The sequence below is a fragment of the Muntiacus reevesi genome, chromosome 6 (genome assembly GCF_963930625.1).
Source record: "Muntiacus reevesi chromosome 6, mMunRee1.1, whole genome shotgun sequence".
In the NCBI taxonomy this organism is placed as follows: Eukaryota; Metazoa; Chordata; class Mammalia; order Artiodactyla; family Cervidae; genus Muntiacus; species Muntiacus reevesi.
In genome coordinates this window covers 31,321,352-31,465,530 of record NC_089254.1, presented here as the reverse complement: position 1 = coordinate 31,465,530, position 144,179 = coordinate 31,321,352, and the positions used below count along the sequence as shown (strand labels likewise).

The following is a 144,179-nucleotide window of genomic DNA, read 5'->3' as shown; positions in this document are numbered from 1 at the left end:
AGTGTCATTCACTTTGGCCTGGCATTGTGCTAGAAAGATGCAAAGTGTGCCCAATAAAACGATATGTATCGTACATTCAATTTTTATTGGAGAAGCAAACATCACTGCAAGGGATAGTATTAAGTTCTACAGGTTTGCATAAGTTAGGAAAAGACATAAAGTACAGCACTTGTATTGATACAAGCAGAATGCCAAACGTACTTTTTGTAGAAGCTACACAGTTGGCAGCCTACTATTATACCTTACAATATATGTGTTTCACCATCACATACAACGAAGAATGCTTCATGACTCCCACCTTCTATGAGCTGCCATACACAGGAGACAGAAAACTGGAAAACAGAACCAACGTGTTGGTTTGTACCTGGATTTAATATAACGCTGGGCAAGGACTAGTGCTTAACAAACATGTATTTGTATAGCCTTTCACCTCTTTAGCTAATCACATTATCAGCTTCTGTGGAATAAACAAAGTGAACCTTGCACACACCAAAGCAGAGTCCAAGGTATTTAGAAGGCTAAAAGGAACGGTACCGAAAGGGGCTACCAGTCGGAACAACTGCATCAAGCTGCCCAGGCACAGTAACTGTCCCAGTTAGCCAACTTCGGTAGCGCAGGGGTGAAACTATACGTGAGGATGGTTCACAAGGATTACAGAAAGGATGGGCATGAAGAATCTGTGTGAGAAAACAGGTTGTGCAGTCAGCCCGGGTTGTTGGTAAAAAGGTGAGAAGAGAACAGGAAAGGGAGCACCAAGAAAGGGTTCCTACAGGAGTTTGCGTGTAAGAAGGAGCAGAGGGCAGACCCGTGAGATGGGGGCATCATCTTATTTCCTAAGGAACTCTCCAAGTTTGCTGTGGCAGACTGAAAATCTCTCTCTCTCGTCTCTCTCTCTCTTTCACACACACACACTTACACATACACACACACGTGTGTGTGCCATGACCGCTTCACTTTCCCATAGGATTTCCACCCATCAAGAGACATGGTCACAATGAGCCCTGCTTTGGGACAACTTGGAGGCTCATTGGGAATTTCTCAGAACTAAAACATAGGCAGGGATGAAGGAGCTCTGAGAGTAGCCATTTTATTTCCCAGGGAATGCCACGATCTACCTGGGGTTTCAATGATTAGCTCCAGACATATCTGTTAGCAGCACAAGTAGGTTTCTAGACCTTCCCAGAAGTGCCCTGACTATACCACCCTGCCTCCTATCGCATTCTTGGAATTACATGGCCCTGCAATAGAATCCTGAGGCTCTCCAAGGCTATTCTGAACTCTCTTTACAAAGGTTCATTGTTTATTCAAGAATATTATATTCTCATTTGCAAAATTCTATTTGGGAAAATGACAGCCTTAAAATCTACATGGTTTTGTGTCCCAGATAAGTTCCAGGACCCAGAAGAGACATAGGAAACATCTTATACACAATATGTTATCTCAATGAAGCAAGAATTCAATGTTGAATAAAAGCTGATACACTACTGTGTAAACATCAATATGACAGAGTATCTTTAAGCTTTTAAAAAGATATGAAAGTATCTTTAATCTTAGTGTTTCAAAATCAATTTATTTCTATTGAGCTAAGGTAGGTCTTTTGAAGCTTTGTCATAAAAACAACAAGTTGTCAAGTTTCTATTTTTTTTTTTAGGAGAGAAGCTATCATTAATTAAGTGGAAGTCGCTCAGTCATGTCCAACTCTTTGTGACCCCATGGACTCTCCATGGAATTCTCCAGGCCAGAATACTGGAGTGGGTAGCCTTTCCCTTCTCCAAGGGATCTTCCCAACCCAGGTCTCCTGCATTGCAGGCGGATTCTTTACCAACAGAGCTGAAGGGCCTTAACTTTCTTTTCTTGGTACCCAATTCAATATTTCCTTGGAAATATTTTGTATTGAGTAATATGCATAGATCTGGGTATGTCTAGCCCAAATTCAGACTTAACTGAAGAAAGTACAGAAAACTACTAGACCATTCAGATATGACCTAAATCAAATCTCTTACAATTATATAATGGAAGTCACAAATAGATTCAAGGGATTAGATCTGATAGAGTGCCTGAAGAACTGCAGATGGAGGTTCATAACATTGTACAGGAGACAGTGATCAAGACCATCCCCAAGAAAAAGAAATACAGAAAGGTAAAATGGTTGTCTGAGGAGGCCTTACAAATAGCTGAGAAAAGAAGAAAAGTGGAAGGCAAAGGTGAAAAGGAAAGATATATCCATCTGAATGCAGAGTTCCAAAGAATAGCAATGAGAGGTAAGAAAGCCTTCCTTAGTGATGAATGCAAAGAAATAGAGGAAAACAATAGAATGGAAAAGACTAGAGATCTCTTCAAGAAAATTAGAGATACCAAGGGAACATTTCATTCAAAGATGGGCACAAGAAAGGACAGAAACAGTATGGACATAACAAAAGCAGAAGATATTAAGAAGAGGTGGCAAGAATACACAGAAGAACTATGCAAAATAGATCTTCATGACCCAGATAACCATGATGGTGTGATCACTCACCTAGAGCCAGACTTCCTGGAGTGCAAAGTCAAGTGGGCCTTAGGAAGCATCACTACGAACAAAGCTAGTGGAGGTGACAAAATTTCAGCTGAGCTATTTCAAATCCTAAAAGATGATTCTGTGAAAGTGCTGCACTCAATATGTCAGCAAATTTGGAAAACTCAGCAGTGGCCACAGGACTGGAAAAAGTCAGTTTTCATTCTAATCCCAAAGAAGGGCAATGTCAAAGAATGTTCAAACAACCATACAGTTGAACTCATCTCACACACTAGTAAAGTAATGCTCAAAATTCTCCAAGCTAGGCTTCAACAGTACATGAGCCGTGAACTTCCAGATGTTCAAGCTGGATTTAGAAAAGGCAGAGGAACCAGAGATCAAGTTGCCAACATCCGTTGGATCACTGAAAAACCAAGAGAATTCCAGAAAATGTTAATGTTAGCTTTATTGACTACGCTAAAGCCTTTGACTGTGTGGATCACAACAAACTGGAAAATTCTTCAAGAGATGGGAATACCAGACCACGTTACCTGCCTCTTGAGAAATCGGTATGCAGGTCAAGAAGCAACAGTTAGAACCAGACATGGAACAACAGACTGGTTCCAAAGGGAAAGGAGTATGTCAAGGCTGTCTATTGTCACCTTGCTTTTTAACTTCTATGCAGAGTACATCATGAGAAACGCTGGGCTGGATGAAGCACAAGCAGGAATCAAGATTGCTGGGAGAAATATCAATATCCTCAGATGTACAGATGATACTACCTTTATGGCAGAAATTGAAAAGGAACTAAACAGCCTCTTGATGAAAGTGAAAGAAGAGAGTGGAAAAGCTGGCTTAAAACTCAACATTCAGAAAACTAAGATCATGGCATCTGGTCCCATCACTTCATGGCAAATAGATGGGGAAACAATGGAAATAGTGACAGACCTTACTTTCTTGGGCTCCAAAATCACTGCAGATGGTGACTACAGCCATGAAATTAAGACACTTGCTCTTTGGAAGAAAAGTTATGACAAACCTAGACAGCATATTAAAAAAAAAAGAAAAGCAGAGACATTACTTTGCCAACAAAGTCCATCTAGTCAAAGCTATGGTTTTTCCAGTGGTCATGTATGGTTGTGAGAGTTGGACTAAGAAGGCTGAGCACTGAAGAATTGATGCTTTTGAACTGTGGCGTTGGAGAAGACTCTTGAGAGTCCCTTGGACTGCAAGGAGATTAAACCAGTCCATCCTAAAGGAGATCAGGCCTGGGTGTTCATTGGAAGGACTGAAGTTGAAGCTGAAACTCCAATACTTTGGCCACCTGATGCAAACAGCTGACTCATTGGAAAAGACCCCAATGCTGGGAAAGATTGAGGGCAGGAGGAGAAGGGGATGACAGAGGATGAGATGGTTGGATGGAATCACCAGCTCGATGGACATGGGTTTGGGTGGACTCCAGGAGTTGGTGATGGACAGGGAGGCCTAGTGTGCTGTGGTTCATGGGGTCGCAAAGAGTTGGACATGACTGAGCGACTGAACTGAACTGAACTGAAACCCATATCATTAATATCTAATATTCCTGACTTCTGAATATGAAGTAATACATGAAACCAGCTGTCCTCTGAGTCAGGTGAGACAGTTCAAAGCACACAGGTATAACTTAAGTGGAATGTTCATAACTTCCTAGAAAGCTATTAATCCTGCTAAATAGGGACTCTGTATATTAATCTCACCTTTTCAATGCAAGAACTATAACTATACTGCAGCCACAGGAGTGCTTCCTAAACAGCAAGTTCTTTTTCCCCTTGGTCATGAATTCCATTCTTTCTTTACCATTAAAGACCCTTTGGTTCTATCTCTTCACAGCTTATCCCCACTGTGCAACATTTTCTTTTTTTGAAAGTCATAGACAATTTATCTTTCTTTAATTAGATTAGGAGAAAAGAAAGTGAAGAATGCATTGTGGGCGAAAGTGCATGCTAAGTTACTTTAGTTACTTTGTGACCCCATGCACCATAGCCTGCCAGGCTTCTCTGTCCATGGGATTCTCCAGGCAAGAATACTGGAGTTGTCATGCCTTTTTCCATGGCAAGAAGTAGTAAGAGTCTTTTAGGGTCTGGCACTGATTCTCATAGCAGAACATACAGCAGAGACGTAGGAACACACAGGTTACTCTTATGTTCCCTATGTTGCTTAAAGGGATGCTGTTGCCGTGGTAGTTGGCTATGCCCCACAAGTGGGGTGCTGGTCTTTCCCCAGAAATCTTTATCCTAGTCTTCATCACAAGGCGGGCACTTCCACGGGCTCTCGGCTAGAGTCTCTTGTCCAAGGTCCCTGATTTGGCTGACCACATCCTGCTCAATATGCCTTTTTGTCATCACAGCTTGATAAATGGTGACTGATTTCAGCCTGAGGAAGCTGATGGAGAACACTGAAGGGACAAGCAGCCCGTGTGTTTGTGACGTCAGGATGATTCTTTCTCCACTTGATAAGATGATAAGGAAGCCTGCAGGCCCTAATCTGGTGGTTTTTATCATAGGGGCATTATAATAGCTTTTCAGGGTCCAGGGAATCATGTAAATTTCTTCCATGTTGGAAGTGAAGAAGCCAAGACAAAGAGCTCAGCCAAGACACGCTCTCCCTACAGTTGCCTTCAACGCACACCCACCTTACTCTGCTACACTTTCTTTTTTTTCCCCAGGGTGAAATAAATTTTATTTATTTATTTTTAATTTTATTTTTTTATTAGTTGGAGGCTAATTACTTCACAACATTTCAGTGGGTTTTGTCATACATTGATAGGAATCAGCCATCTGCTACACTTTCTAAAGTACTTTCTAACTCATAAACCTACAACAGCTTTCTACTGTCAAAAGAAATCTTGAGAGACAGTGTGGGATAGCAGAAAGAGCCCGAAGGAAGGCCAGCTTTAAAAGTGTGGGGGTGTGTCTCCCCAGCTTTCAGCACAAAAAGTGAAAAGTATAGTCTTCACTCAGTCATGTCCGACTCTTTGTGACCCCATGGGTTGCAGCCTGCCAGGCTCCTCTGTCCATGGTATTTCCCAGGCAAGAGTACTGTAGTGGGTTACCACTCCCTGCTCTAGGGGATCTTCCTGACCCAGGAGTCAAATCCAGGTCTGGCTTTTCATCAATTATTACTATCTCTCCACCTCTCCGTATACAGCCCCAGTATGAATCTCTCATCTCACCCAGCCTCCTCACTGTCCTTTACACACCTGTCAACTTGACTGTCACTTTCAGAAGGAAAGTCCATCTTCCTCCCTCCTTACCAATAAACACGTTTCCTCTGTGGCCCTTTAATTCCAAATTTTCTCTGAGTTAGAGCTCATAATAAGCCCTCTCATGTTTTAAAATACTATGGCACTGGTATTTATGAACTATTAATATATGACACCTCCTGACACTCAATTTTCAAAAGGCACAACCTCTTCTCCAGTTATTTTTGCATGTACATTTATTCCTGTACCTTTAAGTGCATAAATATTTTTTCTAACTCTTGATTCCTCCTTCTTCCCATGCTTCCCTCTTTTTACACATAACTTGGAATCAATTTCAATAACAAAAAAGGGAACTATAAATAGATGTAAGACAAAGGACACTGTTCATATGATTTAAATTTTGCTGAGTTTCCTGGCAGCTATAGCTTAAAGAAAAAGTTTAAATCTCATTAGCAGAAAAGAGGAATCATACCAAAAAGTTTCTGTGAATTTAATCCTAAAAGAAAGGTTTTTAATGTGAGACATCATAGGAGATATTGTAACTGATGTAATGAACAACATCCTTAACATTTTCACAACATTTTTCAATTTCATGTAGTTGCTTCTTGAGAGGGCCTCCAATATGGGTTGAAGACAAAACACTAATATAAATCTAGTGAAGATGATACTTTAAAAAATCTTCTATAGTTTCTTGCAGAATATTAGGCATTGAATAGGTACCTAATAAATACTTGTTAGTGACCTCTTTAAGGGAACTTTTACATTATTTTCACTTAAAAACTAGTGATGGAAATCTGCAATGTTTTTCTCTTACAGGCATCTAAGTAATCAAAGAGAACACAGGAGGTAAAGAAAGCCAGCTCCCTAAGTTAGTAAAGTTTTAATCAATGGTTTATTTTCTCTGCACAGAAAGTTATGAGTTGCACTTTCCACCCAAAGGAAGTAAGAATTTGGTTGTCAGGCTGAAAAGATATGGTTACATTGAATTAGAACAGATTTTAATATTGATTCTGACCTTTGTCAGAGTTCCCAGTGAGGTAAGAGATAGAGAGGCCTCTGGGCTAGACAGCTGGTGTTTGTCAGGTGGAGTAAAATTCAAGCTTTGTTCTCACCCAGATACTCCAAGGGCAAAGCCAGCGGCAGAAGCTGAGCTCTGCTGAAAGAAAGAGATAAGGTGCCCACTCCTGAAGTCAAAGAAAACTTTCTTGTTGGGACAGGCACAGGAAGGCCGCCTGAGGGTCAAAAAGGGAGGGGGTACCACTCTACGATAAATGTGGGCCTACCCTCACAGGCCTCTGTGGTGGGTCCATCTTAGCAAAAAGCTGTGTCCACATGTTGGGGAGGGTCCTAGAATTAAGACCTCTCTTCAGGCCCACTCACTGCTGCTGCTCCGGGATCAGCAGTATGGCAGAGTACCAACCCAAGTCACTCTGGGCTGGAAGGCCAAACGGCATGCTTGAATATCACTCTTCTCACTCATCTACCTGGACCAGGATTGCCCAACCTAAGCCCTGTTGACATTTGGGGATGGATAATTCCTTCTTATAGGGGGCTGTCCAGTATAGGGTATTTAGCATCTCTAGTCTCTACGCACTATATGCCAATAAAATTCCCACCTGTAGTCGTGCTAATCAAAAATGTTTTCAGACATTGCCGAATGTCCCATGATGGGCAAACAACTTCCTTTGTTGAGTTACTGCTTAGAATGTGTTGGGACAGGTACTCAATAGTCTCAGTGAAGCTCATTTATGGCTAGATTCTAGTTGTCAGAGGATACATTTGTAGTCTGTATTTCATTTCTATGCACTTTGTCTTAAAATTACTGTAAATATTCCTTTTGAAAATTTAGGTTTGTACCAGCTGGGCTAAAAGAAAATGGAATTTTCCTTACCTTAGTTTAGGAAGGTAACTCAGAGCCCTGGAGGACAGTAATGAGTTATCCCAGGGAAGCACCCGACACACAGAATAGAGAGGTGTAGGGGGACCTGTGGGTGCTGGAGTTTTCCCTTTAAAAAACTCACTACTTTTCCCCCCTGGAATTTCATAGGATATCTGTATTTTCTTTGCAGCCTCACACAAATGTTTTCATGAGCTCCCAATTTGTACACCCAAATTGTACAAGAAGACATGTACACTGACCATGTCTTCTGACTGTTTCAAGACCCCTCAGCATCAACACAGGGCCTTGGAGCCACCTTAGGAGAGCCTGGTTACACCTCATGTGTATTCTCTGAGCTTTGGGATCACATGAATTCATGTGCTCAGACATAAACAAGACAAAGAAATAAAAACCAAAACATTCAGATGGCTTTGGGGGCCCTATGAACTCAGAGAAAGAGAAAACTGAAAGGAAACCACAAATATACCCGATGAAATGAGACTTTTGACAGATACTCAATGTGCAGAGCTAAAAGAAAGTTCAGCAGAGAATGCCAGAATAAGGGAGACCAGGGGCTGTTAGAAGTTTCAACAAGAAACAGATGGTTCCATCTGGCTCTAATAAAAGATGAAACTACTTCTTCAAAGCAGCCTAGTTACCTTATGAGTGTGTGTCAGGAAAGAAACCAACGACTGGAAAAAGGATAAGGAAAGGGATTTGTGTTGTGAAAATAAAGAGGGAAACGTCATTAAAATGGGGTCAGGAGGCCAGCAGGGGTTGGAGGGAGCTTTCATGCAATACCACTCATTGTCCATGACAGGAAGAATTGTCAAGATCAGCAGAAGGAAAGAATCATTGGTTACAGGCCCCCAACAGGAAAATATGGACATTGCATCTCCTACAGTTCTGCCAAGAGAATGCACTGGTCATAGCAAACACCCTCTTCCAACAACACAAGAGAAGACTCTACACATGGACATCATGAGATGGTCAATACGGAAATCAGACTGATTACATTCTTTGCAGCCAAAGATGGAGAAGCTCTATACAGTCAGCAAAAACAAGACCAGGAGCTGACTGTGGCTCAGATCATGAACTCCTTACTGCCAAATTCAGACTTAAATTGAAGAAAGTAGGGAAAACCACTAGACCACTCAGGTATGACCTAAATTAAGTCCCTAATGATTATACAGTGGAAGTGAGAAATAGATTTAAGGGAGTAGATCTGATAGACAGGGTGCCTGATGAACTATGGATGGAGGTTTGCGACATTGTAGAGGAGACGGATCAAAACCATCCCCAAGAAAAAGAAATGCAAAAAAGCAAAATGGCCATCTGAGGAGGCCTTACAAATAGTTGAGAAAAGAAGAGAAGCCAAAAGCAAAGGAGAAAAGGAAAGATATACCCATTTGAATGCAGAGTTCCAAAGAATAGCAAGGAGAGGTAAGAAAGCCTTCCTTAGTGATGAATGCAAAGAAATAGAGGAAAACAACAGAATGGGAAAGACTAGAGATCTCTTCAAGAAAATTAGAGATACCATGGGAACATTTCATGCAAAGATGGGCCAATAAAGGACAGAAATGGTATGGACCTAACAGAAGCAGAAGATATTAAGAAGAGGTGGCAAGAATATACAGAAGAACTGTACAAAAAAGATCTTCACAACCCAGATAATCATGATGGTGTGATCACTCACCTAGAGCCAGACATCCTGGAATGTGAAGTCAAGTGGGCCTTAGGAAGCATCACTATGAACAAAGCTAGTGGAGGTGATGGAATTTCAGTTGAGCTATTTCAAATCCTGAAAGATGATGCTATGAAAGTGCTGCACTCAATATGCCAGCAAATTTGGAAAACTCAGCAGGTGGCCACAGGACTGGAAAAGGTCAGTTTTCATTCCAATCCTTAAGAAAGGCAATGCCAAAGAATGCTCAAACTACCACACAATTGCATTCATCTCACTCACTAGTAAAGTAATGCTCAAAATTCTCCAAGCCAGGCTTCAACAATACGTGAGCCATGAACTTCCAGATATTACAGCTGGTTTTAGAAAAGGCAGAGCAACCAGAGATCAAATTGCCAACATCCACCAGATCATCGAAAAAGCAAGAGAGTTCCAGGAAAACATCTATTTCTGCTTTTTTGACTATGCCAAAGCCTTTGACTGTGTGGATCACAAAAAGCTGTGGAAAATTCTGAAAGAGAAGGGAATACCAGACCACCTGACCTGCCTTTTGAGAAACCTGTATGCAGATGAGGAGGCAACAGTTAGAACTGGACATGGAACAACAGACTGGTCCCAAATAGAAAAAGGAGTACGTCAAGGCTGTATATTGTCACCCTGCTTATTTGACTTAAACGCAGAGTACATCATGAGAAACACTGGGCTGGATGAAGCACAAGCTGGAATCAAGATTGCCGGGGGAAATATCAATAACCTCAGATAGGCAGATTATACCACCCTTATGGCAGAAAGTGAAGAACAAAAGAGCCTCTTGATGAAAGTGAAAAAGGAGAGTAGAAAAGTTGGCTTAAAGCTAAACATTCAGAAAACTAAGATCATGGCATCTGGTCCCATCACTTCATGGCAAATAGATGGGGAACAGTGGAAACAGTGGCTGACTTTATTTTTCTGGGCTCCAAAATCACTGCAGATGGTGACTACAGGCATGAAATAAAAAGACGCTCACTCCTTGGAAGAAAAGTTATGACCAACCTAGACAGCATATGTAAAAGCAGAGACATTACTTTGCCAACAAAGGTCCCTCTAGTCAAGGCTATGGTTTTTCCAGTAGTCATGTATGGATGTGAGAGTTGGACTATAAAGAAAGCTGAGTGCCAAAGAATCGATGCTTTTGAACTGTGGTGTTGGAGAAGACTCTTGAGAGTCCCTTGGACTGCAAGGAGATCAAAACAGTCCATCCTAAAGGAAATCAGTCCTGAATGTTCATTGGAAGGACTGATGTTGAAGCTGAAACTCCAATACTTTGGCCACCTGATGTGAAGAGCTGACTCATCTGAAAAGACCCTGATGCTGGGAAACATTGAAAGCAGGAGGAGAAGGGGACAACAGAGGATGAGATGGTTGGATGACATCACCGACTCAATGGACATGATTTTGAGGAAACTCCAGGAGTTGGTAATGGACATGGAGGCCTGGTGTGCTGCAGTCCCTGGGGTCACAGAGAGTCGGACACGACTGAGCGACTGAACTGAACTGTTGAACAGGAAACTAGCTACTCCAGCAACTCAGTCAATGAGAAACAGTCATCACCCTAGACTCTCACTTTTCTCTGACAGACTAATTCAAAATAATACTTCCTAACTTCCTCTTTCTTTCTCTTATAACATTCTTTTCTTTTGTTGAACTTGCCTATGGCTTTTGCTGTAGCTTGCTTGTCCTGAATTGCAGCTCCTCTGGTATTTCTGAATAAACTCATTGTGGTGAAATAACTTGACTGATTTATTTTTAAGGTCAACATCACTTGATGATAAAAAATGGGATCCCAAGAAGACCTCCAACAACTCCCAAGGTGTGTGAGCAACCCACAGAACCCAGAGCTCATTGCTTTCTCACTGACCATGAATTTGAGGAAAAGAGTCTCCTGGATTTCAAGCCCACACTCTTTGCATTTTGAGTTCAGGCTTTATTTGGGATCTGTTTGACCGCTTTGTTCTTTCTAAGAGTGTTCATATGGCCTTTGGCCCAATTCCCTTGGAACTGGGCTGTTCCCACTGCAACTCTGACTATTGGAACTCTGTTTATTGGAACCGTGTTAACCTTTAGCCTCATTCCTTTTGGAACTAAACTGTTCCCACTGGAAGTCTGCCATATCAGAACTCTACCAGAACTGTGCTGATCTTTAGCCTAGTTTCTTTTGGCACTGGGCTGATCCTATTGGAACTGTACGTTTGGGAATTTTTCTTGTTGCTTTAGAGGAAAAAATCACTCACAGATTTAGAGAACAATCTTACGGTTGCTATGGGAAGGACAGGGGAAGGGATAGTTAGGTAGCTTGGGATGGACGTGTACACACTGCTATAATTAAAATAGATAATCAATAAGGATCTACTGTACAGCACAAGGAACTCTGCTCAATGTTATCTGGCAGCCTGGATGGGAGGAGGATTCTGGGGAGAATGGGTACATGTACATGTATGACTGAATCTCTTCACTGTTTACTTGAAACTATCATAACATCATTAATCGGCTATAACCCAATACAAAATAAAAAGTACAAAAAAAAAAAAAAAAACCCTTTCCTCATGTGTATTTCTAACTCAATAAACTGACTTAACCAAAAGTAACTTAGAACACTAATGGCCATTATGGGGAACTTCCAAACTCCTCACACTTTTCTTCAAACTGAATTGGACAGCTGTGGGCTCTAAAGCTGTCAAAACCTAATGGGACACATATTTTCAATGATATTTTGAGGCTTCCAAGTATTATCACGAGTCTAAAATTGCTTCTCTGCAAATACAATTTCTAAATTAACTGAGGCAACAAACGACTAAATAAAGACAAAACGTCTTCTCCTCTCCTTCCCTCATTTTTGAAGGCAGCCCCCTTGTGCCAGCCCCCACCTCTGGTGCCATCCTCCTACCCTGCTGCACCCTCAGTTTCCCCAGTCTCATTCTTTCACCAAACTTCCCCTTTTCCCCGAGCCTCTCCTCACTTTCCCCTTCTCTGAGGCTATCAGAACCTTTCCCTTTAAAGGTTTCTCTTCTGAGGATCCAAATAAACCCCAAATGTCTTCTGGTCCCTGGACTATAAGGTCAAATTGAGAGCCCTTAAGTAACTGAGGACCCCCATAGGTTTGCTGAAGTATTTAACATTGTTGTTCAAACTAACCAACCTGCTGTCTCAGATTTGGCTCAGTTAGTTCACTAGCTTGTTGCTGATAGTCAAGCCAAACAGTGAACCAGTTTTGCTGGATGGGAACATCCTGAACAGATGTAGAAAAACAAACTCTTAACTTTTAGCAAAAGGCTAGAACACTGGCTGAAAACTTTCACTGGGCAATTACAGTAGCTCTACCTAAGCCTGATAGAAATAAAACGAAGGCTTGCCTACAGAAATCTGAGGAACCCCTTCATGACAATTATAATAGACTTCAGATCATTTTCAAATGAAATTCGGGTCTTCCTTCAGATGCTGAATCCACTCAGGTAGGCTTTAACTCTATGTTTATTAATGGGCTGAACTAGGGTCTTTTTCTGTTGGTTAAAACACCCAGGGTTTGAGTGGGAAGCCATGTCTACTTCAGAACTTAGTTAATTTAGCAAATCAGTTCATTTGAACTCTAGCTGACTCACCTAAATGAGAGACCACTAGAATTCTTAATTTTCAACTCCAGCAAATGAAGGCCCTGAAACAAAACTGAAAACCTCCTAGTGGGACTTTCCTGGTAGTCCAGTGGTTAGGACTCCTTGTTTGCCCTGCAAGGGGCGTGGGTTCGATCCCTGGTCAGAGAACTGACAGCCCATATGTTGTGTGGCCAGAAAAAAAAAAAAAAAAAAGGCTATCAAAAACCTCCTCTTACTGCTGTTTCTATAAGAACCAAAATGTTGAACAAAAGGTTGTTACAAATTCAAGTGCTCCAGGAGTTTTCAGCCCTCTAGCCAGTTTAATTCCCAAGACCTCCTGATCACAATGATGGGGTCTCCGAGGAGCTATAGGAGCTCTTCCCAATCCTCCCTCTTAATCAGCTTAGAGACACCACTCTCCAGACTGGGGATGTATCTCTCTGTCCTTACTGACCCAGAGCTACCCTTTCAGTGCTCAACCAACTGCTATAAAGCAGGCCCTGCTCAGAGCATTAAGACAGTTCAAAGAGTGAGGATCCTTAGTAAACCTCCCCAGGCTTCCAACCTCTAAACCTGGTCCCTTTTATTGAGGCCTTCTGAGAATACACACCTTTTTTCTCCTTAGTTCCTCTGCTCCTATTCATTTACTAGGCTGAGGCTTCTTAGAAAAGTATCATGCTGGAATTTCCGTCTCCTAAAAGGCAAAAACAATGCTAGAATTTGACAGTAGCAATAGCCAGCCAAGTGAACTGAATGACATTTCACCATCTTTTATTTGCTTTTATTTTTGTTGGCGCTATAGCTGCATATGGGGAAACGCTGGTCACTTATCCCTACTGGATCAGCTACCATTCTCTTTATGGGAAAAATCTTCAAGGGACATTTGTAGAATCCACAGTGCACCTCCTGTCAAGATTTGAATAGATCCCTCAAAGCCTCTCTCCAGAATTAACACCCTATAAATAAAGAAGTCCTTCAAGGCATCAAGCCATAATAGAGGATTACAAGGCTCAGAGCCTCATTATCCTCTACTCGAGTCCCCGTGCATGTGTGCGTCTGCGTCTGCGTGTATGCGCGTGCGTGGGTGCGTGTGCGTGTATGTGTGTGTGCGCGCATGCGTGCTCAGTCGCTTCAACTGTGCCCAACTCTTTGCTGCCTATGGACCGTGGCCTGTCAGACTCCCCTGTCCATGGTATTCTCTAGGCAAGAATACTGAAATGGGTTGTCATGCCTTCCTCCAGGGGATCTTCCCGATCCAGGGATCGAACCTATGTCTCCTGCACGACAGGCGGCTTCTTTACCGCTGAGCCAAGGGGCAAGCCCTCTAGTCCCGGTAATACCCATTTTACCTGTAGGAAAACTCAATGGCCCCAATGAACATACAACCAGAACTTACAAGCAATAAGCAACTCTTTCATCTTGACAGCCTGTTGTTCCCAGCCTCCACACATTACTGACATCCAGTCCCACTGAAAGTACATTTTCACAGTAATTAATTTATGGAGTACACTCTTTAGTATTCCAGTTGATAAGTTTATACAACACCCTTTTGCACTCACTTGGAAAGAAAGGTAATAAATTTGGACAGTAATGCCCATGCATTTCATGGGAACTTTGCCTTACTCTTCACAAATCATGAAGGTTGATTTGGATGATGTAAAGTTTTGCAGGCTCTACTTTGTTATAATACATGGGTAGTTTGCTTCTCTGTTCCCTTTCTCAAGCTTTTTCCCAGGAAGACAACATTCATGTGTTAAAACTGTTGGCCTCGAAGGGACATAAAGTCTCCAATTAAAAACTGCAATTTGCTCAAACTCAGGCTTGATATTCAGGCACTTCTCAGTCTTTTGAGCTAGTCACAGCACATCCAATGCACCTGGCCCCTGCCTCTTTTGATCAACAGCTGACAAAAAGGAGATACATTTCATTATCATAAAGGCCTAATTGCTTGTGTTAAAAATAAGCATGCTTTGGTAGAGCAATCCTTTCACAGCATGCTCCCAGGAGGCAAAGACCCTAAGCATCACACTTTGCAGCCTGCCTGTTGGAAAAGACACCTCAAGAAAGGTTCCCTTCAGCCTTGCTGGAAAGCCTCTATTGGGTACTGCTAACCATTCCTTGTGCTATCAAACTCTACAAAACAGACTCTTGGATTCAAAAAGCAATTCTACTGCTATTCCAAAATAACCCCATTTTTTGCTGCTGAAATATTACTGCTTTACTTTTAAGGTTAACAGTGTTTAACTAACTTGACTACAATTGAGATCTTATTTGTATACTGTGTGTGTCGATAGTCCCTTACATGTTAATATTTTTAGATAAACTTCACATAATAGAAAGGGATTCTATTATAGGGGAAAACTTTGTGAATAACTTTTTTTCCTTATAATAACTGCACAAATGAAGATGTAGCTGATCTACATGAATTAGGTGTTGGGCTTCCCAGGTGGCTCAGTGGTAAAGAATCTGCCCACCAATGTGAGAGATACAGGAGACACAGGTTTGATACCTGGGTCAGGAAGATCCCCTGGAGGAGGAAATGGCAACTGACTCCACTATTCTTGCCTGGAAAATCCCATGGACAGAGGAGCCTGGTGGGCTACAGTCCATGGGGCCACAGAGAGTCAGACACGACTGAGCACACATGCACATGATATGGGGAAGAACCAAGAACTTTGACAGTTCAGTTTACTAACTAGATTAGGTTGCTTTCTTAGAAGCCTGTGATATTAAAAAAGTCAATATTTATGTACCAAATGAAACACTACTTGACATCTGTAACTATATCACAAAGTGTTACAACATTGGAAAGACAAGAGATCCAGAACAGCCAAAATGACCTTGAAAAAGAAAAAAGAAGCTGGAGGACTCAGATATCAATTTCAAAACTAAAGAACTGCGGTACTCAAGACAGTGTGGTACCAGCATAGGACAGACCTGCAGGTGAATCAAAGAGGATTGAGAGTGAGAAGTAAAGGGTATCATATATAGTGCACTGACTTTTGACAGAGGGGCCAAACCAGTCTAGTGGGTAAAGTCTTTTCAACAAATAGTGGTAATAGGACAAGTGGATTTTACATGCAAAAGAATGAATTTGGACCCCTATTCCCCACCACACAGAAAAAGTAATTTAAAGTGAATCACAGGCATAAGTCTAAGAGCAAAAGCTACATAACTCCTAGAAGAAACATAGGAGTAAGTCTTTATGATCTCAGATTAGGCAATGATTTCTTAGCTACAACAGCAAAATCACAAGATTGATTGCCAGAACATCATTAAAATTAAAACTGTTTGTGCTTTAAAGAACACAGTCAAGAAAATGAAGACCATCCACAGATAGGAAAATATTTGCAAATCATGTATCTGCTAAGGGATTTGTATCTGGAATATATAAAGAACTCTTACAACTCAACAACACAAAGGCATTTATCCAAGGAAGAGACACAAATGACCAATAAGCACAGGAAAAGATGCTCAACACTTAGTCTTCACAGAAATGCAAATTAAGACCACAGTGAGCTAATATATCACATCTATTTGGATGCTATAGTCAAAGAGATGGACAATAACAAGTGTCATATTGTTATTGTTATTACGGCAGAGAGAGATTGGAACCCCTATACTTTGCTGGTGGGAATATAAAATCATGCACCCACTTTGGGAAGCAGTTTGGTAGTTTTATCAAACCAGTCAAACCTAAAGGAAATCAATCCTGAATATGTATTGGAAGGACTGATGCTGGAGCTGAAGCTTCAATACTTTGGCCACCTGATGTGAAGAGCCAACTCAATGGAAAAGACCTTGATGCTGGCAAAGATTGAAGGCAAAAGGAGAAGGGGACGGCAGAGAATGAGATGGTTAGATAGCATCACTGACTAAATAGACATGAATTTGAGCAAACTCCAGGAGATGTGGACAGAGGAGCCTGGTGTGCTACAGTCCATGGGGTCACAAAGAGTATACAACTTAGTAACTGAACAAGAACACACGTTAAACACAGAGTTACCATATATAACACAACAATTCTATTCCTAGGTATTTACTGACGATAACTAAAAACATAGGTTCACACAAAGACTTGTACATAAATATTTATAGCAATATTATTTAAAATAATCAAAAGATGGAAACAATCTAAATGTTCATCAACTGATGAATGGATAGACAAAATGTAATATACCCATACAATGTGATATCATTAAGCCACAATAGGGAATGAAGTATTGATATATGCTACAACATGGATATATCTCAAAAACATGCTAAGTGAAAGAAGCTAGTCATAGAAGACCACATATTGTGTGATCCTATTCATGTAAAAGTGTCCTGAATAGGCAAAACTATATAAATAGAAAGTAGATTATGATTGCAGAGACCTGGGGAGGTGGTGGCGGTCTTTTTGGGGTGCTAAAAATGTTCTAACATTAGATTATGGCTATTGGATAAACCTGTAAATATAGTAAAAGCCACTGATTTATACACTTTAAATGAAATCTTAGGGAACTGCCTGGCAGTCCAGTGGTTAGGACTCTTTCACTGCATGGGACACAGGTTCAATCCCCGGTCAAGGAAATAAGATCACATAAGTGGCATGGCAAAAGTAAATAGATAAATGGGAGTACTTTATGGTATGTAAATTATATCCTGACAAAGCTATTAACTTATGTTCTGCTTAGTAATACAGACTTTTTCTGAGATTTAAAGACATCATGGTTATCTTAAATCTTCCTTAGGATTTTGGTGGTAAATTTTTATATACAGTAAATATCACTAAAGACAACTCTAAACCAAAGAATAGTGCTAAGAAAATGCCCTTTGTATGTTTATCTGCTGTTGGTAGAGGAGTTAATTTTTAATCTCAGGTTGATTACTTGGTATCCGGAATGCTTTAATTTGTTGTGAGTTGCTTCCTCAAGTGATCACCTGTCTACTGCCCCCACTCCCTCATTAAAAATAAGAAAAGATCACATAATTATTTCTTTAATATGTTCATTTTATACATTGGAATGAAAGTAGATGAAAGATCTATTCCATAGGTTACAGCTGTTTATACTACAACTCATTACTTATCAGAGTCACAAGTCTTAACAGTTAGCTAGCTGTGCATATCTAAAGTATAAATTCCTGGTGTTTTTCTACTTTTTACAGTGAAACTTATCCAGATTTGTCTACAGGAGCTATTTCTGTTTGTGGTACACTGAGAAAGAACTATACAGCATGAAAAATGAAAGGTCTCATGGGACTAAATATGAAATACCTTTATGGCAACTTAAAAACCTTACTCACTACTTGGGCTTTCCTGGTGGCTCAGTAGTAGAGCAGCCATCTGCCCATAAACGCAGATTTGATCCCTGATCTCAGGAGATCTCACATGCTTGCAGCAACTAAGCCTTGGGCACCACAACTATTGAACTTGTGCTCCAGAGCCTGGGAACAACAGTTACTGAAGCCTGTGTGCCCTAGAGCCTGTGTTCTGCAATAAGAGAAGCCACAGCAATGAGAAGCCTTTTTGTCGCAACCAGAGAGTAGCTGCTGCTCTCTGCAACTAGAGAAAAACCCACGCAGCAACGAAGACCCAGCACAGCCAAAAACAAATAAAGTTAAATAAAAAATGTTACTATCACTACTTGTTGTAATTACAAGTTTTTCTTCAGAAAAATATTTTGACTCACAATCAATTTTTAACCTTGGGACAACTTCTTGTTAACAATATATGTCATGTCCCTGAACATATGGCTCAAGAGCCATTATCAGCCACCCCACTACAAGAGATGTAAACGAATTCAAATTTAACCTGAACAGAATTCAGAATCTGCCATTAAAATACATATTGTGTATTTTGAAGAAAAACAAGTCACTTTTAACTATATGCTTTGGGGAATTATTGGCAGACTTGGTTATTCATATATTTTTAAAGATTACCTTTTCTCCCCTGCATACCCAAGTCTCCGTTTCCCTCCTTTGCATTCAGTCCCACGGGTTTTTTTTTCTAAGAATCCAGCAATGTTTACAGAAATATTGTGTTTCCCTTTAAATTAACAAGATTAGGAGACATTGATGCTAAGTGACCCTAAATTCTATGCCACCCTGAGGTATTATACATGCAAAAATAGTAAGAGGTACCAAAATTCACTAGGGAAGAGAGAAGAATACTTTGAAGCTTTTTTGACTATTGTTAAAATTATGTTTAAGAATAATATCTTGCAAGCTAATTTTAACATCCAGAACATAGCATCTAGATACTGAGAGAAGTCCCCCCCCTCCCCCCTGCATCTTCAGAAATCACAACTTTATAATCCCTATCTAAAGCCTTATTTGGCCTGATATGTTTCAGAAATCAAAACATTTATCAGAAAAGATTGTCTGCCACTATTATGTAACATCACTAGTGCAGAAGATGCACTGCAACCAAACTCATTCATATTTTCGCAGAGAACTTAACAAATACTCATTTGTATCCTGTTTCCTTCTGGTCAGTTTTTACAGGGTTAGGAAAAGATTGGGGCCTGGAACGGACATGTTAATTTGAAATCCGGTTATTTATATTTGATATCCAGTTCACAGTCACTGTAAACTATTGGTCTTTTCTTTCACAAAAATGAAAGTGTATTTAAAATGAAAACTGAAACAGTGTATTTCCAGGAGTAAATGTAAAATAGATTTGCTTGTGAAGCTATGTTCATTGTATTGTGATCGTTCTCCTCACTTGCCTGGTTCCCTCTGGTTAAAAACTCCATTTCTTGGTGCGACAGTAGAAGGCATCAGGTCAGCCTGAAGCCTGCAGTGTGAGTCCCTGCCCGCTTCAAGGACCTCGGGCAGCGGGAAGAACTGCGGGAGGGTGGGGAAGCTCCCACAGCCCAGTGCTGCGGGTGTCTACGCTGGGCAAACTTCAGCCTCGGAGGATGAAGCAAAAGAGAGACCACGTGGGGATTTATGTGGTTACTGTTCTCTTGGTAGGACATGGAGGGAACGACAGTATTCCTCCTTAAGGCACTGGTATAAATTCTTACTTGGGAGTTACAAAAGTGACAAGGAGTTCTTCACTTTGGGAAGAGCGGCTGCTAAGTAGGAGCTGGAGCTAGAAGAGGACAGCGCAGCGAGTCTTGCACAGCTTGCGTGAAAATGGGCCATTTGTTCTTATACCGGTTCCAGAGAGTCAGGCACCTGAGCGGAGCGCGGCCGGCCCTCAGCTCCAGCCACGTCCCGAGTGAGGCGCTGTGGTCCACCAGCTGCAGGCTGTAAACTACTGCCAGGCTGGGTTCGGACTGTGGCCCTTAGCGCCCGCCCGCCAGGCCTGTCGGTCGCCGGCAGCCTGAAAGGCTGCCCGGGACCAGGAAAGCCCGAGACAGGCGGGGCCAGGTCACGAGACGGCGCAGGCCCGGCCCGCCCTCCGCGCCTGTAAGGAGGGGGCGGGACCCTCACGGCATCCCAACCAATCCCCGTTCCCCGGTGACCGCGGGGCGGGACCCTCGCGGCTTTCCGTCCAATTCTCGCTCCGCTGGGCGTGAGGGGAGTAGGCCGGTGCAGCTGGGGGCTGCGGCGGAGTTGGTGGAGTTGCGCTCCTTCCCTCTCTCCCCCAACATTTTGGGGGTGGGGAGAAGTTAAGGACAGAGTTAAATGGTGTAGAGCCGTCGAGGTGACAGGACTCGGCGGAGGTGACTTCGGGCATCTCGCAGGCCGGGGTCTGAGAGGTACTCCTGAAGTTGGGCCGCTGGGCTGGTCCGTGGTGGTGCTTCGTTAGATTGCTGTCCCCTGGTGGCTTTTAGGGTGTGCGGAGCTGCCTTTGCTTTGGTGGGGGGCGTCTCCGAGCTCTCGTCGCCCCTCCTCCTGTCTCTAGAGCCAGGCTTTGAACTTGCAGCCCTGCGATAAATTGCCAGCACCAGGTCCCTGGGCACCGGGAGGTACATTGTTATGGGGGCTTATCTAACGGAAGGGAGTGCGGTTGTCCTAGTAGTTAACCTAGTTAATCCGTGTGGTAATTTTTATCTAACTTTCTGGCAGATGGACTTTTTGCGTGTGTTTGCTGTGAGTTCCGAAAGGATGAGACTTGGCGCCTCCCAACCCTTCAGTTGTGTATCTTCCACCCTTTTTCACTCGTTGTTGTTAATGTTTCACCCCTGCAATTGTTAAGCTTGTTTTCGTCCGCCCACAGTTCACCAGCTCACTTCACACCCCTGTGGGTCCTGAGCAGAATTGTTGCAACAAGCACTGGGCAGTCCTAAACAACTCATCTTGGTTTTACCGGTATGTGGTAATCTATGCCTTTTATTTCTGTTCCCTGATTCTGTTTTGTACTCAGAGTTTCCATCTTCCGGCTCCCAGGTGGCCCACTGTAATTAAGTCCGGCCTCATCACTTTCCTAAAGCATTTATTTATAGGTTCTTTTGGAATTGTTTTATTCAGGAGTTGTGATTGAGAGTTCAAAGCAATCCTCCATGAAAGAACTGATAATTCGTATTTTTACTGTGTACCTCTTGCTGAATTAAGACTGTAGTGAGTATGGAGTTGATAGTCGTGGTCTCAGATGCCTAGAGTCTTAAGTGGCATGGATGTATACAGAGGATAGCTTGTTTTTCTGCATAGGTGTATTAGTTTCTTATTGCTACATAACAATTTATCACAAACCTAACAGTTAAAAAACAAATTTATTAACTGGCATCTCTATAGATGCAAAGTTTGGGTAGGTTTAGCTGGGTTCACTGCTTACTGTCTCACAAAGCTGAAATGAATTTGTTGGTCCAGGCTTTCTGAGGGAGAACCCGTCTTCAGATTCATTGAGGTTGTTGGTAGAATTAATTTCCATGCAGAATTAATTTCCATTAGGACTGAGGTTCTTATTTCCTCACTGGCTGTCACCTGGGGCCTCTCTCAGTTCCACAGGAGCATGTGCATTTTCAAAGCCAGACAACACCTTCAACCCTTTTCATGCTTTTAATCTCCCTGACTCATCTTCTGCCACCTCTTGGAGAAAACTTTCTGCTCCTTAGAGCCCAAGTGATTAGATTAGGCCCACCTGGCTAATCCCTCTCCTTTGATGTCAATTTTGCAATAACACCAACACAGTCCAAGAAGTGATAATCTCATATTCACAGGTTCTGGGTATTAGAGGGTGCAGAATCAAGAGGGTCACTTACAGAAATCCTGCTTAACTTGATGTGGTTGTCTCAAAACTAGATTATTTTTATAATTCAGTTTTGAAGGTATTAAGGAAAAAACCCTAACAACGACTCTCATTATTTGAGTATCCTCTCTACAGACAAAGAAATTCAGATAAAGTTATTTGTCCCAGGGCATGTGAGTAGAAAATGATGAGTTGGCATTTGGACCCAGATCTGCATTTCCTTTAGTCCTAAAGCCATGTTTATGGATGGTCACAGTGAAGTGCAGTCAGCCATTTAGATAGGAAAAATCTGAGGAATTGGGATATTTGTTGTATCTCAGTTTTGGATTATCTCTTTATATTAGTGGTGTAGGCTAAGCTCTTCTTCCTTAACAAAGAAAGCCAAACTACAGTGGCGTAAGTAAAATGGTTTTTTGGTGGTGGTGGTGGTTTTTGTGTGTTTTTCTCATACATCTAGAGGAAGGAGTCCAGGGCTAGTAGGAAGATGCTAACAGCCTCAATACCTGTCTCCTATAAATGGGTCCAAAGTGCTAGTCCAGTTGGCGCTTTCCTGCTTGCTAGTGAGGAGGAGAGAAAGCAGAGGAGAACACCTGTAGTTCCTTACAGGGGCATGGTCTGGAGGCAGCATACACATCCAAACGCCATACCGAGCTCCAAGGGAGAGTAGGAGAGATACAGCTGTGTGGCCTGCTACCCAACTGAGACGGGATTCTGTTAAGAAAGGGCGAGAATTATATTGGCTTAAAGCAGTCTCTGCTACACCATTGTTTTTTTTTTATATATAATGTTTTATTCTGTAACTTTCTGTGAGTGGAGTATACTTTTTGACTTTGCTATTAGTTTTAACAAGTAGTATTTGAAAGGACAGGAAGTTTTTTTTTTTTTTTAAGGACAGGAAATTCTTAATCAATATTACTGTTCCTTGATTTCTCAGCTGCTATTTTAATATATAATTTTAAAGACTTCTTTGAGGAATTTCTTTTTCTATTCACATTTTGTGTTACTTTGATTTCTCTAAAAGTTAATACATCTGGAAAATGTTCAAGATTGCTTTATGATACTTGATCATTTTGTGTAGGCCTCACACCACTGCACAATTAGGTTACAGCAGTTTATGACTTATGCATTATGTTGATTGATGCATTCCATAATATTTTGTAAGTTTATGATTTAATGACTCTTCCATGCCTTTTCATATTTTCCTCTTGAAATTTTTCTCTCAGTTCATTATCCTTTTCTACACATTTGCATTCTGCCTACCCATTTTGACTTACTGTAAGTCCCCTCTCCCACTATCAGGTATGGGAGGAAGATTATGGTCAAACAGATCCGTATTTGAGTTGTTGGTTTGATCTTAGGCAATTTACTAAATCTCTGAGATTTGACTTCTTATGTAAAATGGCAGTGAATGCCATTTTCATAGAATGAAGATGAAGGAGATGACATGTTTCTATCATACTTACTGCAATACTTGGCCAGTATTCAGTGCTCAAAAAAATATAGTAATCTTGAGGATCACTCCTTGACCTCTAGCAATTTGAGTCTCTGTTTTTGTTTTTTTTTATTGATTTTCTCTCTGTGATGAATCTGTGAATTCCTAAGGACTAGAACCAAGTCCTAGATATACTGTGATCCCTAAATACTGATGTAGTGGATTGAAACGAGTACCTAAAAGAATATTTACAAGATTTAATTATGAGAGCTTTTTTTCTACAGTGTTTCTATTGTGACTGCATCATGGAAAATCAACTGGCTAAATCCACTGAAGAAAGGACATTTCAGTACCAAGATTCCCTTCCATCACTGCCTGTTCCTTCACTTGAAGAATCATTAAAAAAATACCTTGAATCAGGTATGTTTGTGATCTTTTAATGTATGTTAATACTGCTAGCAGCTTAACTGTGAAATTGTCAGAAGTTGATGAGGGTCTAATTGTTTTGTCCTCTAGGCTCATGATAATTAAAAGTATCCTTAAAATGTCCAAAACATTTCTGTCTTTCTCTCATGTTAATTTTTCTATAGTTTAAAAAGCCAAGTAGTACTATTAGGTTTTTATGCTACTCATGCTTGATTGTTTGGCTGAGTATAGAATTCTGGGTTGAAAATGACTTTTCTTAAGTTTTGAGGGGACTCTTTCTCTTGAGAAACCTGATGCTGTTCTGGTGTTTGACCTTTTACATGTGACCTGTTGTTTTTCACTCCCTAGATGTGTTTGGAAACACATTTCTTTGTCTCTGTTATTCTGAATATCCCAGTGATGTATCATGATGTATAGGTATTTTCATTATTTCTCTGAACATTCAGTGGGTCCTTTCTGTTTAAAAATTACGTTCTTCAAAAAAAAAAAAGTTCTTCAGTTCTAGGAAATTATTTTTTTTTGATTAGAGGAAAATTGCTAGCAATCCCACTCCTGAGCATACACACTGAGGAAACCAGATCTGAAAGAGACACATGTACCCCAATGTTCATCGCAGTACTGTTTATAATAGCCAGGACATGGAAGCAACCTAGATGCCCATCAGCAGACGAATGGATAAGGAAACTGTGGTACATATACAGCATGGAATATTACTCAGCCATTAAAAACAATTCATTTGAATCAGTTCTAATGAGATGGATGAAACTGGAGCCCATTATGCAGAGTGAAGTAAGCCAGAAAGATAAACACCAATACAGTATACTAACACATATATATGGAATTTAGAAAGATGATAACAATAACCCTATATGCAAGACAGAAAAAGAGACACAGATGTATAGAACAGACTTTTGGACTCTATGGGAGAAGGCGAGGGTGGGATGATCTGAGAGAACAGCATCAAAACATGTATATTATCAAGTGTGAAACAAATCGCCAGTCCAGGTTGGATGCATGAGACAAGTGCTCGGGGCTGGTGCACTGGGATAACCCAGAGGGATGGGATGGGGAGGGAAGTGGGAGGTGGTTTCAGGATGGGGAACACATGTAAATCCATGGCTGATTCATGTCAGTGTATGGCAAAAACCACTACAATAGTATAAAGTAATTAGCCTCCAACTAATAAAAATAATTGGGGGAAAAAACAAATAAATTCTAGAAAAAAAAAAAGAAAATTGCTTTATAATGTTGTATTGGTTTCTGCCATACAACAAAACAAATCAGTCATAATTATATGTATATCCCATCCTTGAGCATCCCTCCGCTGCACCATTCCACGCCAGAAATTTTTAAAGTATCACTTGTAGTTTTCTCCTCTCTTTTTTTCACTCTCTTTCTGAGAGAAGCTCCTATTACTTGGATCTGGTTCTTCTGGGCAAAGTTTTTAATTGAAAAGTTGTTTTCTTTTCATTTTATTAGTGAAAGTGAGCATGTTAGTCACTCAGTCATGTCCAACTCTTTGCAACTCCATTGCCTGCAGCCCACCAGGCTTCTCTGTCCATGGAGTTCTCCAGGCAAGAATACTGGAGTGGGTTGCCATTCCCTTCTCCAGCAGATCTATCTGACCCAGGGATTAAACCCAGTTCTCCTGCATATTGCAGGCCGATTCTTTACCTTCTGAGCCACTTGTCCCTTTTTGGTCCATTTAATATTTGGCATTATCAGTCCTTTTTTGGTCTGACTCCTACATGAAAGGCTTTCCTCTAATATGTGGCAATCCTTTGTCTTTCACATTTGAGTCAGATTCTGAGAAGCTTATGGGGAGCTCTGAGTGTGTGGGTAGACCTTGGTGACCTGTGGGCCTTATAATGAACCATAAAGGGTAATAGGGCAGAGATCTAGAAGTTCTATTGGGACATATCCAAACGCCCAAACTCCTTTTTCTTAGACTGATATTTTCCCCAAAGAAGAATTCTCTCATCTTTTGTTAAGAAGGCAGAAGCCTGATGGCTAGTGTTTGGAGAGCTGAGTGGAGGAAGAGGCAGGAGGGATCATTGTTCTAGTGTGCACTTTCATTGTTAACCCTCTTTTTAAAATGTGAGCTGGAATTCATGTATTCTGCTAGTTTGGTACAACTTCTCCTAAGGGTAAACTTTCATATTTCTAACGCTATTGGGAGGGAGGACGTTGTCTGACTTTCTGGAGTGTAGGAGATTCACAAGGACGAGTGTGGATGGGGTGGTTGTCAGCTGCTTTTACAGGCATTGAAGCAGTCGTACTGTTTTCAGCCTCATATTGTCCCTTATCTTTAGAAGTCTGTGTGTCTTGAATTTTTGAACCTTCCTAGAGTTCCACTGCAGGACTTGGCTTGCTTGGGTTTGCACCAAACCCTCCTTACCCTCCCACTTCCTTCTACTTGCTAGGCTATGGATACTTCGTTCATTCTGTGGTCAGTCACCATTTCCCCACCTGTTTTCTAATTTGTAAAATGTTAACCTCTCTGCTGTCCTCTCTTCTTTCATGTTCTTTGTCCTTATACTTTTTTAGTAATTCTCATTTTAGTGAGTTACTAGAAGTGAAGATACATTTATCAACTTAGTTCCCTTTGTTTAACTGGAAGACCTCTGATTTTCTTTATTTTTTTTCTCACCGACTTTCATCTGGGAATTCTAGTTTCTTTTTTAAAAAAACTTTCTGATTGTTCACTTGTGCTGTCTGAATGCAGCTATTTAAATTAACGTTAAGATTTTGAGGAGGCAAAAATAAATTAAAAGGAAGATATTAATGCCCCTTGATTTCTAATTAAGGGATTTCTACTTTCATCTATAGCTTAATTTTCAGAACACTTGGTTTTCATGGACTAGGCACCCTGTATTCTGTGTATGTGTTCTTGAAGAAAATCGTTATTGGCTACAAGTGATCTTAAACTGCTCTGGGAAGGCTTTACACTTAAATCTACATATATGCTGCATTTACATTCATAATGTGTAAGGCTCTGCTTGAACGTTAATGGAAAGAAGCTTTTAATTTCTCACAGTAATGGCTAAACAGGATTTACTTTCCTATTGGACTAATAACTAGGTGATAGTCCTGTGTGTCATTTTAACTATCATTGTCTGGAATGATTTTAAAATAATTTTGGGAGAAACAGTTATCAGACTGCATAGTATCCACTGTTTTATTTTTTGAAGTATTTTGCATTATTGCTTTTCAGCCATTTTCATGTTATAAAGTCTAGTTTAGTGGACTGCTCTAATATATATATAAGTATTTTATATAACTAAGTCAAGATTTATATAAGTAATAATAGAGGTGAGTTTGTGGTACTTGACGTCTAAATACTTTAATGCGTATTTCTTCCTTTTACAGTAAAGCCATTTGCAAATGAGGAAGAATATAAGAATACTGAAGCAATTGTCCGGAAATTTCAAAATGGTATTGGAGAAAAATTGCAGCAGAAATTACTTCAAAGAGCAAAAGGAAAAAGAAACTGGGTATTTATGTTATTGTATTTATTAGAATATTGATACTTAATGAAAAGTAAACATGTATCTAGCTTTCATTTTTAAATTATTACTGTAGAATATACTGTAGAATACTATTACTTAGAATTATACTGTAGAATCCTTACAGCTACTGTTGTCTTTATCATCCAAAAGAATGAATGAATTGTTTAACTCTGGGGAGTTTCAAGTATTGTGTGTGGGTTCCTCTTATTATGTGGGGGAACTTGGTAAAATGCAGAATTCCTGGGACCAGTGATTCTGATTCAGTATCTCTGGAAAGGGGGCCCAGATATCCTTATTTAACTACCCTATGCAGGTCATCTTTAGACCATGTTTGAGAAAAACGTTTTGTCCAGATAATCATAGCCTAAAAAAAAGCCCAAAATACTAAAATAGATATCACATTGATGGTGTGCAAATATTCATACAGTGCATAGGAGAAAAGGGCCATTAGAAAACTGGAGTGAAGAATGGTTATGAGTATTCTGTGTTTCAGTTGGATAGATTGAGGAAACATTGGTATAAAGATCTCAGTAATTTTTCACAAGGAATCTTCTTTGATTTTTCATCTTTAACAACTGTACTTCTATAGGATGAGTTTTCATCATTTTAAGATACAGCCTTAGTCTAGAAATAATGTTTGTAACTATCATTTAGTTTTAGAAGTAAAAGGCAAACTGATCTTTTTATTGTTCGTTAGATACCTATGATGTAGTAATACAAGTTTATATGTCTAGATTCCTTTTTTTCTCAGTTTTGAGCCTTCAGTGACTTTAAATTAGGGTAAAGGTTAAAGAAGTCATTGTTCTGCCTGTATCCTCTTCACTTATATTTTTCCAAACGACTGACTATAGCTTGTAACATCAAATTCTTCAAAAAGAGCTCCAGGTAATTTGATGAGATCCACTTACTTACACATGAAATTCAATTGCAATTGTGAACAGGTACTCTGGGAAAACACACCTAGGGTGCTTTGTTGGATATTGATGATTTTAATATGCTCTGTCTGAAGGTGTTTCTTTCAATGCTTTCCTGTTTCATGTTTTTGATAATGTAGTTATACTTGAACAGTACTTAATTCAGATCCCATAATTCCAAAAGAAAGAAATGATCACAATAGCATTTTTACTATTTGTAATGATTTAAAATGAAATGTTTTTAAGTGTTGAAGAGTAATTAAAGAAAAAAGAACAAATAGAGCTTTTTTTTTTCCTTCTCAGCAGTTACACCTTCAGGTATTGATACTATCAATAGTATTAGGCTGATGTTCTTAATTTCTTTTAGCTGGAAGAGTGGTGGCTGAATGTTGCCTACCTGGATGTTCGTATACCATCACAACTGAATGTCAACTTTGGGGGTCCTACAAGCCAGATTGAACACTACTGGCCTCCAAAGGAAGGCACACAATTGGAAAGAGGAAGTATAAGTCTTTGGCATAACTTGAACTACTGGCAGCTATTAAGAAAGTAAGGATAGTTATGTCAATTCAGTTACATATTTACCCAAAGTCTCTGGTGGCGAAATGTTGAGAAGCTTAATTTACTCATTTGGGGATGAATACTATAGGTGTGACTATTCGGTTTAAAAGTTCTATAATGATTTCTTGGTCAATATTCTTTTGTTTGTTTGTTTGTTTTTAATAGAGAAAAGTTAGCTGTTGAAAAAATTGGAAATGTTCCTCTAGATATGAATCAATTCCGAATGCTGTTTTCCACCTGCAAGATTCCAGGAATTACTAGAGATTCAATTATTAATTATTTTAGGACTGGTAAGTAGAAAACGTTTGTACTTTTTCTGGTAAAAGCATTGGGATTTGGATAGTTGTTTTTTTTTTTTTTTTTTTAAGATTGATTTATTTAATTTATGGCTGTCTGGGTCTCTGTTGCTGCACTCGGCTTTCTCTGGTTGTGGTGAGTGGGGGCTTCAGTAGTTGCAGCACCCGGGCATAGTTGTTCCTCAGCATGTGGGATCTTCCCGGACCAGGGATTGAACCCTTGTCCCCTACTTTGGCAGATGGATTCTTTACTACTAAGTCACCAGAGCAGCCCCAGGATTTGGGTGGTTTTGCTGCAGTTTTTCTGTGACGCTGTGGAATGTACTCTTTTTTTTTTGACTGTGCTGTGTGCCTTATAGGATCAGTTCCCTGACGAGGGACAGAACCCAGGCCCAGAGCAGTGAAAGTGTCAGGTTCTGACCACTGAGCTGCCAGGGAGTTCCCGTGATGTTATGGAACATACTATTTTGAAGAATATTTCTTACTGGATTTTAACTAGTTTTATTGGATTTTGATTTGGACTATTCATAGAAAGACTAGGCTTTCTATGAACTTTATCGTTCAGCCATAGTGATTTAACTGGAAGTAATTTATAGAAATGGATTTTTTTTGAAACTGTGTCTTAACATAGTTCAATACAAATCCTAGTGCTTACATTGCATCATTTGATAGTTTGAAATGGTCGTTTTGGAAAATGGGAAAAGCACACATTCTGTACAAACGTAGGGTACCTAAACAGTGTTGAAATGTGTGTTTATGAGTTTAAAGTTAGAATATATGGTATATTGTATTTTTTCTTAAGCAGCTGCAGTGGAAGAGGGAGTGAAGGATTTTTGCAAGGGAGAAATTATAATCCTGGGTATGGAATCTACTCTGGTTAAGGAGAAAATCGAAGAAATTATGTGTTGATGGGGATAACAGCGTGCTAGCCACTGCAGCTACGATGCTCGTCTCAGTAAGGAAGTAATACTTAGGCCTGGTTTGAAGTTTCTGCTGTTTTTTGTTTTTTGTGTGCATGCTAAGTTGCTTCAGTCATGTCTGACTCTCTGTGATCCCATGGACTGTAGCCTGCCAAGCTCCTCTGTCCATGGGATTCTCCAGGCAAGAACACTGGAGTGGGTTGCCATTTCCTTCAGCGCATGAAAGTGAAAAGTGAAAGTGAAGTCGCTCAGTCATGTCTGACTCTTAGCGACCTTATGGACTGCAGCCTACCAGGCTCCTCTCCTACAGCCTCCAGAAGGAACCCAGACTCGGGGACAACCCTCATTTTAGCCCAGAGAGACACTTTTCAAACTTGTAGTCCCCAGAGCTGTAAGACAATAAAATTTTCTTGTTAGTGGTGATTTACCACTAAGTTAGTGGTAATATTGAATGTATTATTACATTTATATTAATAATTTATTACAGCAGTTGTAGAGACATATTCATTCAAATGTTAGCCCATTTTGCAGCACCCTTGCAGTGCTCTATTACATGTTTATATACTTTGTCTTCTCTCTGTAAAGATGGATGAAGTGTTCTGATTCCTAAGGATAGCCCCTCTGCATGATGTCCTGGGCTCCACCACCTCTTGTTTAATCATGGGCCTTGCTTTTGCATTATCCTTCCCTCTGTGCTGCGTTAACAGTTTTCCCTCTTTACTGGGTTGGACAGGTTTGTAATATGTCCCATCTTAAATGGAAAAAATTGACCTCTTGCTTTCTTTCAGTGTCACACCCTAGTCAAAGCCACCATCACCTCTCTGGTTGTTCTCACCTGGACCACTTCAGTTACCTCCTAACTGATCCTGTTATGTATTCTCTTCACGCTTATAATCCCTTCTTCATATGGCAGCTGGAATGCCCTTTGTAAAGTATTAATTAGATGACATTATTACTGTCCTGCTTAAAACCTTCCATTGGCTTCTTTTCCATCATTTTTTAAATTGCAAGCCCTTTCTAAGGCCTGTAGGATGTGGCCCCAGTTTTTTCTGCCATTTTACTCATTTCTCTCTGCTGCAGCTGCACTGACCTTTTTCTCCCTTTAAGCAGACCAGCTCATTTTGCATTAATCCTTTGCACTTCCTGATTCCTTTGCCTGAAGCTCTCTTCCTGCACATATTTCTGTGTTAGCTCTTTTACTTTACTTTGGTCTCATCAAATATCACTCTGATGCTCATCCTTAGGTAACACCCTCTGTCCTTCTCTCCCCAGATGTTAACTTGGCCTCAGGTTTATTTCCTTTTTACAGCCCCAAATTTTAAGTAGTAGAGGACAATAAAAGGTAGTGACGGTAAATGTAAAAGGATATGGAGGTTTGTGAAGGGGAAGAAATGATTTGGAAATAGCCATGAGGGACACAGAGAACACATAAGGAAAGAGGATGTAAGAGGAAAAATAATAGTGCTTTCAGGAAATAGTTCTTCCTCATAGCTGATGAGCAGATATCATGAGAAAACATGTGTAAAGCATTTAGCACATTTCCTTGTACATATCAACCAATCAGTTTGCTTCCAATGGCATTATATGTCTCTCCTAACTTCCTTACTTTTTCGGAGGGAAGAGGCAGAGATCGTATAGGTAGAGCCTTGTCAGAGCCTAGTACTCAAAAAATGGGACTAAGTCAGAATAGTCTGTTATTTACAAATCTCAAAAACAAATAATTCCTTAGTAATTAAGGTGTGCCAAATGAGTCAAACAATTGTCAGTGGCTTACCAGCTGTTATCAGAGCCTTCGGTAACACTACAAATTGGGCAAAATTCTTTCTCCTTGCCACTCAAGCGAAAAGTACCCTTATTGTACTGAAAAATACTTTGCTTAGAAATCCTAGCTAGATATTATTGCAGTTTAATAATCTGATGATCAGTCAACAGTAAAGTAATCCCCCAAAGAAACTTAACTCAAATAACTCTCCTCCTGTACTTCTCTGCAACCCTTTCCCCCTCCCAGCCTACCCATAAATAAAACTAGAAAGCCCTGTAGTAGTATGGAATTTATATGATTCTTAAAGTATACAGAATTTGAAACATGAAAATCTAGATGTTTGACATAGAGAGGTTTCAAGAACATGTATTTATGACATAACTGAAATTTTATCATCTTATTGTTTTTATTCACTTGACATATTAGATGAATATATGATAAATAAAATATTGGAGGAATGATTTTTTACTCTTGCTTTCAGAGATTTGAGTCTTGTGTTTTCTTTTTTTATTTTCCAGAGAGTGAAGGACATTCCCCAAGTCACGTTGCAGTGTTATGCCGAGGCCGAGTTTTTGTCTTTGATGTAATGCATGAAGGATACGTGATGACTGCACCAGAGATTCAGAGGTTTTCAAACTACTTTCTTAAGTCTCATTAGGTCTTAAACTTTTACTTGAGTTTAAAAAAAAATGTTCAACATTACCTTTTAAACAGAGATAGTAAGCTGAGAAATAAGAATTTTATATATGCTAATTTTTAAAAGCCTATTTTTATTTTATTTTTAATTTAAATTATCTTTTCATTTTACTCATTGTATATGAATAAACTCTCCTTGGAGAAAAGATAAACATTACAAACATTACTCATCCCTTTTGCTGCCCCAAAATTAATCACTGTTGCTAGTGTGGTGTGTCCTTCCAGACTTAATGCAGTGAATTTACATGCACATACAGATTTTTTTTTACAAAGAACATATATATATATATTTTACATATGCTGCTGCTGCTAAGTCACGTCAGTCGTGTCCAACTCTGTGCGACCCCATAGACGGCAGCCCAACAGGCTCCGCCGTCCCTGGGATTCTCCAGGCAAGAACACTGGAGTGGGTTGCCATTTCCTTCTCCAATGCGTGAAAGTGAAGTCGCTAAGTTGTGTCCGACTCTTAGTGACCCATGGACTGTAGCTTACCAGGCTCCTCCGTCTATGGGATTCTCCAGGCAAGAGTACTGGAATGGGTTGCCATTGCCTTCTCTGATATTTTACATATAGTATGCGGTAAAAGTGAAAATTACTCAGTCATGTCTGACTCTTTGTGACCCCATGGACTGTAGCCTGCCAGGCTCCTCTGTTCAAGGAAGTTTCCAGGCAAGAATACTGAGTTGGTAGCCATACCCTTCTCCAGGTGATCTTCCCAACCCAGGGACTGAAACCAGGTCTCCCACATTGCAGGCGGATTCTTTACCATCTGGGCCGCCAGGGAAGCACATAGTATGTATTTTATATATACATATACATATATATATATATATATATAGTATGTACATGTAATAGCGTATAAGGAAATGGCACCCCACTCCAGCATTCTTGCCTGGGAAATCCCATAGACAGAGGAACCTGGTGGGCTACAGTCCACGGGGTCACAGAGGGGTGGACACGACTGAGCGACTAAACAGCAAGCAGACTGTTATTTTGGATGTTTATATTTTTAAAGTTAGCATTATGGAAAATTTCCAAAGGTAGAGGGAATTCTATAACGAAGCACCCCCATGTAGTCACTCCTAGATTCAACAGCTATTATATTAACTCCTAGCTTCAACAATTATAAATTCATTGTCTTATTCAACTATACCTCCGTGTGCCCCTCCTGTCACTCCACCACAGATTAAAGAAAATCTCAGACATAATATCCTTTCACCCTTTCACTATAAATAGTAAGCTTCTCTTAGATATAAAGACTCTTAAACATAAAAAAAAAAACCATTATCACACCTAATGACTTTCTTCTCCTAAAATATTAACAAGAATTCTTTAATATATTAATATACAATCAGTTGTTCAAGTTTTCTGGTTTGTCTTCGAAAATTGTATGTATGTGTATATATTTTAAATTATTTTTATTGAGCATTACAAACCTGTACACAAGCACACACAGAAGTCCACAACTAAATACTCATGCATCTACCACCCAGGTCAAGATACAGAACATTTCCATTATACCCCTTGTACCAGAAATCCCCCTTCTCAAGTGTAATCACTTAGCTTGCTTGCAAATTTTATTAATACAAAAAGTGCTGCTGTGAACATTCTTGTACGAGTCTTTGATGTATACATGCGTGCATTTCTGTTCTTTACACTCAGGAGAGGACTTGGGGAATCATAGTTTATGTGTATGTTCAGCTTCAGTGGTCATGCCAGTTTTCCAAAGTATTTGTGCTGATAAACACTTCCCACTCATATAGGAGTGTTGTAGGAGTTCGTTTTACATTCTCAACATGAGGCTTTCGTGGATTTCAAAGTGTCTCTTTGATCATCAGAAATTCTTCATTTGAATGTAGTCCAATCTATCAGTATTTTACCGTATGGATTATACATTTTGTGTACTGTTGAAATTTTTTTCTAATTTTTTAAAATTGGAGTATAATTGCTTTATAATGTTGTGTTCGTTCCTGCCATACAGTTGCACGAATCTACTCTATTTGTACAAATATCCCGCTCCCTCTTGGACCTCCCTCCCTTACTCCCACACTTCTAGATCATCATCACTAAGCTGAGCTCTCGGGGGCATGCCGCAGCTCCCCACTAGCTGTTTTACACATGGAGTGAATCTGTGTCACTGTTACTCTCTCAATTCGTCCTGCCTTCTCCTTACCCTCTCTATGTGAGTAAGACTGTTCTCTGTGTCTTTGTCCCTGTTCTTGCCCTGAAGATAAGTTGAACAATACCATTTCTCTAGATTCCATATATATACGTTAATAAACAGTGTTGGTTTTTCTCTTACTTCACTCTGTATGACAGATCCTAGGTGCATCCACATGACTACAAAGGACCCAATTTCATTCCATTTTATAACTGAGTAATATTCTACTGTGTATGTGTGTGTGTGTATATATTCATATATATATACATATCACATCCTCCTAGTCCATTCATCTGTTGATGGAAGTTTAAATTCCTTCCATGTTCTAGCTGTTATAAATAGTGCTGCAGTGAACACTGGGTACATGTGTCTTTTTAAATTATGGTTTTCTCAGGGTATATGCCCAGTAGTGGGATTGCTAGGTCATATGGTAGCTTTATTCTTAGTTTCTTAAGGAACCTCCATACTGTTTCCCTTAATGGTTATATCAGTTTGCATTCTTACCAACAGTGCAAGAGGATTCCCCTTTCTCCACACCCTTTTCAGCATTTACTGTTTGTAGATTTTTTTTGATGGTGGCCATTCTGATCAGTGAGGTGATACCTCATTGTAGTAGTTTTAATATGCATTTCTCTAATAATTAGGGATGTTGAGCATGTTTTCATGTATTTGTTGGCCATCTGTATGTCTTCTTTGGAGAAATGTCTGTTCAGGTCTTCTGCCCATTTTTTGATTGGGTTTTGTTTTGGAATATTGAGCTGCATGAACTGATTATTTTTAGGGGTTAATCCCTTGTCAGTTGCTTTATTTGCAAATATTTTCTCTCATTCTGAGGGTTATCTTTTCATCTTGTTTATGATTTCCTTTGCTGTGCAAAATCTTTTAAGTTTAATTAGGTTCCGTTTGCTTATTTTTGTTTTTATTTTCATTACTCTAGGATGTGGGTCATAAAGGATCTTGATGCAATTTATGTCATCTAGTGTTCTGCCTAGATTTTCCTCTGAGTTGTGTCGTGTCTGGACTTCCATAAAAAATTTTTTTCCTAACGCATTGTTAGATATTTTCTTACATTGTGCCCTAAACTTTCATTCTTTTATCTTTCACATTTACATTAAAAGTCTGCCTAGAATTGATTTTTGTATGTGACATGAGGAAAGGGGTAGTTTTATGTATTTAAAAATAGTCTTTTAAAAATGATTAATTAGTCAATTTATGTTTGGCTATGCTGGGTCTTTGTTGCTGTGCTTGGGCTTTCTCTAGTTGCCACGAGTGGAGGCTCCTCTTAACTGCGGTGTGTGGGCTTCTCATTGTGGTGACTTCTCCTACTGCAGAACACAAGCTCGAGGGTGCACAGGCTTCAGTAGTTGTGATGCATGGGCTTAGTTGCTCCGCAGCATGTGGAATCTTCCCAAAGGAGGGATCGAACCTGTATTCCTTTCATTGGGAGGCAGATTGTTAACCACTGGACCACCAGGGAAGTCCAGAAAATAGTTTTATTTTAGGTATTTTTCTACAGTTCAGTTCTTTTAGTGAATAATAAGACAATAATATATTCATACTGGAGTAGACATATCTACCTTACTCTTTTTAACTGTCACATAGAATTCCACCAGATGGTCATACTATATAGTTTGACATTTCTCCATATATTCATACTGGAGTAGACATATCTACCTTACTCTTTTTAACTGTCACATAGAATTCCACCAGATGGCCATACTATATAGTTTGGCATTTCTCCTTTTAGTACCCATTGAGGTAGTTTGCATTTGTTACAATAAAAAACAACCAACATTTTCAAGCATGCCTCTTTGTGTATTTGTGAGAAAATATCTATGTATTGACATTAGAAATGAAATTTCTGGAAAAAAAAAATGAAATTTCTGGATCATAGGATACATACCTTTAAATTTTTAAACAAAGATTGTGGTTCATAGCAGGATTATGTTTCCTGCTATTGTTTTAGGAGGATACCTACGGCTCTACATGATTGCTGACATAGTATAATTAAGCTTAAAACATGATGAACTGACCCATGAAAAATGGTTTTTGTTGTTGCCTGAATTGACACATCCCTCATAACTAGTGAAATTGAATATATTTATATATATTTATAGGTCACTTGCATTTTCAACAAGTTGCTTTTGCCTATTTTTCTATTTGCTATTTTTTAATTCTTATTGATTTGTAGCAATTATTTGTCTGGGCACTCATCAGTTAGTAGTTATATGGGTTGCAAACATTTCATTCCAGTTAACAAATTTTTTTCGTAGTTGGACAAGCCATTGTTAATTTTGATATAGACATAAAGATCCATTTTTTAGGTTTTTTGCTTTTGTTTCTTGGATGATCTTTCTGTCTGTTCCAGCTGTATTTTAAAATTTGTTCCAAATTTGACATAAAATAATTGAAGTGAAGTGAAGTCGCTCAGTCGTGTCCGACTCTTTGCGACCCTGTGGACCCCGTAGCCCACCAGGCTCCTCCGTCCATGGGATTGTCCAGGCAAGAATACTGGAGTGGGTTGCCATTTCCTTCTCCAGGGGATCTTCCCAACCCAGGGATTGAACCCAGGTCTCCCGCATTGCAGGCAGACGCTTAAACCTCTGAGCCACCAGGGAAACCCAATAAAAAATTAGGTCAAGCTTATTACTTGGATTACTGAAAACCACTCTCTCAGAAACTGCATACATGTGATCTGTGGTCTGAATTCAGCCTGTAGCCTGTTTTGCTTCGATAACAGAGAATTTGAATTGCTATTTAAAAATCAGGAGAATTCACATAAACATGAACTTCTGTTTTTATTCATATAAAAGCTTGGATTTCTGTTCTTTGAAATAGAAGCCTTGTTTGTTCAGATTGTTAACTCTGATTCAGCCTCACAGCTGGTTTTCTTGCTTCCCTACATTCTCTACAATCATCAGTCCTGTGACTTTAAAAATTCATATTTGATTGAATCTCACCTTTGCTTACAATTCTTGAGTAGTTCCTTGAGGTCTAGCTAACAGTCTCATTTTTTAAACTGTGGTCTCGATCTGACCTTCGCCTGTCCCTTCAACCTTGTCCTGCTCTTCCTCCCTCTGCATCCTATTCTGCCCGATTTCTCTGCTTGTAGTTCTGAAATGTTAGATTATCTGTAATTTTTGTGTGTGCTCATGCTTTCTATTGGACTGCCTTCCCCTGCCTCGTCCACCTTTTAAGTAAGAATTGCTCCTCGTGCTTTGCTTCTGTTCACGTGTCACCACAGGCTTACTACTTTCTATTTTATGTTTTATTTCATAATTTCCCATTCCCTTTCCTCTCTTCATGGCCCAAGGACTTAGCCTCTTATTTATCTCTGTTATATTGATTATTAAATTGTATTGAAGTCATTTATTTCTATATTTTCACATTCAGATGGAGCTCTAAGAGATTACTTAAAGTTTTTTTTTTTTTAATTCCCTCTGCTTAATACAAAGCAGAAAGGTGTGGGTGTGGATGTGTGAGTGAACTGAGTGATTAGGCCAGCCCTATGCATTAGGAAATTTTATTTAGAAACATAAGATACGTATTAGTAGTATAAGATAAATTGGTCAGATTCTGAATCTTATGAGTTGGAGCCTCAAAAGAGATGTGTTAAAATTTGCAGTAATCCAGGGAAAAAGTTAGAGGTTGGGACTTTAGAATATGGAACACTGTTCATAAACAGATTCTACTGTATGGTATAGGGAACTATATTCAATATCTTATAATGAACTATAATGGAGAAGAATCTGAAAAAGAATATATATGTATAAAACTGAGTAACTTTGTTGTATATCAGAAAGTAATACAATGTTGTAAAGGAACTATACTTCAATTTATATATATTTTTAAAAGAGATAAATGCAGAAGAAGTTTTGGAGATAAAATTAATTTGAATTGGTAACTGGATTTAGAAGGAAAGGAAGCTATTACTGAGTAAGTAGATAGTGTTATAACAGAAGAGTAAGTGGCATTTCAATTTTCAGTTTTTTCTTGTTTTTAATACTAGCTTTGAGGCAATTCACATACTACACAGTTCACCCATTTAAAGTGTATATTTCAGCATTTCTTGGAATATTCAGAATTGTGCTGTCATCTTCACAATTAGCTTTAGAACATTTTTGTCACCCTCCAAAGTAACCCTGAACTCATAAGCAGTAATTCCCCATTTGCTCCCCAACTCTTACCCATCCATTAGCAGACATTTCTCATATTTCCCAAATACTCCCATCCTACCAGCCTGAGGTAGCTTTTCTATCTGTTTCACTTGACTTTTTGTCTCTATGGTTTTCCTTCTCTGGACATTTCATATAAATGGACTCTTAAATGGCCTCTTCTGTCTAGGTTCTTTCATTTAGTATACCTTACATTTTCAGCATTCATCCATGCTGTAGTGTCAGCAGTCCCCAATCTTTTTGGCACCAGAGACTGGGTTTCCTGGAAGACAGTTTTTCTATGGACATGGGCTGGTTTCATGATGATTCAAGCGCATTACATTTATTGTGCACTTTCTTTCTATTACTATCACATTGTAATATGTAATGAAATAATTATGCAGTTGTCACTTGTCACTCACTGATAGGGTTTTGATACAAGTCCATAAGCAACTGGTTTATCATGGTCTATGTGATGGGAATACCCGACCTCTTGAGAAACCTGTATGTAGATCAGGAAGCAACAGTTAGAACTAGACATGGAACAACAGACTGGTACCAAATAGGAAAAGGAGTACATCAAGGCTGTATATTGTCACCCTGCTTATTTAACTTATATGCAGAGTACATCATGAGAAATGCTGGGCTGGTTGAAGCACAAGCTGGAATCAAGATTGCCGGGAGAAACATCAGTAATTTCAGATACGCAGATGACACCACCCTTATGGCAGAAAGTGAAGAAGAACTAAATAAAGGGCCTCTTGATGAAAGTGAAAGAGGAGAGTGAAAAAGTTGGCTTAAAGCTCAGCATTCAGAAAACTAAGATCATGGCATCCGGTCCCATCACTTCATGGCAAACAGATGGGGAAACAGTGGCTGACTTTATTTTTCTGGGCTCCAAATTAAAAGATACTTACTCCTTGGAAGGAAAGTTATGACCAACCTAGATAGCATATTAAAAGCAAAAACATCACTTTGTCAACCAAGGTCTGTTTAGTCAAGGCTATGGGTTTTCCAGTGGTCATGTATGGATGTGAGAGTTGGACTATGAAGAAAGCTGAGCCCCGAAGAATTGATGCTTTTGAACTGTGGTGTTGGAGAAGACTCTTGAGAGACCCTTGAACTGCAAGGAGATCCAACCAGTCCATCCTAAAGGAAATCAGTCCTGGGTGTTCATTGGGAGGACTGATGTTGAAGCTGAAACTCCAATACTTTGGCCACCTGATGTGAAGAGCTGACTCATGGGAAAAGACCCTGATGCTCAGAAAGATTGAGGGCAGGAGGAGAAGGGGACGACAGAGGATGAGATGGTTGGATCGCATCACCGACTCGACAGACATGGGTTTGGGTGGACTCCGGGAGTTGGTGATGGACAGGGAGGCCTGGTGTGCTGCAATTCATGGGGTCACAAAGAGTCGGACATGACTAGCGGCTGAACTGAACTGAACTATGCAGTCAGACCTCTTCACTAGTGATAATCTATCTGCAGCCGCTCCCCAGAGCTAGCTAGCCTCACCACCTCACCTCTACCTTAGATCCTCAGGCATTATATTCTCATAAGGAACTCATAATCTAGATCCCTTGCATACACAGTTTACAGCTCCTATGAGAATTGAATGCCCCGCTGATGTGACGGGAGGCAGAACTCAGGTGGTAGTGGGAGCTATGGGAAGTGGCTGTAAATGCAGATGGAACTTTTGCTCACTCACCCACTGCTCACCTCCTGCTGTGTAGCCTGGTTCCTAAGAGGGATTGGAGACTCCTCGTAGCATTTATTAGTACTTCCCTTTTTATGACTGAATAATAATGTGGTTAATGGCTAGACCACATTTTATTTATTTATTTATCAGTTCATAGATGTTTGGGTTGTTTTGACTTTTTGACTGCTGTGAATAATGCTGCTGTGAACATCTGTGTATAGGTTTTTGTGTGGACACTTCTCATGGGTATATCCCTTGGAGTGGAATTGCTGGATCATACTTCTATGCTTAACCATTTGAGGAACTGCCAAACTGTTTTCCAGTATGAGTACGCCATTTTACATTCACATCAGCAGTACTTGAGGGTTCCATTTTTTTTCATTCTCACCAGCACTTGTTATTGTTAGCCTTTTTGATGGTAGCCATCCTAGAGAGTATGAAGTAGGATCTCATTGTGGTTTATAGTTGTGTCTCCGTAATGACGAGATTGAACATACTTTCACGTGCCTATGACTATAAACTCTGGGAGGTAGTGAAGGACAGGGCAGCCTGGTGTGCTGCAGTCCATGGGGTCACAGAGTCGGATACGACTTAGCGACTGAACAAAAACTTGGAGAAATGTCTGTTCAAATCCTTTACCAACTCTTAATTGGGTTATTTGTCTTTTTTATTAATGAGTTGTAAAACTTCTTTATATATCCTAGATGTAAGTCCCTTATCAGATACATAAATTACGTATATTTTTGTCCGATTCTAGTGTTTACTTCGCTTTCTTCATGGTTGCTTGTGAAGGGCCAACATTTTAATTTTGATAGAGTTCAGTTTATCTATTCCTCAGTTATTTGTACTTTTAGTGTCATATCTTAGAAACCATCCCCTAATCCATAGTCATGAAGAGATAACTATGTTTTTTTCTAAGATCTGTTTTGTCTTAATTTGTCGGAAGAGGTCAGGGAGATAATTTTTAAATGTATACTTAATTTGGAACGTTGGCAGAAATTGAGGTGGATATATCTGACAAGCATTTGGAAATTTGGTACTAGAAATTTAGAGAGAAAATAGGGTTAAAGTTAGAGACTTGGTTGCCTCTTAGGTAAAGGTGATAATTGAAGGTATTCAAGTAGTGGGTGAAATTACCAAAGAAGAAACTTGTAGAAGAGGTTGGGAGAGGCCAGTGAGGGGAAATTTGGGAAGACACATTTGATGGTGGATAGAGAACAACAGTCAATGAAAAAGACCAAGTAGTCAGTGAGTTAGAAAGACCACAGTGTAACAGTGCTACAGAAGCCAAGGCAGAGAGAATTTCAAGATTGACTCCTGGGTGGTAAACGACTTTATAAAGAGAAAAATGAGACTGAGATAAAGCTGCGAGATCTCACGGGATGCCATTGCTGTTATTCAGAAACACATTTTCAAGATAATCATTGGAGGACAAAACCCGATTACAGTACATTAAAAGAATGAGTGGAAAGTAATGAAGGCAGAAAGATTTTGAGGAAATATCAAGGATAAAATATTTTAAAATATGTATGATTCTGAAATGTAAATATTGTTAATACAAATTTTTGTGCTTTTAAATATCAAAAATTGCATGTGTACTGAAAACAAGTCCATAGATAGTCAAATTGAAGGAGAAGAGGGGTAATTACAGTTACCAAATCTGTACCTCTTTTTACAATATGAATAGAGAAGTTATTTTTAAACCACCTTTGAGGTATGATTGACATATGAAACTGTGCATATTTTTCTCTGTACAACTGGATGAGTTTGGAGATAAGTTTACACTGATTAAACTATTATCATAATGGATACCATAAACATATTCATCACCTCCAAAGGTGTCCTTCCCTCTTTATTTTTTAAAAAAATTTTGGTGGTAAGAGCACTTATCTTAAGATCTACCCTCTTAGCAAATTTTTAAGAGTACAGTACAGTATTATTAACTACAGCACTGTGCTGTACAATAGATCTCTAGGACTTACTTACCTTGTATAACTGAAACTTTGTGTCACTTGACAGTTCTGCGATTAGTCGCTCAGTCCTGTCCGACTCTTTGTGATCCCATGGACTGTAGCCCACCAGGCTTCTCTGTCCCTGGGGATCTCCAGGCAAGAATAGTGGATAGCCATGTAATAAATGTTTGCCATGCCCTTCTCTCAGGGATCTTCCCAATCCAGGGATTGAACTCAGGTCTGCATGGCAGACGAATTCTTTACTGATTAAGTCACCAGTGAAGCCCAAGAATACTGGAGTGGATAGTCTATCCTTCCTCCAGGAGATCTTCCTGACCCAGGAATCGAACCACAGTCTCCTGCATTGCAGGTGGATTCTAATGCCTCCTCATTTTCTCCTTAGCCCCTGGCACCCGCCATTCTTTTCTGCTTCTAAGAGTTTTATCTATTTTAGATTCCACATATAAGTGATACCGTGTAGTATTTCTTCTGTGTTTAGCTTATTTCATTTAGGATAGTATCCATCAGGTTCATTCACATTGTTGCAAACAGTGGAATTTCTTTCTTAAAGCGGAATAAAATTCCATTTGTATGTTTATACCACATCTTGTTTATTCATTCATCTATCATTAAATATTTAAGTTGCTTTTGCCTCTTGGCTATTGTGAATAATACTGCAAGGAACATGGGAATGCGGTGTCTCTTCGAGACCCTAGTTTCAGTTCCTTTGGATCTGTACACAGAACTGGGATTGCTGGATCATATAGTGTCTCTAATTTCTTGAGGAACCTCCATAGTTTTCTACAGTGGCTGCACCAGTTGATGGTTCCACCCGAACTGCAGAAGGGTTCTGTTTTTCTCCACATCATCATCAGTGCTTGTTACTGCTTGTCTTTTTGGTAATAGTCATTCTGACAGGTGTGAGAGGATATCTTATTGTACTTTTTATTTACACTTCCCTGATAATTAGTGATGTTGAGCACTTTTTCATGTACCTCTTGGTCATTTTTATATCTTCTTTGGAGAAATGTCTGTTCAATTCCTTCACCCATTTTAAAATCAGGTTGTTTGGGTTTTTTTGCAATTAAATTGTGAGGGTTCCTTGACCTCTCATCAGGTATATGGTTTGCAGATATTTTCTCATATTCTGTAGTTTGCTTTTTCACTTCACTGTTTCCTTTACAGTGCTGAAGCTTTTGGTTTGATGTAATCTCATTTGTCTATTTTTACCTTTGTTACCTGTGCTTTTGATATCATATCTAAGAAATGATTGCAAAAGGTTAATGTCTAGAAGCTTTTGTCCCATATTTTCTTCCAGGAGTTTTACTGTTTCAGGTCTAATATTTAAGCCTTAAATCTATTTTGAATTGATTTCTGTGTAAGGTGTAAGGTATAAGATAGGGGTCCAGTTTCATTCTTTTTATGTGGTGATGTCCCCAACACTGTTTACTTAAGGGACTATCCATTTCCCATGTATTCTTGGACTCCTTGGCACCTCAGTTGACTGTAAGTGGATTTATTTTTAGGCTCTCTGTTCAGTTCCATTGACCCATATGAGTGTCATTTGTGCCATATTGTTTTGATTACCATAGCTTTGTTTGGGTTGGCCAAGATGTTACAGAAAAACCCTAATGAACTTTTTGGTGAACCAAGTATACGTTTGGAAAACTCAGCAGTGGCCACAGGACTAGAAAAAGTCAGTTTTCATTCCAATCCCAAAGAAAGGCAATGCCAAAGAATGCTCAGACTACCACCCAATTGCACTCATCTCACACACCAGCAAAGTAATGCTCAAAATTCTCCAAGCCAGGCTTCAACAGTATGTGAACCGTGAACTTCCAGATGTTCAAGCTGGATTTAGAAAAGGCAGAGGAACCAGAGATCAAATTGTCAACATCCATTAGATTATCAAAGCAAGAGAGTTCCAGAAAAACATTTATTTCTGCTTTATTGACTATGCCAAAGCCTTTGACTGTGTGGATCACCACAAACTGTGGAAAATTCTGAAAGAGATGGGAATACCAGACCACCTGACCTGCCTCCTGAGAAATCTGTATGCAGGTCAAGAAGCAACAGTTAGAACTGGACATGGAACATAGACTGGTTCCAAGTAGGAAAAGGAGTACGTCAAGGCTGTATATCGTCACCTTGCTTATTTAATTTCTATGCAGAGTACATCATGAGAAACGCTGGGCTGGAAGAAGCACAAGCTGGAATTAAGATTGCCAGGAGAAATATCAATAACCTCTGATATGCAGATGACACCACCCTTCTGGCAGAAAGTGAAGAGAAACCAAAGAGTCTCTTGATGAAAGTGAAAGAGGAGAGTGAAAAAGTTGGCTTAAAACTCAACATTCAGAAAACTAAGATCATGGCCTCTGGTCCCATCACTTCATGGCAAATAGATGGGGGAACAGTAACAGACTTTATTTTCTTGGGCTCCAAAATCACTGCAGGTGGTGACTGCAGCCATGAAAATAAAAGATGCTTTTTCCTTGGAAGGAAAGTTATGACCAACCTAGATAGCATATTAAAAAGCAGAGACATTACTTTGCCACCAAAGGTCAGTCTAGTCAAGGCTATGGTTTTTCCAGTGGTCATGTATGGATGTGAGAGTTGGACTATGAAGAAAGCTGAGCACTGAAGAATTGATGCTTTTGAACTGTGGTGTTGGAGAAGACTCTTGAGAGTCCCTTGAACTGCAAGGAGATCCAACCAGTCCATCCTAAAGATCAGTCCTTAATATTCATTGGAAGGACTGATGCTGAAGCTGAAACTCCAGTACTTTGGCTACCTGATGCAAAGAATGAACTCATTTGAAAAGACCCTGATGCTGGGAAAGATTGAGGGTGGGAGGAGAAGGGGACAACAAAGGATGAGATGGTTGGATGGCATCACCAACTCAATGGATGTGAGTTTGAGTAAATTCTGGGAGTTGGTGATGGATAGGAAGGCCTGGCGTGCTGCAGTCCATGGGATTGCAAGGAGCTGGACACAACTGAGCAACTGAACTGAACTGAGTAGTCTTTATAATGATTTTAAGTAACAATGGCACATATGACAATACTTAAAACTACATGATATTTCTATTTTGAGGATTAAACCCAAGCATTAATTGGGTATAGGATAAGTCCTCTGTTAATATATTCACATAGTTTTTAGTTAGATAAAATATATATGATATTTGTGAGATTATGTGCCAGAATATTTTTAAACTTTTCCATTATGCAGAGCATTTACTTGGATCTAGGAAATGTGTGTACCTTTTGTTTTGGTTTTTTTTTTTGTGTGTGTGTGTACCTTTTGAAAGTATAAATTATATCAAACAGAAAACTTATTTACTTAAACTCTTATCAAGTATACTGAGATTAATAGGCACATAATCACTGTGGGGGGAAAAAAAGGTGTGGGAAATAACTCCATTGCTGTAGAGACCATAATCCCTGCTTTGGATAATACAGCAAAACTTTTAAATACTAATAAACTTCATAGCCTATGAAAGGCCAAAGTAGCTAGTGCTCCTGCCTGTGCTCTTTTTGAATCTCCCTTATTTAATCTTCCAAAGGCAACTGACATACATCCAAAAGAAATGCCACAGTGAACCTGACGGACCTGGGGTAGCAGCATTAACTACTGAGGAGCGAACTCGATGGGCTAAGGTTATAATTTACATTTTTCTTTTCTTTTGAGGTACAATTGACTTAGAACATTCTATTCGGGTATACACATAAGGATTTAGTTTTTGTTTATATTGAGAAATATCACAGTAAATCTGGTTAACGTCCATCACTGTATAGAAAATTTCAAAATTCTCTCTTGTGATGAGAACTTTAAGATCTACTCTCTGGCAACTTTCAAATAGGCAGTATAATATTATTAACTATAATTTAGCCTTGGGGAGAGGATGTACTATTATTTTATTTACATTTATACTTCAAACACTCAGCTCAAGCACATGCTGGCCGTTTGCTCAGATTTTGAAATAAAGACAAATAGACAGCTTTAAGCTTTAAGCAGTGTTAAATACATTGTACAATATTGAGCAATCAGAAAATCTAGGGGGTGGCATAACTTTATGTGAGCTTAGTCACTCAGTCATATCCGACTTTGTTGACCCCGTGAGCTGTAGCCCACCAGGCTCCTCTGTTTATGGGATTCTCCAGGCAAGACTATTCAAGTGGGTAGCCATTTCCTTCTCCAGGGGACCTTCCCAACTGAGGGATCAAACCTGGGTCTCCTGAATTGCGGGCATTTTCTTTACTGTCTGAGCACCCAGGAAAGCGGGCATAACTTTATACCTTTATACATTTAGTGGCACAAGTGTAGGGAGTAGGCATGCTGTTGGAGAAGAAAACCTGTTCAGGTTTCAACACACAGGTCCTTGAATATACACTTTTCTTGATGAACCTTTTCTCTAACTTTTTGAGAACCTGTTGAGCTTTTCTGGCTATTTTATATTTAACTTGTAACATTTTATTTTTTCTCCTTGCCCTTTAGGCACGAGAATATTTGATTAGTCTTAATCCTGAGAACCTGACTATGTTAGAAAAAATTCAGAGCAGTTTACTGGTATTTTGTTTAGATGATGACAGTCCACATGCTACACCAGAAGATTATTCTCAGGTATTCAGCTATCTTGTTCTGTTATTTCTTTCTTTGTTTTTTTTTTAAGAATTTGTTTATCTTTGGCTGTGCTGGGTCTCTGTTGCTTTGTATGGGCTTTCTCTCTAGTTGTGGCAAGTGGGGTGTATTCTCCAGCTGCGGAGCGTGGGCTTCTCACTGTAGTGGCTTCTCGTGGTGGAGCTGCATGGCCTTCAGTAGCTACCACTTATGGGCCAGACCTCTGTCCCCTGCGCCGGCAGATGGATTCTTAACCATGAGACCACCAGGAAAGTCCCTTGTTTTATTTCTTCCCACAGATTTTTCTGGAGAACTCTTGTGTAAATTGAACATGAGAAGAATTTTGTTACATGCAGGCTTTTTTTTTTTTTAAAGTATCACTTTATTAAGTATAATTGACATGCAAAAAACTGTATATGTTTAATGTATACAACTTAGTTTGAAGTATACACCTATAAAACCACCTTGAAACATAATCGTGTAAACAATTGTTTCCTAGATTTTGGAAACATCTTTTATCTTAGAATGGGGCAGCTAAGAAAAGAAAGCACAAATACTAAGTCATAAAATATAAATATTTTGTGCAAACTTTTAAAGCATTTTCTTAGCTACACACACACACACGTATCATAAGATTATATGTAAATAAATCTGCTACTGCTAAGTCGCTTCAGTCGTGTCCGACTCTGTGCGACCCCATCCCTGGGATTCTCCAGGCAAGAACACTGGAGTGGGTTGCTGTTTCCTTCTCCAATGCATAGAAGTGAAAAGTGAAAGTGAAGTCACTCAGCCATGTCCGACTCTTCGCGACCCCATGGACTGCAGCCTACCAGGCTCCTCCGTCCATGGGGTTTTCCAAGCAAGAGTGCTGGAGTGGGTTGCCATTTCCTTCTCCAGAGGATCTTCCCAACCCAGGAATCGAACCTGGGTCTCCCACATTGTAGGCAGACGCTTTACCGTCTGAGCAGCAAGGCTGTTTAGACAGATTTTATATGTTGTTTAAAGAAGTATGATTATTATTTGCTTATCACATGGCACTGGTTCCCAACCTTTCCACTGATTATATGTACAGAAAATTTGCATAAGGCATGGGGCAAAATGAGCTTTTCAAACCAAAGGTGACATGAAAACCTACCTATAGCCCACAGTAGTGGGCCTTGATACCTTAGTTGGTGAGGTCTATCCTAAGAATTACGTCACTCTTGTGACTTATTTTATCATTTGGTTTTATAAAACACACTAACGTTAGTGAGTTTAAGGATAATTGGGGTTTTATTTTTTTTTCTGGGACATTACCATTTCCTGGGAAAAAATAAAAGATAAGCAGTTGTATTTGTAGGAATCTCAGAATCTTTGCATCCATCAGTATTAAATGAGATAAATAATATTGGATTGAAAAATCTTGTAGCTTGAAAATTTTTCCCTCTTTAGCTACTTTTTTATTTTTATTTATTTTTATTTTTTTATTATTATTTTTTAACAAATACAAATATATTATTTTTTAAGCAAATATATTATTTTTTAATTATTTTCCATCATAGGTTATTACAAGATATTGACCATAGTTCCCTATGCTATACAGTGAACCTTTGTTGCTTGTTGCATATGGACTTTTTAATTAGAAATCTAGTATTCTATTCATACTAAGTCAAACAAGTAGAATCAAAATGTCATAATTTTTTTAGTTAGGCAAAAACTCATAAATTTTCTAAAATATATTTATTATACATATGTATATATATGTGTGTGTGTGTACGAAAGCTTTTCTACTGCACTTGATAAAGGCTTGAGAAAGAATATTAAAAAAAAAAGGAAAGATGGGGAATTTGGAGAACATACATTAAATGAAATGGGAGCACTGAATATGAAATAGAAAAAGTGAAACAAACTAGAGAAAAGATCATCATATAGTCCAGTTGTTTTTAAATATAGCTGCTCATTAGAAACATGTCTGGAGCTCTGGAGAAAAAATCAATATCTGAGCATTTGTATTTTTCAAAAAATTTCAAGATAATTCTGATATGCATCTAGATTTTAAAAAGTGATTACAGGTTTTTCTATTAGATCCTAATTTTGCTGATAAAGAGTTCTATTATTTTTCAGTTAGTAATAGTTCCATAATCACGAGAGTAAAAGATGTTTATCAGTTTTCACAATCAATAGCCAGACAACAAAATAAAAGATAATTACAATTGCAAGCCATATTGGGAACATGATTAACTTGACAATAGAAAATAATTACATACAATTTGGGGGGGGGGGGGCTCAAACTGAGTTTCAGTAAATGGAACTGCATGCATGCACATGTTTTCATTATTTTTATTTTATTTATTTATTTTTTTAAACTGTTAAGAAAATTTTTGTGGTTTTATTGTATCATGAGGCATTGAAACATCTGAACAAATCAATATCTGGGCGGTGAGGCAGCTACTTTCTCCTTCTCTTCTTTGGGTTACTAGTGCAACTATCAGTAGATTAAAAAAAAAAAAAAAAAGACAACCTTTTGCACTACTTAAGTCTTTCCAAGGCATGTGCTGGAACAACACAAACTTCTCCTGTGAGATGCAACTAGTCTAGCATCCAGACATCATGCACAACACCTCGGTAGCAGCAGCGCACTGCGCCTGCGCCCACGCCCACCGCGGCCCTGCTCATTTGTGAATGATATTTGGAGCATCTGGAGGAGTGTGAATAATATCGGGAAGAGGAGGGAGGAAGAAACAGCATGAGTGCCTGGCTGGGAGGAGGTCAGCCAAAGTTGTGCAGGGCAAGCCTGAGCATGTCATTGGTGCAAACCCAAGCATCGTTGATGTTCTTTAATAGGAACATCTGGTGGAACCCCATGATGGGGTCTTCATCGGCCTTGAGCTGGCCCACAACCATGCTGATGTTGCAGCTGTCTGGTGTGGGCTGATGGTCCTGTGCCGTGATGCTGTGCTGGATTTTCTGGAATGGAAGGCTAGACAATTTCTCCACAATGGCAGCTTTCCCCTGGAATTGCTGTCCTTCCCACGTAAGGCATGATGCATCAATCCAAGGGGCTGGTACGATGGCGGCGGCAGCAGCGGCAACCCCTAACTGCCTTTTTAAAACTAGAATCAATGAACTTCTTGAGGAAGAATATATTTTAATTAAATGTTGCTCAGACTTTTTTGCTGCAATCTACAGTTATACCTATTTAGATTGTAGCTCATTAAACACACACACACATGTGCTCATACACACAAATACATACATAGTAGAAGTTTCACAAAAGAGTAATTACTTTGACTATCTGTGATATACTCTGATGTTTATGTTCTATTGTTATTCCTTTTGTTCTTTTCCTGACTCATTTATGGCCAAAACCTACCATTTGAGAAACTGGCTTAGTGGGATATGAATTCTTGATATATTTTCCTTGTAACTAGATTTTCATGACTAAACTTCAATGCTTCTTATCCTATTAAAGTTGCAAACACCTTGTCCTTTGACTTTGATATTCTCTAAACATTCATGAATATTGTCACATCCTCTTTTCTGGTAGAATTTCTTGGATTTTGAGTATTTAAATAGTCAGGACCTGAATTATTATTTCTTGAGAATAGCTGTTATTTTATTAAATTTGGTTTACCTGAAGAGAGGAAAAGTGAGATCATGTGTGTTTGTATGTATTTAAGATACAAATACTTAAAAACCAATATTAAGATTCTTTTAATTTGAAATAATAAATTTATTTTAGGTTTCTGCAAAGATTCTTAATGGAGATCCAACAGTACGCTGGGGTGACAAATCTTATAACTTGATTTGCTTTTCTAATGGAGTATTTGGCTGTAATTGTGATGTAAGTAAACTACTGAAGTTACTTTTTCCTTTTACTCTTTTCAGTTAAATGAGTGGCAGTAATCTACAATAGTTAGACTGTCCTGTGGCAGGATAATAAATCATTTTTTAGCTTTATGGCATTAGAGTAAAAGTTTTAGTTATGAATTCTCAGTGAAAACAGTATAGGACAAATTATTTTCATCTGTAGTTAGGCTAACAGTTTGGTGTGTGTCTGTAAAATGGAATTTGCATGTATCTTTATGTGGTAGAAGCTCTTTTAAAATCTACTGCTACTTGTTGAAAATAACAACATATTAAAAAAGATATAGCATTATGTATATGTTCTGTGTACAGAGAAATGTATGTAGCTATATTTGTACATTTGCCTAGTAATTTTGTAACCTTATTAAAAAAAAAAGACACATGATCTTTGAAACATTATTTACTTCTGGATATTAAAATATTTGGTATTGGATAGCATTTTTTTTTTTTTACCTTCTATATGCAAGACAGAAAAAGAGACACAGATGTGTAGAATAGACTTTTGGACTCTATGGGAGAAGGCGAGGGTGGGATGATCTGAGAGAACAGCATCGAAACATGTATATTATCAAGTGTGAAACAGATCACCAGTTCAGGTTGGATGCATGAGACAAGTGCTTGGGGCTGGTGCACTGGGATGACCCAGAGGGATGGGATGGGGGTTCAGGATGGGGAACACATCTGCACCCATGGCAGATTCATGTCAATGTATGGCAAAAACCACTACAATATTGTAAAGTAATTAGCCTCCAACTAATAAAAACAATTGGGAGAAAAACAAAAATAAATAAATAAATAAAATATTTGGTACTGGATAGCATTGTTTTTTTTTACCTTCTTTACAAAATATATGTATACACACACACACGACTTGTTTCTCTTCTATTCTCCTATGTTTGTCTTTATCATCTCTCCCCTGCCATTTTCTGATGGACATTCAGGAGGTCTATGAACCAAGAAAATGAAGAAATCAACTGAAGTCAGAATTGCAATCTATACTTATAATCTTGTTATATAACTTTTCATAAAGTATGTGACTTGGTATAAAGTAATATGAGATAGATTTTTTTGTTTGTTTGTGTTTGGGGACTTTCCTCCAAAGGTTTAGTGACTACTAAAAAGACCTGTTGATCTGGGTTCAGTAGTTGTATTAATCAGTAATTTTTTTCAGTTTTAGGTGATAGAAACCTAAATCAAACTGTCATTACCTTACGGAGATATTTATGGCATGGGGTACAGCTAAATTTGGGTCAGGCTGACTTCCAATGTCCAAATGCTTTCGTTAGAAATTTCTACATTTTTTGGCATCACTTTCCTACGCTCAGGTTTATTTTTATGTAGACTGTACCATATGATGGTTTTACCTACAATCTCATGTTTTCACAGCTCTCCTAGTAGGTTATTGTTCTTCATGGAAATAGCCAGCTTTTTTTTTTTTTTTTTTTTTAACCCCTCTGGTTCCAGCAAAAGACCTGAGAATAATGCTCGTTGGTTGTATCAGCCTGTGTGCATCTTGTGCACATTCCAGGGAGTCCACCTGGCCTGGGTCACATGCCAAACCTTGGGACCCAGCTAGTAGAATCACTCACTCATTCAAACCACCACAGAGATGTGTGCTGGTTGCCTAAAGAAAAATAAGGTAGTTGTTACTGCCACAGAAGGTGGAGTAATTGATATGCAAGTAGTAGAATGTCTGTTAACAGTTGTCTGTCTTCTTCCTTAAGAGTCCCCTGTTAACAAAAGATTCTTGTTAATTGCCTCAGCTTTTTTCTCTTCAGCTCCTTGTTTGATTCTCCTTAACCTCCTCAGTCTGGTTTATAGCCTCACTATTCCCTGAAAACTGTACTTTGTAAAGTAGTCAACAACCTTCTGGCTTCTTCCTTCCATCTCTCCTTGACTTGTCGGATGGAAAGGATCTCCCTCTTCTTCATGTCTGTCTCACATTGCCTTCATCCTCCTAAAAGTCTCTCCCTGTCTCCAGATTCTAAAACTGAGCTAAATATTATTCATAACCATTTTTCCCCTCTGCCTGCTCTCTCTTCTGATTTGTTTGCACTTATATTTTTCTAGTTTTTACTCAGTACTCTCATTTTGAGAGTTTTGTTTCACTGTGTGTTAAATTGTCCAAACCGAATGTTACATTGTTATGGAAGGGTTAAGTTACTCTCATCATCAAGAGTTCATCTTCTTGCTTTCCTCCCTCACTCCGAGCCCCCTAAAATTAGCACCTTGTACTACTTTGATTTTTACTGATGACACCAATATCCTGCGGTTTGCTCAAATTCAGAGGAAAGTGATTTTAATCATATTTTCTATTTTGGGATAAAAATACTGGTCCTATAATGAGCATGTGTCTTTGTACAACTGAGAGGCTTTCTTGTAGTAAAGTGTGTAGACACATTTTCTGTGTATGCATTATCCCCCATATATTTCTAAAATATAGAAATTTTGGATATGATGGTCTTCACTAGATAATATGCTTTCAAAATTCCATGTAGGTTACTCTTGCACCCCAAGATGATTACTGAAAATGCTATTTAACCTATATAAAACATTATTAGTAAAGCATGTATACTGTAAAGTTAACTTGCTCTTGTTCTAGAATCATGTTGCTGCTCTCTTACGTTGGTACTAAAATATGTGCTTTATTGATTAGACTACATAATCACATTTCCCTCTCGGGATTTAAAATCCTGGGGTCAACTATTTTGCCTTCTCTTTGTTAGAGGGTTTTGTGGAGATCACATTTGTTGTTCAGTTGCTCAGTCATGTCCGACTCTTTGCCACCCCGTGGGCTATAGCACACGAGGTTCCCTGTCCTTCACTCTCTCCCAGAGTTTGCTCAAACTCATGTCCATTGAATCAGTGATGCCATCCATCCATCTCATCCTCTGTCACCCCCTTCTCCTCCTGCCTTCAGTATTTCCCAGCATCAGGGTATTTTCTAATGAGTCAGCTGTTTACATCAAGTAGCCAAAGTATTGGCACTTCAGTATTGCTCTTCTTACTGGTTGCATTTTAACACTATTGTCTCAGTGAAACAATATATGCAGTGTCTGAAAATTTGTTGTAAAGCTACAGAATACTATGCAGCTGTGAGATGCAGTTAGAAGAGGGTTTGTCCATGACCAGTGAGTCTTGTTACCTGGCATACATGTCACTGGGACCTCCATCTGCTTTTCCATAGTGGTCTTACCATTCCTTAACATTTTACCATTCTATACGTATATGTGTATACCTCCTTTAACTTCCAGTACAAATAGCAATTGTCTTCTCTTTATGATTCATATTTATTTTACATCCCTTCCCATTACTTCAAGAGCCCTGATTAGTTGCTTCTAACTTTAAATATGCGTTCTTCCTCAGAAAATAAAATACATCAATTGCTTACTATACTGTAGAATATCCCTATCTTTATCATCATGAGGTGAGGCAGATGAGAATTCTGCTCTTGTGTGTTAAGAGTGGGGCAAAAATGAAAATAGAATACTGGGTCAAGTCTTAACTTACATGAAGTATTCAAAATTTTGTATGTTTTTATTTTAGCATGCTCCTTTTGATGCAATGGTTATGGTAAAAATCTGCTATTATATTGATGAGCAAGTTATTAAGAATGAAGGAAGATGGAAGGTATGTTAGAACAAATGATTTCCTCCCTTTTCGCCTCATATTTTTATAGATACAGTATTTTTAAGTTTTCCATATTTTCAGGGCTCAGAAAAAGTACGGGATATACCGGTTCCAGAGGAGCTTGTTTTCACTGTGGATGAAAAAGTATTAAATGACATCAGCCAAGCTAAGGCCCAGTATTTCAAGCAGGTAGATTTTTCACTTTTCTCTTTGATAGTTAATACTTTATCTTTTAACTACTGTGTATGAATATTTGACTATCATCCAAGTATGATGGCATAAAACATTTAAAAGTTATAGCTTTTAACACTTTTATTTCTGTTTTATTCATTTAATGCTAATGATAATTTGGTTATCTTCCGGGGTATTCTCCTTGGGTATATGCTCACTCTTCCCATTTAATTCTGTTTGTCAGGCATCCGATCTCCAGCTTGTGGTGTATGCCTTTACGTCTTTTGGCAAAAAGCTAACCAAGAAGAAGCAGCTTCACCCTGATACGTTTATTCAGCTGGCCCTTCAGCTGGCCTATTATAGACTTCATGGACGGTGAGGACCAGTCCTTCTCCATTTTCCGAGTCTGGAGGCCAAAGAAGATATCTTTCCTCTAGCTGTTCTGCTGTAACTCCCGTGTTTCCTCTGAGGTTTCCCCCCACTTGGCGCTGTGCCCTGATTTGTACTTTGATCAGCAGTGTTGACGGGTTTCCACCTGTAACACTCTGACAGTCCTTCCTTGTTTTTCATTACCTTGATACTTTTGAGGTACCTGTTCTCGTCTCACAGGGGTTTGCCATGCTTTGAAATTCAGATCACTTCGTTTTCTTGAAGCCTGTTTTCAGATGGGCTCATGAAAAGATAGAGCTTTGTGGAATCTAGTCTTTACTCATGTTTAGGATAAGAGAGATGGTATGTTGTGACTCTCTACATCCGAAGCAGAAGTGGAAGCTTCTTGATCTTTTTAAAATTTTATCTGAGAATATGTACCTTTATGTTTTTTAAATTTTGTTTATTTTTGGTTGAGCTGGGTCTTCATTATTGTTCATGGGCTTTCTTTAGTTGCAGACAGTGGCAGCTACTCTTCGTTGCTGTGCACGGACTTCTCATTGCAGTGGCTTCTCTAGTTTTCAGTGTACAGGTCTTTTTGTCTCTTTGGGTAAACTTAATCCTACGTGTTCTTTTTGATGTTATTGTAAATTGCTTTCTTGATTTACTTTTCAGATTACTTATTGCTAGTGTATAGAAATGCAACTGATTTTTGTGTGTTGACTTCATACCCTGAAAAAACTGAATTCATTTATTATCTCCAACAATTTTTTTGTGGATTCTTTAGCATTTTGATATCTATGAATAGAGATAGCTTCAGTTTTTCCTTTCTGATTTGGATGCCTTTTATTTCTTTTTTTATAGTTAGAATAGCCAGTACTATGTTGAGTAGAATGGCAGAAGCAGGCATCCTTGTCTTATTATTCATCTTAGCTGGGAAATTTTTGGTTTTCCACCACTGAGTATGGTGTTAACTGTGGGTTTTTCATAAATCTTTATCATATTGAGGAAGTTCCTTTGTTCACTTTTTATTATGGGAGTGTACAAGATTTTATAAAAAGCTGTTTCTGTATCAACTGTGATTATCATGTAGGTCTTTTTCTTCATTCTATTAATGTGGTGTATTACATTGATTTTCATATGTTGCACCATCCTTGCATTCGTGGGATAAATCCCAGTTGGTTATGGTGTACAGTAAGTTCCCTACATACAAATGAGTTCTGTTCTGAGTGCTCATTTCTGAGTCCAGTTTGTTAGTAAGTCCAACAAAGTTAGCCTAGGTACTCAACTAATACAGTCAACTGTATAGTACTGTACTGTAGTAGGTTTATATATTTCACACAAATAATATATAAAAAACACAAAATTAAATGTTTAATCTTACAGTAAAGTACCTTGAAGAATAGAGTACAACAGCTGGCATATGGAGGCTGACATTGAGTGAACAAGCAGAAAGAATTACTAACTGGAGGAGGCAGAGGAGATGGGGAGATGGTGGAGCTGAAGGATCATCTGCAATAGGAGATGGAGGGCAGTTTGAACAACCACTTGCAAAGGATGCATGCTCATGACAATGTATGCCAGACACGTGAACTAACTTACATGATTGACAAGTGAACACATGTTCACATCTTTGAAAGTTGGCAGCTTGAAGGTTCATATGTAGGAGACTTACTGTGTCATCCTTTTAATCTGCTGTTAAATTCAATTTGCTAGTAAATTGGAGAGGATTTTTGCATCCTTTCCCTGATGGCTCAGCATGTAAACAATCCGCCTTCAATGCAGGAGACATCGCAGACAAGGGTTTGATCCCTGGGTCAAGAGGATCCTCTGGAGGAGAAAATGGCAATCTACTCCAGTGTTCTTGCCTAGATAATCCCACAGACATAGGAGCCTGGCAGGCTACAGTTCATGGGGTCACAAAGAGTTGGATGTGACTGAGTGATACTATTTGGATTTTGGACATAAGAAATATTGGTCTGTAGTGTCTCTTCTTACAGTGTTTTTGCCTAGTTTTGCTGTCAGGGTAATGCTGGTCTCATTTTATGAGTAAGGAAATGATCCCTCCTCTTTAGTGTTTTTGGAAGAGTTTGAGAAGGATTGGTGGTTGATTTTTTTTTAATTTAGAATTCATCAGTAAAGCCATCTGGTCCAGGACTTAACTTTGTAGGGAGGTTTCTGATTGCTGATTTATCTCATTACTTGTTATATGTCCGGTCAGATTTCTGTTTTTCCTTGAGTTAGATTTGGTCATTTGTGTATTTCTCAGAATATGTCCATTTCATCTAGGTTATCTAGTTTATTGTAAATGGTTGTTCATATTGTTCTCTTATGGTGCTTTTTTATTTCTGTGAAGTCAGTAGTAATGCCCTCTCTTTCATAGTTGATGGTAATAATTGATGTCTTCTCCCTTTTTTCTAGTCAGTACAGCTAAAAGCTTGTAATTTTTGTTGATCTTTACAAGGAATCAACTTTTGGTTTAGGTCACTTTCTTTATTTTTCATATCTGCATTTTTTTTTTATCTCTGCGGTGATCTTAAATTTGTTTTTTTGCTGGCTTTGGGTCTAGTTTGCTCTTCTTTTTCCTAATTCCTTAATGTGTGCAGTTAATTTACTGATTTGAGATTTTCTTCTTTAATATAAATATTTAGAGCCATAAATTTCACTCTGAACAGTGATTTTGCTTCATTCTATAAATTTTGGTAAGTTCTGTTCTACTTTTCATTTATCTCAGTGTGTTTTCTGATATACCTTGTGATTTCTCCCTGACCAATTGGTTAAGAGTGTATTGTTTTATTTCTACATATTTGTGAATTTTTCAGTTTTTCTTCTGTTGCTTTTTGGCTTTATCCTATTGTCATTGAAGAAGATACTTTATATGGTTCCAGACTTTTAAAATTTATTGAGATATTCTGTGCCCTATTATATGGCTATCCTGGTGAATGTTCCATGTATACTTGAGAAGAATTTATATTCTTCTATTTCCTAGTGGCATATTCTCAATCTGTCTTTTGCACACGTGCATGCTAAATTGCTTCAGTTGTGTCTGATTCTTTGTGACCCTATGGAGTGTAGCCCACCAGGCTTCTCTGTCCATAGGTTTCTCCAGGCAAGAATACTGGAGTGGGTTGCCATGCCCTTTTCCAGGGGATCTTCTCAACCGAGGGATTGAACCTGCATCTCTGCATTGCAGGTGTATTCTTTACTGTTGGGCCACTGGGGAGGCCCTTGTCTTTTAGGTGTAGTTGCTGTTCAAGCCTTCTCTTTCCTTGTTGATCTTATGTCTACATATTTTATCCATTATTGAAAGTTGGATATTTCTGAAGTCTGTGACTGTTGTTGTAAAGCTGTCTAGTTCTCTCTTCAATTCTGTTAGTTTGCTTCATGTATCTTTGAACTCTGTTGTTTGGTACATATATTTTTATAGTTGTTATGTCTTGATGAGTTATATCTTTTATCAATGTATAATGTCCTGTTTGTCTCATTCAGCTTTTTACTTAAAATACAGTTTGTCTGATAATAATTTACTGCCACTCCAAATAGAAAAAAAAATCTGTAGCCACTCTTGCTCTCTTTTGGTTACTATTTTCTTCATCCTTTTATTTTTAACCTCTAACTGTTTTAGTATCTAAAGCAAATCCTTGAGGTTAGTATATAGACTATGTTTTTGTTCATTTTGCCAAAACCTACCTTTGGAGAGTTTAATATATTTATATTTAAGATAATTACTGATGAGGAAGAATTCTGCCCTTTTGCTATGTATTCTGTAGGTCTTATGTGGTTTTGTTCTTCAGGTCCTTCATTCCTACCTTTTTTGGTATTTAGTTGATTTTTTTCTGTAGTGTACCATTTTGATTTCCCTGTCTTTTTTGTCTCCATTTTTAAAGCTGTTTTCTTTATGGCTACCTTGGAAATTACGTTTAACGTCTTAAATTTATAGCAACCTAGTTTGAATAATACCAGCTTAGTTTCAGTTTGTCCATCATTGTGCTGTCCTCTCTATTTTGTCAAAGATTATATTTTTTTACATTGTGTGTTCATTAACATAAATTTTTATTACTATTTTATGTATTTGTCCTTTACGCAAAAAAACTGTTAAGCATTGTTGCTCTGTCTCCCATGTTTCCTATAAACTGATGGTTAGATTTGGAAATTTGAAAATAGTAATCAGTAAATTTTATTATTTTTTATAACAGTAAATCATATAGTTCATCTTATTTGTTTCCTATCATATCCTGTTCAGTTAGCCAACATCCATTATAAAGTTTCCTCCCTGATGTTTTTACCTAATGGTTTTAGTGGCCGTTGATGATCATTACCAAGATCTCTATTATTTCATTACAAGTTGCTGAGTAGTGATATTTTTTCATTCATTCTTACTGCGTTTATTTTTAATTTCTTTAAAACTTTTTTTATGTGAGCCATTTTTAAAGTATTTGTTGAATTTGTTACAGTATTGCTTCTCTCTTGGTTTATTGGTCAGGAGGTATGTGGTATCCTAGCTCCCCGACCAGGAATTGAACCCACACCCCCTACATTGGAAGGCAAAGTCTTACCCAATGGACCAGGAGGGAAGTCCCTAAATTGTTACTTACACTTTGTCATTCCCATTTTGAAAAGATACTAGTTCAGCTCAGGGAGATAGTCTTATAGAAACACTGAACAGAGGAGGCCCAGTAACTATTTGAGGGAGTTTCTTGGTGGTCCAGTGATTGAGACTTGATGCTTTCACTGCCATGGACCCACATTTGATCCCTGATCAGGGAACTGAGATTCCACAAGCTGTGTGGCATGACCAAAAAATAAAACAGTGTTGACCCCTTTTAGTACCCACTTTCAGACCTTTTACTCTAATTCCATTTGATTGCTTTAACTCTGAATTCCTATCACCAGGAAAGAGAGCTTTGTACCAAAAGTTGTTATATCATATATATATTATATCATTCTCTAACCCAGGAAAATAGTCATCATCCTTGGGCAGCAGTTCCCAACCTTTCTGGCACCAGGGATGAGTTTTGTGGAAGACAGATTTTCTGTGGGAGGATGAGGGGGATAGTTTCAACTTGATTCAAGCACATTACATTTATTGTGCACTTTATTTCTCATATTACATCAGTTCACCTCAGGTCATCAGGCATTAGATCCCAGAGGTTTGAGGACTGCTGCCCTAGGGAACTTAGTAAATAATGCTTTTACTTAATTTTACAGTCACTCAAGCTCTACACAGCAATAGAGAGTACAGAGTGCTTGGCCTTTAGTTCTCTCATATAGGCCAAGCACTGTATTCTCTATTGCTGTGTAACAAATTACCCGATATCTTAGTAGCTTGGAACAGCAAACACTTAATTGTCATCTCGCATTTTCTGTCTGTCAGGAATCCAGGCGCAGCTTAGCTGGATGCCTCTGACTTCAGTTGTTATAGTCAGGGTGTCAGCAAGCGCCACGTCCTCATCTGAAGGCACTCCTTCACAAGGATGTGCTTCCAGTCTTACTCACGTGGTTGTGAGTAAGGTGCCTTTCCTCCCAAGCTGTAGCCTAGAGGCCTCTCTGTTTCTTGCTTGCTGGGCCTCTCTACAGGGCAGCCCCCAGCACGGCAGCAGGCTTTCCTCAGAGTGAGGAAGCGAGAGCTCATGAGAGAGCTCACTTTGTAACCTGATTTCAGAAGTGACTTCTCACTGCTTTTGTCCTGTTCTTTTTGTTAGAAGACACCAGGACCATCCTACACCCACCGTGAGGGGCTATACCAGGGCATTAGGAGCTGGAGGGATCTTAGAGGCCACCTACCACAGACACCAAAGCATACAGCCTGACAGCAGCCACGCCTTTGAGACATTTGTTATACCAGGCCTGAGTAGTTTTTGCTCTTGGCTGTTGAAAATAGCCTGTTTGTTATTGAAAATCTCAATTGCAGTCTATACCATAGAACTTAATCTCCGACCAAAGCCAGCTTTACTAGGTAAACTCTTTGTAGTAACATTATAGTGTTTTCTTTCTCATGATACATTCTCTTTCATTTTCATTTTTTCTTATAGTCCCGGTTGCTGCTATGAAACAGCTATGACAAGATTATTTTATCATGGCCGTACAGAGACTGTGCGACCGTGTACAGTAGAAGCAGTCAGTTGGTGCCAATCCATGCAGAATCCTTCTACCAGTGTGAGTATTCAAAAAGAAAAAAGATCAGTTGTTTGTCCTAAAGGAAACTTGACCCTTGAATAACTATCTTCTTCAAATCCCTGAATCAGTAAAATATTTTCAAACCTTTTTTCCTGGAAACTGTCAAACATTTCTTCATTTGCCAGTGAAGTATGTACTGGAGAGAGGAAGAAACAGGGAAGACCTGATAAGCCCATTTGCGTCATCTTCTAGGCAAAGTAATTTCCCACACCTTGAGTATTTCACTACTGTTGATCTGCCTTTAGATAACACCCACACAATGAAGACTCTTCCCAAACGCCTTTACAAGGGAACTTTTCTTGATGTGGTTGAATGTTTTTGAAATGAGATTTTTTTTTTTTAAATATTAGAACCAATATAGCTTTATATGCTTTGTTGTTTTATACTTACTTTTAAGCATTTACCACAAAAGAGTAGTGCATTCCCACTGCTGTTTTGGTATTGCATTTGCTTCTTTAGTCTTGATAGACATAGTTATATATTGTTGTTGTTTAGTCACTGTCATGTCCGACTCTTTGCAACCCCATGGATTGTAGCCCACCAGGCTCCTCTGTCCCTGGGATTTCCCAGACAAGAATAATAGAGTGGGTGACCATTTCCTTCTCCAGGGGATCTTCCTGACCCAGGGATCGAACCCCTGTCTCCTGCATTGCAGGCGGGTTCTTTACCACTGAGCCACCAGAAAAGCACCTAGTTGTATATGTGTTGCCTTATTTTAATTTCATGGAGCTGCTTAATTATCTTTTTTGTACAGCTATGCTTTTGTTTTGAAATCATAATTGCTTTTGTCTTTACACTTGTTAATATCACTTTAGTGCTACCCACAGGTTCTTATTTTCTTGTTCTGGAAAGGAAATAAGTTTCAGAGCATATAGGAAGGAAAAGGAAGTGGAAGGAGGTAAGGGTTGAGGGGAGGGATAGGTTGGAGGTTTGGAATTGACATGAACACACTGATATATTTTAAATGGATAACCAACTAGGACCTACAGTAAAGCATAGAGAAGTCTGCTCAGTCTTCTGAGCATAACCACTTAAATGGGAAAAGAATATGGAAAAGGATGAATAATGTATATGTAGAACTGAATCACTTTGATGTGCACCTGAAACTAACACCACATTCTTAATCAACTATACCCCAATATAAAATACATTTTTTTAAAAAAGGCAATAGAAGAAGTGCGAAAACAGACACAAAAATTATGTGTCTCGAGATCTTTCTTGAAATCTTTCTTTTTTCTCTTCTAAATTACCCAATTTCTAATTACCTTGAGCTCAGGTTTTTCTGTTTGGTTTCTGTACAATCTGTTATTAAAGTATCTCTTGATTTTTAATACAGCTTCTTGAGCGGCAGCACATGATGTTAGAAGCTTTTGCAAAACATAATAAAATGATGAAAGATTGTTCAACTGGAAAAGGTACTTATACTGGAATTATTATCACTCAAAAAAAAAAAAAATTCTCTTGCGCAGGAAACTCTTCTAACTTCAAGTTTGGGATTCTATTGCAGGATTTGACCGTCATCTTTTAGGCCTCTCACTCATAGCAAAGGAGGAAGGCCTCCCTGTTCCGGAACTCTTCACAGACCCCCTCTTCTCCAGGAGGTAACATAAAGCGGTGTCTTGTCACCTCAGCAGTTCTTCTTCCTGGATGTTAAAAGCTTTTCAGAAACAACATAAGCCTCTGTAAGCCTAGTAAAATATCCTTTCTTTGTGCCGTACAGTGGAGGAGGTGGAAACTTTGTTCTCTCAACCAGTCTGGTTGGTTATTTAAGAGTCCAGGGCATGATGGCTCCCATGGTGCACAATGGCTATGGATTCTTCTATCACATCAGAGATGACAGGTAAGGCTGCTCTTTTTATTCTCACTGTGCTCATTTTGTTTGAATGTCTTCCCTGCACTATGATTCTGATGTTCTCATCTGTCACTTGCTCCATGGGCAGTTATTTTTTACCGCTTAGGTGTTTGATGCATAATTAGTCTCTCCTGCTTTTGAGACTTTTGTGAAATCAGTCCCTGAGGTGTTTTGTGCACAACACCGTTTCAGCATTGACTCGGTGACCATGTCCTCATCATCCTCCAAAATCAGTACACATATTACCATACTTGTTCTACCTCAGGTATTTGATGCTAAGTTCAGGTAAAAACTGCTGGTCTAAACATATGTGGTTGTTAGTACAGTCATAGACAGTAGCAGTGATACCAGGACAAGAGACAAGGTAAATTAATTTACATTCAGAAAAGGATGGTTTACCCTTTCAGATGCATTTCATTTTTATTGTATGGGGTTTGACTTAAATTTTTGGAAAGAGTGAGAAAGAAAATACTAAAACCTGGCAAGAGAAAGAGAGGTGGAGAACAAGGTAATCAAGAATTGACAAAGACTTGGAAGGTCCCTGTTCATAGAGTCTGGCTGTCTCTTCTGTAAGAGCCTGGGTCAGAGAATTAAAATAACAGGGCTACATTTAGCACTGTGTGAATAAGAAGAGAGCAGGCTTAGAGGCATTTCAGGTGGAATGTGAAAAATGGAAATAATGGTATGTCTGACATGTTTCACTTTCTAAAATACTGTTTTTCTACTTCTCCTTTTTAAAAGAATTTAGTCAATATTATTTTTTCAAAATTTTATTATCTGCCATGTCAAGCGTGTTTGTGTATACCCGAGGTGCTCGTGTTTGTTGACATCTAAGTCTTAGATGGCATATTCCCATAGTCATATTTGCAATTTCTATACATTAATTTGTGAGTTAATGATAAAGCCTAAACATGGATCTTATTATCCTTTTTTGCAATAGTCAGAAGTCAAAAATCATCATCACATACAGAGAAAACTGAAGACTGTAACATATTCCCTGGCAAGTCATGGATCTCACCTTGCTTGCAGGGTTAAGAGTTTAGGCCAGATATGCTTCAGGTTTTTGACTTTTTGAAAAAATAAATTTTTCATGATCCTGGGACAGAACTTCTATTCACTCATTCAGGAAATGTTTAGTGAGAACTTACAATGTGCCAAAGATTGTTTTGGGTGCTCAGGACACAAGGCAGACGAGATCCCCTCTCTTGTAGATTGTACTTTTTACATGGGAAGCAGGGACCAAAGGGGACAAACAAGTAGGGTGGCTGCAAATAATGGTGAATATTGCAGAGGAAATAATTGAGTCAGTGTGGCCATAGAAACAAACTGGCAGGGAGACGGAGCACTGCTTTATATAGTGTGTGGTCAGGGGAAGTGTCTGAGGGAGGGCTGATGAGGCTGAGATGGCGAGGACGTTGAAGGAATTCATCATATGAGTCGCCAGGAGGACAGCCCTCCAGCATCTGTCCCCCGCTCACTCTGCAGCAGGTCCTCCGGGCTCTTCTTGCTTTCGCTTCCCTTCCCTGCAGACCATTCTCTGCGCAGCAGCCCTGATGGCCCAGTGGAACCCAAGTCATATTCTCCTACTCAGAACCCTCCGAGGACTTTTCCTTTCAGTCACACAAGATCCAGTCCTCCTGAGAGACCCTCATGATCTTGCTCTCTTCTGCCTCTCTGACCTTGTCTCCTGCAGTGCTTCTGATTGCCTCCACTCCAGCCCCAATGGCTACCTTCTACCTGCCGGGAAAGCACCGTCCTCGAGGCCCTCACAGCCGTGATTTCCTCCTCTTAGTAGTCTCTTACCTGCAGTATGTGCAAGGGTGACCACCTTATTTCAGAGGCTCTCATCAAAGAGGCCTTCCCTGACCATCTAGAATAGCAGTCCCCCTTCCCCACACACAGCTGTTGAATTTTAACATTTATAATCACCCAGTGTGTGTGTGTGTGTGTATTATCTATTTTTACTTCCTAGAATATAAGCCTGCAAGAACATGATTTTTAATTTTTTTGAATCCCCAGCTCAACATGTTGTGCTCATTCCTATTTCCCAGTGACTTTGTTGTTTAGCAGAAGCACACAAGTCTGAGGATAGGGAAGAGCTTGGAATATTAAGGTGCAGTGTGGCTATACATTAACAACTGAGTGGGAAGTTGGTAGAAGAAGAGATAGAAGAGGGGGAGACCAGAGTGAAAACTGGCAGGAAGGGCAGTGTTCTCAACCCTGAGTGCATCTGAGAATTACCTGGTGAGCTTTAGAAACAGTATTCCTGGAGGTACTGATTAGGTTGGGGTGCTCCGTTGATGTAGGGCCTTGTAACGTGGTAAGTTTAGATTTCCTCCAAAAAGTAATGGGAAGCATTTTACCAATTTTAAGTATGAAAGTTACTTGTTTTATTTACATTTGAGAAGGACCCTTGGCTGTTATATGCAATAGAAATTAGGTAGATAGTATTATGAACAAGAATGAGATGAAAGAAATCAGGAAGCATGGAAGGTATGTGTGTTGAACAAGGCAGTTGATACTGAAGGTGGAGAGCAGTAGAGAGGTTTGAGAGATGTTTTGGAGGTAGAACCAGTAAGACTTATTGATGGATTACTGATTCTAATGGTGGCATTTACTGGGATGGAGAAAATTAGAGGGGAAATGGGCATGTTAGGGTAGAAGTAATAGTTTCGTTTTGTACATGGTCACTTCAAAATTTCTGCTAATATAGGAATTAACTATAATTTGTATTTATATACAAGATAATATGCCAGTAGGCAGTTGGATATATGAGTTTGGAGCTCAGAAAACAAGTCAGAGCTCAAGGTGTACTCAATTTCTGAGTCATTACTGTGTATATACCCCAAATACATAGAAATTCTCTGAAAGGAATTTCTCATTCACTGTTAAGCTTGAAAATGTATGAAAGTTAGTTTATTTTTGAAATAGCATTTTATTTTATGTGTACTTCATGCTCATTGTTAAAATATTTTGTAAAATATGGAAAAATATAAGAACAAATTTAACATTTCCGTTGTAAGACATGACATTATCTTTCTCATCTATAATGTGCATAGATTATAGCGTATACTTTTTTTTTATAAATGTAGATCATATTATAAGTATTTTAGCATCCTTTTTGTGAATTGCATTCTCAATATTATTTCAAGCATTTCTCAGTGCCATTAAATATGCTTTGAGGTATTTTTGGTTGAATAATATTTAGTCTTGTTGTTTAGTCACTAAATTGTGTCTGACTCTCTGTGACCCAATGGACTGCAGCACGCCAGGTTTCCTTGTCCTTCACTATCTCCCAGAGTTTGCTCAAATTCACGTCCTTGAATCAGTGATGCCATCCAACCATCTCATCCTCTGCCGCCCTCTTCTTTTGCCCTCAATCTTTCCCACCGTCAGTCTTTTGCAGTGAATTGGCTTTCCGCATCAGGTGTCCAAAGTATTGGAACTTCAGTATCAATCCTTCCAATGAATATTCAGGGTTGATTTCCTTCAGAATTGACTGGTTTGATTTCCTTGCAGTCCATGGGACTCTCAAGAGTCTTTTCCAGCACAGTTGGAAAGCATCAACCGTCTTTATGGTCTAATTCTCACATCTCCACATGACTACAGGAAAAACCACAGATTTGGCTATACAGACCTTTGTCAGAAAAGTGATGTCTCTGCTTTTGAATACACTGTCTAGGTTTGTCATAGCTTTCCTTCCAAGGAGCAAGCAAGCATCTTTTACTTTCATGGCTCCAGTCACTGTCCACAGTGATTTTGGAGCCCAGGAAAATAAAATATGTCACTGCTTCTACTTTCCCCCCTTCTGCTTGCTGTGAAGTGATGGAACTGGATGCTATGATCTTGGGTTTTTGAATGCTGACTTTTAAGCCAGCTTTTTCACTCTCCTCTTTTCACCTTCATCAAGAGGCTCTTTAGTTCTGCTTCATTTTTGGCCATTAGAGTGATGTCATCTGCATATCTGAGGTTTAGTCTTATGGATTTCCATAATTAAACCACTTCCCTACTATTTCCAGTTTTTCCCATTACAAATAATAATATGATAGTTGGTATTCCTTATTTTATCACATCATTGCCAACTTTAGGCATTATAAAGCACTCTACAAATTTTTATAGGAAAATAATACCTAACCTGAATTCATATGAAGCAAGACATTCTCTTTGTTTATTGGCATCTGTATATATTCTTTGGTGAATTATGCATGTAGGAATGATTATTCTTTCTACACTTTAAAAATATAACTGAATTTAAAAAAATTTAACACAGAAATTGTTACTCTTTGCGAAGAAATACTTAGCTTTTGCTAAATATTTAGAGGTGTATGTACAGTATAGCTAGAAAATGCCTACTGATCATGAATCACCAGTGAAAGCAAGGCAGGACTTTCTGTAAGTTCCTGTATATCTTTCAGCAAATATAATCCACTCAAACATTGGTTTCATTATTATATACTGAGCCAGAACATGTTTTTATTTCATTCTGCTTTGTCTAAAGTACATGTCGAAGATACCTACTATCCTGTCTTAATTTTCAGTGATGTGAAAATCGCATGGTCATCCACAAGACTTATACAATATTCTTATTTTTTTTAATTTATTTCTTTTAGTTGGAGGCTAATTACTTTGCAATATTGTAGTGGTTTTTGCCATACATTGATATGAATCAGCCATGGATTTACATGCATTCCTCATCCTGAACCCCCATCCCACCTCCTTCCCCATCCCATCTCTCTGGGTCATCCCAGTGCACCAGCCCTGAGCACTTGTCTCATGCATTGAACCAGGGCTGGGGATCTGTTTAACTTGAGCATAATGCATGTTTTGGTGTAGAAAATTTGTGTGTCTATAAAGGGGAAAACTAGTTCTAAGAGAATTAGTAGCCACGTTTCTGCTCTGAACCCTCGAAGAGCCAGGCTTTCTTCCTGTTTATTTCAGCTTCCTGGGGCCACCTTTATCAGCTGCTACATAGGGGATTTCTTCACCAGGAGCTTCTAGAAGAACATAGTGTGGAGGGCATATCTTGGTTTCAAGAAAGTTTCTCTGGCTTTTCTAGAAACAGTCTTTCTCTCCTCTTACCCTTCTTTTTCTATTTTATTATTTTTGTTTACTCTCTTCAAGTATTCTTTAAAAATAGTTGAAGTTTTATTGCAGACAGTGACATGAATTCATCTAACTCATCCCATTTGTGGCATGTTAGGAGGGTCTTTTATAGGAAGAGGCAAGTTATTTAGCACACTAAGACCTAACTCCAGAGCACCCATGAGCTCTGACTAGTTTCTTGTTCCCTTTTGTCCTTAGGCTCTAGTTACAAGGTAAATTAGGTGTTGTGCTATATGCACAAATGTGGCTTTACTTTCTCTTGTGTCCGGTAACCTTTACCCATAGTGAGCAAACAATCCTATTTCATACATGAATAACCAGGTGGAATAAAGGTCATGACTTTCTTCACTGTCACCACTTGGAGCCTTTTTGTATTGACATTGTATTGTAATCATTTATTATTTGTACTTCGCAGGTTTGTTGTGTCCTGTTCAGCCTGGAAATCATGTCCAGAGACTGATGCAGAGAAGCTAGTTCAGCAGGTTTTTCATGCTTTCCATGATATGATGCATCTTATGGAAACGCCTCATCTCTAGAGACTAATCATTTATTAAGCACTTACCAAAATATATAATTGGGTGCCGGGAGTGGGTGGTATTGTGAGATAGGAAGGGATATTGACTGGAGGAAACTTGTTAAATGTAGAGACCAGTAGAATCATGCTCTCAAAATTTATCCTGACATAGAAAGTAGAAATATTTTTAAGCTTCCTCTGATGCAGCAGCGATGCAAATTACAATACGATTATAGAACTATGCAAAGTTTAAGATCAGCCTCAACAATGCAAATCTACAGATTTTAACAGTGCAAATCTAACTCTTAAATATCTTTGTTGGTACCTAAGTAGGTAATAAGTCTCTCTGGACATCATTGTAGAGTCCATCTTTCAAGCACTTTAACATTTTCTAGTTGCCAAAGGATATGAAATACATGATTGGACGCTAACTTCCCTGAAATCAGTGGTTCCACATTCACCACAGGGATACAAGCCTACTATGTTTAGGAAAGACCACTACAGCTTAATCTGAAAGTTTATGTAGAACAGACAGAATTAGGTTGTAGTAAGGAGGTTTACATGCTCTGACACATACAAAAACCCTCGCAAATTTATTATATCATTACATTGAATTGCCCAAAGTTTGTTTGGGTTTTTCCATAGCATCTTACAGAAGAAGCCAAATGAACTTTCTGGCCAAACCAATAATTAGTTTTGTGAACATGAACTTAAAGCACTTACATTGAAACTTAATGACTTTAAAAGGATTGAATACTAAATCAGATTCTCAGGATTTCTTTTTCTTTTATCCAGTTTTATAGTTTTTACCCTCAGAAAATAAAGCTTTCAAAATCACATAGCTTCTTGTTTTGTGTTTGAGTGATTCATTCCTCTGTGGCCCTCTGCCTTCTGATCAGTTGCATATTTGTTGTCTAATAACCGCCCCAGAACTTACTGCCTCACAGCAGGTGGTCGCCCCATGACGTGTCAGTGGACTGTGCCCACTCGCTCGGCTGTGCTGCTGTCTTGCCTGAGTCACAGCGCTGCCCGTACCAGGCAGGCGGTGAGGCTGCAAAGCCTGAGACAGCCTCACGCCCGCCTGGGGACGTGGTGGCTGGGACTTGTCTGCGTGGTCTTTGATCATTCAGGATTCTAGCCTGGACTTCCAAACTGGGCAGTGGGAATGTTCTAGGAGGGAAGGGTGGAAGTTGAAAGACCTCTTGAGGCCTAGGCTCTGAAGTCATGTTGAAGGCACATGATGTCCCTTTTGTGTGCACTTGGCTAGAACGAGTTACCAGAGCAGCCCAGGATCAAGTGGAGGAGGAAAAGGTTTTGCCTCACAGTAAGAGGAGCAGCAAAGTAATTTATAAATAATTTGGTAAATGTAAATGAGTGGGCACAAGAAGGCGTGGTTTATTGGGGGCCATTTTGTAGCAACCTACCACAAATATTACAATACATTTAGTGCACTGGTTGTAGAATATATATCCTTTTTTGGTTACATTTGTTACATTTTCATAGGTTCTGGTTCTGATGACTGGTTGTCATTGTTATTTCTTTGTGAAAACATTCAGAGTTGGCCTCTATGGCACTTGATGTATCCTTAAGAGTTAATACAGACTACAAAGATGAAATCCGAGTTAAGACCTTTATACTCACTAGTACAAGTGTTGACTTGAATGTCAGCACACTTAGAGTCATTTGGCTGGGATTTTTTTTTTTCTTTTTAAAAAAAATATTTAATTGGGGGAAAACTGCTTTATAATGTGTTGGTTTCTGCAGTACAACGTGAATCAGCCATAAGTATACATATATCACTTCCCTCTTGAGCTGCCTTCCTCTTCCCCACATGGTGGTTGTACCAACTTACATTCTCACCAACAGTATAGGAAGGTTCCCCTTTCTCTGTACCCTTTCCAGTATTTGTTATTTGTAGAGTTCTTAATGGCCATCCTGACTGATGTGAGGTGATACCTTATTGTAGTCTTGATTTTCGTTTTTCTAATAATTAGCAATGTTGAGCATATTTTCATATGCCTGTTGGCGATCTGTATGTCTTCTTTGGAAAAATGTTTAGAACTTCTGGTCATTTTTTGATTGGGTTGTTTGTTTACCGAGTTGTAGAGCTGTATATTTTGGAAATCAGTCCCTAGTTCACATCATTTGTATATATTTTCTCCCATTCTGTAAAAGCTTGTAAGTTTGATTAGGTTCATTTATTTATTTTTGTTATTATTTCTGTTGCCTTGGGAAACTGACCTAGAAAACCCTTGGTATGAGGACTTCCCGAGTGGTCCAGTGGCTAAAACTCCATGCTCCCAATGCAGGGGAGCCCAGGTTCAGTCCCTGGCTGAGGAACTAGATCCCACATGCTGCAACTAAGGATCCTGCATGCCGCAATGAGGATAGAGGATCCCATGTGCCACAACGAAGACTTGGTACAGCCAAAAAAAAATTGGTATGAATTATGTCAGAATGTTTTGCCTGTGATCCCTTCTAGGGAGTCTCCTGGTGTAATGTTTATGTTTGTCTTTAAGCCATTTTATTTTCACTTACAGAGTGAGGGAGTATTCTAACTTCATTGATTTACATGAAGCTGTCCAGCTTTCCCAGTACCACTTGCTGAAAGAGACTGTCTTTTCTCCATTGTATATTCTTGCTTCCTTTGTCAAAGATTAATTGACTGTAGGTGTGTGGTTTTACTTCTAGGCTGTCTGTCCTGTTCCATTGATCCATATGTCTGTTTTTGTGCCAATAACATGCTCTTTTGATTAACTTTATGGTACTGTCTGAAGTCTGAGAGGGTTAGGCCTCCTGCTTTGTTTTTTTCCTTCAGGAAAATAATTGCTTTGGCAATTCTCTGTCTCTTATGGGTCCATATGTATCTTAGGATTATTTTAGTTCTGTAGAAAATGTCATGAATAATTTGATAGGGATTGGATTACATCTTCAATCTACAGTTTTATATACCTAAACTTTTTACTTTCTTTCTTTAAATTCATATATAGTTGATTTACAATGTTTCAGGTATACAGCAAAGTGATTCCATTATTTTTATATGTCTATTTTTCAGATTCTTTTCCATTATAGATTCAAGATATTGAATATTGTTCCCTGTGCTATACAGTGGGTCCTTGATGTTTATTTTTATATATAGTAGTGTGTTTCTGTTGATCCCAGATTCCATATTTAAGCGATATCATATGGTATTTGTCTGAGAAACATTTAGTTAAGATAATGACTGATTTTATTAAGATAATCTCTAGGTCCATCTATGAGGCTTCAAATGGTGTTACTTCTTTTTTATGGTGAGTAGTATTCTCTCCATACATTTTTGGTAACTCAGAGCCAGGCTGTTAATGCTGCATCAGCCAGATGTTCCTTTTAACAACTAAATTTCAAAAGCTGTAATATCCAACCCCAGATTGGATGTTGCAAATTGGAATAAGATATACCTGTGTTTTATGGTGACTTAGAAGTCTCTAAATCAGAAAAAGTTGTCGGAATTTATTTTTAAGATAGATACACTATAACAAGAGTTCATCAGTTCTCTGTCCCAGCCTGGACGCTGACCATGGTGAAGTAGATGCCTCGCTGTGCCAGCAGCTGCTGGTGCGTGCCCTGCTCCCTGACCCTGCCATTCTCAATCACCACTATCAAGTCCGCGTTCTGGATGGTGGACAGGCGGTGAGCGATCACGATGCAGGTGCGGCCTTCTCGGGCGTTGTCCAGGGCTTCTTGGACAATCTATTAATAGAACAGAAGCCTCACCTTAAAAATGATAGAAATAAGTTTTAAAAGTAAAGGAAATCCAAATATTTTTACCATCTATACAAAAGAAAGTCACCTTTCATTTCTTGTGTCATCTTTGAATTTTTAGCTTTATGTATTGAGTTTTACATAGTCCGTCTTGCATACAGTTATGTTCTTTATAATAAAAATGTATTCTCAAACTAATCTTCACAAGTCTTTAAATTTTCTAACCAGTCACAAAATGATTTAAACTAACAGCTTCAATTTTGAGTGTTTTTATTTCCCAGTTTTTCCATTATTAATATGCTAAAGCATTCAAACAAAAAGTGCAATAAAAGCACTTTTTGTGTATAGAATGTATATAAAAAGTACTTTTTGTGTATAATGTTTTCTAAAATCATTTTAGAAAATTTGGAAAATGCTGCAAGGGATGAAATAAAAATATTTTACCTCAAAATAACTGCTGTCTATATTTGTTTACTTTTTTCTGTGCTTACCTATCTTTTAAAAATTTTATTGAAATATAGTTTACAATGGTGTGTTAGTTTCATGTATGCAGCAAAGTGATTCAGTTACATATATCCTTTTTCATATTTTCCATCATAGATTATTACAAAATGTTGGATAAAATGCCTATACTATATAGTAGGTTCTTGGTTATCTATTTTATATATAGTAGTATCTATATTTTAAAATCAAACTCCTAATTTATCCCTCCCCTCTTTGACAACCATAAGTTTGTTTTCTATGTCTATGAGTCTTTCTGTTTTGTAAATAAGTTCTTTTGTATCATTTTTTAGATTCCACATTTGCATGATATCATAATGGTATTTCTTTCTCTGACTGACTTCACTTAGTACGGTAACTCTAGGTCCCTCCATGTTGCTGCAAATAGTGTTATTTCATTCTTTTTATGGTTTATTAGTCCATTGTTTATATGTACCACATCTTTATCCATTCCTCTGCCGATGGACATTTAGGTGCTTCCATGTCTTGGCCATTGTAAACAGTGCTGCAAAGGACACTGGGGTGCATGTATCCTTTCAAACCAAGTTTCTTTTCCAGATATATGCCCAGGAGTGGGACTGCTGCATTATATGCTAACTTTATTTTTAGCATAGAAAACTTTAGTTTTCTGAGGAACCTCTATACTGTTCTTCACTGTGGCTGTCTGAGTTTACATTCACCACCAGTGTGGGAGGGTTCTTTTTTTCCACACCCTTTCCAGCATTATTTGTAGACTTTTTGATGATAGCCATTCTGACTGGAATGAGGTGATACTACACTGTAGATTTGATTTGCATTTCTCTAATAGTGATGCTGAACATCTTTTCATGTGTTTGTTAGCCATCTGTATGTCTTCTTTGAAGAATATCTAGGACTGCTGTCCACTTTTTTTTTTTGCCAGAGTTCTTTAAAAATATTGAGCTGTTTGTGTTTTTCCATGATTGCACGAAAAAGTTTTGTTTCATAAATTAAATGGGACATGAAGTAGGAAGCCGTACCTTCTCGCTTTCAGTATCCAGTGCTGATGTAGCTTCATCCAGCAGTAGGATGCGGGGGTGTCGGATGAGCGCTCGGGCAATAGCAATCCTCTGTTTCTGTCCCCCGGAAAGCTGAGTCCCCTTGTCTCCCACTCTTGTTTCATATTTCTGCAAGTTAGCCGTTAATAAAGTTAGTAAGGTTCTAGTTTAGGAAAATCCTAATAGTATATTGAATAAACTTTTACTTAACACTTGACAGTTCTAATTATAGGAAAAAATACTTACACTTAATAATAAAGTTTCTATAACAACTTCCAAGTTGTGTGTTTCCTTTTTTTTTAACATGACATTCAAAATCAAACTAGAATGTTAATGATCTTAGTTTTCATTTCATTTCATATTCTGCAACAAATTGTCCAATTCCTATCATTATCTGAACATCAGTTCCCTTCTCCAGGGGATCTTCCCAACCCAGGGATTGAAGTCTCTTGCATTGCATGGGCTTCCCTGGTGGCTTGATGGTAAAAAAAATCTGCCTGCAATGCAAGAGACCTGGGTTCCATCCTGAGGTCGAAAGATCCCCTGGAGAAGGGAATGGTTACCCACTCCAGTATTCTTGCCTGGAGAATTCCATGGACAGAGGAGCTTGGTGGGCTACAGCCCATGTGGTCACAAAGAGTCAGACACAAGAGGAACTAACACTTTCTTTCACTCCTGCATTGCAGGCAGATTCTTTACTATCTGAGCCAGCAGGAGTCCTAAAATGGTTACATGTCAGTATTCAACATTTTTAATTTAAAATATTCACATGACCCACACAGAGCCTAATTTACTCTTTTTTTAAATTCATTCATTCACTTAAATTTTTACTGACTACCTGTTATGGTAGAACTGTGGGAAGTATAAAAATGAATCTGCCTCTGTTCTTACCCTTAAGGAATTTGTAATCAAGAGAAAAAAATACATAGCATGCAATATAAGATTAAATTACTTGTAACAGAAAATTGTGTCACTGAATTCTTACCTTAGTTTTCAAATCCATATTGATCTCACTGCAATTTGGCTATAGTCACAGCAGCTAAAGTAAAGTGAAGTCGCTCAGTTGTGTCTGACTCTTTGTGACCCCATGGACTGTAGCTTACCAGGCTCCTCCGTCCATGGGATTCTTCCAGGCAAGAGTACTGGAGTGAGCTGCTGTTTCCTTCTCCAGGGGATCTTCCCGACCCAGGGATCAAACCCAGGTCTCCCGCATTGCACACGGGCGCTTTACCATCTGAGCCACCAGGGAAGCCCCAAGGGTGTGTTACCTGCCCGTCGGGGACTCGAACCCCAGTCTCCCACGCAACAGGTGGGGATACTCACCACTATACTAACGAGGATATATACTATATATATATACACTAAATATACACTATATACTAACGAGGATAGCAACTAAATGAGGTAACAAATAGGGAGTGTTGGGGACTGGAAATTGGAGAGTAGAGGTCCTCTCCAAAGAAAGAAAACACTAAGGAAAAACAGCCTTGTGACAAAATTAAATTGGAGCATGAAATTAAAACTAAATTGTAAAAGCATAAATTTAGAAAATAAACAGTGGAGAAAATCTTTAGGACCAAGGCCTAGACAAAGAGTTCTCAGAGTTGACATCAAAAGCACAATCTGTAAAAGGAAATAAAGGATGAACTGGGACCTCATCAAAATTAAAAACTTAAGCTTTGTAAAAGACCCTGTTAAAAGGATGAAAAAAAATAAGCTACAAACTGGGAGAAAATATTTGCAAACTACATTTCCAACAAAGGACTTACTAGTAAGTAAAACATAAAAATCTGTCAACACTCAACAGTAAAAAACAATCCAATTAGAAAATAGGCAAAATACATGAAAAGACATTTCATCAGAGAGAAAATATAGATGGCAAATAACTATATAAAAAATGTTCAACATCCTCTGCCATTAGGAAGTGCAAATTAAAATCACAATAAGATATCACTGTGTACCTAACAGGATGGTAAAAACAGTTGCAACAGCAAATGCTAGCAAAGATTCAAACTATATCCCTCATCCCTGCTGGTGGGAATGTGAAATAGCAACACCACTTTAGAAAACTGTTTAGCCATTTCTTATAAAATTAAACAACCAATCACCATATGGTTTAGCAGTTATACTCCTGGGCATTTATCCCAGAGAAATAAAATTCAGGTTCACACTAAAACCTGTACACAAATACTTATAGCAGCTTTACTCTTAAAGGTCTAACTGGAAACAATTTCAATACACAAAAACAATTAGTAGCTCTAGTTTAAGGAACCACCATACTGTTCTCCATAGCGGCCGCACCAATTTACATTCCCACCAACAGTGACAGGAACCTTCTCTTTCCTCTGCAAAACAGAGTTACAGATGTAGAAAACAAACATGGTTACCAGGGAGGAATGGGGAGGAGGATGTTAAATTAGGAGACTGGGATTGACAGAAACACTCCACTATATATGTAAAAGAGAGAACTAATTATGACCTACTGTACAGCACATGGAACTCTGCTCAATACTCTGTAATGGCCTCTATGGGAAAAGAGTCTTAAAATTGAGTGTATGTGGAGACACACATATACATAATGTATAATCATCATATATATATATATATATATGATTCACTTTGTGTATACCTGAAACTAACGCAACATTGTAAACCAACTACACCCCAATAAAAAATTGTAAAAGCTGCAGGACATCCAGACCATGTATCCATCTGATTCAGTAATAAAAAGGCATGACCACAGTTAGCACACACGAGCTTCAGGGAATTACGCTGAGTGAAAATGCTAATCTCACGAGGTTACATACTGTACATGTCTTCATATAACATTCTGAAAGTATGACAGAAATGGAGAACAGTTATTTGTTGCCAAGGGTTGTGGAGAGTGAGGGTAAGGAGGAGGGGTGTGTCTACAGAAAGGTAACATGAGGAATCTGTGGTGATGAAAACGTTCCACATCCTGACTGGAGCAGTGGATGTGAGTCTACACATGCAATAAAAGGGAAGAGAACTAAATACACATGTATACAAATGCATACAAGCAAAACTGTCAAATTCTGAGTAAGGTCTGTGGGCTGTATCAAATTAGTATCATGGTTGCAATATTCATCACTTCTGCAAGATGTCATTGGAGAAAACTAGGTCCAAGGTACATATGAACTCCATATTCCATAACAACTGCAAGTGAATCTGTAATTACCTCAAAATAAGATGTTTCATCAAAAAAGAAAGTGCCATAAGGGATAAAGCAAACAGGGCTACAGTCCGAACGCAGCCCACAACCAACAGTTTGAGGTGACTTAATCGCCTCACTTGCTCTTCACGACCTTGGTACAAGATAAACACCACAACTAATACTTCCATTTCCCAATAAGGAAGCTTGGTATCATGGACTTCACTGTGTAGGCCAAGGTCACAGTGCTAGTACAGAGGCGAACTCTGGGACCTGCTGGAGGAGGACCCCAGGCTGCAGGACCTCATCCAGGAAGTCACCCGTTCACTTACGTGGGGCAAGGTCTCGATGAAAGGGTGGATGTTGGCTGCCTTGGCCGCGCTCACAATCTCAGGCATGGCTACGGGCCGGCTGTTGTCCCCGTAGGCGATGTTGTCGGCAATGCTGCAGTCAAACAGGATGGGCTCCTGGGAGACGATTCCAAGTTGGGCTCTGAGCCACTGGATGTTGAGCTGCTTTGCTTCGTGACCATCGAGGAGCTGAAAACCAAACCCCACAAACTGTAAGAAGGACTTAAACAAACAAAAAAAAACCTGAACAGCACGTTACTAAGAGGACTGTGGCACAGGGACGTCGGCAGCTTGTGAAATACCAACCCTCACAGCCTGTAAGCTCTTACACTGTAAGAGCCTGTAAGACCCACACAGCCAACAAAAAGATTCTTTTTTTTTTTTATGGCGACTCAGCCATTCCTTTCTTGTTCTACCTGGGAAAACGGTAGCACATTTGGCCCTGTCTTTCCACATTACTCTGTCTGTTCCTGTCTGCCTTCATCCAGCAAGTGTACCATCCTCTGCCTTCATCACAGTATTCATCCTCTGCCTTCATCACAGTCTACATGCGGTTGGCTCCCTGGACCAGGTCGGTGGGTACCATCCCAAGGTAATGGGAGATGCAGGCATCATTGCTAAGAGCCACATTTCTGCTTGAAGAGGGCCAGGGGCTAGACACCAACAACATCAATGCTAAAAGCCAAATGTGAGAGGCCCGGAGGTAAGGATCAAAGAGAGCTTCAAGTTCAGGGTTAGAGAGATGGCCAAGCAGAAGGGAGGGGAGGGAGTCCTGGGAATCTGCTCAGAACTCTGGCAGGAGTGGTTACCTTTATAACCCAGGGAGCAAGTGTGTGTTCTCGCAGGGGTATCTGGCTGGCGCAAAGGGCCCAGGGTGGGGTAGAGATCAACTTCACACTCAGACCTCTCTGAACTCCACTCAGTTCCAGATATTCTACCCTACTGTCCCCATATGTTTGTCTGACTGTGGGCACCAATTTGGGATCCACAGAATGTGATCATTTTTTCATTAAGATGATAGGTCTTGTCCGATAGTGCCTTAAATCAGGTTACTGATCTCAGAAAGCATGCTCACCACTGTGCCAGCCAAGGGGTCGTAGAACCGCTCCAGGAGCTGGACGACCGTGCTCTTCCCGCAGCCGCTGCTGCCCACCAGGGCCAGCGTCTGGCCCTTCTTCACCTCCAGGCTCAGCCCCCGAAGCACAGGCACGTTTGGCCGGCTGGGGTAGCTGAACACGACTTCATTAAGTGTCACATTCCCTTCAAACTTATCCTAAAAAATAGGTATGTTTATATTGCTACTATAATTAGTCTGATAAATCATTGGAATAAAAAGTATAAATTCAAGGAAGCTTTAACAGACACTACAGCAGAGTAACATAAAATCTGTGTTCAGTACAAGTGGTGGCACCAGTTAGTATTGGTAGCAAATTTTTATAAAATGAAGACGGGAACCAGGGCTACAGGTTAAAGAGAGCATATTTTAGAGTTGTCATATACACAAAATGAAGATGGGAACCAGGGGTTCAGGTTAAAGAGAGTCATAGCTCAAAACTTCTGTGTCACTGAAGACAAATATTTAGTGTTCCCACATGATGACTTTGCAGCAGAAGCCAAGTCAAAGGCTCCAGGCTCGAAGGCGTGGGGATTTAGAGCAGTCGGGGGACAGCCCTTAACTCAAGCCCTGCGGCCTCTCTAACTCACTCACTCGGCACAGTAATTTTATTATAACAGGAATTAGTTGATAAAGTCCCCAAAATGGTGCATAAGTCCCCATCTCTTTACCCACGCTGCTTCACATTAGAATGTGCAGTGGCTTGTATTATGCAAAGAACACCGAGAGCTAAGCTTGGAGACAGTAAAGCCTTATTCCTCCTACTCTGAATAAAGTAGCTGTCTTACCACTTCACAACACAGCCATTACACCAGGTGATGAAAGCCAAATTGCTAATGCAGTTACAAAATTAAAGCCACATACCTTCCCTGCAGGAACGACTCAATTTTCATGGAAATTATTTCGTTCTAGTACAATCTGGATATTTGGTGGTTGTTTTTTTTAACTTTTGATGTGCTCAACTTCAGAATCCTTGCAACCCCCTATGAAATTTGAAAATGCCAGGAAAGTTGGCCAAATATTATTAGCCCTGTAACTATCACAAAGCTAATGAAGTCAAAGTCAGCATAATCACTGCAAATTTATCCCGAGGTTACGATTGCCACTTGACATCTGCCTCTCATCTACAAAGGCTAAGCCACAAACTGCTGCAACCGCTGACCTTCAACACCCCCTGAAAGGGGTTCAGGGCAGAGATCAGGAATGAGGCACCCTGTGCTCTGGGAAAACACCGGCAGAACAGGCCTGCAGACAGACATTTTCAGGAGAAAATTTTATGAACCCAGTTTCTTGCATCTTCTCATAACTAGAAAAGCACTAAAACCATTAGCAGAGACATCTGTTACTTGTGACTAGCAGAAAACCTCTGCCAAAATGTGTGCCTGACGGCAGGTACCTCCTTCAGTAAAATCAAATGGAAAACTGTGGAGCAGTCTCTCAGAGATATCTGAGGTGTTGTCTCCCGGCTATTGGTCTCATTTTGCCCCAAATAAAACTTAACTCACAACTCTCACATTATGCTTTTTTTTTTTTTTTTTTCCAGTCGACATGATCTAGCAGACAGAAAACCTTGAGGAAAAAATTAACCAAGTGCTCATGAGACAGCAAGGAACTCACGGGCCTCAGGCCTTCCTCACTGTGGCTGTCAATCAAGGGTTGTCTTTCAAACAGCTTGAATAAGTGGGCTGCAGACAGCTTCGCTTTAGCATAGTCTGGAGCAAAGGAACTAGCATGTCCTAGAGCCACGGCGCCCAACACAATCGCTGAGAACACCCTAGATGGAAGCAGAGGAATTTTGAAAATTAGTTTATGTAAGAGCTGACTCACTGGCAAAGACCCTGATGCTGGCAGACTGAGGGCAGGAGGAGAAGGGGATGACAGAGGATGAGATGGTTGGATGGCATCACCGACTCGATGGACATGAGCTTGAGCAAACTCTGGGAGATAGTGAACAGGGAAGCCTGGCGTGTGGCAGTCCACAGGGTCATGAAGAATTGGACACAACTAAGCATGCTCTGACTTCCTTCAGGACTTCTCATTTCCTGGATTTCATGGAACTTTGTAAAGTTCTTCTCTCTCCAGAAGCTGCTGATCAGACAATCAGAGTTGTGATGATTCTACTGATAATTCTCAGGTAATTCTACTGATTAGCTGCTTACCCTGTTTGGAGTTGAGGGAACTGGAGCTCTGGGTGCTGAAGGGACTGGGTGGACCAGATCAGGAGTGAGACTTCCTCCTGACTCTACAGCCCTGACCTCCAGACAGTGGCTTCCACACCCCCACTCCCCACCTCTCCGCTGGGCAAATGATAATCATCGGCACTATGCTAAAAGAATTCTTACTAGGCAAAATAAGCCTTTACTACAGCTTTTCTCTTATAAGTAAAATATCTATTGCTACAACCCTCAGAAAGCAATCCTCTTAAACTAAAGGTCTATTCTCCAATTCAGAGAATGGATATGGATGATAACATCTAGGAAGAACTAAAGATCCTGAGATCTGCATGTGCATGCTCAGTCGCTCAGTCGTGTCCGAATCTTTGTGACCCCACAGTACACCAGGCTCCTCTGTCCATGGGATTCTCAAGGCAAGAATACTGGAGTGGATTGCTGTGCCTTCCTCCAGGAGATCTTCCTGACCCATCGATCGAAACTTCATCCCTTAATGTCTCCTGAATTGGCAGGTGGGTTCTTTACAATTAGTGCCATTTACAAAGCTATTTACTTCTAGCATCAGAGCTCCCCAAAGAAAGAGGAGGGTAGGAAGATCTCTAATAATAATGGAGAACTTAAAAAAAATTTCCCCCAAACTTCTAAGGTTTTTTTTTAAGCTGTTTGTATTGTTTTGTCTCTTTGAGCTACATTCAAATAAGTGAGACTAAAGTTCCACAAACTTGAAAAAACCTGAATCAAATTGAATCAAACTCCATGCACTGAATTGTCTCTGCTTTGCTTCTGTAACCCTGATACGGATTAGATAATTCTGGGCTGGGTATCATGGCACTTGGCTTCTTGTTTTGGTTTGTAAGTTAATTTTTTTCTATTTTTAAATTCTTTTTAAAAAATTGAAGTATAATTGATTTACAAGACTGCATTAATTATTGCTGTGCAGCAAAGTGTAAACCTAATTATTAAAGTGTGTTTTAAGTACACAAGGCTGGGGATGGTGGGTAGAGTATTCATGTAAATACATGAGAAGGTTGATGACCAAAAATCAAATTTTCAGAGAGAGATGAACAGCTCACCTGTAGCTAGCTGCCTGACTGACCTTCCTATAGAGCCTGCCATGCAGCCTTAGTATGAAAGACTTTAAAGGCTATCTTCCAATTACCCAGAATTTAACATTTTAAAGATAAAAATAAGACAGCTTTCAAAAGCAGGGCCAATTTCTTCGATGGCGTTTTTCTAGACAGTATGCATACTCCAAGTGGTAATTCCCAACTGGCTGTTTGCATCTGTCTCTCCAAAACCACTTTCTACTCTCCATCTCTACCTGACACCATCCTCCTTCCTCTGTGCCTTAGAGGCTGACCTACAGGGTCTGCGTCGAAAGGTTTCCTGTTCCTCTGGCTCCTGGTGGCATTTGGCAAGGACCAGCACAGTAGGGATGGAGGCTGGAGGAGAGGGGCCAGGGCGTTTGTTGTGTTGGTCCCTTGTCTGGTGGATAGTTTTGGTGTTCCCCCCAGACCGCGTGCTGGGTTCTAAAAATCCCTCCCTCCTCTTGCCCTTTAGGCTTAAGTAGCATCTTGGAAAAGACCCTGATGCTGGGAGGGGTTGGGGGCAGGAGGAGAAGGGGACGACAGAGGATGAGATGGCTGGATGGCATCACCAACTCGATGGGCATGAGTTTGAGTAAACTCCGAGAGTTGGTGATGGACAGGGAGGCCTGGCGTGCTGCGATTCATGGGGTCACAAAGAATCGGACACGACTGAGCGACTGAACTGAACTGAACTGAACTGAACATCTTGATGGTTCCTAGTTAGGCACTGCTGACCTCGATACCTCTCACACCTTTAAAAACAGACCCTGCATTGTTTTAACTGGAGGATTATTGCCTTAAATGTCGTGTTAATTTCTGCTGTACAACAGTGTGAATTAGGTCTAAGTAGACATGTACCCCCTCCCTCTTGAGCTCCCTCCTCCACCCCGGCCCTCCCCTCTAGGTCATCACAGAGTCCCGAGCCTGTGCTATAGAGCGGCTTCCCACTAGCTAGCTATTTTATACATGGTAATTTATATATGTCAACGCTACTGTCCCAATTAGAGAGACCCCGTACGTTGCAAGATCACTTGTCCCTGCTAGGATCCTGACTGATGCAAAGATACATATTTCTTTTTCATGGTTATTTTAATTTTGATTGAAAACAAAAGAACAGCTTGTAAACTCTTTCACTTTGTCTGTCTTGACCCTGTTTTTCCTTTTTTTAAAGTTGTTTGCTACTGCTTTAAAAATCATCCCATCACACCAGAAATATGCCAAGTGATCTTAAAAGAATAGCTTCCCCTTGGCAAGACTAGACTGCAACCTAATTGAATGTATTTGGCATATTTTGAAAGACCATTGGTTAGCCTTGGAAACCAAGACAATAGAAAGGCTAAGAGGCAAGAGTGGGCAGGGTCATCCCAGGTCTGGTTAGGGAAGAGAATCTTTCCCAGATTTCAGTCATGCATTCCTATCCCACTGGCAAGGCCATCGTTGGTTGCCCATAAATAGGAAGCTATTTAACCTCTTGAAGTTTTCTAATTATGTTTTATTTCCACATTGAGAATACTGGTTATCCTCCTGTCCTTCTATGTATTACTAGAAGTCTGGTTTATGATTGCGTACACTAGCTTGGCTGACTTCAGTCCACTCGATAAATGAAACTACCCTTGGAGTACCGACGACGTCCAATTTTTGGAGTAGATTCAACTCTCTGGCTTCATCATAAATTAGTTTTTCATCCTACTAAAAACTTTTGCATAGACCTACTGAAACTCTGTTATGGAATAATGTCAATAAATTTTTTTTAAAAATTACTTACAGAATAACATCTCTGAAGCGCATGTGTCCATTTACGATGAGATAGGCACCAAATCGGAAACAACCAGCATAGGAAAAATACATAAATGCTTGTGAAATACTAAAACTAATCCCATAGACATGTGCCTTCCGCACAGAATTCCTGAAAAGCAGATTAGTATATCTGTAACCATCTCTTTAGTCTCTTTAACACTGGGTTATACAAACAGCACAACTTCTAAGTTTAGTCTACTTGGTAAGTAAGTCTACCTGCTCCCAATTATAATCAGAGGAGGTGATTTAACCTCTCTATATATCAGCTTTCTGATTTGTAAGAGGGGGATAACCAGGATACACAAAACTGCTTTGAGATCTAAATACACAATATAAATGTCTAGCACAGTACCTAGCTCACAGTGGATGTTCAAATGATAGTTGCTATTCTTATTACACATGAATATCTAGTAATTCAGACCTTCAACACATGACATAAACATGATTGTTGTGTTAAAAATAAAGGATGTCAGAGTTAAGACTGAAGTTTGAATGATCTAAATTCGATTGTCTAATATTATCTCGTCTTCTGTGACTAGTTATAGTCTCTTATGTTTTGGATTATAGTCTGTTCATGCTTTGGATTTGGAAAAGTAGGGTCAGCGAGATCTACACAGGCACATCAGAACTTCTTCCTGGAACTGGATCCCGCCAGCCCCAGCACAATTTGTTCTACACCATTTCTAATTAGACCTCATGCTATCTTCTACTACTAGTTTCGCTACTTTATTACACTTCATTATTCTAAATCCTCCAAAAGAACAGTAATTTATTTACTTTCAGATTAGAAGGAAGGCACTTGGTAAGAGGGAAAATTCAAAGTATTACTTATTTGGCTAGTTTGACTTATGTGCTGTAAGCAGTATTACAATACTTAATGTTACTGAACAATTTACAGTGCTACTGACATGTATGTCAGACATCAAAGGGACAGAGAAACGTCGACACATGAAGTATACATAGCTAAGAAGGTGGCTACACTGAGAAATTCACAACTATCTCTGTCCAAATAGGTAAGTGTCCAAAACCACTGTTCTGGTCCACAGAGTTGTGATTCAGCTCGGGTTCGGGCCTGTCAGTGCTAAAATATATTCATTCATGAGAACCGGCCCTAGTTGGAACAAGTGGCAAACAGATGCTGGAGACTTGTTGAGTTGCTCAAGAATAAAGGAGAGAAACAGACTGTGTCTTTGTTTTCAGGATAGGGTGGATCTGGCCCTCATCCAGAAAACAATGGAAACTGTTTAACCCCAAAGCAAGTCTCATCTTTGGTTTAGTCTTACACAATCCAAAGAAAATAAAGGCTTGAGCAACTGCCTAAAAGAATGTTTACCCTGAATCACCAGATGGGTTGTTTATGTTGCCTGCACTGGTTAAAAAAAAAAAAAAAGTACTCGTGCAGCCCTCTGTTCCTGTTAGCTCTCAGAGACCCAATCATACTATTTTATAAGAGATGTAAAAATCCAATCTTATAGTCCAACTGCATCAAAAAATTACTTGTTTTCAGTGAGATAATTATTGAAAAAAGGCTATCCTTATAAGCATATCATTATTTGCAACAGCAATAAAAACTGCAATCAAAAATTCAGCCTAAAATTTGCAATCAATAATACTAGGTTCTTAGTAACAATCATATGCTCATTACCTGTAAGCTCCATACAATTTTTCAACATACATGGATTCAAATTTTCTTTCCTGGGTCAAGGACACGACTGTCCTAATATTTTCTATTGCCTCTGTTGCAATCTGTAACGTAGGACAGACCTTGATTAGAAGTGGGGCTTAAAAAAAAAAAAAAAGAATTGGGGCTTTTAGTTCTGAAATAATAAATGCTTCTGAAATAATAAATAATACTACTTCTGAAATAAATAAATGATAAATATACATGTATTTATTATATATATGTAATATATATAAATAAGTCTCAGGGCTCTGTCCAAAGAACTCCAAAGTTTCCATTGATGAGTTTCCTATTCCTTCAGTTTGCAGAGCATGGGCATAGTGTGTTATTCAAGACAAGCTCTGTGAGAAGCCTGGGGCATCTTCAAAGCCCCACTGGCTGCACTATTATGTACGGTGAGCAAGCCTTCCTGTGCCCTAGGCTGAGAGACGGATCAGCTTAGGGCACGGACAGTGGTCTGGACATGAAACCAAATTCTGTTCCCAGCCTTGCCACCAGGCAGTTACTTGACTGGCTTTAGTCAAACCCCTGTGTGACTTCGCTTTCTTTATAGGGTAGGATCTTGGAAGAGATAATCATGCTAAGTCCTTTAGTCATGTCCGACTCTCTGAGACCCCATGGACTGTAGCCCACCAGGCTCCTCTAACCCTGGGATTCTCCAGGCAAAAATCCTGGAGTGGGTTGCCATTTCTTCCTCCAGGGGATCTCCCACACTCAGGGATCGAACCTGCATCTCTTATGTCTCCTGTGTTGGCAGGTGGGTTCTTCACCACTGAGCCACCTGGGAACCCCCAAGTGACTTCTAAGAGCCTACTGAAGGTGCAATCATTTCTTCCCTAAGGTACACTGCTTCTTAGGAAAAAAAATGCTTATCCTCATTTGAGAACATTCCAACTGTAAACACTACGACCTGGCCTTAATGATGAAACCAGGACAGACCTCTGACTGATTTAGGCCACTTGGATTTAGTTTCTGCACTTGAAGGCAACTCTGTGACTTGGGAGGGCCTGCAGATACAGAGGTGAAGGTCACCAGAGCATGTGTAGGAAGCTGGCCTGAATATTCAGTGACTGAGGAACAGAACAAATGTCTGAACAGACTCAGAGATGAGAGAGCTAGCGGCTTTAAGAGAGGAGCTGCTGGGGGCCCTGCAGTTACCATCAGCTGTCTGTGTTCCCCTCACTCCCGCATGTGCTTATAGCAAACCCTTTGACCCAAACCCGCCAGAGCAGTTTTCTGACTGTGACAGCTAAACCACCCCTGACTGAAGTTAATTGTCTGTGACTCTGCTATTTAGCCTAAATCAGAGTTCTCCAGTTGACTCATCTAAACCATTGGCACAAGGAGCATGAGACAAAAATCTAAAACGAAATCTTAGGTTGGAGACTTTTATCTCAGTTCTCAGCTTCTGGAACCTGATAAAAGAAAGATATTCAATACTTCAAGCTGAAGAGCCTTTTATCTTTATTATAAATGAAACATCTAACAGTAATCACAGCCGGAATAGAGAATGTGCTCAGTCCTGTCTGACTCTGTGTGACCCCATGGACTGTAGCCTGCCCGGCTCCTCCATCCATGGGATTTCCCAGGCAAGAATACTGGAGTGGGTTGCCATTTCCTCCTCCAGGGGATCTTCCCAACCCACATCTCCTGCATCTCCCGAATTGCAGGTGGATTCTCCACCGCTAAACCATCTTGGAAGCCCCTGAATAGAGAATACAGATTGGCTTTTACTCTGTGCCAGATATTACCTCATGTGACAAGCCTGTGAGGTCCGTGTTCTTATTCCTGTTTGCACAGGTGAGGGGACGAAGGCTCCAGAGTTCATGAGTAGGCGGGACAGGATTCCCTACCAGGCTGTTTGATACCAAGTCCCTGCTCTTAACCCATTATGCTCTTCTACTTTCCCTGCTTTGTAATTGACACAAGGAGAAACTAGTTGTTAGGACTCTCCACCCAACTTCTCGTTTTCTGGTCCCTGGATTAAGTGCTTCCAGGGTTCACTGTGGTTCAGTAGGCCCCTCATCTCAGTCAGCAGGCAGGGCCTGAGTCAAGAGGGTGACTAAACAGCCTCCCTCCCTTCTTCCCAGTCCAGCAACCAACACCCTCATTACTAAGCCTTTTCTGGAAAATGAAAATGGGAAATTATCCCAAGTCCCCATGTTCCTGAACATGACTAATCTGCACACAGGTCAATGAGAACTTTAGAAAAACACCAAAAAACAGTGATGTGGCAGAAGAGCAGAGGCCGGGGGAGAGGGGGCGGCAGAGATTCCAAGACCTTTCTAACCCTCATTTTGGGTTAATCAGGAGTTGACACAGTAAACCAAATTGCAATATGATTGAATTGCTGATAATTAGTATCTACAATTTCTAACCTCTCATTAAAAAAAAAAAGAACCCTTATGAGGTTAAAGTAGCTACTAAAAATATTTCAGATGGGTCAATGTGAGTTGTTCATCCTCTGATGCCTGAAACGACAGAGTAGTAGCTGAAAGGAACCTGGGACATTATCTGGTACAATTTCTCACGTTACATAAGTGAAAACTGAGGGCCAGAGAAGTGGGGGATCTTCTCCAGTGTGATATACCCTGTGGCTACAACGCTAGGACGGATGATCCAAGATGGTGTTTTGTTTGCCACGCTGTTCCATCCTAACCGCCCTACTCCTGCCAGAAAACCCTGCCTACTTTCAGTGTCATTGGCCATTTTTAACAGAAGTGAGGCTCTATCAACTAGATTTAAGATGTCTTCTTCCATGTAACTGGTCTAAGAAAAATGACAGTTTCCCTTCTGAAATGTGAAAAGCAGTAGGGTTCAGGAGAAAGGGAACACACACTGTGGGGTGGTTTTTAGTGGTGACAAACAAGGAAATGATGCCATAAAGGAGCCACAGCCACAGCCAAGAGGGTCTTCCAGGACTCTGGGTATGAGAGCTGAAGTCTGGGAATCATGCTGACTGCTTTTCTTCCCCATGAGCGAGACATGCAATCTGCCCCACCTCGAGTAACCATAACTGTATTAAGGCCTAGGTAGTATTGTCTGTGAAAAGGCTTTGCAAAGGCTGTGCTGTAGAAACTACATCACAATTTTCACTATTTCTTCATTTCTTAATGTTTCAGTAGAGCATAATATTTACATAAGTAAGAGTAAAAAAAATTCCCGGTTGTTGTCTACATTTAACATTTAAATACATGTACGTCTAAATAAAATGTAGGTTTAGACACATTTAAACCCATATGAAGAGGCTATATAGTAAAGAACTTTGAAATAGACTAGGACTTGAATCCCAGCCATGCCTTTAACTTGTTTCATTCTTGAGTTCCGCATTTGTAAAATTGGCAAAACATTAGTACTTGACTCATAGGATTCTTGTGAGGATGAGTTGGAACATATAAATACTTAGAACAATAACTGGCTCAAAGTAAGGTCCAAGCTTAAGTGTGTGCCCAATTGCCATTACAATTAGAATCACAAATCTGAGCATTACTGCCCTCTGGTGGCTGCCTAGCTTAACTACAGAAATCACAACCAAGAACAGGACTGTCTACTTCGCACACTAGACTTCTATTTCTCTGCCTCTTCATCTGTAAAACAGGGGTAACCTTTGTCCTAACAATGGCATCAGTGTACAAAGTAAAAGGTAAAACAAGCTCTGAAAGCTCAGAAATTCTCTGAATATAGCACTTTCTATATGCTAAAAGTTTTACATTAATTATCCCATTTTCGAGTTCTAGGCATTGATACAGTAAGATATTTCAAACTCAGTATTGACCACTATTAGTTGTAGGGAGCACTAACATTATCAAAACATGCATGTTGTAACAAATCAATCAAATCAAACCCATGTCTTAACAACCATACTTATATCCACTGAAGCCTTATTTGACCCACCTTTCCAGCAGTTTCCAGTTCCTTTTTATCTCTTTTGGCATTTCCAGCCAGCAATTTCATTTCAACAATTCCTGATACAGCAATAATTGGAACAACCGATAACAGCAAAAGGGTTAATTGCCAACCGTAGATGAATGCTATGATAATACCAGTTCCAAGGTTAGCCGTATTCTGTGCAATCAGAGCCAACCTGGTCCCGGTGGCCTGGATGAGCAAAAGAAGAGAGGGAGCTGTAGTTGAAGTTGCAGATCTGTGAGCTGCAGCCTTCAGCCTCCTGGCCAGAACCATGAGACAGGGATTCATGCCTGTGCTAACATTTGCTCTCTTTCATTACAATAAACCCAAGATTGTTGTTATTGTTTAGTTGCTCAGTCGTGGCCAACTCGTTTGCGACCCCATGGACTGCAGCATGCCAGGCTTCCCTGTCGTTCACTGTCTCCCAGAGTTTGCTCATACTCCTGTCTGCCTGTCACCCTCTTCTCCTCCCGTCCTTGATCTCATGCAGCATCAGGGTCTTTTCTAATGAGTCGGCTCTTCGCATCAGGTCCCCAGAGGAGTCTCCCACATCACTCGGGAGGCTCTGCCGCTTGTTCTCTGGCTGTGCCTTTCAACTCTCACTCCTTTCCTGACCACAGGGATTCAGCATCACAGAACCAGGTCATCACTGCTCTGCTTTGGGGAGAGGCTATGGGGCACATACACTTTTTCCTGAAGGCAATGTTTAATGAGGAAATAAACCTGACACTCTGGTCATTTTAAAGCCTGTCTGCTTCACTTGTATCAGAGGGAGGCTCATGAGCTCCAAGAGACCATCAAGTTGCAAAGGGGACAGATCCTAAGAGACCATCCCCTGGAAAACCTTCATAAAGATAAAGTACTGCTTCCACCAATCAGAAAACAAGGGATGTCATAGGGACATTACAGGTGACATCCTGCATTGTGCAGAAGCAATGAGCTTTGTGTAACAGGCCTCAGCCCCAAGGCTGGAGGCAAAAGCCAGGGAGAGGGCGACACCCTCCGGAGCCAGTTATTGGTTCAGGGTTGGGTATGTGGCCCAAATTAGTCTAAGTTAGATTTAAAGGAAGGGTGTTCATTTGGTGGTTGAGGTCCAGGTATGCCTTCTCTTCCACTGGATGAAAAACAAGGAGGCTTATAGCTCCGGTTGCTCCCAGAAGCCACCTTGTGGCCACAAGGGAAGGAGCCTCGGGGTGAAGCCAATTCTGAGGACTGAAAGCTGCTGAGAGTCAACAGACAGAGTCCTGGGTCCTTTTGGACACTTGTGAGCCAATGGATCCATCAGTCCTGAAGTCTAACCTTCCTCTTTGTTGTTCAGACCAGTTTGAGTTTTCTGTTATTTGCAGCTGAGACAGTTTAAAGGTGGCAGCTATGCCATGTGTTTCTCCCAAACCAAGTCAAAGAAAAACAGTAGTAGAATGAGGTCTACATACCCCTTGGACTTGCGAGGCATCCATTGCAAGTCTTGTAGAAAGTGCACCAGTACTGTTTTTATGATCATCAAACCAGCTCATGTCCTAAGGCACACGATACACCTTTAAATTAGTTCCAGATTAAAACAAGCAGAGAAAAATCGGATGAAGCATCTCAAACTCTCAATGCTGAGGAAGTACCCACTCTGAACTTGGCTGTTGGAGTTTAGGGGAGACCTCCCATGTGGCGGGGAGCCCGGGTCTCTGCCCTGAACACACAGTGGGAGCCCACAGGACCCCTCCCAGCTGTGCCCGGAAAGCACACCATGGGTGCGGGGCTTATCCAGATAGCAGCCAAGCTCACCGCCAGCTTCTCCGGAGACCGCGGTGCCTGCGGGTCCACCCACCCACTCCTCAAACCTGTTCCCCCAACACCTGCTCCCCGATGGGGCCACTCCGCTCACAAAGGGTGGCGGAGCTGGGTTGGACATGGCTCTTTCTTCTAAATTCGAGGCGTGAGATCATCAGCCCTGGTTTCTCACCATGTTTTGCTGTGTTTATTTGAAGCAAGGATGAAAGAGACTATCTTAGGGCTTCCCTGGTGGCTCAGTGGTAAAGAATCCACCTTCCAATGCAGGAGACGAGTTTGATCCCTGGCCCAAGAAGATCCCACATGCCGTGGGTCAACGCAAAGCCTGTGCACCTCAACTATTGAGCCTGTGCTCTAGAGTCCGGGAGCCCCAACTACTGAAGCCCGTGTATGCCCCAGAGTCCGTGCACTGCGGCACGAGAAGCCCATGCACCACAACTCGAGAGGAGGCCCCTCTTGCAGCAACTAGAGAAAAGCCTGAACAGCAACGAAGACTCAGTGCCACCAAAAATAAAGAAAGAAATAAAATTTAAAAAATTTAAAGTCTTAGATATGATTTTAATTATATGCCCCTCATCCACAGAATCTTTTAGTTTCATATAAAATAATTTTCCCTACATAGCAACAGTTTAAAAGACACTGAAAAAAGTCTTGCACAGAATATGATACCAGCCCTGTGCCCTCCTGTGAGCCAGAATGTCATCCGTTCCTGTCAACTACATGGAAAATATTCTGGCCCTCTCTTAAGCCTTCTCTATAAAATAGAGAATTCATGCCTGCACATCTTCCCACGAGTCCTATACTAGGCGTCACCCTCCTGACGGGGCCCACAATGCACGTGATAGTCCCAAGACCAGCACACCATCTGGGACATAGTGAGTGACGCTGGAGTGAACCAACATGGAAGAAGAGGTCAAACAAAACTCAATGATCAACACGTGGTGACGCCCATAGTAAGTCGCATCAACTGTTGGGCAGAAACCCTGCCAACCACTGTTGCCTTTGTTGAAAGGCATCCTGGTGTCTCAAGTGACTCCGAGGGCCTGCACAGAATCCAGAAAACACAGACAGATCCTTGAAGTGAGAGTATCCACGTGGATAGAGGGAGCTGCAAAATAAGCCCCCAAAGTCATGACATACTGCTGTTGCTAGCCCCTATTTATTACATAAACTAAGCCTATTCCCACGAAAACCCTAAGAGGTCTTTGGATGCTGAAGGACTAGTACAACTAGCAGGGATCTGACCAGTGCCTACATGAACACCCGGGACCCACAGTACAGAGGGCAGCACAGTGAGGCCCGAAAGGAAAGGAAAACAGTGCCCTGGCGCGCACACCTACCTGTCTCAACATCGCTTTAAAAGCCATTGACCGCAACCTCGTGGTGAGGATCTCACCAGCCTTCCCAAACGTGAAGCCCTGGGCAGGAAGAAAGGCTCTTGTCTCTCTTAATCATCACAAGCATTCTGACACAAGTGTGTGTATTCACATGGAATTCTATAATATTTATATATGACTCAACTATTCAAATAACAAAGTCTATGATCAGATACTAACTCAAAGTCCCAGCTTCAAATTCATGTGCTGCTAGATGTATGCTATTACAATTGGAATAGATAAACAGCAAGGACCTACTACACAGCAAAGAGAACTATATTCAGAATCCTATGATAAACCATATGGAAAAGAATATTTTAAAATGCTTATATATGTGTAACTGAATCATTTTGCTGTACAGCAGAAATTAACATTGTAAATCAACTCCACTTCCATAAAAAAACAAAAATAAAAAATTCGTATACTGGTAAATCATTGGTATGCAATAGAATCCTAAGACCAAAATCTGTAAATGTGTCTTAGAAATTGGCTTCTGACCCATTCTAAAGAGATTTCCTTTTAAAAACTCTCATGGACAACATCTCAGGGAGAATAATATTGTCTTAATTACAACCTTCAGAGTGTACCTACTGCTTGAAGCAAAACGGTCTCCAATGCAAGTAACAAAATTCTATGCTGGGATGAATTTTGGCTCCTGTAGTTTACAGAGACATCACTTTGCCAACAAAGGTTCATCTAGTCAAAGTTATGGTTTTTCCAGTAGTCATGTATGGATATGAGAGGTGGACCATAAAGAAGGCTGAGTGCCAAAGAATTGATGCTTTTGACTTATGTTGCTGGAGAAGGCTCGTGAGAGTCCCGTGGACTGCAAGGAGACCAAACCAGTCAATCCTAAAGGAAATCATCCTTAATGTTCATTGGAAGGACTGATGCTGAAGCTGAAGCTCCAATACTTTGTCCACCTGATGCGAAGAGCTGACTCACTGGAAAAGACCCTGATGCTGGGAAAGACTAAAGGCAGGAGGAGAAGGGGGTGACAGAGGATGAGATGGTTGAATGGCATCACCAACTCAATGGACATGAGTTTGAGTAAACTCTGGGAGACAGTGAAGGACAGGGAGGCCTGACATACTGCAGTCCATGGATTTGCAAAGAGTCAGACACAAATGTGTGGCTGAAAAACAACAACAAAAATTGGTCCCCAAGCTTTTTGGCATCAGGGACCAGTTTCATGGAAGACAATTTTTTGACAGATGGGGTGGGGAAATGGTTTGGGGATCATGCAAGAGCATTACAATTTATTGTGCACTTTATTCCTATTATTATTACATCAGCTTCACCTCAGATCATCAGGAGTTAGATCTTGGAGGCTGGGGACCCCTGGTGCAGACAGATGTCTCTAGTGCTGGCTCCAAGTGAGTTTGCTGCTTCCCCGTCACAGCTCTGCTTGCTCTCAGATCAGCCAACGGTCAGTCTACTTGTCTTCTCCCAGCATCCTTGCCAGACACTTCCCTCTTTCTAATTACAGAGAGCAGCCCAGATGTCCACAGCTGGGCTTGCTTCCGGGGCCCCGGGATGGGTCTCCAGCCACGTTGAGTGTTGGTGCAGGCATGTGGGGTGCTCTTTGGGAGCACATATCACTAAGCCGAGAAGATGGGTGGTCAGTACCCCTGGAGTCCAGGCCTAGAGCTCGCTGATTTCCTAGAGTACCTTTGCTGGCAGATTGCTCAAGGCCTGGCCATCTGCCCACTGTTGGTGCAGCACGTGTTTGTAACTAGCTCCACTCCCTAACATACCGGGGCTTGTGACTACATTGGACACTGAGCTGCCACCAGCAAGGCAATCATTCCTAAACAAAAAGCTTGGCTTACTTTTACCACTGGCTCAACAACAGCAAAAGAGAAATACACTAGGCATGACTAGGAAATATTTTGTGGACTTAATGGATTGTACTAGAAAGGCACTGAGTTAAAGAGACAAAAGGCCACTGGTAAAAGTCTAGGTAGACAAGTACAGAGTTTATTAGTTCATTTTGGGCAGGTCTATAATATCTAAATGCAGTATAATGTTCATTCTTTCAAAGAGTTCATCAATTAGGGAAGAAAAGATCAGAGAAGTTTCTTGATATTATGTAAAAAGTAAGGTGGCTTAGATAGTAAAGAATCTGCCTGCAATGTGGGAGACCCAGGTTTGATTCTAGGGTCGGGAAGATCCCCCAGGGTAGGGAATGACTACTCACTCCAGCATTCTTGCCTGGATGATCTCATGGACAGAGGAACTTGCTGGGCCACAGTCCATGGGGTTGCAAAGAGTCAGACACAACTGAGCAACTAACGCTTTCAGTTTCAAAAAGAGAGTGCTGTTTACTGATTTTTGTTTCAGTTTATGTCTTGTTGCGTTTAAATGGGACTTATGTTGTCCTGTGAATTATAAAGTCTCTTTCCTCCTTGGCAATGAATGTCTGCAGAGGGCCAACCTGTAACATGATGTAACTTAGCATCCAGGGAAGTCACAATGCCTACTACTTAGGACTCTGCCCTCTCAAAGAGCCTTGTGCCAGCTTAGTCTATAATTCATTTCAGTCTAAGATTTGGAAACTCCAAATCAAAGCTAAGGGTTTTTACATTTTTAAAAAATTTTAAGAAGGATGTATACTTGCTTTACAATGTGTTAGTTTCTGCTGTACAGTGGCATTAATCAGCTATAAGTACACATAAATCCCCTCCCTCTTGAGCCTCCCTCCGATTCAGCCCCCCTCCCTCCCCTCTAGGTCATCACAGAGCACCGAGCTGAGCTCACTGTGCTATACAGCAGCAAAGCTAAGGGTTGGATAACTTGTTTCTTTTATTGGATTTTGATTAATCAATAATTAATCTATATTAACATATAATTAATGAAAATCTAATCGATAATTAATCTATATTCTCTACTTGAATATAGACTCGATAAAGAAGATCAAATTATAGGTACCTACCTGAAGGAAGAAAGTAAAAAAGGAAATAATTCCCAGGCCTAAGAAAAGCAATGAGAACATGTTGCATTTCTGCTGCTTCACTTCATCGTCTCCTGGTCCAAAAATCTACAAGAGGACATTTAAAATACCCACTTGGATTACATGAACCTTGTATATTCCTCCCAGAAACAATGGCTTGAGCATCCCATTTTAAAAACTAGGTTTTGAATATGTGTTGTCTTTTTTCTAACTGTGGTAAAATATATGTCACATCAAGTTAGCTAAGTGGTAGATTTTAAGTGTACCACGCAGTGGTGTGAAGGATATTCAGAGTGTTGTGCCACCTTCACCACCATCCATTTCCATAACTCTTCATCATCCACAATGAAATCCTGACCCATTCAACAGGGACTTCCACGACCCCACCCCTAGCCATCTAGTCCCACCATTCTACTTCCTGCCTCCATGAATTTGAGGAACAGGTTAAGTGCCCTACATATGAATGAGCTCAGTTCCAAGAGCAGTTTCATAAGTCCAATTTTTTTTTGTAAATCCAACAAAGTTAGCCTAGATACCCATACAAACACCATCAGCTGCATAGTAACATGTTTATAATACTTATTGCACAAATAATGCACACATAGAAAACAAACGCAAAAAAAGAAGGAAATCCTTTTAATCTTATAGAACAGAGCCCTGTAAAGTACAGTGGTACAACAGTGGCATACAGGGCCTGGCATGTGCGTTTGCATCTTTGAAAGTTCACAGCCTGGAGGTTCGTATGTGGAGGACTTGCTGTGTGTGGTTGTTGACATGGGTTGAAACACTGCACATGGACTGTGGTGGCTGCAGGCTCTCATGTTTATTCCTCTTCTTCTGCACCTGCTGTTCCCTCTGCCTGAACTCCTTCTGCCCCTCACCTGCCTCCCACCCCACCCCACCGGGCCTCGGCCCAAAGAGGTCCCTCCTGACCAAACTGCACGATACATCACCCCCATTGCCAGCCCCTCCACTGCCTGACTGTGCTTTTAAAATGCCTGCTATCCTGTGACATGTAATATACTTGTTTTGTGTGTGTGTGTGTTATGTATCTGTCCCAATAGAAAGTAAACTGTTTGGGGGCAGGACTTGGTTTATTTTGTTTTCTACTCAATCTCCAAAAGCTCTGTTTGACACCAAGAAGAGGCCCCCACATATGAATAGAGCCCACACTGTTTTTGAATTGCAAGAGAGTCAGGGATTACCTTATTCTGTACTGTAAAAACAGTTGGTGGGTTCTCCCTAATTCATTTATTTTTTTAATTTGTGGTCTTAACTGTAGACCAACATTCCAATTCAGAAGCATAATAAATTCTTTATATGATGGGGAATAATTCACCTCTAGCAAAAATTCTCTCCAATAACATTAGAGATTAACTAAGGTTATAAAATATAAATGTTAGATTTTATGGAGCCTTAGATATTTCTGATCACTTCTGATAAACATCCCTCAGGGAATTTAACAATTGGATTGTAGGAGTTTTCTCTCTGTGTCTCAGCCTCTCCAAGCCTTGTAAGGATTACTGAACAATGATGTAGTAGATAGCACTTTTTAATGCTTACTTTGAGGTAGACACTCTTAAATGCTTTCTGTATATTAATTGTTACTTATATCATCTCTCTTTTTAAAAATTTTTCTTGGCGTATAGTTTTTATCATCTCTTAATCATCAGCCTTTCTAGGAGGTAGGTTTGTTTTACAGATGAACAAACTGAGGTACAGCAAGGTGAAGCGTTTGCCCAAGTTTGCACGGCAATTGGGGGCTTCCCAGGTGGTGCTAATGGTAAAGAACCCACTTTTTTAAAATGCAGGAGACGTAAGAGACGTAAGTTCTATCCTTGGGTCAGGAAGGTGCCCTGAAGGAGGACATGGCAACCCACTCCAGTATTCTTTCCTGGAGAATCCCATGGACAGAGGGGCCTGCTGGGCTCCACAGGGTTGCAAAGAGTCAGACATGACTGAAGCGACTCAGCACAGCAATTAAATGGTGAGGGGGTCTGAGCCCAGAGCCCGGCCTCTTAAGCCCTTGAGACTTGAACTCTTCCACCACCTCACCACCCAGCCATCCTGTGAGGTGGGCATCTCCTCTCCACAAACAGGGTGGGGATCACGGCCTGACACCAGTTCACCCGAGCGGAGAGAGTGACTAGAACGCCTCCTTCAGGGACCTCGCAGTGTCTAATTTCCTTGACAGCATAACTGGCCGACTTGTTCTTTTGCCTCACGGTTTTCCTCAACAGGGAATGAAAGCCTTTGGCTTGGTTTCACTGGAGGCTGCCTTACTGCGGAGTGGACCGGGCTGGCATGAGAACTGACTTCCTGGTGAAGTGACTTCACTCCGGCCATCAGTGGTGTTCCCACACTCACCGCTATCATTTCCGAGAAGATGACCGAGAAGGCCGGCTGGAGCGCCCCGTTGGCGACGGCGCACAGCGTTCCCACCACTAAGTAGGGCCACTCTGTCTTGTTCAGTTTCAGGATCTTCAGAAAAGACACCGGTGGCACAGATTCATCCTAGAACACATACATCAAGACGAACAGGCAGCAACGCCACAGTCACGAGTGTGGACCCGGAGAGGGCCCGGCCTGCCCTCCAGGAACTTACAAGTGGGAGGAGCGAATGACGAGGCCACGGCAGACCACGGGAGGGTCCCACAGGATGTGACAAGATGCTAACTGTGTCCCTGTCAATCCTAAAGGAAATCAACCCCGAGTATTCATTCACTGGAAGGACTGATGCTGAAGCTGAAGCTCCAATACTTTGACCACCTGATGCGAAGAGTCTAGTCATTGGAAAAGACCCTGATGCTGGGAAAGACTGGAGGCAGGAGGAGAAGGGGATGACAGAGGATGAGATGGTTGGATGGCATCACTGACTTAATAGATGTGCATTTGAGCAAACTCCGGAAGATAGCGAGGGACAGGGAAGCCTAACATGCTGGGGTCCATGGGGTCGCAAAGAGCTGGGCATGACCGAGTGACTGAACGACAACAAACGGACTGCACAGCCTAAGCTGAGGGAGTCCATCACCCGAGGAGCGGTCCTCACGGTGTGATCGGCCTTTCTCTATCCCCGCCTCAGCAAGGGAGCAGAAGCAGGATCTGGGCACCAGATGCCCTAAAATTCAAGTCATGATGTTGGGGTCACGCAAGATATGACCCACAAATAGATGGGTTAAGTGTCGTCACCAACACAAGGCGTTGTGATTCATCTGAGGGCCTGGGCCTGGTCTCCTCACCCCAGAACCCTGCCTAGCACCTTATCCGTGTCATGTCCTAACTGACAAAACTAAAGTACCCACGCCCTTTTCTTTCACTACTACAAATGGTAGGGCAGACTAACTTTAGTCTGCATTCCCTACAGACTTCTGCTTCATAGCTTAACTTGTTTTGTGATTTTCCCCCCGTTTGTTTTTTTACACATCTCTGTGACTTTGTTTTAAGATGTCTTGGCTTATGTCTTGGCTTTCACTATGGCTCAGATGGAAAAGACTCTGCCTGCAATGCAGGAGACCCAGGTTTGATCCCTGGGTCAGGAAGATCCCCTGCAGAAGGAAAAGGCAACCCAATCCAGGATTCTTGCTGGGAAATCCCATGGTCAGAGGAGCCTGGTGGGTTACAGTCCATGGGGTCGCAAAGAGTTGGATATGACCGAGTGACTGACTGAATGACTAACACTTTATCTCCTTAGAAATGGCCCGATGCCTGGCACATACCAGGTTCTCAGCAAGTGTTGAACCTGATGTTTGGTCAAGCATGAGGGATTGAAGTTACATAAAGGAGAATATTCTTGGGAATTCCCTGGCAGTCCAGTGGTTAAGACTGTCTTAGCACTTTCACTGCCATGGGTTCAATCCCTGGTCAAGGAACTAAGATCTCACAGGCTGTGTGGGATGACCAAAAATAAAAATAAAAAGGAGAATATTCCGATTATAGAGGTGGTTTCACAGTAAACAAGATACCATATGTGCCTATGGAATCCCAAGGCCTTACAGTTGTTTAAATAGGTCACGTTTTTGTCCCTGTGAAATACAGAACATAGGAATAGTTTCTATTCAGCCCTTTGCTTTCAAACCACCCCTCTCCTGTGCATTTTAGGGGTTTTTTCCCTCCCTAGTTAGCACTATCTTTTAGACCTGGCCTCTAGCCTGATAAAGGAGCTCAGGCTGCTTTTCATAAGCAAACAGTCCTTCTAATCAGATTTAATCTACCTCTCTACCTGGACACACCGTTTATCCCTCTATGATGGCACCAAGGACAGTCGTATTGATTGTGGCATTTTCTGCCTACCCCTTTTTGCATTTCTCCAAGAGAAGTGCTCCTCTAAAATACCAGACTCCAAAGATGTAACAGTGTAACTATCCAGACAAATGCGAAAACATGAAACAAATACTTTACAGACAAAAAGGGAGAAACTGTTTATCTTACTTACAATAATACAGCACCACAATAATACAATGTTATTCTCTTTCCATAAATACACCAAGACTGAGACTGCTAAAAGAGCCCTTCTCATCTCTGCAGTGAATAACATCCTGGGCAGAGAAAAACAGACGCAATGAACTCTCAGTAGGATCAGTTTCTTCATGCCAACACAAGAGGTAAAATACACTCAGCTTTTATTAACTGTTGTTTCATTGCTAAGTCAAGTCTAACTCTTCTGTGACCCCCTGGACTGGATATAGCCCACCAGGCTCCTCTGTCCGTGGGACTATCCTGGTAAGAATACTGGAGTGGGTAGCCCTGTCCTCCTCCTCCAGGGGATCTTTCCGACCCAGGGATAGAACCCCTGTCTTCCGCTTGGCAGGTAGATTCTTTACCACTGAGTCACCTGGGAGGCCCCAGATTTTATGAGTAAATAACATCAAAGTGAAGGGAAAGTTGTTCAGTCGTGTCTGACTCTCTGCAGCTCCACGGTCTATACAGTCCACGGAATTCTCCAGGCCAGAACACTGGAGTGGGTACGTTTTCTCTTCTCCAGGGGATCTTCCCAACCCAGGGATCGAACCCAGGTCTCCTGCATTGCAGGCGGATTCTTTACCAGCTGAGCCACAAGGGAAGCCCAAAAATACTGGAGTGGGTACCCTATCCCTTCTCCAGGAGATCTTCCTGACCCAGGAATCGAGCCAGGGTCTCCTGCATTGCAGGCAGATTCTTTACCAACTGAGTTACCAAGGAATAACACCAAAATACACTCCTAAATCATTTCTTAAAGTCATAAAATATCTTTTCTTAGAATGTGTTCCCTTTCTATTATAAAAGTTTCTGTTAACTTGAATTAATAACATCCCAGTTACTTCTCTTGAGGTCCTTTGTGTTTTATACTGTAAACATGAGATTTGTGTAAACACTTGTATTATAAAGTGCAAGATGTTGACCTAAAAAAAAAATCCCAAGGTTTCAGGTGAGAAATATTAAAGAATGTACTCTTTGGCTATTTCTGGTTATTCTGTCCTTTTTCCTAGTAAGAGAATTCCAGTTTTACTCAGAGTAGCAATGCATATAGCAAAAAGGTTCCGTTTTCTACCCTCCCTTGTAGCTAACTTTGGACATGTGATTAAGTTATGGCCAATGACATAATTTTTTTTTTTTTAAGTCCTGTATGAGATGTCTGGAAAATCTTTGTTTCTTCTTGCTGCTTGGAACATAGATGTGATGGCTGGAGCTTCCAGAGTCATTTTAGATTATTGAGAGTGAAAGCTACATGCCAGGGTAATGAGAATAAATATGAAACGAGCCTGAGTCCATGGTAACCATGGTGGAGTTACCATTATAACCCTGGGTTTCTCACCTCTAAGTTTTTTTGTTTGTTTGTTTTAATGTGAAAGAGAAATAAAACCTTATTTCTCTTAAATTGATATTACTCTGGGTTTCCTAGTATAGACAATCAAAAGTAATCCTACATAATAGATCATGCAAATATTAGGGTCTCTTGTTTTAGACCAGCCTGGTATTACTCTGGATCTGAAAAATGAATGGAACATCTCGTTTTAATTTTAAGCGTCTAAGCACAAAGCCTATGTTTTGGGATCCCTTTTCATTGAAAATCCATTGTTAATTGGAATTGATTTCAATTTTTGACAAGTACAATTAATATTGGATATGTTCTTCTTTTAAGAAGAGTATGGCTCATGGTGGGAATCTTCTGTGCCTACAATATACTTGCAAGGCTACGGATTTCACCAGCAAAACTAAACAATGAAAGATAATTGAAAAACAACTTACAAGTTCACTGGTTTCCACATCAAAGCCATTCTGATACTGTCGTGAACTCCTCAGGCTTTTATGAAGAGAACGCCTAACTATGGGATGAGTCAAACCCATGGCAGGCTTTTCATCAGTGAGTGTGACTTTAAATTCTTCTGACTTGATCTGGCTTCCTGAAATCTAGAAGAAGAACAAAATGTTGAGTTGTGTGTCCAGGTAGATGTAACCTTCAAGTTTAGAACCAGTAACTATCATTTGTCAGGCATCTATTTTGTGTTAGGTGCTTTTCAAAAAAAAAAAAAAAAAAAATATATATATATATATATATACACACACATATATATAAAAGCTTTATTGAGACAAAATTCACATACCATGAAATTCACCCTTTGAAAGTGCTTTTTATAGTATATTCAGGTGGGGCTCATCACTATGAACAAAAATAGTGGAAGTGATGGAATTCCAGTTGTGCTATTTCAAATCCTAAAAGATGATGCTGTGAAAGTGCTGCACTCCATATGCCAGCAAATTTGGAAAACTCAGCAGTGGTCACAGGACTGGAAAAGGTCAGTTTTCATTCCAATCCCAAAGAAAGGCAATGCCAAAGAATGCTCAAACTACTGCACAATTGCACTCACTCACACGCTAGTAAAGTAATGCTCAAAATTCTCCAAGCCAGGCTTCAACAGTATGTGAACCGAGAACTTCCAGATGTTCAAGCTGGATTTAGAAAAGGCAGAGGAACCAGAGATCAAATTGCCAACATCTGTTGGATCATTGAAAAAGCAAGAGAGTTCCAGAAAACATCTATTTCTGCTCTATTGACTATGCCAAAGCCTTTGACTGTGTGGATCACAGCAAACTGTGAAAAATTCTGAAAGAGATGGGAATAGCAGACCACCTAAACTGCCTCCTGAGAAATCTGTATGCAGGTCAGGAAGCAACAGTTAGAATAGGACATGTAACAACAGACTGGTTCCAAATAGGGAAAGGAGTACGTCAAGGCTGTATACTGTCACCCTGCTTATTTAACTTATATGCTGAGTACATCATGAGAAACGCTGGGCTAGATGAAGCACAAGCTGGAATCAAGACTGTTGGGAGAAATATCAATAACCTCAGATATGCAGATGACACCACCCTTATGGCAGAAAGTGAAGAGGAACTAAAAAGCCTCTTAATAAAAGTGAAAGAGGAGAGCGAAAAAGTTGACTTAAAACTCAACATTCAGAAAACTAAGATCATGGCATCTAGTCCCATCATTTCATGGCAAATAGATGGGAAAACAATGGAAACAATGAGAGACTATTTTTTGGAGCTCCAAAATCACTGCAGATGGTGACTGCAGCCATGAAATTAAAAGATACTTGCTCCTTGGAAGAAAAGCTATGACCAACCTAGACAGCATATTACAAACAGAGTCATTACTTTGCTAACAAAGGTTTGTCTAGTCAAGGCTATGCTTTTTCCAGTAGTCATGTATGGATATGAGAGTTGGACTAAAAAGAAAGCTGAGTGCCAAAGAATTGATGCTTTTGAACTGTGGTGTTGGAGAAGACCCTTGAGAGTCCCTTGGACAGCAAGGAGATCCAACCAGTCTATCCTAAAGGAAATCAGTCCTGAATATTCTTTGGAAGGACTGATGCTGAAGCTGAAACTCCAATACTTTGGCCACCTGATGTGAAGAGCTGACTCATCTGAAAAGACCCTGATGTTGGGAAAGATTGAAGGTGGGAGGAGAAGGGGACGACAGAGGATGAGATGGTTGGATGGCATCACCGACTCAATGCACGAATTTGAATAAGCTCCAGGAGTCGGTGATGGACAGGGAAGCCTGGCGTGCTGCAGTCCATGGGGTTGCAGAGTCAGACACGACTGAGCGACTGAACTGAACTAAACAGGTGCTTATTTCTTAGCCTTGCAGCAGCCTCACATGGTAGGTTTTGTATTTCAAATGTGGAAACTGAGACTCAGAGGAGTTAAATTATTTGTCAGAAAACAAAACAAATTTTTGACTTAACTTTTTTGGAACCCACCCTCACCCCACTCCCTGCCACGTGCTCCCAAAGGGCAATATTTAGAACAGAGAATTACTAGAAACAAGTCACGTATTCAACTTTAGAGAAAGCATTGAGCATTTTATTACACATTAATGTAATTACTGCTGAGGACATATAAAATGATAGTATTTGGATGATGTGTATCTGAAATGTGAAGAAGAAATAGTAAAAATATGTACATATTAGTTAAAGTTATCAAAGCAAATGTATAAACTTTTACAAATAGAAGAATTGTGTTTACAGGATAAATGTTTTTCAGTTATTTGTTTTGCAAAATTGCTCAAGTGACTAATTTCAATAATAAGGCAAATATAATTATCAATAGAACCTGCTTTAGGAAATAGAGTGAATAGTTGTCATTGTTGTTGTTGTTGTTGTTTTAAAGGAAAACCAAACTCAGGAATTCCCTGGAGGCCCAGAGGTTAAGACTTGGAACTTTCACTCCTGTGGGTGCAGGGTTTGATCCCCAGTCGGGAAACTGAGATCTCTCAAGCCAAAAACAAAAAACAAAACACAGAACTATTCACTTCCAAGAGCCATGAATCTTGCTATTGGTTTTATTAGGATGATCTGGGAAGTATTTTAAGGTCTCATAGGACTTCTCCCAACTGCCAGAGATCCTGGCATCAGTCTCTTACCCCCACCTCCACTCTGAACATCCCTAATCTACTGGGGAAAGGACCTATTAGTTTGAACAGGCAATGAAGAATCACTGTCCTAAACAACAAGTTCAAAATGTTTTTGGCGTTTTCTTTTATTTCCCTCTCTTCCCACCTTTCTCTTTCAAGATTCTTTCAACGACTCTGAATTAAAGTCTCAGATGTATCCTTGGCATCTTTCTGATACTTCTGATTTCTCCGTACAGCATTAGCTATGTGATATTTTAATAAAGAAAGATATTATATAAAGGAAAAAACAACAGAAAAACTTCCCAAGAAGCAGATACCTGTGTGTTTACCAGCCTGAAGTACACCCCTTCCTTCTTCATTAGTTCTCTGTGGCTTCCCTGCTCCACAATGACTCCATCGTCAAATCCAGCGATGACATCTGCATTCCGGATTGTAGACAGTCGGTGCGCTATCACTATGGTGGTCCGGCCTTCCCTGGCCTAGAGGGGAAAAGGACAGGCATGGAGGGCAGCAGGGTCACACCATCCTTGCACTGTTGATTAACACACAATGAAGCACACAGATGAGGGTGTCTGTGGTTGATGCGACAGCAGCTCACCATCCCTGTGTGTTCAGGGCACAAAGGCATCACTCACACGTGAATGGATACAGGTGACAAATTCTGGACCAGACAGGAGGCCAAGCCCCCAGGATGAAGATGGAAAACTCTGGAGTTTCTCTAATGTTTTCATACCATTGTGAGGAGCCCTGGTTCTGAGTTATATGATATGCTAAAGACTTTAGCAGAAGCATGTGCAGAAGTTGTTGCTACATAAGGCCTTCTCCAGAGCACTTCTGTATGATTTCTTCTGAAGTGCCTGCAATTCTGTAATTACTGTGATTGTACCTTAGGCAAAAACATATCCTGAGGTCTGGATGGTTTAAATTCTGGTTCAAAGACCATCTCAGTCACAAACTCTGGAGAGGGGCCAGTAACTGTGATTTTTTTTTTTTTTTTTTTTAGTAACTGTGATTTTTAACAAATACTTTGGGTGGTTTTTATGGATACTGAAATCTACAAATCACCCCATAAGTAGTTCAGTGAGCTCACATTAGCTTGGTGGGTTTATGAATGGACATTTATACCCTGGAAAATTTCCATCAAATTATTCACATTATGTCATTAACAATAGTTATTCTTTATAATATTCATTACCCTATTAGACTAACAACTTCTTAAGACCACGCCTACATACTCTGAGGCAATAAAACCACATTGTTAGGATGTTATTTAGGGTGTGGCCCAAATCACCTAAGCAGTTAAAAACGTAAAAAAGAGAGGCTAGATTCATAATAGCCAAAAAGTGAGAACAAGTGTTCAGTTGATCGAAAGATAAACAAAAGGTAGTATATCCATACAATGGAATAGCACTGAGCCACGAAAAGAAATGAGATTCTGATACATGTTTCAATATGGATGGACCTTGAAAATATGATGCTAAGTTAAAGAAGTCAGTTAAAACAGACTGTTCCTTGTATGATTCTATTTATAGGAAATGTCCAGAATGGGAAAATTCAGAGAGAGAGAAAGATTAGTGGTTGCCAAGCACCAGGGTGAGGGTAGAATAGAGTAAGTACTATGGGGTACAAGAGTTTTTTTGTTTTTTTTTTTTGAAAGATGAAGATATTCTGCAGTGAGATCATGCAGATGGTTGCAAAATCTTGTGACTATATTAATACTAAAAACCAATGAACTGTACATTTAAAAAGGGTGAACTTCATGGTATATGAATCTTTTAAAAAGATTCATCAGTCTTTTTAAAAAGAGCATCCACAAAAATTCTGAAAAAGTTAATAAGTATCTGGGTAATATCTCCACTAGATACTAAAACATAAAAAGCTACAGCAATTAAAACAATAAAATCTAGAGGAAGCTATCACATGAACAATTTGATAAACAGAACCATATAGAAAGTCCAGAATAGAAATGTATTTTTAAGAGTTAGTGTGTGATAAATATGCATTGTCTATCAGTAGAGAAAAGGTAGACTATGTGATTAATGGTACTGAGTCAACTGTGTAGTCACCTGGAAAAAAATGTTTTTTTCTTCAACCCTTATACTAATAACCAGATAAATCAATCATTATGTTTCAATAAATATAAAAGAGCCTGGTAGCTCAGATGGTAAAGAATCTGCCAGCAATGGGGGAAACCCAGGTTTGATCGCTGGGTCGGGAAGATTCCCTGGAAAAGGAAATGGCAACCCACTCCAGAATTCTTGTCTGGAGAATCCCAGGGACAGAGGAGCCTGGCGGGTTACCGTTGATGGGGTTGCAGAGTCAGACACAACTGAGTGACTAACACACTTGAAAGCATAAAAAGACAGAGACGAGAGCATAACCCTACTGGACAACATTTAAGACTGTTCTTTGATTTTTAGCAATGGGGCCCCAAAGGAAATCTTCACAGATCTTTACTGATATACTAAGAAGGAAGTTGCACAGCTTTGTCCATGAATGATAAGGTATATAGATAATAATTTCATCAATCCAATTATATTCATGATACTAATAGTGATGAGTAACTGCTAACAGTGGCTGGGTTTATCATTATGATAACAATAGGTTAATGCTATGTCAACTGAAAAAAATAAAAACAAAGGAATTGGGAGTCAGACTTGTGAGTAAATGACCCGTGTGCAGGAGAAACAAAGTATGTATTTGTAAATTTCGAAGTTAGCAACTGTCACCCTTGACCAAAGAATTCTGGCTAGAGTAGAGGAGATGTGACACAAAAGAATAAGTTCAAACACCCCCAGGAGAACAAGACACTGGCAAACAAGTATCCCAGATTCAAGGAGACCAACTGTGAAGAAATCTGAAACTTCTAATGTTGGATGTGCAGGCGGGCTTCCCTGGTGCCTGTGAGGTGAAGAATCTGACTGCGATGCGGGAAACCTGGGTTCGATCCCTGGGTTGGGAAGATCCCCTGGAGGAGAGCTTGGCAGCCCACTCCAGTGTCCTTGCCTGGAAAACCCACAGACAGAGGCGCTTGGCAGGTACAGTGCCTGGGCTCCCAAAGAGCTGGACACAGCCATGTGACTGAGCACACAGCTCAGGGATGAGAGGCGGGCCCAAACAGAGGAAGGACTGATCTGTGAGTCTCTCTGACTTCTGGGGGAAAAAAGCATAAATGGAAACTCCTAGGGATCATTTCATTAGACCACTATTTTCATTCTTTTTCTGCCCCTCCAGTATGGAAACACTATGAGTAGAAGAGGGACACAGAACTTTGTGATTATTAACTTTCTTTAAAAAATCCAAATATCAAGTCTGCTTTTCTATTCTTCTTTAAGATTTTATACTGAAAAACCTATTATTTATTTTGAAGAACAGTTGCTATCTATTGAGCCAAAAGTAGAAATGGTCATTAATTATTTTTTTCTAATGTAGAATGTATTATTCAATGAGCTAGGCCATGGTAATCAATTCAGTAAAAATTTATTCAGGCTTTACTATGTGCAGGCACTGGAGTAGGTGTTATAGAGTAAACATGAGCCATTTATCAGTTCTGCCTCTTAGGAGAGAGAAAGAGAGAAAGCATATAAATAAACAGCTAATTACAATAACATGGTGCCAGATAAGAGATGGTGATAAATGTAGAAAGGATCTACAAAAGGAAAATATTATGCTTCCAGGCTAGGTAATCAGAGAGGAGAAACAGTAATAGTGTTATATCCTTATGCTCCTCAAAGGACAGAGAATTACAAAACTCAACTTTTCATTGTTAAAAGAAAGTTGGTTTTTAACCAGATGGACCAGCCAACCGACGGACCAGTATCACTAGGGGAGAGTGCAGTATGAAGGACTTCCCTCTTAAAAGCATAGTTCATCATCTGAAAAATATTTCAGTTATCTTGCAATGTATGGAGTCAATTCTATAGATTAGAAACCATCTGTAGCAACTACGGTAGATAAAAAATGGCCACAAACTCTTTGCAACTATTCCCTTCAGAGATGGACTGTATTTTTCCACCTCCTCAAATTTGGGCAGGTCGTGTGACTTGTTTTAATCAAAAGATGTGAAGGAATCAATGCTTGTTCAATGTCCGAAGCATAGACTTTAAGAGGCCTTAGAGCTTCTGTGTTTGCCAACACAAATTGCTAAAATTGAAAGAAGTAATGTATCCAAATATGAATTAAAAGTTGCACGGATACAACTTCTGCTGACAGAATCTGCATCATGAACAGACTTGTCAGTCATTCTTCTTGTTTAGCACAGCCAGGGCTGCCACCCTGAATGTACCCCTCCTAGAAAGCTTTGGGGCCTGGGTCCAGGGCTGGCTGGGACTTTTCCCTAAATACCTCTTATCGCATGTAACTCTACGCTAAAAAAGCTATACTGACACGTTTTAAATTGATTGTTTAATGAAGGCATGTATTTGTTTTCATGATTTCCTGGTTTAAGTCACTTCTAATTAACCAACTAAATATAAGTCCCCTATGTATTATATTTCGGTTCCTTGAGACTTAATATACATGAAAGTAGTGTAATTCAGTATGAAAATTTATGAGGAATAATTATCATATTCTTTCATTAATTATTAAATTATATTATATAAAATAAGTCAAAATGTTAATATGATAAACCACAAAGCCTGAATTAACTACAGTTTATAGCACACAAGGCAGTTGTGTTTACTGAGGATTCAAGTATAAGTTTTCCTGAGAAAATAAGGTTCATACAGCTCATCTGTATAATTTCAAGAGGACATATGTCAGATATAAAATACATAATATACATACACACATATATGTATGACTGAATCATTTAGCTGTACACCTGAAACTAATGCAACATGTAAACCAACTATATTTCAATAAAAACTGAAAAATAAAGTAGGTCAATTCAAAAAAACAATATTTCAAGATGCAATGTGGATAGACTGTTAAATAACTTGCACATTTTATTACTAAACTTTCTGAAGTCAAAAGTGTTTATGATGTTTATGTGTGTGAAATCTATTTACATAGTGTCATCTGACTAGTTTCTATACTGTGTTGTTATGACAGATGACATCGGCATTAACCTTGAAGTGTCCCAAGATAAGGTTCATGCTGCGAAGCTTCAGCTTAGTAAAGATGATAGTAAGAGCTTTAGAAACGCTGAGCCAGGCCCATGAATTCAGCGGCCTTGAAATATGTTCCTTATTTATTTGCTTAAAGAAACACACAAATCGAACTTTATTTCCAGAGAAGCACCCATTCACTTTTATGAACAGAAAAAGATGATGTATTGCTACAAAATAAGGCAAGTATTTTGAACTGCTTTTCAGATGGACCACTGGGTAAGTCATCAGAATTTTCTTTGTACATTTTACAGCAAGAACTTTTGATCAAAGTCCTAACCTGTATGTAAAAAACCAAACAAAACCCCCAAAGCTAAGCAGCTCACTGCACAGGCCTGGACTGGGGGATTACTGCACCTTGGTCCAACAAAGCCAGCCAGTAAATGGGCTGCCCACCTCTCTCTGCAATGTGCCCTGACAGAAAGGAGAAATCAAGAAAGTCCCATGGCATTGACATGTACACACTGCTGTATATAAAATGGATAACCGGCCTACTGAATAGCACAGGGAACTCTGCTCAATGTCATGTGGCAGCCTGGGTGGGAGGGGAGTTTGGGGGAGAGTGGATTCATGGATTGGAAATGCTGAGGCGCTCTGCTCTGCACCTGAAACTATCACAACACCGCTAACCAACTGCACTCCAATACGAAACAAAACGCTAAAAACAAAAGCCCCACAGGCGAGCTTCATCTGCTCTCGTGTTCACGTTTTTCAGCCTAGGCTCGCAAAGCATTGGTGAGAATTTCAGTAAAGTTTCAGTGGGCTGGTCCTTCAGGGGTGGAGGATCCACCCACCTTATCCAGGGCCGCCTGAACCTCGGCTTCACTCTCCGTGTCCAGCGCTGAGGTGGCCTCGTCCAGCAGCAGGATCTTGGGGTTGCGAACCAGGGCCCGGGCGATGGCGATTCTCTGCTTCTGCCCACCGCTCAGCTGGACCCCTCTCTCGCCAACCAGGGTGTCAAATTTCTACAACAGAAAGCGTGGTAGCGCTCTTGAAATACTTCAAATAGAAGCTATGGAGTCTAGGGATTCATGGGAGACAACAGGGCGTTTCATTTTGACTAGCGTAATGAGTCACAAATCACAATAAATCATGTCACATTCTGAAAAACTACTAACACAAACTCCGTATAAAATTTCCGGTGAGTCACGGTACCAAGCTACACTCCTTAACCCTCCAAATGGATCATTCAAGGTCCTACCGAGCAAAGTTGGACAACCTGGAACCTCAAACATTATTAGCTTAGGCTTTGAAGAAAGAACTCGCTGGCATGAGTGAAGTTCGAGGGCACCTAAATGAACAGAGGCTGTACCTGTGGTAATCTCATGATAAACTCATAGGCGTTGGCTTCCTTCACAGCTTGCTTTATTTCATCCATGGTGACACTTCCACGGCCGTAACGGATATTTTCAGCAATGGTGGTAGCAAAGAGCACTGGCTCCTGACTCACCACTCCAATTATTTCCCTCAGATACTTTACATTAAATGTCCTAATATCCTGCCCATCGATGATAATCTGAAGAAACAAGACACTTCCATTAAGTATTTTAAACCACCTGACGTTGAAAGCATTTGTCACCAAAAAAGCCTTAGCTAATACGTGATTCACGTTGCAGAGCAGAGACCAAGACAACACTGTAAAGGAATTATCCGCCAGTTAAAAAAAATAACAATAAATCCACTGGATCCATACAAACAGATGAGCTATTTATGATTTTACCACATGACATGTAAATAAAATGGTGCTAATAAAATTTTTTCTTTTCCTTTTTCTGGCCATGCCACTTGGCTTGCGGGATGCTGGTTCTCAGCAGGGAATCAGATCCAGGCCATGCAGTCACAGTGCTGAGTCCCAACCACTGGAGCGCCAGGGACTCCTGCTAATAGTTTCTTCACTGGCACTCACATAATATTAGTCAGCACCAGTGGTTTGTATCTTTATTCTTTTAAGAGACACTAATGGGATTATCAGCTATTTCTGCTTGCTGTGTTTACAAAGATGCTATATTTTGAATGCTTTAATCTTTTATTTAAATTATTACCATTCAATTTATACACTGGAATCTATTATTTTAATTGGGGTGCTTTCAACATTGGTGAAACCATCTTTTAAATAATCTTTATCAGAACTTTACATATTATATTTATAATATAGCTCAATAAAATCTGTTTGCTGACAAGACAAAAAAAAAAAAAACCTTAGCTAATATTTAACTTATTTCCGTGGTTAGAAATGGGAATTGGAAATAAAGAGCAATGTGCAAGGCTAAAAATAAAGTCTATTCTCTCTTTTGATTTCATTATCTTATGTATACTGTGTTTCATGGATGGAATATTCTCCATAAATGATTATATATTGAGTTATGTATTTTGGCATAACTATGATTTTTGCTTACCATTATTAAATCTGAATTAAAATGTCCATCTACCTACCTAGTCTACATATCACTTTGATGGCATTATGATGTTTTACTCTACATAATATATCAATACCATAATGTACTTCTGCATTTCCTACCTGCTGAGTATTTGGCTTCGTGCAAAGAACACTGAAGGACAATCATAGTAAAAGGACAGAATGACCAGACTGAAGAGTATGTTTCATTTTTTTCTTCTCCAATAATAATTGCTTAACTCATACAATGACTGACACATGTTGGGTATTTATTATTTGCTAAATAAAGGTTGAACAAACTCTCTAAAAAGATTTTTAATAATTTACAGTGTCAGCAGGAATATATATATTTGCTTCACTGTAATTTACTAGCTTTTATCATATTAACCTGTCTTTTCTAATTAATAAGTGTATGGTATAAGTTATATTTAATTCATATATAAGTGAAATTGAGCATTTCTTCAAACTTTTTTACAAATCTACATTTATTCTCAAAAGATATGCATGTTCATAGCCTCTGATAGAGTCATATTAATTTATAAAATAGTAATATAATAATTTTACCATATATCATAAATTTTTCATTCCAATTTCTTTCTTTCTTAAACTATAGCTTTACTGATTTTTATTGGAGAGAGATTTAAGGGAAAATTGAATCAATCAACTGTACCACTGGGCATTTTTTCCATTATTTCAGCAGTAAGAAAACTTAAATCACAATTTGAACGGTGAATATCTCTGAGTTATAGAATTTCTGAAGACTTTTTTTTCCTGCTGACATGTATTTTCTTTTAAAAATGTATTACTCCAATAGTAATTTTTAAAATAAGATATTTTCAAATGCTTATCTCAATGTAAGTACTTACTAGGTTCTTTTTTAAAAATGAAGAAAACTGTTTATGCTTAAACCAGCCTAGAGTTTGCTTTAGGAAATGAGAAGGGGCCCATGTTCCTACTTGGTGTATCAGATTTTTCAAAGAAATTTTGTTAATTTTATTAAAGAAAGTAAATGATTCGTGTATCCTAGAATCTCTGTCCTATATTAATGCCTTTTTGTGTTTTTTTGTTTTTCTGTGTAACTTATAAACTTCTGTTTTCATAATTATAACACATTTCAATGTCAGGTAAACTCAATGTTCGCAAGTCAGTACAACTGAGGAAATTTGAATATTTGCTGTGGGCCCCTATTTATTAATGTTAAATTTACTGATATTGATAATTGTTTTGTGATTAAGCAAGAGAATGTTGCCCTCTCAGAAAATACATTCTGCTTTGGTATATGCCTGAAACGAACACAATATTGTAAAACAACCTATAATCCAATAACATTAAAAAAAAAAGAAATTATATTCTAATGTATATAAGGGTCAAGGGGCATAATATCTTTAACTTACTTTCAAAGGTTCAGAAAAAAAAACGGTATGTATGTTTGTGTTGTGTTTTATACATACACATAAACATGTAGTAAGAAAGAAATGATAATAATGCAAGTAGGTCAAAATAAAAACAATAAATCTGGGTGAAGAGTATATGTGACTTCCTTACTTGCAACTTTCCTGTAAGTTGGAATTAATAATAAAAATTATAAAAGATCAAAAAACTATACCATAGGCCATTACTGTTTCTCATGTCCTCAGTTTCTTGGAGACTGTTCCACTTTCTCTTTCAGATATTCCAACACTGAAGAAAACTCAACTGTCTTTGGTGAATTTAATTACTGTCCTAAGATTCCTTGTGACCCTGAACACAAGCTTATTGACAATTACTAATGTGAAACGTTTTAAACCAAACTCAGTAAGTCATTGAAAATAATCCTCTCAGTGGTTTGGAAGACTATTTTCCAGTGACATAGTGGATTATGAAAAGCTTGTTGGAACAGAGGAGAGCATTTTCTAGCTTCTTTGAGTTTTATCATCTTGACTACGTTTTTCAAAATAGCCCAAGGGTTTGAAGGTCTTATCCAGATGCATTGCAATTCCATAGCCTTTTTTTTTTTTAACCAAAATTGGATTCACATGCAAATATGTTACCAAAAAAATTTTTCTAAGGGCTATTTGATACCCAGCTTCCCATTCTGAAGAGCGGGGCTCTTCCCACTTACCCTCCCCACGTCAGGGTCATACAGCCTCTGTACCAGCTGGACTACTGTGCTCTTCCCACAGCCGCTGTTCCCAACCAGGGCCACCGTCTGCCCGCTCTCTACCCTCAGGTTGAGGCCCTTCAGGATCTTTAAGGGAAAGAGAGAAAAAGAGTACACTTCACATCAAAAACCTGAAAGAGAAGTAATCTGATTGAATTTTACATTTGGGAAAATAGTATTAAATAAGGGACTATATAACCCCCAAAGGAAAAGGCACATACATATCAAAATAATAGACTGTGGATTCCTGAAGATGATTAAACAATCAATCTAAATTAGGAATCCCTATAAATATAACTTATAATACCTTGACATCCGGCCGAGCAGGATAAGAGAAATGAACATCTTTGAACTCCAAATTCCCTTTGATGTTGTCTGGTTTGTGTCCTCTCTCTGAAAAACTGTCAATTGTAGGATCCTAAACAAAACAAAATTCAATGGCTATTCCATCATAGCATTTTTAAGGACTATGCTTCAACAATTCCAAAAACAGGACCCAGAGAAGCATAATTCCCTTCACATGAGTCTGAATCCAAGTTGAAGACTGTATATGTGTGTGTGTGTGTGTGTATGTATGTTTGTGTTTATGTGTTTAAGGAAGTATTCCTTCTCTGAAAATAGGTTTTTCTTAAAAAGTACATACGGGATATATTTTTTTCATTTCATATGATATTTCACTTTAAGTTTCTGGCATATCCTCATAAATTTTCTAAATGTACATTCCTATGACTGCAAGTACAAAATATACTATAATTGATATATCCAGGTATTTCAGCATTTAGTGAAAATTAGCTTATTTCTAAACAATAAGTGTGTGAACTGGATTGAGAAGTTGAACAATTGGTTAGGGACAAGTTAGTTTGGAATGATGTAAATTTTCAATATATGCAGAAGCTGAACAATTTTCTCAAGACTTAGACTGATGAAACAGGAATTGCTTGGACTAGACAATTACATTTCAGTTAGCTAGCTAGCATTTTCTCTGTATAAATGCAGAGACCACCTTTAATGTGTCAAAATGATTTTCTTTATTTCACTTCAGTCAGGATAACTTATGCAATACAATTGACTCAAAATTATATCATATATACAGTGATCATTTTTTCTTTTTGAGAGAGACGGCAACCCACAGCAAAACATACTATCAATTTTGGTCCCACCAATCATTTTTCCATCCACTCATCCTGTCTACAAAGCATAATATTCTCAGTCTGGCTACAAAATGAAAGAGCAAAGGAGAAAAATTAGGAAGACAAACATCTTTGCTTTGAACTCTAACAATGACACATTAGTTCAGATGCACTTTCCCAAATGAGATCAGTGCTATTTGATTAAAGGTAAGCATTCAGAAATATTTTTTTCTTTAAAATAAAGTTTATTGGAGAGAGAATTCTTTAAAAAAAAAAAATCTGTTCTCTTTTATAAGATCTTAGCACATTCTGCCTTTTATTCCCCAATTGGCTAACTCAAAACTTAAATTTATTAAGCCCTAACTTGAGGCAGGGACAGTAATAAGCACTCCTAACCTCATTTATTCCTCACTTGAAATCCCATTTCTATTATTTATTATTATTTTGTATTGATTCTTTAATTTGGAACCAGTGTGAATGTTACAAATAGTCAAGTCTAGGCTTAACCAGAAAAAGTTTCCTCATCATTTAGAGCTGGTTTTTATTACTGATCTTGGGATCCTGTGAGTTCTCAGACTCAGAATATAGTGCAAATAATTAACCTTGAAAAAGAGGTATTTTTTTCAAACTTTCACAAATATTCAAAAGAGGCATTTGGTTTTATTCATTAATAAGCAGAGGTTTTTCATGTCACTTAATTTTTACAGGACATTTAACATAAAGCCAGATTTAATTATCCAGGCCTCAAACAAATTTTCAGCATTAAAAATAATAAATGACTCACATTATCAATAATGGCAAAGATCGCATATGCTGCTCCTCTTGCATTGGCAAAAGCGTCAATACAGGGAGCCGCCTGTCCAATGCTGAAGGCTCCAATCAGGATTGAGAAAAAGACCTGAGCAAAAGAGCACAAGGAAAAGTTACCTGTCCCATCCCAGTGTCCACTGTCACCTCAGACATAATGTTCGGAACACAGGCTACCCGAAGGATCAAGATTAGGTCTATCCCTTGAAAATTTTTTCAGCATAAGAGCAAAATTTACAAGGTCACTACAGAATTTTGTTGCACAAGTGGGTTTCTTCAACCTCAAAAATATTGTTTCATCTATCTTGTCAAACTATTGGTTGTTCTTCTCCTGGGCTTAGACAAAATCAGAAAGATTTTTCAAACCTGTTGCCTTGATTCTGAAGCCATTGCCACCAGAGGAAAACATTTTCCGTCAGTATTATTCATTACTAAATTATTTTCTCTAACTATGCATGGAATGACACAGAATGCTCAAGATGAACCAAGGTAGATTTTGGCCCCATATAACTTTCCTTAAAAAGTGCCATGTTATATATTTATGTGTGTGTATATATATACATATATATACATACATTTTAATAAGATTTTTAACATTAAAAAGTAACAGTTCACACATTATAAATCACATCTGCGTGCATTAGTTAATAATTCCTGAACTGGAGGAATCAACCTGCCTGACTTCAGACTATACTACAAAGCCACAGTCATCAAGACAGTATGGTACTGGCACAAAGGCAGAAATATAGATCAATGGAATAGAATAGAAAGCCCAGAGATAAATCCACGAACCTATGGACACCTTATCTTTGACAAAGGAGGCAAGAATATGCAATGAAAAAAAGACAACCTCTTTAACAAATGGTGCTGGGAAAACTGGTCAACCACTTCTAAAAGAATGAAACTAGAACACTTTCTAACACCATACACAAAAATAAACTCAAAATGGATTAAAGATCTAAATGTAAGACCAGAAACTATAAAACTCCTAGAGGAGAACATAGGCAAAACACTCTCTGACATAAATCACAGCAGGATCCTCTATGACCCACCTCCCAGAATACTGGAAATAAAAGCAAAACTAAACAAATGGGACCTAATTTAACTTAAAAGCTTTTGTGCAACAAAGGAAACTATAAGCAAGGTGAAAAGACAGCCCTCAGATAGGGAGAAAATAATAGCAAACGAAGCAACAGACAAAGGATTAATCTCAAAAATATACAAGCAACTCCTGAAGCTCAATTCCAGAAAAATAAATGACCCAATCAAAAAATGGGCCAAAGAACTAAACAGACATTTCTCCAAAGAAGACATACAGATGGCTAACAAACACATGAAAAGATGCTCAACATCACTCATTATCAGAGAAATGCAAATCAAAACCACAATGAAGTACCATTACACGCCGGTCAGGATGGCTGCTATCCAAAAGTCTACAAGCAATAAATGCTGGAGAGGGTGTGGAGAAAAGGGAACCCTCTTACACTGTTGGTGGGAATGCAAACTAGTACAGCCACTATGGAGAACAGTGTGGAGATTTCTTTAAAAACTGGCATTAGAACTGCCATATGACCCAGCAATCCCACTTCTGGGCATACACACTGAGGAAACCAGATCTGAAAGAGACACGTGCACCCCAGTGTTCATCGCAGCACTGTTTATAATAGCCAGGACATGGAAGCAACCTAGATGCCCATCAGCAGACGAATGGATAAGGAAGCTGTGGTACATATACACCATGGAATATTACTCAGTCATTAAAAAGAATTCATTGAATCAGTTCTAATGAGATGGATGAAACTGGAGCCCATCATACAGAGTGAATTAAGCCAGAAAGATAAAGACCAATACAGTATACTAATGCATATATATGCAATTTAGAAAGATGGTAACGATAACCCTATATGCAAAACAGAAAAAGAGACACAGATGTACAGAACAGAATTTTGGACTCTGTGGGAGAAGGCAAGGGTGGGATGTTTTGAGAGAACAGCATCGAAACATGTATATTATCTATGGTGAAACAGATCACCAGCCCAGGCTGGATGCATGAGACAAGTGCTCAGGCCTGGTGCACTGGGAAGACCCAGAGGGATCGGGTGGAGAGGGAGGTGGGAGGGGGGATCAGGATGGGGAACACATGTAAATCCATGGCTGATTCATGTCAAGGTATGACAAAAACCACTACAATACTGTAAAGTAATTAGCCTCCAACTAATAAAAATAAATGGAAAAAAAATAATTCCTTTACACAATTAGTCTGTACTATAGCACACAAACTTAACACATTTCCTTTCATATTATTTTTTCCACTAGGAAAACAAATTGATACAGAAAAGTTAAGACTGTAGTTTCAGAAGTCCTGGTTATTAGCATACATTAACTGAGAAAAACATAAATGAAGAAAATGACTCCTTTCCCTCTGGGCATGGTGAAACATCTATTTTTAGTTCTGCTTTTCTCAGAAGATGACAAAAAACAATAACACTTAACATACCAGAACTCAAACATCTATCTACTATCTGCAATACACAGAAAGACCAGCAAGAGAGCAAAACAATGTCCCTACCAGAAGCAATGCCATAAAGTTATCACACTCGAGACCCTGGTCTTTATGAAGACGGCATCACTGGGCTCCCTGCATCATGGGATCACTCTGCCCTCCTATTTGGGAGAAGTCACTGTCTACACCCAACAAATGGGGAGACCAGGCCAGAGAGGATGAATGCCAGAGTCAGGGCTCAATCTCCCTGCTTTGTAAAATTTAGCAAATGAGGAAGTAAAGAGAGGTGGAGTGCTTCCAAGCTGACAAGGAGAGGGGACCAACCAACATGAGAAGAAACAGACTCGGCAGTGATGAAACCTCATCCAGCCAAACAGCCCTCAACACTTCGACGGGGCTCTGAAGGTACCACTCTAGAGAACATTCTGAAATGATACATTTTCATAATGCCCCTAAGTCATCATCAAGGGGTCAAACTGTGTTCCATGTCCTCTGTTTAGAAAGACAGGGAAGTGCAGGTTTTAAAACATGGCTAATTGATTGGTTACATGTTGTCCTGACCATCACTGACATGGAAAGAAGGTCATAATATCTTGCTAGTTTATAAAAAAATTTACAAAAAGATATGCATAATACAATTTAGGTTTCAAGAGAAAAAAACCCATATACAGAAAATAATCTGGAAGATATACACCAAAAGTTATCATTAAGCATATATGGATTTTTAGATCATAAGTAATTCTAATTGTAAGTAATTTCTAATTTTTAAAAGTATTCTAATCTTTTGTATAACTAGTATGTATAATTTTTCTAATCATAAGATGAACTTATTTTCATTTTATAGAAGAAAAAAACCTAAAATCACTTTTCATCTTGTATTTGGATAGCCTATATGATATAAATTAAATGTTCTTTCATACTATGACCTATGTATAATAATGTTTACTTTTTTTTTTTACTTTCTTATATAATGAAAATCACAGGCACCATGAGGATGGTGTCAATTGATATTTGTTCATTCATAAACTCTTTCCATCTTTCTTTATATGCTCCATATGTTTCTCAGTTGGCCTAACTACATGTTATGCTCTGTGTATTCTAGAAGGCCAGCTCTGCCCACAGGACTGAGCAAAGATTTGCCACAAGTAAAAAGGTTAGAACCATGGTTCATCCTTCAAAAAGGAGGAAAATGAAAGAAGAGGTAGACAGATAAACAATATTTTCAGATTTGTCACAAATATTAGGAAAATGACTTACTGTAATTGCATTTCCAATAGTGTATTCTTTGGCTATAACTAGAGTGGATGCATACCAGAAGGCCAGTGCATACGATGAATATATTAGCAGGAAGGCAGTGCCCATAGAAATGTTCGCTGAAATAGCTTTTTTAATTCCAATCCTTTTGGCATTTTCTAGATGTTTCTGATACCTACCCAAAAATGAAGGGGGAAATATGATAATAAGAATCCATAATCTTAGCTATATTCCCCTCCTGGACAGCTAGAGGTTTAAGGGACAAAAACCATCAAACAAGAAACCCAGCTACGTGGGAATTGAACCAATGCAGGGTCAGCCTGGACCACAACCCATCTGAGCCTTTTCTCTCCTGGCCTGGACCCATCTCCCTCAGTTCCCACCAGTCCCACCAATGTTCCCACAGCTGATCCAGGACTGAACGCCCAACCCTGGGAGAACCTCATCATCAACCTTCATGGCCAGCATCACAAGTCAAGGTTAGGGAGGAAGAAGAGAAACCACACCCATCAGGAGTGACACCAAAATGTAAACTGTAAACACTGTTTGGGACTCTTAAAGCAGTTATATTCTCAGGACAGGCTACTTTGTCTTCTAGACTGTCCCACTGGGTGAAAGGGAAAGTGTGAGTCACTCAGTCGTGTCTGACTCTTTGTGATCCCATGGACTGCAGCCCACCAGGCTCCTCTGTCCATGGGATTCTCCAGGCAAGAGTACTGGAGTGGGTTGCCATTGAGCTTCCTGACCCAGGGATTGAACCTGGGTCTCCTGCATTGCAGGCGGATTCTTTACCATCTGAGCCACCAGGGAAGCTTGATCCCATTGGGTAAGGGATGGGATTTCTACCAGTTTGCGTACTTATCCTCCAGCCTTTGCTTTTTTGCTTCGCTTTGGTTTCTGTTTTGTTCTGTTTTTGATTAAGCCAGGGTACAGGGTACAAAGAGGTCACTACTTATGGGATATAGTTTCTTACTCAACTTTTTTAGATTTTAGTTTCATCACTTGTAAAATGGAATTACTTTTTAAAAATTGAAGTATAGTTGATTTACAGTGTTGTGATAGTTTCAGATGTACAAAGGGATGCAGCTATACACACACACACACACACACACACACATATTTTTCAGATTCTTTTACCTTACAGATTTTTACAATATATTGAGTACAGTTCCCTGTGCTATAAGTAGGTCCTTGTTGCTTACCTATTTTATACAGAGTAGTGAGTGTCTGTTAATCCTGAACTCCTTATTTCCCCTCCCCTCCTTTTCCCTTTGGTAACCATAGGTCTGTTTTCTATGGCTGTGAATCTGTTTCTGTTTTGAAATAAGTTCATTTGTGTCATTTTTTAGGCTCAGTATTGTCATAGGATATTTGTCTTTGTCTGGCTTACTTCACATAGGATGAGAGGCTCTAGGTCCATGCACATGGCTGCAAATGGCATTACAAAGTGGAGGTACTGATGCCCACCTTGCCAGATGGTGCGAGGTGGACAGACAATGTCAGAAAGTTGTTAGAACAGTGCTGGCACACATTTGGCAAAATCTGATAAATCCTATTCTTATTATTATTGCCATTGTTTTAGAATTTAATCTCTTCCTAAATACCACTCATTCTATTATTACCATAATTTTAAATATTAAGTAAAATCCATTATTACTGGCTTCTGGGATTTGACATGAAGGTACACATGTCTAGAATGGTTCTGTTAAATAACAATTGTTTTTTTTCCATCAATTTCAGTTAAGCCTGTCATTCCATGATAGATGCAGAGAGTATATAAAATTTTGGCTCCTTAAAGTCAGAAAAGAAAAAACCCACTGGATGTACAATGAGACTTTAGGGAAAATAACAAAAACAAACAGCATCATATCTTTTTTAGTGTAACCAAATAAGATGCATTTTAAAAATGCATCCTGCCACCCAAAATTATATCTTTTAATTACTGAAAGCACCTGACCCTCCAGTGCTCGTTCCTCAGTGCTGGGCGATGCACTGACTCAGCAGAGCTTTGTCCCTGGGGGGACAGCTGGCACCCCACGCCCAGGGCTGTGCTGAATCCCAGGGGCCCGGCTGCAAGGTGCGGGCAGGAGGTTTACACCAGCCCCAGTGACACGGGTTCTGGGGACATTGATGGACATGCTGTAATTACCTTTGCTTAGATGGCTCGCCTTTTGCAGCTAATGGAGCGGCACTGATTACACTCACATCCTGAGGTGTGTGGGCTATTGTGTGCAGGAAACAGCAGTGAGAGAAAAAGGAAGTGGTTAGAGAACCAGGCATAGGTTGGCTGTCAAGAGGACTTAAGGAATAGAAAAACAGAAAATGAAAAAAGAGGGGAGTGGGGAACCTTTGCTTTCAAGGCTAGAGAATTTCCAGAGAATTTCTCTTTCATAGAGTCGGGGGTATCAGGAGTCTCGAAGAATGGCAAAAGAACATATTTTACATGGAGTCATACTTCGGTTATATTAGGGTATGTTATTATTTAAAGAAAACTGGTTGGAGAGTTGAGTAGCCTTTATTAGGGGGATATGTTCTGGCCCATACATTTTTGTCCAACTCCCCTTAGAGCAGAGGTACTCGATGTGGAATCTCTACTTAAGGAATTTAAACTTTACACTTTTTATTTTGCTAACCCCTAACCAAAATTCAGCATTTCCTTCAATTATCAGTGCAGGCAACAACCCCTGCAGTGTTAACAGTAACTGTGACTGTGTTGCCAATAGAAATCTCAGATCATTTTCATATCATGTTCTACTTTGTACAGATACCTTGAAATACATTTTACCCACAGACCTACTTTGAATTACTGTAGGTATAAGACCTATAGTTAGTTCTTGATATTCAATAGGTTAAAAATAGAGACATGGATTTATTGTATCACAATTTAAAGAATGTTTTGATGACTGTGCCTCACTATAATTGGTTTCCTGTAAGCCTACGTATTTTGTTTTATGCATTTAAAATCATTATTCTAAGAAGGAGTCCATAGGCTTCATCAGACTTTCAAAGAAGTCCATAAAAAGTTCAGAAAGTGAAAGTGTTAGTCGCTCACTCGTGTCCAGCTCTTTGCCATCCCATGCACTGTAGCCCACCAGGCTCCTCCATCCATGGAATTCTCCAGGCAAGAATACTGCAGTAGGTTGCCATGCCCTCCTCCAGGGGATCTTCCCAACCCAGGGATCAAACTCAGGTCTCCCACATTGCAGATGGATTTTTTACCATCTGAGCCACCGGGGTAGCCAAAAACGGTCAGAACCCTGCTGTAAAATCTGACAAACTCCAGCCATCAATAAAGGGTGCCTATGTTTTGTGGGCATGGGGTTTATATTAGGCAAAGGAAAGCAGTAGACACGTGTGCATGCCTGCGTGCTAAAAGTGTCTTCAGTTGTGTCCGACTCTTTGTGATCATATGGACTGTAGCCCTCATACCACAAAAGAATAAGTAATAAAATGTAATAGAAGCGAGCTCTTTGAGCCAGTGAACAAAGGGCCTTCCTGACCTCTCCAGCTCTCTCTTCTGGCCCCCAAAAGCGATCACAGTCCTGATGGCCCCCAGAGCTTCTTCCGCCACGGCACCTGCTTTTGCGTATGCAGCCAGTTCTTTGTTACTAAACGCTGAAAGTATCTGGAAAGAAGAGAAACACATGACTTTCAAATAGGGGAAAAAGTTAAAAGACACTTTGATCAACTCTTCAACTTACTTTCTCTTCCCAAACCCTGTCCTTTACCAAACACTGTAGATATGCAGCAAACATCACTCAGTATACCACATCCCACAGCGTCTTCCATTCCCCTACAAAGGCTAGGAGTGATCTGCCTTGAGGAACTCTTCCCCAGGGAAGTTGTAAGCAGCTCTGGGTAGAAAAAAGCTCTCCACATCTACCACTATTTTCTATTGATTTCTCTCTCTCCCTCTGTCATGCCACTAACCTTAAACCAAGCAGCCCCATGTTCTGCTTGTCTCCAGCCCTAGCACAATTTTTTTTTTTTAATTTTTGGCCACATGTAGGACCTTAGTTCCCCGACCAGGGATTGAATTGACACCCTCTGTGGAAGGCAGAGTCTTAGCCACTGGACCACCAGGGAAGTCCCCCTTTCAAATCTTTTGATCACACAGTACTTCACCTAACTTGTTGGTTCTTTTCATGGATCAAAGATGTAGAAATAAAGAATAAGTCATTAACAAATGGCCAGGTCTCTTCCCTAGCTTCCCCTTCAGTAATCTCATGAATAAACTGTGTAAAGAGATAGCATTTAAAGAAAAATCACAAGAAGTTGACAGGTCTGCTCACAGGTCTGCACGATGGGGAGTACTGTCAACTCTGACCCTCTTGTCATGATGATTAACTGAGATGCTTTCCTTTGCCCCTTTAAAATATTTCATGAGTGAACAGAATCTTTGGAGATGGTTTTTGGTGGACACTGAGTCTACCATCTCTCCCAGATTACCGGCATTCTGATTAAAAGCAACTTTCCTTTCTGCCAGCTTTTGCAAGTAATGATTTTTTTCAAGCAGCCGGACTTGATTCAGTAACAGAGTGAGGAAAAGGAAAGGCACATATAATTTACTAGACAGTGTTTTTGGTAATAGTGTTGAGTTCCACATCTATTACCGTTTTTTTCTCTATTGATTGCAAACTAAACTAAACTAAAATCTTACTGCTCGGAAAGGATTCATCATCCTTATTATTATTGTGTAATGATTTTTAATCACTTTGAAAACCACATTTCCAGACCTACTCATGGATAGTCTACTGAATTATAAGATGGCTAAACAAGATGCTGCAGGAGAAAGCTAAAGGAAGAATCGAAACACAAGAGATGCCAGTTGTCTATTAAGTAAATCATCAACCCCAAAATGAGCAAAAATTGCCAGTAAAATTTCTCAACCTTGGAGTGTTGGCTGAAATGCAACAGGTTATGTGGATTTTGCTGCAAGGCAAAATTGGCAGAGTGCCATGTAACCATCACAATTAAACAGCAAATCCAAACTTAGTTAAATGTTTTATAGTCATGCAATAATTTGAAGTTATGTTATATTTTTAAATTGGGCTTCCCTGGTGGCTCAGGTGGTAAAGAATCTGTCTGCAATGCAACAGACCCAGGCTCGATCCCTGGATCAGGAAGATCCCCTGGAGAAGGGAATGACAACTCACTTCAGTACTCTTGCCTGGAAAATCCCAAGGACAGAGGAGCCTGGCAGGCTGCAGTCCATGGGGTTGCAAAGAGTCAGACATGACTGAGTGACTAACTGAGCGATGTAACTTTTAAATTATGTTTCTTTAAATAGGGACATAATGATTTATGTATTTTTTTTATTTATGTATTTTAAATTACTATGCCAGGAGATTTACCCAAGGTAATAACAACAGTGCAGGGACTTCCCTGATGGTCCAGAGGTTAAGAATCTGTCTTCCAATGCAGGGAACACGAGTTCAACCCCTCATCAGGGAACTAAGATCTTACATACTGAACCTACTCTCCACAACTGAACCTACTGAACCTACTGAGCAACTGAACCTACTCTCCACAACTATAAAAAGTCCATGCACCACAACTGGAGAAACGCGTGCAGCACAACAAAAATCCCATGTGCCACAACTAAGACCTGACACAGCCAAATAAATAATCATAAAAAAATAAAAATAATCAATAATATTTTATTGATTTTAAAACAAGTAAAAAAAAATAAAAGTGCAAACACTGTACTTGAGGTAATAAATGTGATTTGTATTTTTGGTCATGCAGCATGTGGGATCTTAGTTCCCTGGCCAGGGATCACACCCACATCCCTTGCATTAGATACTCGGAGTCTCAACTACTGGACCACTAGGGAAGTCCCGTATCTGACATTTTGATACCACATCCCACAGATGCACCATATTAACAACATGCTTCTGCCTGCATTTTGAGTGACATTTAACATAGATCTGTACAACACGTAACCAGAATCCTGCATCTTGAAGATAACTCTGTCTGTGTCAGTTAACACACATGGTCATGCCCGTGTTTCACATACCTTTGCCCAAACAGCTGTAGAGAGTCCCAGGATAGGGCTGATGGCCATTATCACAAGAGTGAGCTTCCATCCTCTGATAAACCCCACTATGAATCCTGCAAAAAACGTGGCTATTGCTTGAAAGAACATTCCAACCTTGTCACCAATTCCTTCACTGATTTTGGAGATGTCACTAAAAAAGATCACACCTAAGTGGTTACAGGTCTTCAGTCAGAAAGGCGAAGCAAACATCTAACCAACACAGACACAGACAAAGCTCGTTCAGATGCCCGCAAGCCCCTCTCACAGTCTTAGCCTCTTGAATGACACTTTCCCCACCTAAAAACTGTACAAAGGAAGAAATTCAGGATTAGTTCACGCTTCTGGGAAGTCAGTATCATTAAAAGTTGATGCTGTTCAGTTAGTTAATCCTATTAGAGAAGGATTAGCATTTTGAACATATGTCTCAATTTTGTTTGAAAGTAGGAATAAGGAAGTGCTCCTTCCTTCTACCCGTGGTGCTTCTGTTAACCCACTCTGTTCTCAGTATAGCAGCCAGAGTGATCCTTTGGAAATGGAAGTCTGAACATGCTACTCCTCAGGTCAAAAATGTCCAGTGGCAGACCTGGGGTCCCTAAGGAGGCCAGCCAGGCCCTAAATGCCCTGATCCTCCTTCCTCCTGGACATTTGCTCACTACCCTCTCGGCAGGATCTCCAGCCAGAAAATGCTTATCCTCTATCACTCCCTGCTGGAACATAAGCAAGAGGATAGAGATTTTTGCCTCATTTACTGTTAAACCACAAACATCTAGAACAGTGTTTAACAAGTCCTCAATTGTTTGTTGAATAAGTGAAGAGTCAACAAGAACTAAGAGAAGTCTCTTTATGAATTCATTCAATCCCTGATTCACTCATTCATCCATCTTACCGGAGTGCCATCTTAATATCTGTCAGGCCTGTGATAAGCTCCATGAGAGAGAAACAAGTAGAGGATGTGAGTGTGTGTGTTAGTGCATCCGACTCTTTGTGACCCCATGGGTTGTATCCTGCTAGGCTCCTCTGTCCATGAAATTCTCCAGGCAAGAATACTAGAGTGGGTTGCCATCTCCTTCTCCAGGGGATCTTCCCAACCCAGGGATTGAACCCCGGTATCCTGCATTTGCAGGCAGATTCTTTACTGTCTGAGCCACCAGGAAGCCCCAAAGCATGTGAGCTCAGTCCACAAATACACCTACTTATGTAGCTGAGGCAAAAAAAACCAAACCTAACAGGTAAGGAAGATGTACTGTGGCATAGGCTCTAACTGCTAGAGATGGCTATCAGATCATCTATTCCAGTACACACCAAATGTTTAATTGAGCAAACTTTTTTTTTCATTTAAAATCTTCCCTTGACAAGTTTGCACATAGCTAGTAGTTAATTTCTTTACGGATGTGTAGGTAACAATATACTTACTCTGTTAGCCGTGTATTGAGTTCAGTGATGTCATTGATGTCAAACCAGCCTATTTCCTGTCGTAGAATAGCATGAAAAAACTCTTGTCTAATTTTCTTAATCTGTCGGCCAGCTGCCAAAGTCCAAAATGAAACCTGTATATAGGCAGCAACAAGAACTCCAGCACCTAATCCTGAATAATAATATGCATATCTGGAAAACAATTCAAAAGTTTCTTTTAAATAGAGTCTTTATATTTGGGAGAGAAATATTCAGAATTGGAAATTAATAAATTTACTGACAGATCTCAAACACCATGTAGGACATTATAACACATACAGATTTTTTTTCTCTTTTCTTACATTATAATAGAACAGTGGCCAATCTATCCACTTGAATTACTAGCCAAAGGTAAAATAAAGTTGTGTGGTTAACTGCAAACATACAGTGGTGTTCATGAATCATTTTCAAACTTATATTGATAATTTGTAGACACAATTTGACTCTTCCATAATTCACATTCTAGACTTGCATATCTTACTGTTCTGAAAAGCTTCACCACATTGCAAATACAGGAATAAATAGGCTGAACATGCAAAATGGCTCTTAGTGTAAGCTTTTCCCATATTGTTTATACAAAGAACAAAAAACCCTCTTCCTGATTGGCAGAAGTTGAAAGATTTTTTTAAAACCAATGCTAGAATGTTATGAATTCAAATCAACTCAGAGTGTAGTCTTAACTAATTTAGAGGGAAGTTAGTATCTTTAGAAATAAATTCAATTTCATTACTCTCAAATATATTTTCCTTTCAGGCCGCTACGGTTACAGACAGTACTCATTTAAGTCAGCAACATTAACTGAAAAGTCAACATACAAAAAAAAAAAAGAAAAGTCAACATACAAACATTATGTGACAGGCTTTGGGGATTTCTATTAAGAAGGCTGAAGAAGGAAAAAAAAGAAAAAAGAAAGAAAAAAAAAAGAAGGCTGAAGAAAGGGAAAAAAATGCCTAAATGACATTATTAGATCAACAGACAAAACTGGAATTCAGATGGTAGACCAGGTCTAAGTATTGTATCAATATCAAATGTACTGAGGTTGATAGCTGTACTGTGGTTACGAAGAGAATGCCCTGTTCTGGGAACCAATCTGAAGTATTTATGAGTAAAGGACCATGCTCTGGGCAACTTACTTTAAAAAAAAAACATTTATTCATTTGGCTGCCCTGGGTCTTCGTAAGAGCACATGGGATCTATTTCCTTGACCAGGGGTCAAACCCAGGCCTCCTGCATTGGGAGGACAGAGTCTTAACCACTGGACCACCAGGGAAGTCCCCTGTGTAACTTACTTTAAATGGCAGGGGGGGGGTATAAATGGAAACAATAGGATAAAGAGTCTAACAAAAGCTAAAAGGTATACAGGGATTCCTTGTACATGCTTATAACTCTTCATAAGGTTGAAATTATTTTCAAATAAAATGTTTTTTAAAAGTACAATATAAAGAAGCACATATGATATATACATATATTAGCTAATTACCTAGTCATTTCTTCTTCCAGAATTCTGCCTGGATTTAGCATTGCCAGTGAAAAATTCACTAAATAAAAACAAAATAAAAATAAGACATTTTTGAAAGGCACTGCTAGGTTTTTAAAATCTTTTTTCTCTTCCCCTGTCACTCTCAAGTCACTCTTACCATCTGGCCCATGTAAAGGGCCCTCGGGTTTAGGCGCATCGGGGGTCCAGTTGGGGAAGTAAAGCCCCCTCCCTCCCCCAGCGGGTACTGCCCCCCTAGCAGAGGCCTTGGGCCTTTAGCAACGCAGCTTCCTAGAGCAGCAGAGAGGAGCTGATGAAGGGCATACAGAAGGCAGGGGAAGAAAAAAGAAATGGTCCACAAAGAAACACAGGACTTAACAGGCGCTTTTTTCTTAGTGGTGCAAAGCACTTTACAGATACTTGCTTCTTTTGATTCAACTTTACTATATGTGTGTGTTTCCCTTACACGCTTCCTCACAACATAAATAATGGAAAGTCTGAATTACATTCACGGCAAAGGGAGAAAAATTAAAGACAAGAAAGATCACTGAGCTGCTCAAAGACAAGTCAGTGGATCCCTGGTGATCCGTCAGGGTCCTGCATTCCTTGTCTTGGTTGTTAGCAGTCCTGTAAACTGGTGTTTTTAAAGCAGTATTAAGTGGAAGGAAATGGTCTTTTACTTTGAACTAATTTTGATAAAAGTGTCAATATGCCTTTTCTGGCTCACATGTTTTAGTAACAGCTAGGATCCAGTGAGCATTTATTATATGCTGGGCACTGTTCTGAATACTATGCATGCATTACATGGTTTAATTTTCACAATTCTATAGATAGGACTACGCAGGTAGGGTTCTATCATAAATTCCTATTTTACAGATGAGGAAACTGAAGCACAGGGATATAAAGTAACTTACCCAAAGTCACTCAGTTATTAGAATAAGCAGGCTGAGAGTCCTAACACTACATCACACTACACCACACCGATTGATTCACGTGGTAATGACTTGTTTTCACTTCTTTAACAAACACAAAGTAAAAAATAAAAAGAAAACAGCCCATATCTACTGCATTCACAGAGCAACAGGATAAAATATTACCCCAGCACTGTTGGGAAAACACACTTACCATGATGCTAGGGGAGAAACTAGGCTTTGTTCCTTTATCGTGTGTAAATAGCCCTGAGGCCACATTTTCTGGGTGCTGTATTATCACTCTTATCTTCTTCCAAAGGGAGATGAGGTAAAAATTTATTTTAAACTTAATCTACCATCAGGATCAATTACCAGGCCTATTGCCCTGATGGTGGCATAATTTCTCCCTCAGGATTGTTCTTTCTATAGATGTTCATAGCAAAATGTTTCTGCTTATTAACCTAGCTCTTTATCAGCTACTAGGTCCTTGAGAAAGCAGACTCTATTTTACTTCTGTTTTCATCCATTCAGTTCTGTGTGCTCATTTGCTTCCTGAGTTCATAAATCTGGCACCTTCGATACCACGTTGGAACTGTATTTGGAACGAGAGGCAGACAAGCTATGTGAAAACCGAAGTATGTGCAGAAATCATTGTTTGAAACCACAGGAAACCTGCAGATTATGCGTACTATTTTCAGGGCTATTTTCCCCCTGAACTTAGAAAGCAGGTGAAATCTTAAAATGACTTTTTCTCTCCTCCAACACCAATATTATAACTCAAATTGATCTTCCCTTCTAGCAAGTAAGAATCTACAAACATTACAAACTTGACCTGCTCCTGTCTCAGAGCCCCAGGCCAAGAATGGCAATCTAATTCTGGGTGAGTAACCCTAGAAGCCCTAAAGCCCCTAGCAAATCAAGTTTCTGCTGCCAGAGGACCAAGGTGTTACAAATGTGTATGAATGTGTTCCTTGAAGAGTCATGCAATGAAATCTAGAATGCTAGATCTGGAAATCTCACAGGATTCGATCTGGAGAAGGCCGCTCCTGGTCTTCCCAGATGCTATATATTAGGCTTCAGCTTCATAAACAATCTTCAAGCAGTTATCTGGTTGAGTGGTTTGCAGCACTGTCTGCCTGTTAGAATCAAGGAGGGTGGATGGAAAAAAATACAGATGTTCAATGGGGACGACAGAAGATGAGATGGTTGGATGGCATCACCGACTTGATGGACGTGAGTTTGAGTAAACTCCAGGAGTTGGTGATGGACAGGGAAGCCTGGTGTGCTGCAGTCCATGGGGTCGCAAAGAGTCAGATATGACTGAGCAACTGAACTGAGGCTCCATCCACGTCCAGCTGAATCAGAACCTCTAGCTGAGTCTAGATCATAATCTAAAAATTTCTTCCAATTGACTTTAATGTACCAGGATGGAGAACTCCTCTATTCTGCCTAAATGCCTCCCATAGCAAAGAAATGGGAAATTCTAAAGCTGCCTTTTCATTTTAGAGAGCTCCCATATACTCCATAGAATTCATAGATGAGGAAACAGAATCTAAGAGTGGTTGTTGCATTTCCAAGTTCTTACAGCCTGTTTCTTCTCAATATTTATGCTCCAGACACTTGACATAAGTCATCTCATTTAATTCTGTCAGCAAGCCTACCTCTCAAAGGTGATAACAGTAGGGATTACAGAGGTTAAGTAATTTGCCCCAAATTCAGGTAGAGGCCTAAATAATAAATGTATACCATAAGGAACACTCAAAGAGACATTAAATAAGGAGTGCTGACTGTCACTTTGAGTCTCAAAGTAAATCGATGCCTGCCTCCCTTGATTCAATCCAGGACCTCTTTTATTAATATTACATCGAAACACTCAGCACAAGACAGAATTGGTGGATGTTCAGGCAGTTTTAGCAGTATGGGTAATAAATCAAGGTAACTGGGACTCAAAAGTGTTTTGGCCTTTCATCTATGCGGCAATGTAAAGGCACGCAGGGTGTATCAATTTCTCCACACAACCTCCTACATTATTACAGACACACAGACTTGGCATAAAATATCAAGTTCCTAATACTCTGTAGAAACCCTGTTTCCTGTGACTCCATTCTTAAGGTTTGGATGTGGAATGTTTTACACATAGTTTCTGCACAACTGAGTCATTGTGAGGGAACAACCTTGTCACGGAGACTTTACTCTGTTGACAAGGATGGACTCTGTTCACAATAACTCATTGTCAGACCCTCTTGTAATTTAAACCTTTTCTTTTTTTCTTCTAACATTCTCATTTCATTTGGCTCCCATTGAGTCTTGCTGTCCAAAAATCCAGTTCTAAAGAATAGACTATAAACCAACATCATCTCAGTGAGACGACCTAGCAAGCTCAGCTAAGGACACCTGAGGACTCAATTGTCTCTCAACCCCCATGACTTTGGCTAAACTCTACAAACCTAAACATATCAATGAGCTCTCTGGATTCAGAGCAAGCATGAAATGTAACAATTCATTTTCTCCAAAGAGCCATGGGAATATTATTTGTACAAACCTAGAGAGTGGACACTGGCATTAATAACATCTGAGGGATTTCTCATTCTAAACCCCCCAAGACAATCAAGCTGCCTGATGACAAATGTGGCTGTGGAGAGCCAAGTGTCATTTATTCGGAGGTCACTGCAACTCGCTGGCACTCTGGTGAGTGTATCGCTCCCGCAGTCACAGGTCTGCAGGTGACTTGCTAGTGCCACTCCCCAGAAGGACCTTGAATTTGGCCCTGGGCACAGTACGTGGCACCTGCCTGCCATTCCAGCTTCAAAGCAATTCGGTTGCATAATTAGAAACACATTAAAAATAAGCAGACTGCTCCAAATAAGAAAGCTGTGGAATTACTTTGGTGTTAGCAAAAACAAAAATGGGACTAATACAACTGGACCAAAGGTCAGCTTCCCTGGGATAAGTACATTGCATCCAATTTTAAAAAAATTAACTGTGATAAAATATACATTGCCATCTTAACCATTTTAAGTGCATAGTTAGGTAGTGCTCAATCTATTTACACTATGGTCAAATCAATCTCCAGAACTTTTTCAGCTTCCCCAACTGAAACTATGCCCATTAAACAACTCCCCATTTCCTTATCCTCCACCCCCAGCTACCATATCTTCTTTTCTGTTTCTATGAATTTGGCTACTCTAGACACTTCCTATAAGCAGAATAATATGATATTTGTCTTCTCTCGCTTAGCATAATGTCCTCAAGATTCATCCATGTTGCAGCAGGTGTCAAAATTTCCTTCCTTTTTAAGGCATTTTAACACTCCATTGTATGTATGTGACAACTTTTGTTTATCCAGTCATTCATCTGATTTTTTAAAATCCTAAATTGAAACCAGTTTTGATCGATATATTCTAATATGGGCCTCCTCCTGTTCTCTGTGTGTGTGTGTGTGTGTGTGTATTATACATCTATAAATCTTATAAGAAGTAAAAGGAAAATGAATTAAAACTTCCTAGTTTCCTTAAAGACTTTTTAAACTATCCTATCTTACTCTTTACAGTATTTGTGTTAAAGTTTTGGCCACTGGTCAAAAACAAGTAATCCAGTTAAAACTTTCCCAGACATAATTTCTAAAGGAGAATGTACAGTTACTTACATTGGCAGTTATAATGTATACAGTCATGAGCATGGTATGGATGGTAGAAAGACCTGAGTCTGAATTCTGCCCTAACACTGTATAATTTTGGGAGGTTATTTATTCTCTCCAAGCCTCAGTTGTCTTCATGTGTCACTGAGAAGACGACCTAGCACATGATACACACTATGAAAGATTTCTATTATTTTTGTTATAAAGAGGCTCTTCTCAGACACAGTAGTACTAGAGAATAAATAAACTGTTTTTTTAGGAGTGTGCTTTAACTGTTCAAAGGATGCTCCTACTAGACATCTAAAAGGTATTAATATTCATCAATATTTATGTAAAGAGATCCTATTGTATAAATTAAGTCATCATGTTCTTAGGTAATTACATCTAAGCCCTACAATGCTAACCAAACATGTAGATCTCAACAGTGAACACTGAAAACTCTTTCTGAGTGTCATCTAAACATAGTCTACTGCTTCTCAGGTGCTTTACTGTGAAAGCCGCCTCCCCTTTATTAGCTGTTTCCTTCATATTCCCGCGTCTGTGTGCCACGAGAGCTTCCCTCGGAGTTCTTCACCCAGTGCCCGCAGGTCTCTAGGGAGGAACCGAGCCATCGTGCTCGGTAGAAAGCATGGACATCTTCCTTTCTGTCTAACATGAAACTAACTTTGTCCACTGGAACCTCACTCCAATGCCGCTGACATAGCCCCTCGTATAGATGGCACTAATTTATGTGACTCCTTTTACACGTCAGTAATTTTAGTCCTTTGGGTGAGTTTCAAAGCACATCATTCTCATACTGAATCCATTCACTCTTTAGTAAAGTGTTCTGTTAAGGAACAGTCAACCTTGTTGATCCAAATATTAGAGACAGAAAGTAGGTGTAATTTTAGAAAGAAGGATGGGAGAGAGGGGGAGGGGAAGAAGAAAAAAAATCAGAAACAGACCTGCAAGCTGAGGACAGCTAAGAAGTATTGCCATGCTAACATGCATTTTGAGGCTCATCAATAGTCATTAACTGAATGGACACTGTGTAGACATGCTCTGCTATGGTTCCACCACCCTCAAGCAGACTGACTTCCTTACTTTATTGAAATACAAGCTTCTGGAAATTTCCCTATTCTATACTTAAAGTCCAATAGCATACACTTATTTGTTGAAATTTAACTGGTTATTTGAGGAATTTTACTGAGAATTTTAAAACTCCTTCTGTGATATCTGAAGCTACCCAGATGTCCAAACGATGAAGCAAGTAGATGATGAATAGAAAAATCAATTTCTAATCTTTCACTCAGTTAAATAAATGAATACATCTATACATCTACATATCTTAATTAAAGAAATGCTTACCTGGAAGGGAGAAATTTCCTCCAGTATTAACAAATCTGTCAGTCATTTCTCCAAATACTATCATCATGAGGGGCAGACCTGATCCATGAGTTATGGCCATGATAGTGCCAAAAGACATAAATAATTTATCCTGCCAATCAGAGTATCGAAACTAAAAAAAGAAAGAAAGAAAAGATAAGCATACTTAGCTTGTATGACAGAATTTCTCTTTTTTCACAATGTATATTCTTTGGATTCCTCTAAAAGGTCAGTACTTTTGTAACCATTCCAAATAAATGTATTAGGGAAGAAAGAGAATTTCAATTCAAATCATTGACAGAGTAATTTCAAGAGTCTATTTATTTTGTATCTGTGTGGAAAACATTCTACTTTCATTTAATCAGTGTCTTATTTGGATAAGTCATTGCAATATAATCAGAAGGGACTAAGATTTGGTTTCATTAAGAAATACTGTTTGATCTTCCAGGGCTCCTGAGGTAGTGAATTAGAAACAACTAGGGGTTGATGTCATTTACATACACACACATAATACATCCTTTAAAAAGACATTCAGAATATTTCAGAGGGAGAATTATAAAGGGCAGAGAGGGAACAGATATTCTGGGTTTTGTGGATAAGGCCCCTTTAACAGGCTTAAGTAAGCTTTTGGAAGACAGATCAATAGTGAAGGGCAAGACACTTAAAGAGTGCCTGGGTGTGTGCTCTAGGGAAGTCTTGCTTATAGAGATGATCCTCATTGTAGAATCTTGAAGGACAAGGGGGAATTAGCTGAAGAACTGGGGAGTGCAGAGAAAGTGGGGGAAGTGGGGGCTTAGAACCTCAGGGCGACTGGAAACTACACGAGTCTTCAGGGAACCCCATGTGGTGGAATTTCTAAGCACACAGTACAGAGCATGGAGGACGATATTAGAGAGAGGTCTAAGAGGCCTGGTGGCCACACCAGCTATCTCGGATTTAGTACCTTCATAGAGGGCTTCCCTGGTGGCCCAGCTGGTAAAGAATCTGCCTGCAATGTGGGAGACCTTGGTTCGATCCCTGGGTAGGGGAGATCCCCTGGAGAAGGGTAAGACTACCCACTCCAGTATTCTGGCCTGGAGAATTCCATGGACTGAATAGTCCATGGTGTTGCAGAGTCAGACACGACTGAGCAACTTTCACTTACCACTTATAGAGGGAAGTGGTTATACCAGCAAAGTGCACAACGCCCAAGAACTAACCAGCCGATCAGTGTCATAATACTCCAAGACCCTTTGTCCTTCACCACCTTTTTTAGTTCTCTCCCAATTCCCACTTTTTCTCCCCGTTTCTGATTGACTGAAACTATGCCTCTCTCTTTGTTCTTCTTTCGTCCTCTGCCCTCCAGACTGCATCTCCCGTCTCTTAGTTTTCCATTTCTATACTTTCCCCTCTGCCCCCCACATCTCTCTCATCTTTTTAACCCTTATCTCTGCCCATTTCCCCACCCCACTCCCTTTGGGGGACAGAGAAGGAACAGTCACCAAGAGAACGGGTGATGAGTCAGGCTGGGCAGAGTGGGGCCCTTGAGAGTGGAGGCTGAGTCAGAGGGCGTCACTGCGCAGGGGCACCCTGAGGTTAAAGCACAAAGTGGGGGTGTGTGCCAACTGTTCTCAGGGGTTTCCAGAAGTTCGGTCTGGGAGACCAAATTCCATCATTAAACACAGAGGGCAAGCGAGAGTGTTGAGAGAGACAAAGGGTGGGAAGCCAGGTGGAGCTTGGAATGAAACAAGGCGGGCAGGTAAAGTCCAGAGCAGGTGGGGGGGCCCTAAAATTGCCACAAAAGGGACCAGTGTCCCCAAGGTTCACCTTAGTGGCTGGAGGGGAAGGGAGGTAGAGCGCTCGAGTTTCCGGGCCACAGCTCAAGCACAGGAGCAAGGTGGCATGCAATGTTGACTTCACCAAACATTTATGTGGAGCTGCTGCTGCTGAGTTGCTTCAGTTGTGTCCGACTCTGTGCAACCCCACAGACGGCAGCCCACCAGGCTCCTCTGTCCCTGGGATTCTCCAGGCAAGAACACTGGAGTGGGTTGCCATTTCCTTCTCCACATGAAACTGAGGAAAGTTTTAAAGGCTTCTCATAGCACATTTGAAACTCATGTAATGTAATATATCCACTGCACCTCAATTAAAAAGTTTCTCATATTAATGAAACAAAATTTTATTGTCACCAAGCTTCTGTGAAAATTCCAGGGATTTCACAGTAATATCCTAAGTAACCTAGATCTGTTTTCAGTGATTTTTCAACAAAAGAATGCCTTTCTGTTTTGTGCTGTACCCCATGGGCTGTAGCCCGCCAGGCTCCTCTGTCCATGGGGATTCTCCAGGCAAGAACACTGGCGTGGGTTACTCCATGCCCTACTCTGGGGGATCTTCCCAACCCAGGGATCGAACCCAGACCTCCTGATTTGTAGGTAGATTCTTCACCATCTGAGCCATCAGAGAAGCCCCAATGCCTTTCTAACTCCTATTAAAATGCAGTTTTATCCTGAACCTCAATCAGAACAGCAGCAAAAAATCTATTAAGAGAGTGAAAAAGATTACATTTATATTTAAGGTTAAACTTCCAAATTCAAATGAAAATTTCTGTTTCTACTTTAAGGTTTGTGACATTTTGTTTTCTGTAAGATGCAGATTTAAAACCTTTGCATTAAAACCAGATTTAATTTTACAAACAATTTATTCTCTAAAGTACTGAATTGAAAAAATGTTACCCTTACTGAGATTTTTAAACACAAAAGTCACAAGCATAAGGGAGAAGAGAAGGAAACAATAAGTTGGAGATTTCAGGTGACATGCTTTTTTTTTTTTTTTTTTTTAACCAGCTTCTTGGCTATCAAATAAAGGCTCTCATAGTTTGAAACATCTCTTATTCACCAAAAGTGGGTAAACATTTTCTTGGGTCCCATGTCTAAGACATATTACAAATGAAAAACAGATTTGACTTCTTCCAAAACTATGTTGGCTTGCCCTGGACCAGTGGAAAACCACTGAGAATTGTCATAAATATATCTGAATCTGTAATAGTAACTTCATATTTAATCAATTTTCCTGGAGGCCAATGTGAACATAGATTTCTTAAACATTTACAATTTTCTATAGTTAACAATTTCCTTATATGCAAGTTTATTTTAAGGTAAATTTGTGTGTGTGTGTGTGTGTGTGTGTGTGTGTGTGTGTGTGTGTGTGAAACAAGTGCAGAGATATATTTTTATGAAATTAATTGGTTTGTAGGGTGCTTCAAACACCAGTCCTAACTTCAGGTTCCCTGTACACCAGTTAACTCTGCTCTCCCAGCCAGCCTATCCCTACCTGTTTTATCATCCACCTTGAGAATGTGGGCCATTAAATACAATCAGCCAATCCAGGACATCTATCGCTGCCTGCAGACAGTCTTAAAGTACTTCTCACTACAGATCCAAGACATCAAACTTAAATGAAGGCAGAACTGATTCAAACTTAATATTTCACAGCTTACCAATGTTAATGGTCCAATCAAATTTACTTTCTTCATTTTTTCCTTAGCTTGGCTGCTGTAAAAAAATATATATAACCAAATTTAAAAACTGTCACAAAATATTTCACAGTTAACTGAATATAAATTTAATAGTTACCATATTTGAATATTATATTTTCAAATGTAAAAGAGTGATGTCCACAAACTGTCGGAATTATCCAGTTTAACACACGGTGTAACACAATAACCAAGTGCAAAGGTAACTGTCCAAGGTGCTATAGGAATCTCCGGATAACCGGGGAACGGTCACCTGCCTTGCAGCACACATGCACAGAAGGAAGATGACCATGTCAACAACGTCTGCAAGATCAGTTAATTCTTCATGTGCTAAAAAGGTACATATTGATCTAAAATTAGTAAAGGCCACTCTTCTGAATGATCATAGGGAGTGATGTCAGGAAATCCTGTCGGCTCTACATTCAAAATACATCTAGAGTTCAATCACTCTTCACCACTTTCATAAGTATCCTAATAGCCAGGAGAACTCCTGCCTTGTTTCTCCACTCCCACTTATGCCCACTTCAGTCTATCCACAACACTATACTCAGAGTCATCATTTAGAAACACAAGCCACATGCTTGCTAAAGAGGAGGAAGAGGCGAGGGACGGATTGGGAGTTTGGGATTAGCAGGTGCAGCTATTACATATAAGATGGATGAACAGCAGGGTCCTACTGAAGAGAACAGGGAGCTATATTCAATGTCCTGTAATAAATCATAATAGAAAAGAGTGTGAAAAAGAATGTATGTGCAAATATATACACAGATATGTACAGCTGATCATTTTGCTGTATAGCAGAAATTAACACAACACTGTAAATCAACTATACTTCAATAAATTTAAAAAGCTCTCAGGTCATACTATGCTGCTACTCTGCTCCAAGACTTACATGCGGCTTCCGCTTTTCTCAGAGTAAAAGCCAAATCCTTACGTTGGCCTCTAGGGCCCCACATGATATCCCTCTGGTACCTCTCTGAGCATAGCGCCCACTCCCACTCCTGCTGGCTCTGCTCCAGTCACCTAGGTCTCTCTGCTGCTGCTGTCCTGTGAAGACGCCAAACATGTTCCCCCTGCAGGGTCTGCATTACCTCTGCCAGGAGTGGTACATATATGCCATACAGCTCTCTCATTCTTTTTTCAAGTTCTTGCTTAAATATTGCCTTCTCAATATGACCTACCTTAACTACCCTATTTAAAAGTTTTTTTGCGCTCCTGATTTCTTTAACCTTAATTAACGTGTTCTCATAGCATTCATTACCTGCTAACAACTGTTTGCAGGACTAAGTGCCCCTGGAAAAAGAGTTTATGGATGCTTCTTCTTCACAAATGACCACATATTTGGATAGATCTAACTTTATATTACTTAAAGCCCAAGAGTGCCCCTGGTCTGGGATATCTGATGCCCTTTGGTGATAATTTGTCTCAGAAGCCACAGGCTATTAAGTTGGGTTTAGGCTGGAAACGCTGTTGCTACCTCAGTCTTGGGTATAGAATGAAACACAATCTGGTTCTCCCTTTAGGCAGGAAGATGGAACTTGATATAATATTTTTCTTTTATGTATCTTGGGCTTTAATTCCATGGCATATAAAGACTACTTGCAGGATTTTAGCAATTACATGTTCAGCATGTGTGTTGTTTACATCTATCCTCAACAATAAATAAATGCTAACTCTGGGAGAGCAGACTTTTTTGCCTAAATGCATTTATTTAAATTTCCAGGTAAAGTTTTATTCACAGGACTTGATCCCAAATTATCTGGAACATTTTCTAAAATTAAAGGACTGACATCTGCAATGAAGTATGTTCACAAGAATGTGACCGGCAAAACTGCATGATTGGAAAAACCATGTAACTTTCAATTTTCCCTAGACAACTGAAGTGAGCTGAACTTCCTTTAACATACAAGTTTTAGTCTATTTTTTATAAAAATGTGTCTCATTACACTTAATTTCATAATCTTAACTTTTTCTTAGTCTTCTGTACTCTTTGCACTCTCTTCTTCCCAACACACGGCTGTGAGCTCCACTTCTGAGAACTTCCTTGGGTTCTGTTGTGTCACCGCATCTTTTGCAGGGGTAACCCCTCTGTACAGTCACCAAGGTTTAGCCAGTGCAACACAGAAATAGACTTCTTAGAGAAAATGCTATCTATTTATAGATTCACAGTCAATTCCAGCCTAAATTGCCAGCAAATGAAAACCACATTTTTCTAGAAGAAAAAATACCATCCATGGGTTTTCCAATTTTATAGGGCAAACTGGATATTCTGTGAATGAATACCACGGTACGTAGAAGAAATAAAGGAAGGTCACTGAAGAAATTAACAGACTAAAATAATGCCCCGGTTTAACCACCAGATAGGCAGGTTCTCTGCTAACTAATCAGGCCACTTGCAGCTTGAGGACCCACTACAGAACCTGATAAGTTTGTCCCTCTGGGTGATCACTGGATGACACCGGTCAATTAGCTCTGGGTGGCTTGGCAAGAACTCAGAGACCACAACAGCCTCATACATTTTGAGGCTGAAGGAGAAAATGATTCACTATCCTCAGAGTGAAAGAGGGACAACAACAGATGCCACTTACTGATTGCTTATGCCCCGGAAGGTGGAGAAGTGAGAGTGACCAGGGCCCTGGGGAGCACCAGAGCCAGCAGAGGGAGAGTATGGCAAGCAGAGAAAGGCGAGAGGGTCCCCCTGCATCGGAGCAACGATTTCTTTGGAAGCGCAGGTAACCCAGGTAACCCGCCCCACGCTGCCCAAGGTTCCCCTCCCCACCTCACCCCTCACCCCCCAGAGGGGAGGAAGAGGGAACCTGAGAGCTGAGAGGAAGGTGGTAAAATGAGGAGGAAGAGGAATAGTGAATGGAAGGAAGGAGCTGCCTGCTTCACTGCACTTGTTTAAAAAGCACAACCGTCAACAGCAGATGTCTGATGCTCTTTAAGCCCGGAAGATCAGACGATGTTTATGCAAGTTTTCTGGAAAAGTTGTGAGCTACATAATGCAGGGAATGTTACACCACACGGGTTCATCGAAGGGCCCCGCACAAAGAGAAGAGGGCACTCTCAAACCCACGCTCTCTTTCCTGCTGTTGTTTACTGGCTAAGTCGTGTCTGACTCTTCGCCACCCAGAGGACTGTAGCCCACCAGGCTCCTCTGTCCATGGGGATTCTCCAGGGAAGAATAAGGAGTGGGTTGCCTTGCCCGTCTCAAGGGGATCTTTCCAACCCGAGTCTCTGAGGGATACTTTACCCCTGAGCCACCAGGGAAGCCAGCCTGTCGCTAAAGAAGCCTCAGTGACATTCCTTGGGTAAAGTCAGAACCACAGAAAAGATTCTAAGGAAACTCCAAAACAATGGCCAAAGGCAACATCAACTCAACTTCTTTGCTGGGCTACATGTGGCTCTGCTGACTCGCGTGTAAAGAGAAAAGCAGAAAAGCGGTGGCCGAGGGTGATGTACCTGCTGACGCCCAGTTCAAATCCGTCCTCCCTCGCCTCGGTGATCCGGAATGTTGCGATCCTTCCCACCTCTGGATCCATCTCAGCCTGGGGAGAAACCAGTCTCAGGCCCAAGGGCACCAGCCCCAGCTTGGGGAGGTCGCCCAGCCTCCTCACAACACCCCCTCCCCACCCCGCCGGGGGATCGGGGCCAGCAGACTGGTCGCGGGGACCCGGGAGGACCGCGCGGATGGCACGCTGCCCCCCGCCCCGAGCCCACCTTCCCGAGCGCCCCTCACCGGGGACGGCGCCTGTCTCTGGCCGAGCCGCTGGGCGCTGGGGCTGCGGCCGCGGGGCCCGGGACTTTGCTCGCTCCCGCCCCCGCCCGCACCCCACCCCGAGTGTGTCCGGCCCCGGCGACGCCTCCTGAAGCCGCCGGGCGACGGCCCCGGGCAGAGGAGGCGCTCCAGCCGCCGGGCTCGCTCCGCACACCCCGCGGGGAAGGGTGGCCGGCGCGCCGCCCTCCGCTGCCGCCCAGCCCGGGCCAGCCGCCAGCCCCGGGCCCGCCGAGCCAGCTGCGGCCGATAAGCCCCGCGACCAGCCTGGTGCCGCTGGGAGTTCCGAAAGCCTCACCTGGCGGGCCACTCGAGCCCTCCAGAGTGACGGTCACACTCCTTCACTGCAGTTTTCTCTTTGAAGGCTTGCGGGGGACAGTGTGGACATGCTCACCAATGATGGGGCAGCTGAGGGACACGAGAGACCCCTAGGCTCGCCTCCCACTCTTTCTGCATCCCGGGGTCTGCTCTCCGGGGTGCACTGAACCCACCCATCTCTAGGGACGCTGAGAACAGGGCAGGGCCGCCCAAAAACATCGCAATAAGCTCTTCGGAGAATAATGCAGTTGGTGCATTCTTAACAGAGGCACAAAACTTTAGGGCTGGAGGAGGCTTTAGACATCGCCAAATTCAAAACCGCTGCTCCTCCACTCCGTTCCCAGTAAGAAACTGATGCCCAGAGAGGTCGAGTCTCGCCTGTGGCTACATCCTCAGGACCAGGGTCCAGTCTCCAGTGTCCTCTCCTGGCATCCTCTTCTGATCCTGGACTCAAGTGTCTCTAAACCTCGCGCTCACCGGAATCCTCTGTGTGGTTTTCTTGTCTTTTCCTTAACCTGGCGCCACACTCCTTCCTAAAGGAAAAATCTAAAACAGGGAGCAACATGTTCTCATAGCTTTGAAGCCAGTGGGATTCAAACTCAGAGCTTCCTGTCTTACTAGTGATGTCACCCTGGACACTTTCTCGCTTCTCTAAGCCGCAGTTTCCTCATATGGTAACATGAGGATAAAACAGCCCCCTGACTGGGTCACAGTGAGGAATGAATGAACTAAGAAGCTGAAAGAAGCGAGCACTGCGCCTGAAACAGAACGCCCTCCACAAACACGGCTTCCCTTCTCCCCACCAGGCAGCGGGGCTCCCTGCGGCTCCTTGCTCCTGCTGGCTCCTTAACACAGACGTCGCCCCGTGGCTTTCTCGGGTTCCCAGAGAAAATTAACGCAGCGCATTCTACAGGAGGAGGTGCTGTCAGCAGACCTTGGGTCTCACCTGTGTCACCTACCGCTTGGCCTTAGGCAGTTTACTTAATTCTTGATTTTACGGAAACCATAAAATAGAGGTGTTATCAGGATGAGACATAATGTGTGTAAAGTGCCTGGCATATAAGAGGTACCTAGTATTGATAGTTACAAGATCAAAGAGGCTGATGAGGAGAGACTGGGATAACAGACAGGAGCTGGAGCACTCACTCTAAAATATGCCGCTTATCTCTGCCCCACTCTGCATGTCACCTTGAGCTAGGCAGAACTTGAAGAGATGACTTAGAGTTGATTGAAACTGTGGCATGTTCTAGAATTATTAGAAATGAGTTTATTTACAGGTTTTCCTAAAAATGCTTTTTTCCTCTTAACCAATCTACCACAATCAGGATTCTCTTCTTTGATCAACCAGAATTCCTCTTCTTCACAAGTCTAACAGGTGGTCAGATCGCTATTTAAAAAATACTCTACAATTAAAGCAGCTGAAATTGTTGAGCTGAAAGAATCCTTGGTGGTGACAGGAGGACATTATAAAACTCAGTAGCCTGTAAGGAGATGGTAGTCTGTTGCTGCTGCTGCTAAGTCGCTTCAGCCGTGTCCGACTCTGTGCGACCCCACAGACGGCAGCCCACCAGGCTCCCCCGCCCCTGGGATTCTCCAGGCAAGAACACTGGAGTGGGCTGCCATTGCCTTCTCCGATGCATGAAAGTGAAAAGTGAAAGTGAAGTCACTCAGTCGTGTCTGACTCCTAGCGACCCCATGGACTGCAGCCTACCAGGCTCCTCCGTCCATGGGATTTTCCAGGCAAGAGTACTGGAGTGGGGTGGTAGCCTGTTAAGTTTCTATAAAAGACATCTTGGGGGAGTGAAAAGGTAGACACATGAGAAAATAGGAAGCTTCTGAACTAAACAAAACAGAAACAAAAACCAACACACAGGAATATGACATTTTCCCCTGTCAGAGTCAGTTCATAAAGTTGTCCCTATAAAAAGTGTTCATCACATGTTGCTTGCAGCTGAGGCCTGTGTGTGGGAGAGAGAAGCCATGCCCACATGACTGTATTTAT

The 144,179-nt window shown here is 40.1% G+C and overlaps 2 protein-coding genes across 3 annotated transcripts; one reads left to right on the top strand and one right to left on the bottom strand.

The window, feature by feature from the left end:
- The first annotated feature begins 20,427 nt into the window (after nt 1–20,427).
- On the top strand, nt 20,428–69,646 carry CROT (carnitine O-octanoyltransferase). Of its 2 annotated transcripts, XM_065938958.1 has the most exons (19): nt 20,428–20,612; nt 20,923–20,989; nt 21,074–21,165; nt 23,759–23,894; nt 27,270–27,394; nt 28,691–28,872; nt 29,050–29,174; nt 32,381–32,489; nt 46,091–46,184; nt 47,023–47,148; nt 50,867–50,968; nt 54,538–54,621; nt 54,703–54,810; nt 55,037–55,167; nt 61,194–61,317; nt 62,675–62,753; nt 62,846–62,939; nt 63,059–63,178; nt 68,709–69,646. In XM_065938958.1, the coding sequence occupies exons 4-19, from the start codon at nt 23,780–23,782 to the stop codon at nt 68,827–68,829; spliced, it is 1,839 nt and encodes a 612-aa protein (XP_065795030.1). In that variant the 5' UTR covers nt 20,428–20,612; nt 20,923–20,989; nt 21,074–21,165; nt 23,759–23,779; the 3' UTR covers nt 68,830–69,646. The 2 variants fall into 2 exon arrangements, with proteins under 2 accessions (XP_065795030.1, XP_065795029.1); XM_065938957.1 differs by lacking the exon at nt 20,923–20,989.
- A 2,686-nt stretch (nt 69,647–72,332) lies between these two features.
- On the bottom strand, nt 72,333–141,649 carry ABCB4 (ATP binding cassette subfamily B member 4). Its single transcript, XM_065938963.1, has 27 exons — nt 141,547–141,649; nt 138,049–138,103; nt 134,556–134,706; nt 128,664–128,721; nt 127,145–127,336; nt 125,711–125,882; nt 123,192–123,316; nt 119,695–119,866; nt 115,912–116,025; nt 114,305–114,415; nt 113,959–114,084; nt 110,775–110,978; nt 110,257–110,427; nt 104,672–104,833; nt 101,684–101,845; nt 97,826–97,972; nt 95,441–95,545; nt 92,470–92,547; nt 90,781–90,864; nt 89,333–89,536; nt 85,403–85,503; nt 83,726–83,866; nt 80,319–80,475; nt 78,663–78,860; nt 77,570–77,776; nt 74,048–74,194; nt 72,333–72,536 (listed from the first exon to the last, which is right to left on the bottom strand). The coding sequence occupies exons 1-27, from the start codon at nt 141,624–141,626 to the stop codon at nt 72,333–72,335; spliced, it is 3,828 nt and encodes a 1,275-aa protein (XP_065795035.1). The 5' UTR covers nt 141,627–141,649.
- Nucleotides 141,650–144,179: the final 2,530 nt, after the last annotated feature.

What these genes read in the sequence shown, in the direction of transcription:
- CROT (XM_065938957.1), top strand. Translation starts at nt 23,780, where the DNA reads ATGGAAAATCAACTGGCTAAATCCACTGAAGAAAGGACATTTCAGTAC. An exon ending in AGCGAACTCGATGGGCTAAG is followed by an intron (nt 46,185 to 47,022) that starts GTTATAATTTAC and finishes CTTGCCCTTTAG; the next exon opens with GCACGAGAATATTTGATTAG. An exon ending in TATCACATCAGAGATGACAG is followed by an intron (nt 63,179 to 68,708) that starts GTAAGGCTGCTC and finishes TGTACTTCGCAG; the next exon opens with GTTTGTTGTGTCCTGTTCAG.
- ABCB4 (XM_065938963.1), bottom strand. Translation starts at nt 141,626, where the DNA reads ATGGATCCAGAGGTGGGAAGGATCGCAACATTCCGGATCACCGAGGCG. An exon ending in TTTGAACTGGGCGTCAGCAG is followed by an intron (nt 138,104 to 141,546) that starts GTACATCACCCT and finishes ATTTTTTTACAG; the next exon opens with CAGCCAAGCTAAGGAAAAAA. An exon ending in CTGCTCGGCCGGATGTCAAG is followed by an intron (nt 114,085 to 114,304) that starts GTATTATAAGTT and finishes TTTCCCTTAAAG; the next exon opens with ATCCTGAAGGGCCTCAACCT.